The sequence below is a fragment of the Notolepis coatsorum genome (genome assembly GCF_963971535.1).
Source record: "Notolepis coatsorum genome assembly, chromosome: 8".
NCBI classification, from domain to species: Eukaryota; Metazoa; Chordata; class Actinopteri; order Aulopiformes; family Paralepididae; genus Notolepis; species Notolepis coatsorum.
Window position 1 is genome coordinate 40124600 of NC_140172.1, and position 144179 is coordinate 40268778.

The window sequence follows — 144179 nt, forward strand, 5'->3', positions numbered from 1 at the left end:
GACAACACCAAGGTTCTTGGCGGTCGGGGACGCGGTCAGAGCTGCATTCTCGACTGTGATGGAAAGGTCGGTCAGGGGGGAGGATTTGGCCGGCAGGTGGAGCAATTCTGTTTAGCTTAGGTTCAGTTTGAGGTGGTTGGTCATCATCCAGGCGGAGATGTCGGACAGACAGGCCGAGATCCACTCAGAGACGTGGATATCTGAGGGAGGGAAGTAGAGGAAGAGTTGAGTATCATCGGCATAACAATGATACGAGAAGGCATGAGACGTGATAATGTTACCCAGTGATTTAGGGTGTTTTCACACCTGTAGTTTGTTTGCTTTGTTTCCGATTCAGGGAGACACAGGGACTATAATGATACAATGTTGCACTTGTCCTTTAGTTCGTTTGTGTTCACACGGCTGTGTTAATAGCGGACCAAAACAAATGCACGCGCGAGCAAACTGTCACTCATTGGTCAGATTTTGGGGTGTGTGTGTGTGTCCCCCCTAACCCTGACTTTACTGATGACCGCGGAGAGAGAGGGAAGGGGGGGAGAGAGAGAGAGAGAGAGAGAGAGAGAGAGAGAGAGAGAGAGAGAGTGTCCCGCACGGTGCTGCTGTTGCAGCGTCACTACAGACCCCGGCTCTTCTCTCCTGCGCGGCAGCGGGGACACAGCTGACTGACACCCGGCAACACAAACACCATTTCAGGGTCTGCTCTGCTTGTTGTATCTCCGCTGTAACAACGTGCAGCAGCAGCAGCAGCGCGACACTGTTCGACAGACCTTTCAAAGCCCCTTTCCCTCATTCGGTCACTAAACTGTCTGTACACTTCAGTGTACTTGTGTTCTCCATCATCTGACGAATGTGATCGTCTGCCCAAATATCAACGACGCAGTGTACCTCATCGCTGCTCCACGTTGACCCACGACGTATTATTATTATTATTGTGTCGGTTTGTTAAGTCGATTGCATTCTCACAGCGTTCGCGTCGGGTTCGTTTGGAAGTGCGCCGAGACCACCCTCTCTAGGTGGTCTCGGCCCGCTTGTTTTGTTCCGCAACAGAATGTGATTGCTGTGTTCATATTATGCCCAACTGAACCGAAATAGGGAGGAAACGCTCCAGGTTTCGGATCAACAGCTCCAAACGAGCCAGGTGTGAAAACGCCCTTAGTGTAGAGGGAGAAGAGAAGGGGTCCTAGAACCGAGCCCTGGGGGACACCCGTCCGCCACCACTGCTTGACTACTGATACCCACCTCCTTGACTACTGCTACCCACCTCCTTGACTACTGCTACCGGCCTCCTTGACTACTGCTACCGGCCTCCTTGACTACCGCTACCCACCTCCTTGACTACTGCTACCGGCCTCCTTGACTACTGCTACCGGCCTCCTTGACTACCGCTACCCACCTCCTTGACTACCGCTACCCACCTCCTTGACTACCGCTACCCCACTGCTTGACTACCGCTACCCACCTCCTTGACTACCACTACCCCACTGCTTGACTACCAATTCGGTCGTTAAAGAACCCAGACGTTCCTGGCCAAATTCCCAATCAGGTCTCTGACATCAAGGCCACCTTCCCCTTAATTGACTGATATCAATCTCCTGAGACGTTCAGCCATTGTGTAGTGTGATGTGTGCCGGGTGCCAGTGTATGGCAGCCATTGATTGAGCCTGTGTAGCCCAAAGCTGGGTGCTACCAGTGGTGGTGAAGGAGGCAATTTCCACCCTACATTGTAAAGCGCTTTGAGTGTCTAGAAAAGCGCTATATAAATGCAATTCATTATTACCACTACCCACCTCCTTGACTACTACCACCCCACTGCTTGACTACTGCAACCCAGCTCAATCGGGTTTTACTCAGTTCCACTTAACATTTTAACCAAGAGGCAGTGGTGCATAACAAACCCACCATGTACTGTATGTATTTATAATATTTACAAATCAATAAAGTACAATTTGAAAAAAAAAACACTATCTTTTCTTGATCCTACAGAACCTTTTTTTGATGATTGTATGAAGGAAAGGGATTCTCTGCTGAGAAAGTCCTCTGACCTTCTAGTCTAGCGACCCCAGGCTGTCCTTTGAACTTTGACCCTTCCTATGGTTTCTATAGTACTAGGGCTGAGGCCACTGTGACCTCAGGCATACTGAAGTAGACACCCTGCAGACACACACACACACACACACACACACACACACACACACACACACACACACACACACACACACACACACACACACACACACACACACACACACACACACACACACACACACACACTTAATTAAAAAAGAGCTTAGTGCAAACCAGACTCCAAAGCAAAGGGCATATTACTGGTTACATTGAAGTCTGCTAAATGTCTCAGAGTGGGCCAATTATTATTATTATTATAGTATCATTATCATATGGTCATTATGGTGGCTTATGATACGATTTTTCATGACCTGAAAATAAATGTGTCAGAGGTGGAGATGCTTTGCCCGCATTTGCACCCTCTTGTGGTTACCCCGTCCATTCCAAAACCAGTCTCAGCTCTGATGTTGCAGTAGTAGCTCTAGATGGCGATAGAGACCAACAATATAAACGAGTCTGGATGTATTCTACTTTCCAGTTTGGCTAAACAAATGAGACTTCATTGGAGAGACAAAAAAGGCAACAACCTCAAATCCCCCTAGCGGTGGCTGTGGTTGCTTGGTGTTGCTCCAGGTATGAAAAGGCTGTGTTTGGAGGATTAGGGGGTTGGGTTGCCTGCTGCTGAAACCTGTCGCGTTGGTTCGACATCCAGTGTTGTCTCCGGCGGTGCAGCCTCGCTTCCCCGCAGCATCAGCAGCACACCGCAGCGCAGACACGGCGCACCACATCTCCTGCATTCATCATCTGCGCCACGTCTATCTGTTCTCTTCAAGACAGAAGATTGGCGAAGAAGGAAGGAAACGACTGTAGAGGAGGATCAATCGTACTGTAAGTAGCCAAACTATTGGTGTTTTTGCTTTGTGTTTTGTCATGTATTGCGGGCGGACGGAGCAGAGGATAATATCAATGCCGTTTCTTCTGTGACGGTCGGAGGATGGAATAGTGTGGATTAACAGTCTCACCCTCCTTTTTGACAAATATTGATTTACCATATTCCACACATTTTCTCTGCCTAGACTATATCTTGAATGATCGTCTCATGTTTATATCGCCTAAAACATTCAGCATTTACACAGTAGATCTTTGTTGCCTTTTTGTAAAGTTAAGTTAATAACATAATATGGCCATAAACGTTTATGTACCAGGTCATTGGATTCTGTCAGGTTGAACTCAGACAATACTATTGTATAGCCTACTGAATTAACCCATCCCTCTGAAACCCCTCGTGTCCAATTCACAGCATTCTGCTCAGCAGTAAAGGGACAAGTGCGGTGAAACATGGTGAAACTAGGGAGTAATCTTCAAGACAAAGGAGCTAAAGCAGTGAGCGTGGAGGATGGCTTTCAGAATGTACCTCTGATCACTCCACTCGATGTTGGCAGCCTCCAGTGCCAAGCACCTGACAAGGTGAGAGACTATAACTGTATGTGTGTGCTGCACATGCTTTTGCCTGTGTATGTGTGTGTGTGGGAAAGAGCTGTTCTGGCTGTGTGTATGTTTATCTGTCTCTTTTTGAGCCAATTTACTCTATGCCATTGACCCACACTGTCCTTAAACCTCTTTATAAAAAAACAACCCCCTCCCCCCACCCCCTCTGTTTCCTGTGCTTTATTCATTCATCTCAGACGTCCCCTCTGCCATGCCCTTTGTTTCCCAGCTGAGATTAGGAGACAGATTTAGCACTGGACAGACCGTCATTTATCATTCAGACATCCCATAGTAACCACCCTGGTAGTGGTTAAGGGGGGGGGGGGTGTCACCCATTTTAGCAGTTCACACGATATTATTCCTGTGCCCCAGGACAGTTCAGGAAGTGTTTATGAACATGTGCCACTCTCTCCAACTGGTGATGTCACTAGGATGGAAATCTGGGGCTGTTCCGTAGACGACACTGAATGGTGTGCTGACTTTGTGAGGCCATACAATGTTTGTGTGAGCTCTTACACCCAAATTAGTGTTTATTTTTTATTTTTTTTATAAATATTCTAGCATTTCTAGAAGGCCTGAACCAGAATTGAAACATGTATGAATTCTTAAAATGGGTGGCATTCACCTTTAACCCAGTTACCATAGTCACAGTAAAACATGGGGTTTTCAAGGCTTGCCTTGTATATTGTGAAAATAAATAGCATTAAATACCCAACACATTTAGTTTAGTTTATTGACCTTTCAGCATTATTACAGATTCATAAAGACAGTTAAAAACACAGAATTAATTTGCTGTTACAATTAAACATCAATACTAAGTAGACAAATCATTTTAAAGGGGACATGCATTGCTATTCCTTGCACTATTTGGGAAACGTTACACAATTCCTGTGAGTCTATTGAACACATCTGTAAGCTTTTATTAAAAGAAAATGCATTGTTTTATATTTCTAATCAAGTACTCAAAAGCCAAATTTTCTCACTTTGGATTTCAGGCTGTGTTGGCCTGGCTCCGCCCATAAGCACTGTGTAAATGAGTATGTGCCAGGGCTCCAGACTAACTTTTTTCACCACCGTCCCAGAACCGTCCCGAAATACAGTTTTAACCGTCCCAAAGTGAATGTAAACCGTCCCAATTTTTTTTTTATATATATAATCTATCAACGTCAATTTGATCATATGGGGACATATTTTGTGCTGATAATGGCACAGAGGGTGAGACCAACTGTGTACCGTACCTTTTGATTATTGTAAGCACAAAGATAATAAGCAGCTATAACTAGAACGTGTCGATAACTATATACAGTTCCAATAATAATAATAATAATAGATCAAATTTATATAGCGCCTTTCATAGAACCCAAGGTCGCTTCACAATTAGGACAAAAAACAGGGCTAGGGAAATAGGGGGGAAAAAGGGGATGAGGGAAGGTTAGGGATAATGGATAATGGACCTAATCTAATCTAAACTAACTGATGGGGAAAGCCTTGGTCAAGAGGTGTGTTTTTAGAGCAGTTTTGAAGGTGTCCAGTGCAGGGGTGCAGTCGTAATAGTCAACTCTGACTGTGAGTTACCCTGGATGGTGACCCCCAGGACTCTGACTGTGAGTTACCCTGGATGGTGACCCCCAGGACTCTGACTGTGAGTTACCCTGGATGGTGACCCCCAGGACTTTGAGTTACCCTGGATGGTGACCCCCAGGACTCTGACTGTGAGTTACCCTGGATGGTGACCCCCAGGACTCTGACTGTGAGTTACCCTGGATGGTGACCCCCAGGACTCTGACTGTGAGTTACCCTGGATGGTGACCCCCAGGACTCTGACTGTGAGTTACCCTGGATGGTGACCCCCAGGACTCTGACTGTGAGTTACCCTGGATGGTGACCCCCAGGACTCTGACTGTGAGTTACCCTGGATGAGTCATATCATCCACATATTTCCAGTAGGGATGTGACAAACGACAAATAATGGCAAATTATTGTTTTTTTTTAAGATTCTGATGTAGAAAAACATACAGTATTATGTTATATGGTTTGATTCACCAAAAATCAAATCAAATCAAATGTATTTGTAAAGCCCGAAATCACAAGGTAATGTCCCCCTGGGCTGGACAAGTCTTCTTTAACTCATTCAGCTCCGCGGGCCTAGCCCATCTTTGTTCCTACTGCGCCACCGTTCTAAGACATAGCAATGCGTGGCGGTGTTTGCAGGGCTATATCTATATTCTATAATATAGCTATGGATACAATACTATGGCTCATTTATTTGACATCAACTATCCATCGTTCAATATGTGAAAAAGAATACATTTTTTCATGTATACGTTTGCGTGTTATATATAAGTATAGTTTCAGAGTGACGCTCTGGTTTGCTGGGACCTTGGTTGTCGATACTGGGGATGATGGGTGATCAGGTAATCTCGCCTTATATATATATATATATATATATATATATATATATATATATATATATATAAGGCGAGATTACCTATATATATATATATATTATCTTTTCCTTTATATATTTAATTTATATTATAACAATTTTATTTTCATTATTCTGATTTAATTGATTATCTTGTCATTTTCGTTATTATTATTATTATTATTATTATTATTATTATTATTATTATTATTATTATTATTATTATTATTATTATTATTATTATTATTATTATTATTATTATTATTATTTTATTATTATTATTATTATTATTATTATTATTATTATTATTATTATTATTATTATTATTATTATTATTATTGCTGTTATTGTCCTGTGATGTCTTGTTTATTATGATTGTTACTGTATTGTGTTGTCTTGTTTCGTGTTGAAAAGGAAAAATAAAGAAAAAATTTGATAAAAAAAAAAGTATAGTTTCAGAGTGATCCTGGCTAATTCCAGAAAACGGCGCTATGGAGCAATACGTGAATTTTACTACTATTTCCAAATCAAATGTATATAATAAGTATTATGTTTTTTGATGCTTTGATCATCACCAACGGAATACATTCTGTAGTACGTTACACATGGTCGTTGCGATCGATGTGAAATCATGGTTTGATCAAAGCAGGATTGATGTCATATAGTCCTTACCTTCACTAGGAGGTACCCCAAAAAGAATATTCCAATTGTCTGATCGCGATTTCCAGTATTGGTGTCCTTCGTGTCGCCAACATAATCCACCACAACACATGCATCGGGGGCATTAGACGCGTTTCAATGTCATCGAGTGAACCGCTAGACTCGCCTGACCAAAACTGTGCCTGGAGTGAATTAAACGTAACACCGGGTGTGAAAAAATGGTTTCGAAGGGTGGGCGATACTGCCACCAACCAGGATGTGGCCGGTATTGCACTCTAGCGATCTCAGAGTGGTTCCCTATGGTAACCCAGAGGCCCCTGTGAGAGAAATTAATACAAATATTGAATAAAAGAAATAACGATGAAAACCTGACTATACTCGGGTCTGGCGCTGAACGGTTGGCGAGTTAACCTGACTTTCCTCGGGTCTGGCGCTGATTGAGTTAAACAAGTCAAGAAGAAACATCACAATAAATCAAGAACAAAAACCATGAAATCCAAAATAAATGTAAAATAAATGTAAAATAAATAAATGCAGCACTCCCAGACATACCCCAGTGAAGGTAAGGAAAAACTCACTAAAAACCTAGCAATAGGGAATAAGCACCACAGGCGACTGGGATTGGGTACCGTTCACATTTGAAACTGGGACTGACGGTAAATCTTTTCTGTACTAACTAACTAATGTCTCAATTTCTCAATTTCAACATTGTTATCACACCACACAAACTAAAACCCCTCCCTACCTCCCTCTCCCAAACCGTTCCTACAACGATTTTTTAATGTTGCATAATCATGTAATAATCATAATCAGGGGCGACAGTGGCTCGGGAGGTAGAGCAGTCGTCTGGCAATCCAGAGGTTCCCGGTTTGATTCTCGCTCCTCCCGGGCAGCGTGTCGACGTGTCCTTGAGCAAGACACTTAACCCCTAATTGCTCCCGATGAGCAGGTTGGCACCTTGCATGGTTGCCTCCGCCATCGGTGTGTGAGTGACTGGGTAAAATGTAGGGATGCTCGATATTGGCTTTTTTACCAATACCGATATACCGATATTGTCCAACTCTTAATTTCCGATACCGATATCAACCGATATCAACCGATACCGATATATGTAGAGCCATATGAAATCCGTTAATTTTTTTTCCAAATTCCATTATATTTTTTTCCAAATTCCGTTTTTTCCGTTTTAATATTTCAAAATTCTGTATTTTGCTTTGTATGCGCATTTTACCATCAGAAATAGTGTCTAATAAGTGGGAATGAATAAATGTCCACAATTTAATAAGATATAACAGTCCATTTAATAGGGCTGTCTTAAATACTTCGAAGCTTCGTTCGATGGGCATGGGATTCGAATATGAAAATTAAATTAGATTATATAAAAAATAAAAAATAAAGATATTTCTTTTTATTTTTGTGCAAAATCGACTCTGCCTCTCTTTGTTAACACTTTGATCGCCATGGTTCAAATTAATAATTTACCATCCCTAGCCAGCTCTATTTGTCTATGGAGAAGTTCCCCTTCTTTGCAGGGCTATAACTTTTTAAATTCTATTGCTAAATTGCCATTATTATGGCCCATTCAATGTCCTATATCCATTGTTCAGGGTGTAGCAACGATATACTTTTTCATTCACATATTCATACTAAAATATGGTCTAAAGTATAAATATGTTTTTATCGTTTTCTGCAGCTTTCTCCAGAACTTGATTTATAGCTCCAAATGCATTATATTGATGATCAAATACAGTTTGGTAGCGATCGTTGCCAGATGAAAAATTTCAACTGGAGGTACTTCTAGAAGTTACTACGTATCATCTGATATTGACCGGATGGGCGAGGGGGCGTTTATAATTCCGTGGGCAACGTTATACCATTCATCTAGTGTGGGTCATATGATCATCAGATCAGTTAGTATTAGGGATGCTCGATATTGGCTTTTTTACCGATACCGATATTCTGATATTGTCCAACTCTTAATTTCCGATACCGATACGATACCGATATCAACCGATACCGATATATGCAGGGTTTCCCCCCCAAAAAACGGAATAATTTCAGGTAACTAATAATTTCACTGGATGCATTCAAAAGGCTTTCTAAATGTGAGCATTATCTGTGTAAAATATGATAATTAAAAAAGTTAAAATGAACATACAAGTTGTTGAATTAAACCAACATGCATACTTTTTACAATAAATAAAATAAGAATTGGTTCTTACTTGCTTGCCTGGGTAAATAAAGGTTAAACATTTTTTTTTTTTTTTTTTTTTTTTTTTACCGATACCGATATTTTCCGATATCACATTTTACTGCCGATATCGGCCGATAATATCGGTCGGCCGATAATATCGGACATCCCTAGTTAGTATAGAATACGTTAGAAAATAACGTTGAAACTCACCGTATTTTCCTCGCGCCGTTGGACGATCAGCGTGGAGTAGACAGTTTTCGATTATGGGATGTTGATCCTGATGAACCATTTCCAGGTTGTATAATACTATATACGTCCAAATAACGTTGTTTATTGAGTTAGAGCGAGCGATTGATTATCCTGTGTGTTGAGATGGAGTCCGGCTACCGATCGCGAGTGCCCGGACGGATTATGGATGAGCACTTCCTGTTTGGCGCGCCCCTCCCTCTTGGCCGATCTGCCGATCGGCCACCAGATGGCGCTCTTGAACCATTAGACAGTTGAGTGGAGCTCACCAGTACATCTCATGTCTCCGGAGGAGAAATATGATTTCGATCACAGATTTTTGAATTATTGATATCAAAGACGAGTTACGGCGTCTTCGGCAGAATGAGCATGGCGAGGAATGACGTCTAAACAAGTCATCAGCGATTAAAGTGTTAACTACAACAATCAATGCTGTTTGTTATTTAAGATGAGGTCGGACTCGGCACTGACAGATTTGTGTTCATTGTGCTGCTTTTATAAAGCCTCAAATGACTGCTTACAATATTTCATGAAAGTAAAGTGTTTTGTTTGTCTAAGATTTAAAAAGGTTTAAACTTTACAGCACTGACAACGTTGAACAAAGTGCTGTACAAGTCCCACAACATTAAAAAATATATATTTTTTTTTACAGTATTCCATTTTTATTGCTCAATTCCGCGATTCCGTCCGCGATTCCGTGAACGCGGATTTCATATGGCTCTAGATATATGCAGGGTTTCCCCCCCCAAAAAACGGAATAATTTCAGGTAATTAACATTACATATCTCTTGTCGTGTAATTAACACAACATTATGCATACTTTGACAATAAATAAAATAATAATTTGTTCTTACTTGCTTGCCTGGGTAAATAAAGGTTAAATAATTTTTATTTTTTTTGAAAACTATATATATTTTCCAATATCACTTTTTTATGCCAATATCGGCCGGTAATATCGGTAGGCCGATAATATCGGACATCCCTAGTAAAATGTGAGTAACAAATTGTAAAGCGCTTTGGATAAAATATTACTAGGACATATTTCACATAGTACAGATGTATTTTAAGAACATTTATTGTGCAAAAACGACAGCAGGACAGGAGGTTTCTTTCCCTCAAACAACTCAAACACAATAAAACTCCAACATAACTTAACTTAACTTAACTTAACTTAACTTTAGTGTACATGTTTACTTGGCCTCATTGCTCATACTCTTAAACAATCAAATCTAGCAGCACAAAATCTAATTGAAAAGTAAATTCAAGTACAGCAGGACAGGAGGTTTCTTTCCCTCAAATAACTCAAACACAATAAAACTCCAACATAACCTAACTTAACTTTAGTGTAATAATAATAAATTGGATTTTAAGAGAGAAGCGCCTTTCTCAGACTCAAGGACACTGTACAAGGAAAGGGTAAAGGGTAAAAGGGTAAAAAATAAAAGATACAAAAATTAAAATGATGAATATATGTGTATAGTAACAGCAGGAAAAAACGAATAAGATAAAAAAAAGGAAGCAAGGTGCTGTCCAATTGGATGAAGTGGTTGAAATTAACAAACAAAAAACAGAAAACAAAACAAAAAAAATTGTACAGCAGGACAGGAACTTTTCCCCCCAACCAATATACAATATACCAACTCTCATAATACAAAATTACTAAATAAGTAACTGCTCTTCAGACAGTTACAGTATTGCAGGAATAGGCCTGCATAGTGCAACAAAAAAATTCTCCTTGCAGACTCCCAGAATATGTACAGCTACATGTACTACATGTTATTAGCCAGGAAGACAAGTCTGTCAACGGTATCAGGCTTCAGAGCAGATCTGTGGCAGGTCACAATGTTGCCACCAGTGCTGGATGCCCTCTCTGAAGGGGCACTACTAGTGGCAGGAATACAAAGGTACTTCCTGGCCAAGCCTGCCACTCTTGGGAAATTAGCTTGGTGCAGCCTCCACCACTGCAGTGGATCTGCCTCACCATCGACCTCCATTGCCTGCAGGTAGCTCTTGAGCTCAACTTCAATTGCATCTCTGTTGGAGAGGGCAACTGGGCCAGTTTGTTGAACTGTCTTTTTGAAAAAGCTAGACTTCGCTTTGCTTTCTTTGGTGCTGCCGCTGTCCCTGCAGTTTCTACTGCAGCACCTCCTTCTGCAGCTCCTCTCGTCTGTTGAGGAGCCTCTTCTGTGGATGCTGCCTGCCTTTCTAGCAGTGACTCAATCTCTGCTGCAGCTTTGGTTTTGATGTATTCTTTCCTGTCATCCGCGACGTATGTTGCTTTGAAACGTGGATCTAGTATTTCTCATTTAAATACTGGAGGATGGACCTCTTCAGGTCTTTTGTCAGGTCTGTGTCACAGTCATCTTGACCTGGAGTCAGAACAGTGTTGTTGAGAAGATGGAGCACAGGTTTGAGGTATGACACACTGACGTGTTCTTCCCCAGACAGTGCATCTGAGAACTCCATCAGGGGGATGAGGGTCTTGCTCACAGATTCCAAAACATCCATCTCCTGCCATGATGGTGCCAGGTGCCGGGTTTTCTTATCAGCTTTAAGGACCTGAGATATGGCCTTCTCCTGTTCAATCACCCTCATCATTTTCTGCCGAGACCCCCATCTGGTTGGTGATTCAGTGATGAGGCGGTGAGGAGGTAGTCGAAGTTCAGCCTGGGAATTGGCCATTTCTCTTCTCTTTTCTTACATATGCCAACTGCACGTTCAACACGGGGCTCTTTGGCACTTCTCTCTGTAAAATAATTCATATTCATTATTCTATATGTACACACATCCTCATACATTTTATGTATATTTGACAACACATACATAAAATTATATAATATACATCAAATGTATGAGGATGTGTGTATACATATATAGGATAAGGAATATGATGAATTATTATATATACGTCGTACACACACATCCCATTCCTCATACATTTAATGTATATTTGACAATAAGCACAACAGAGGAATATTGAATTTTTGCACCTGCTGTACATACTTACAGTTATATACCATTCCTGTGCCTCTTATTTGTATCCTTTATTTAACTAAATTAACTGTCTGCAGTCATTGGAAGATTGCACAAAATAATTTCATCCAGTCGTTTATAATTGATGGAAACTTGTGATGTGACAATAACGCTGAGTTTGAGCTTGTGTGTGTGTGTGTGTTTGTGAAGCCTAAATGTAAGAACAATTGGAAACTCAAACTGGTTGTATAATAGGGGCTTAATTAACAGGGGGGGACACAGGGGACATGTCCCCTGCATGTTTTCAGAAGGCAGTTATTGTCCCCTGCACTTTTTTACCGTCCAAAACAATGTTACACGATAATAAACTGAGACACGACGCAACACTAGGACCACACGGAAAACGTCTGCTTGTTCCCTCTCTGAGATCAGGTCTCTGACGACCTGAGCTATTGTTATGCAAAGACAAGTGGCCAGGTGAGTACTTGGCGAGGGACGAGTCCCATTTTTGTGTGCATGCGCCAAGTACCGACCTGGCCACTTGTCTTTGCATAACAATAGCTCATGGCATCAGGTGGGTTCAAATACATATGACGGAACACACAGCGCTCCCTGCCCCCTCCCCTCAAAGTTTGGTGTGAACGATGGTCTGTGCGATTGCCATGAAATGCAACAGCATTGCTTGGTGTCTGTGAAATATATGTCTATGACCTTGTATTTAAAAGCCTCTAGGCTGTTGTTTTATACATACAGTATGTTGTCTACTTGACCCTCAAAGTGCACCAGATTGATGCATTTAAAATTCTAAATGTTCAACATTTTCGCCGGACCACGCCCATTCAAACACAGTGCAACTAGGTATGGAATCACAAACGCACCACTGACCACGCCCCCAAATGTGTCCCCTCCACCATTGAAAACTAAATGACGCCAGTGGCAGCCGCTGACACGTGAAGTAGGAGGGGCGCAGGGGGGGGTTAAGGCAATCTCCGCTGTGCCACCCAGCCGCGCCTGACTTGTACAGCACTTTGTTCAACTTTGTCAGTGCTGTAAAGTTTAAATCTTAGACAAACAAAACACTTTGCTTTCATGAAATATTGTAAGACGTCATTTGAGGCTTTATAAAAGCAACACAATGAACACAAATCTGTCAGTGCCGAGTCCGACCTCATCTTAAATAACAAACAGCATTTCTTGTTGTAGTTAACAAAGAGAGGCAGTTGATTTTGCAAAAAAAATTATAATAATAAAAAAATCATATATATATATATATATTTTTTTTTTATCCACTTTTTTCTCCCATTTTTCTATATTTTTCTCCCATCCCAATTTTCATATATTGTTAGGTCCGCCCCCCCCCCCCCAAGGACGCGGCAACTAGAGGTGCGGCGGGTGCGGGAGCACCCCCTGCTGGCGGGGAGTGTAACTGATCTGATCTGAGTCTGACGTGGTGACGCACAATTGCAGCGCGGCACAGACAGTCCACACACACATCGGCGACGCCTACTACAGACGTGGATTTCGGCGCGAAGGTTGAATAAACAGGTTGAGGTTGAATAAACAGTACATATCGCTGTGTATATGTCCAACCTGCACATGCAAACAAAACAAGAGGACTCTTCAAAGACGTGGAAAATCTCCTCCATCTGTGTCTTTCCTCCTTCTCGGCGCTCCGTCGCCTCAAAACCTGGATGCGTAACACAGTTACCCAGAAGAGACTCACTCACCTGGCCTTGCTGCAGATATGCATCAGGAGGTTCTGGACTCACTGGACATTCATGTTGTCATGAAGGAGTTTATTTCCACCACTCCTGAACGCAAGAGTCTTCGGAATAGGTAATTGTGTGTTTATTATCGCTCCTGCGGCCTGCCCAGTGTGCCGTGCTCACTTGGTTAATGTTTCAGCACCACGGACAGCGATTGTTGTTGTGACAAAACTGCTGCATTTCGTGTGTGAACTGTCCATGTTGGTGTTCAAGCTTGTCTGTTGTAGTGTAAAATATTGATCTTTCAAATTAATGGAAAATCATAAATGATGCGCTTCGCGCATGCATTTAATATGACGGTATTATTATTATTTATCTCTGACTCTCAACCGCATCCCGCACCCCCAAGTCAGAATCACTTCCCGCGTGCCTGCCCCCCCCCCCCCCCGCTGATGAAAGTGAAAGTCATACCGTCATATACCGTATACCAGGGTATTATGTCAGCAAGGTATGACGGTATGAAAAAAAGGATACCGCCCAAGCCTATAGCACGCTATGCTGCCGGAGCTGCGCTTGGGAGGAAATGACTGAGACTTGCCACAGGATTTTCAAAATAAGAGTATCGATATGAGCCGAACGTTGTTAACTGCCGGAGCCATAGATATTATGGCTGGATGCACTTGAGCGGAAATGAGACCTGCCACAGGATTTTCAAAATAAGAGTATCGATATGAACCGAATGCCTATCGCACGGGTGCTAGTGCTGTAAATTCATTCATCGCACAGACCGATTTTTTCATAGCACGCTGTACAGCCCTGATGTCTGCCTTAGTTAAATATAAAACCACCAAACATTTACATTAGTGATGCACCGATGTATCACTCCTGTCCAAATCCTGTTGATTTCGTTGTCATAGTTCCCACTCCCTTCTGCCCCCATTGACTTTTACTCCCGGTCCTGCCCAATCACGGGATTCAAAGTGAAATTGACTCCCATCCCGTGGGATCCGCGGGAATCCCGAAAATATGTCATCCTCTAATCTACAGCATTAAAGGCCTTGGCACAATCAGATGTATTTAGTGTCACAAGTTTTTTGTCATTGATCAAATACAGTATTTTTGTAGCCAACAAAAAAATGATGTGGTAAATTTGCCATGACAGCATTCACTATTGTGACAAGTAAATGTGTCAGTTTTTATTCTATGAGGTTTCTCTTGGATTTACCATCAAATTGCAAGATCCACTTCAAAACCACAAACATTACAATGCATGCAATTATTTATCGATTAATGCATTTTGCACTATAACCCCCCCCCCCCCCCCATATGAAAAAAATAAAGAATAATTGCTTATACATTTCACAAATCGTCACACCTCTATTTCAAGAAGCAGTCTATTAAAACATATTGAATTGTATCCCTATCTTGTGTGAAATCATCAGAAAAACAGCATTCCGCACATGGAGGAGCACACTGTACTCAATGAACCCTCATTGTGGATTCTGCTGAGGGAGGCACATCTCTCCCCATTCCTAACACCTGCTAATGACACCTGTCATTCACTCCATGCACGCACTCACAGTCTCACACGCACGCACGCACGCACGCACGCACGCACGCACGCACGCACGCACGCACGCACACACACACACACACACACACACACACACACACACACACACACACACACACACACACACACACACACACACACACACACACACACACACACACACACACACACACACACACACACACACACACACACCAGTGGCGGCTGCTGACCAAATTCTTTGGTGAAGCACAAATTATTATATTATATTATATTATATTATATATTAAATTATATTTTGAAAACATCCCCCACTGTGTGTGTCAGTGGTCAGTGGACACAGATGAAAACATATTAACATTAGGTGACGGCGCACCTGACCAGACACGGATGCAAAAAATTACATATTCAGTGGCGGCGCACCTGACCAGACACAGATGCAAAAAATTACATATTCGGTGACGGCACACCTGACCAGACAGATGAAAACATATTAGGTGACGCGTGATGGCACACCTAACCAGACACAGATCAAAACATATTAGGTGACAGCTCACCTGACCAGATCAAAACATATTAGGTGACAGCTAAGGCTGAGCCCGAACCCTGTTTTTAGGGTTCGAACGTTCGCCAGGGTTTATCGAACGAACGTTCGAACGTTCGTTTTTTGTAATTTTTTTAATAAATTTTTTTTTTATTACATTTTTTTTTTATATCATTTTTTTTTCGTTTTGTGGCATTAACGCTATATAGTTAGTGTTACACGTTCAATAACAGGTATTCACTCTTGGTCGACGGGAAGGAGAGAGGCGCGCGCCTCGGCTCCTTCCACCGTCTACCTCTGAACGGGGGACGGCAGAGAGACAGAGAGACACCGGCGAGAGGGTCCCGCCGGGCTCCCAACACGCCTGCCGCCTCGGCCAGAGTTGTTTCCAACGCAACCACCTCCCGCCATGAAGCTCGCGCTCCGTGGCCGAAAAAGGCTGGTATGCATTAATGATCCTTCCGCAGGTTCACCTATGGAAACCTTGTTACGACTTTTACTTCCTCGGCGGGGAGCTAACGCTACGTTAATGCTTCTCTCAAGCAGATCAATGGCGGCATTGCCGGAAGTAAAAAAAATAATAAACGCTTGCCGATTGGTGGTAACAGCAGAGGCGGGTGCAAGCGGTGTGACGTAATTGGCAGAATCGCCTGTCATTCAATCAAAATTGTTCTATTGCATTGGTTGAGACTAGAGCTCTGGTTGAGTATCCAGCAACAGCCCGGCAGAGACCATACTAGTTGAGCCGAGCGACTCGGCACTCGGGGGACGCGCCGCTTCACATCGCCTCACCGTCGTTGCGCCTGCTTTATTTTTTTTCACCGAACGTTCGAACCCATTAATTAAAGTCCGAATGTCAGCTTAACGAACGAACGTTCGAACGTTCGAACGTTCGGGCTCAGCCTTAGTGACAGCGCACCTGACCAGGAAGCCACAGACTCATACCCCCCCGACACTCAACTAACCTCAACTAACAGTCCTTCATACCAGCGGCCATCAGGCTCCACAACAGTGGGCAGGGACTGCTGCCAGACATCGACCTAGAACTAATAGGAACCCAAGTAGGACAATAACACTACCTTATGCATACTGCACCTTATGTGGATACTGTGATACTGTGAATAATGAATAATGTATATTTCAGTTAGTTAGATAGTAAATTATAACACTACCTTATGCATACTGCACCTTATGTGACACTGTGAATACTGTGAATATATATTTCAGTTATGAATGAATGAATGAAAAGTTTATTTTTGAACATGTAATTCTCCATTTCCTCCAAACAAATCACGGTATCTTGTTCCGTCAAACCAAACAATCATAACAACAAATTAAAAAACATTAAAAAAAAAACATAAAAAAAAGAAAAAGGAATTATAAACAAAAGGTCAAGAGCAATGTGTTTGGTTAGCAGACATGTCCAAAAAAGGAGTAGAGGGAAGCTAAGCTTATTGATCCCTACCCCCTTACATTTATATTTGTTCTTCCATTAATTTTACTAGATATAACATAATTTAGTATATTACAATATAGAATATACTTTTACTTATATTAATAAAAAAAAAGAAAAAAGAAAATTGTTAGTTAGATAGTAAATTATAGATAGATAGATATAGATAGATAGTAGATATAGATATATAGATAGATAGATAGATAGATAGATAGATAGATAGATAGATAGATAGATAGATAGATAGATAGATAGATAGATAGATAGATAGATAGTAAATTATATTGACCTATTTGTTTACACTGCTTGTGTTGTTTTCACTACCTGTACCCCCCCCCCCCTTCCCCCATGCTGCTATGATGCCTGAATTTCCCCAAGGGGATCAATAAAGGAATATCTTATCTTATCTTAAAAGGAAAGATGAAATTACCTACCTGGGTTCCATCCTAGAGGCAAATCATTCCTGTGACAAAATGGGATCCAATGTAATAAAACTAAGTGAACCAACAAACTAGATTCCTGTACCGGATCTCCTCTCTGGACGTCCCGTGATGAAGGCCGGGAGGTTGCGACCCCCTCTGCGTGCCCCCCTGTCTCCGGAGGTCTCGTAGTGGTGACCGGAGTGCCGGATGTCCCGCGATGATGTCAGGGAGTTCGCGACCCTCTCTGCGCCGCCCCCTATCTCCCTGTCTCCGGCTGTCCCTGAGCAATGACCGGAGTGTTGAATGTCCCGTGACTAAGACGGGGAGGACGTGACCCTCTTTGCGCCGCCCCTGTGCCTCAAATAGATCCGCTATCAGCTCTATCTTTAATCTTTCAAAATGTTCAGTTGCTATCGCTATTAGCTCTATCTTTAATCTTTCAAAATGTTCAGTTGCTATTGCATGCACTCATCTGTGTTTCACTACACACATGAGTGCATGCTTACCAACTGTCCGTCTGCAACACTACTATCACCAACATCTAAGAAGGGAGATCCCCCCTTGAATGGCCCTTCTAAGGTTTCTCTCCTCCACACTGCCTGTGGAGCTTTTTTCCCTATTGTTAGGTTTTAGTGAGTTTTTCCTTACCTTCGCGTGGGGTATGTCTGGGAGTGCTTGCATTCTTTCATTTATTTGCATTCATCTAAAAAATGTTGGACCTTATGGTGTTCTTGTTCTGTTCTTGACTTATTGTTATGTTTTCTTCTTGACTTGTTTAAAGAAGACCTGTACGGCCCATGGGGACATTAACGTGTGTTGTCGGGCCCTATAAATAAATTTGATTTATAAATAAATAAATAAAAATAAATTTGATTTGATTTCTGGTAAACAAGAATACCTTGAAGACTCTAACAGGAGCTCTCATTCAAGGGTACTACGACTATGCTTGCACCTCATGGTACCAAAGCACCTCAAAGGCACTAAAAACAAGATTACAAACATCACAAAACAAACTGGTCAGACTACTGCTTGACCTTACTCCTAAAACCCACCTCACCCCTGCCCACTTTGACAACCTAGGATGGCTTAGAGTAGACGACAGAGTACAGCAACTTGCAATGGGCCTGGTCTACAAGATACACTACACCACTAAGATACATGTGCATGTCGAAATACTTCCCAAAGGTCAGTGAATACCACGACCACAACACCAGACCAGAGGGAGTTCCACAAATCATGTTCAACCCAGATAAAATCATTTAAAAAGTAAAAAAAAGAAGAAAAAAAATTAATAAAAGAAAAATCGTCATAACTTAGAAATGCGATTGCATAGGTCTATGAATCGATATCGTGATTTTGTTTCGATTAATTGCCCAGCCCTACTGTGTACAGTAAGTTAGCTTGGTGATCATCATTGTGATGTAATATAAGCTAAGCTAAAAGGTAGCTAACAAATTGGCTAGCTACTGTTAGCATACAAGCTTTTACAAACACTGTACTTACTTTTTCATCCATAACTTTTTTTCTGATCCAGATGCATAAGTCCTCTCCCTGTTGCTGATTTATACTTCGGTCCTTTGGTGCAAAGTTTCATTTAGCTTACAGTGCTACTGCCATAGTAATGTTACTGACTGGGCTCTCCAAGCCCTCTCAAAGCAGGAAATAGGAAATGGTGTTCTCTGATTGGTGTAAAAAAAATTGTCAGAACTGTCAATCATTCAAGCCCCATTAAAATGTATGAGTGAGGTTTAGTCTCACTACCCGCCTTTTTTTAAACTCAAATACCCTATTTTGATTGGATAATTATATTCTTAAACCCAACCTGTGCGCGTCTATACTTTCCACAAGCCAGTTGTCCTTCCGCGTTGCTTTGATTGGCCACTGACCGCCCCTGCCTACGCTAGTTATGAGCGTAGCGTAGAAATAATAATAATGCGAGAGCGAGCGGAGAGGGGGAGAGCGGAGAGCGAGCCTCGCACACACGCACTTTGAAATGGGTATCACAGTAGTACGCCCTACTGTAGAACATGACATATTAGCATGACATCTGATTTATTAATGCCAATACTAAAGATTCACGCAATTGGCACAAGTGTAAATCATGGATTAGTCACTCAGTTTTAACATCCGCCGACTTAGCTCAACTCGTTCGTCAGCTGGCTGTGGAGCCTATGGTCACAGGTTCAAATCACTCTTAGGGCGCGTTCACACCTACCCTGTTTGGTCCACTTTAAGGGTGTGTTCACATCTGAAAGTCCGGGGATAGTCCGGACTTTCTAATTTGTTTACAAATTAGATCCGCACCAAATGTGAAAATGATACATTGTTTAATTTTGGTCTGCGTTCACACTACCCTGTTTGGTGCGGATCTCATTTGTAAACAAAGGACATGCTGTCGCATCTATTGGACTATTATAGCACTCACAAACGTAATAATCAGTTGCCACCGGCAGCGTAATGAGAGAGATACTATTATGAGCAGAGAGAGAGAGAGAGAGAGAGAGAGAGAGAGAGAGAGAGAGGGAGGGAGGGAGAGAGGGAGAGAGAGAGAGAGAGAGAGAGAGAGAGAGACCCCTTTCCTTCCTGCGTAAGCTGTCAACTAGAGCTGGTCCACGCTGCTATTATGAAATTACCCAAAAAGTATGTAAGCTTTTTTTTTCTTTATCTGAGAGAATGTCCGCGAATGTCCTCCTCACGCAGGAGAAAGTTGGGGGGTCCGCGCGCGGCGCGAGTCTAGAGTAGAGAGAGAGAGAGGAAAAGAGAGACTGCGTCTAGAGAGGAGAGAGAGAGAGGGAGGAAGAGAGAGACTGTCCGCGTGCGGCGCCAGTCTAGAGTAGAGAGAGAGAGAGGAAGAGAGAGACTGCGTCTAGAGAGGAGAGCGAGAGAGGGAGGAAGAGAGAGACTGTCCGCGTGCGGCGCCAGTCTAGAGAGGAGTAGGCTACTTTGCTTCCTGGATTAGGTACTATAGTTCGATTGAAACGAACCGAGTCCCAACTTTTCAAGAGGACCATGGTTCGGTTGTTTGGTCCTCATTATAGTTCGGTTTGCGTTCACACCTGTACAAACCAAACGGACTATCGATCTAAAGGGACCATGGTCCACTTAAAGGGACCATGGTCCACTTAAAGTGGACCAAACAGAGTAGGTGTGAACGCGCCCTAAGTGGACCATGGTCCCTTTAAGTGGACCATGGTCCCTTTAGATCGATAGTCCGTTTGGTTTGTACAGGTATGAACGCAAACCGAACTATAATGAGGACCAAACAACCGAACCATGGTCCTCTTGAAAAGTTGGGACTCGGTTCGTTTCAAAGTGGACCATGGTTCGTTTGCTGTTGGTGTGAACGCAAAACGAACTTTATATAGTATCTAATCTAGAGCAAATGAGTGACAGGTGCCTAGTGGCGGCGGTCGCGCGACCCAACTTGACAGCGCCAAGTGACAGCTTGCGCGCACGTTGCAACCCAACTCAAATGAATGACAGGCGCGCGGACAGTCTCTCTCTTCCTCTCTCTCTCTCTCTCTCTCTCTCTCTGCCTCTCTCTCTCTCTCTCTCTCTTTCTCTCTCTCTGTCTCTCTAGACTGGCGCCGCGCGCGGACAGTCTCTCTCTTCCTCTCTGTCTCTCTAGATGAATGAGCAGTCGCGCAAGTCGCGACCCAACTCTTCCCCAAAGAGCGTGCAGGCGCAACTCCACCTAATAACTTCATCCTCACATTAGCAGCCTTGTCTGTATCTCACAGCGGCAAAAAATAAAAATAAAAAAAGACAGCAATGAGTCGAGGATCAACGTGGGGTAACGACGAGGTGAAGGCTCTTTCCCTCGCGTGCTAAACCCGCAAATGTTAATACGTCACTTGTGACAGGCATAGCAACAAGCATAGCAACCAGGCATGAGAGTGACAGCTAGACAAATGAAATCTAAACAGTCGGCGTGTGGGCGAGGTGTGTCAATACGCTGGCGGCAACTGTTTACGTGTGTGAGTGCTAGTCCAATAGATGAACGACTTGGCGACAGCATGTCCTTTGTTTACAAATTAGATCCGCACCAAACAGGGTAGTGTGAACGCAGACCAAAAGCAAACAATGTATCATTTTCACATTTGGTCCACCAGAAAGTCCGGACTATCCACGGAAAGTCTGGACTTTCAGATGTGAACACACCCTTAGTTACATTTTTTTTTCTTTTTTCGTTTAATTAATTTATCCACTCTGGTTGGATGGTGTGTATGTATATGTATGTATTGTGCTGTATAATGACAATACATTTTAATCAAATCTCATTTTGAAATCACTACGCTGCCTATGGACACGACAATGGCGCGTCAGACAGCTTCGGAAGTGAGCGCATTGCACAATGGTGATCCACTCAACAGGTAGCGATTTCAAAATGAGATTCGATTCAAATGTATTGTCATTATACAGCACAATACATACATATACATACACACCATCCAACCAGAGTGGATAAATTAATTAAACGTAAAAAAAAGAAAAATTTAACTAAGAGTGATTTGAACATGTGACCATAGGCTCCACAGCCAGCTGACGAACTAGTTGAGCTAAGTCAGCGGATGTTAAAACTGAGTGACTAATCCATGATTTACACTTGTGCCAATTGCGTGAATCTTTAGTATTGGCATTAATAAATCAGATGTCATGCTAATATGTCATGTTCTACAGTAGGGCGTACTACTGTGATACCCATTTAAAAGTGCGTGTGTGCGAGGCTCGCTCTCCGCTCTCCCCCTCTCCGCTTGCTCTCGCATTATTATTATTTCTACGCTACGCTCATAACTAGCGTAGGCAGGGGCGGTCAGTGGCCAATCAGAGCAACGCGGAAGGACAACTGGCTTGTGGAAAGTATAGACGCAACCTGTGCACCTATTTTAGCACTGAGTGATTGACATCTGGCCATTACTGCAGTTATGGGATCAGGCCAGATCAGAGAGCTCAGAGCTGTCACTTGGACATTTTTGAAGAAAAAAATAATTCAATGGCATTCTTTTTCTCACAGAGGAAAACATTTCTAATAATTTTTTTTAACACTTTAATCGCCGGAAACGCCGAAACTCGTCATTGCCCGCCATGCTCATTCTGCCGAAGACGCCGTAACACGTCTTTGATATCAATATTTCAAAAATCTGTGATCGAAATCATATTTCTCCTCCGGGGACCTGAGATATACTGCTGAGCTCCACTCAACTCTCTAACGGTTCAAGAGCGCCATCTGGTCGCCCAACAGGAAGTCATGTGGATGAAGTGGTGCTCACCCATATCGTCCGGGCACTCGCTATCATTAGCAGGACTCCATCTTGACACAGTGAACACCGATCGGTGCAAATAACTCGACAAACAACATGATTTGGACGTATATACTATTATACAACCTGCAGATGGATCGGGTATTTCGACATCCCATAATAGGAATATCTCTGCTCCACGCTCATCGCCCAACGGCGCGAGGAAGATACGGTAAGATCCAGCGTTATTTTCCAACGTGTTCTTTACTAACTGCTCTGATGATCATATCGCCCACACTAGATGAATGATATAACGTTGCCCATGGAATTATAAACGACCCCCCGCCCATCCGGTCAACATCAGATGATACGTAGTAACTTCTAGAACCACGTCCAGTTGAATTTTTTTATCTCGCACCGATTGCTATCAAACTGTATTTCATCATCAATATAATGCATTCGGAGCTATAAATCACGTTCTGGAGAAAGCTGCAGAAAACGATAAAAACATACTTATACTTTAGACCGTATTTTAGTATGAATATGTGAATGAAAAAGTATAACGTTGCTACACCCTGAACAATAGATATAGGACATTGAATGGGCCATAATAATGTCAATTTAGCAATAAAATTTAAAAAGTTATAGCCCTGCAAAGAAGGGGAACTTCTCCATAGACAAATAGAGATGGCGAGGGATGGTAAATTATGAATTTAACCATGGCGATCAAAGTGTTAATAATAATAATAAATATATATATATAAATAATATTTGTTTTTCTTCTTTCTGATTCTGTATATTACTCTTTCTGTATATTACTAGTGAAGCACTGCCTCACTAGTAGTCATGCAATAACCTCCACTGACACACACACAAACACACACACACACACACACACACACACACACACACACACACACACACAACATGCATGCGCACACACACACACACACAGCTTAGAGTGGCACAATGTCAAACATACAGAATGATTACAACAGTATTTTCTGTTGTTAACATTTCTGAAGCATTTTTGAAGGGGGTGCGTGATGAGTGGCCCTGTGATCGCTGGGTGTCAAATTGCCATGTTGGGAAGGCTGTTTTCGAGAGAGAGAGAGAGAGAGAGAGAGAGAGAGAGAGAGAGAGAGAGAGAGAGAGAGAGAGAGAGAGAGAGAGAGAGAGAGAGAGAGATTGACTGACTGACTGACTGACTGCTGGGCACAGTGTAATAACACCTATGCAAAATACCAATGAGCAATTGTTGAGATTGTAAAAGGAAAGCAAGCTGTTGTGTATTTCTGTTGATGGTGGGTTCCAAACCATTCTATCTAACTGCTGCTGGGCAACACTGCTAATTTATAAGAACCATAGGAATTGAAATTCCTACATTGCTTTTGTTTAGTCTAAGACTGAGAGACATACTCCTTTTTGATGCGTTTAAGACTACTAACTTACTAGAAATACCCATCCTGAACAGTAGCCTATAACCCTGCTGGCTTACAGGATTGAGAATCCTGTAGGACCTTGTCTCCTGTGCCTCCTCTACTCTGTCTGCTTCTCAGCTTATCTACGCTCTTAATGACGTGAAAATACAAGGGGAGTGGACTGACTTAACCAGCAAAGAAAAATTAATTAAAAGGGCAGGACATTTTTATGTTGGCAATACATCACTTCTTGCTTGAGTGTTTGGGACACCCTTCAGTATGTGTTAAGTTAAGGTGCAATCAATAACCATTTGTGCCTAATCTAGTATTTTTAATGTTTCTTTGTCATCCAGTAAGCATGTATACAAATTTGGATCTACCAATAATCATGTGTGCCACAATTGTTGCTTTTAGAATATTATTTTGCTGTGTTTTACGACAATGACATGCTTTGAAACATTCATTTTGTATTTGAGGAATACGTCACTTCCCTTTTGAAGTTCTTTGGCGACCCTCTTTAAAGAGGAGACTAGCAATTTACAACTACTTACATTTACATTTACATTTAGTCATTTAGCTGACACTTTTATCCAAAGCGACTTACAAGTTCTGTACGACAAGCCATCAGGAAGGGCACAACTCTATCAGCTGAGCAACAATGTTCATCAAAGTGTTGAGTGCTACAGTGTAGGTTAGTTTATTAGGACAAGTGCATGACAGTATGGTTAGTTAGGGTTAGATATTTAAATTTTTTATTTTTTATTCAGATAATGGTTGAAGAAGTGCGTCTTTAGTCGACGGCGAAAGATTGGACGTGTTTCGGCTGTCCTAACTGGGGTGGGTAGTAGTTAATTCCACCATTGTGGGGCAAGGACTGAGAATAAGCGACTTCTCTTTGATGACCCTCCCGGAGCTTGGATAGGAGTAGGTCTGAGGCGGCCAGAAGATGCAGAGCGTAGGGGTCTTGAGGGTGTGTAGTTAGAGACCATTGACCGGAGGTAGGCGGGAGCGGTTCCCTTTGCCGCACGGTATGCTAGGTCGAGGGCCTTGAAGCGGATTCGTGCAGCAATGGGGAGCCAGTGCAGGTCCCTAAGAAGTGGGGTGACATGGGCCGACTTCGGTAGGTTTGAGATCAGGCGGGCCGCTGCGTTCTGAATGAGTTGAAGAGGCTTAGTGGCAGTGGCCGGGAGGCCAGCGAGCAGTGCGTTGCAGTAGTCGAGGCGGGAGATGACTGTTGATTGAACGAGGAGTTGGGTGGCTTCTTTTGTCAGGAAGGGGCGGATCCTTCTGACGTTGCTCAGGAGGAATCGGCAGGTTCTGGTTGTCGCTGCGATGTGAGCACTTCTTTGAGATTTATATATACATATATACAGTAATAACAGTATATATTAATATATTTAAGCAATAATACATGAGAACCAGTGGAATATTGCCACGGCTGTGATGCGCCCGTTCGCTCTCGTGGCATAGGCATCACAGAGTGTCACATTGAATGGCACTTGCTCTCATTGAAAACAGTTAAAAAATAATAATAAACTGCAACCCCCCCCCCCCCCCTTTCACTAAATCTAACCCCCCCACCATAAGAAAAAGGGGGAACAAAGTGGAACACAGCTATGAAATGCAGCCCCGATAATCAGTTTGATTAGTAAAGAAATTTTTATATATAGATATTGAACGTCTTTAATATTGAAATCCTTTGTATTGTGTGATTTGATCTGCAAACATCTGGTGTGTGTGTGTGTGTGTGTGTGTGTGTGTGTGTGTGTGTGTGTGTGTGTGTGTGTGTGTGTGTGTGTGTGTGTGTGTGTGTGTGTGTGTGTGTGTGTGTGTGTGTGTGTGTGTGTGTGTGTGTGTGTGTGTGTGTGTGTGTGTGTGTGTGCGTGCGTGCGTGCGTGCGTGCGTGCGTGCGTGCGCGTGAGTGCGTGCGTGCGTGCGTGCGTGCGTGCGTGCAAGCTAGATTAATTCCCACCCGGCCATCACCCGGAGGACGCTGTTTCCAAAGGTCACACTGACAATGCTTTTAAAAATGTTTTGGAATTGAAGCTAAATAGAAGGTTATTATGATCATCTGACCTGATTAGTGATCATAGATCAGCTGGCCCAGTTTGAAAACACTCTGAATACGACCCCAGCTGTTTTTATCCTTGATCCTGAGGACTGCATGACCTCTACAACCAGAGGGTTGTGCATGGACCTGTGTGTGTGTGTGTGTGTGTGTGTGTGTGTGTGTGTGTGTGTGTGTGTGTGTGTGTGTGTGTGTGTGTGTTTCAAGTTTCAAGTTTTCAAGTTTCTTTAATAGTTGTCATACAGAAGTACAGAATACTTTTGTACAAAATGCTTCTTACTGTTGCGCTCCAGAGACTGTGCATGACAAGATAAGTATGAAATAAAAACATAGTAAAAATTAGAAGAAAAAAAAGAGGTCACAGTGTTCAGTTTAGACATATGTACAATGTTCGTAGACGTAGTTACCATACAATATACAATACTGTGCAGTGTACTAATATACAATACTATATAGTGCAAGGCATAAATGGACAAGGTGCAGTTTAGGTACAATTCACAGTAGGTGTACGAGTTGTAGTGCAAATCCTTTATCAATAAATATAAAGTGTAAGTGTGTTTGTGTGATCTAAAGTGTGGAGAGTGGGTGCTGCAGTGTGTTGTTTGTTTGAGTGAGTGTGTGTGTGCGTGTGGGTGTGTGTGCTGTGTGCATTTGATGGTTGTTGCATAGTGATTATTGTTCGTTTAGCGATTATTGTTCGTTTAGCAGCCTGATGGCCTGGGGATAGAAGCTCCTTCTGAGTCTTTCTGTGCTCGCCATAAGACTCCGGTATCGCTTGCCTGACGGCAGCAGTTCAAAGAGGCAGTTGTTCGGGTGGCTCGAGTCCTTAATAATTCTCTTAGCCTTCCCCTTGCACCGCTTGTTGTAAATGTTCTGGAGGGTGGGAAGCCCCCCTCTAATTGTGCGTTCGGCTGAACGTGTCACTCTTTGTAGTCTGCTACGGTCTTGTGCAGTGCTATTCCCAAACCAGGAGGTGATGTTGCCGGTCAGGATGCTCTCTATTGTACATGAGTAGAAGTTCCTAAGGATCTTCTGACTGACTTGGAACTTCCTTAGGCGCCTGAGGAAGTAGAGGCGTTGTCGTGCCTTCTTCACAACACTGTCAATGTGTGTGGTCCATGTCAAGTCCTCGGATATGTGGGCTCCGAGGTACTTGAAACTGTTCACTCTCTCAACTGGTGCCCCGTCGATGCTGAGGGGGCTGTAGTCCTTGACCCCCGACCTCCTGAAGTCCACAATCATCTCTTTTGTTTTGCTGACGTTCAGGGAGAGGCAGTTCTCCTGACACCACTGTGACAGGTTCTCTACCTCTTCCAGGTAGGCCCTTTCGTCGTTGGCAGAGATCAGGCCCACCACTACTGTGTCATCAGCAAATTTGATGATGGTGTTGTTGTTCCGCTGTGCTACGCAGTCATGTGTGTACAGGGAGTAGAGGAGGGGGCTCAGAACACAGCCCTGGGGGGCCCCTATGTTGAGCGTGATGGATGAGGAGGTGCAGTTGCCGGCTCTTACCACCTGGGGTCTGCCCGTCAGGAAGTCCAGGACCCACTGGCACAGGTCATAGTTCAAGCCCAGGTCCCTGAGCTTGGCTATGAGTTTGGAGGGGACTATGGTATTGAATGCTGAGCTGTAGTCGATGAACAGCATTCTCACATAGTTCCCCTTCCTCTTGTCCAGATGTGATGCTGCTGTGTGCAGCACATGGGCTATGGCGTCCTCCGTGGACCTGTTGGGGCGATATGCAAATTGCAGAGGGTCCAGGTTGATGGGGAGGGAGGAACAGATGTAGCCCTTCACTAGCTTCTCAAAGCACTTCATGGCTATGGAGGTGAGGGCTACAGGGCGGTAGTCGTTGAGGCAAGCGGGCGTAGATTTTTTGGGTACAGGGATGATGGTGGACTTCTTCAGACAGGTGGGGATGACGGCCTGTTCCAAGGACAGGTTGAAGATGTCAGTGAATACCGGGGCCAGTTGGTCGGCACAGACTTTTAGGACGCGGCCGGGGATGCCGTCCGGTCCTGCTGCCTTCCTGATATCCACTTTTTTAAAGATCCGTCTCACCTCATGCTCTGTTACCCTGAACACTGAGTCTCCATCAGCAGACCCCCCCCCCCCCATTGCCGTGGTTTGTAGGCTGGTGTTGTTATTCACAGCCTCAAACCTCGCATAGAAGGAGTTGAGATCATTTGCTAAGGAGATGTCACTGTTCAGTTTGAGGGGGGTTCCTTTGTAGTCTGTCATTGTTCTGAGGCCCTGCCACATGCCTCTAGAGTCAGCCTGTTCAAACTGAAGTTCAACTTTATCCCTGTAACGCCGTTTTGCCTCTATTACTGCTCTCCTGACGTTGTATCTTGCCATCTTGTGTTCTTCCATGTTGCCTGTCACCAGCCCGGTGTGTGTGTGTGTGTGTGTGTGTGTGTGTGTGTGTGTGTGTGTGTGTGTGTGTGTGTGTGTGTGTGTGTGTGTGTGTGTGTGTGTGTGTGTGTGTGTGTGTGTGGTTTCTTTTGTGTCGAGGAAATAGGGGCAGGGAGTGCATGGTTAGGCTTACACAAACACACACACACACACACTTTCTCTTTCTCGGGCAGACACACACACAACTACGCACTCACACATGCACACACACACACACACACACACACCTACACACACACACACACACACACACACACACACACACACACACACACACACACACACACACACACACACACACACACACACACACACACACACACACACAAACACAAACACACACACACACACACACATACACACACACATGCTACATAAACAACATACATATTCAGTGCTGTGGCCTAGTAGTGAGGCTGAGGGATTGAAGAGGTATTAGATCTGATCCCATCTGGGCTCAAGCCACCGCTGGGTCACCAATATCTAGATTGGATGTGCAGTTGTTTTTCTGGGAAACCAAGCAGCTTGGCATTTACAGGCTGACGGCTGACAGAGAGAGAGAGAGGGGGGCGGGGTGATAGATAGATAGATAGATAGATAGATAGATAGATAGATAGATAGATAGATAGATAGATAGATAGATAGATAGATAGATAGATAGATAGATAGATAGATAGATAGATAGATAGATAGATAGATAGATAGATAGATAGATAGATAGATAGATAGATAGACAAAGACAGACATGCATGCCACATATCTTGATAGATATTGTATGGGCAGACAGCTAGGAAGGAAGGAATAGAGAGAGATAAAAAGAGAGAGAGAGGGGAAAGGGATTGGTTTAGTTCAGGGGTCTCAAACTCGCTGCCCGCGGGCCAATTGCGGCCCACGGATGATATTTTGCAGCCCCCTACTGGACATCAAAGTGTAGTGTTAATGCGGCCCGTGCGCAACTGTTTGCCGAGTCGTTGCGCGAGAGTTGGAAGTTTTATTTATTTTATCACTTGTAGGCTACCATAGCGCAGGCTCATGACAGCAACGTTATGTTAGTGACCTGGTTGAAACGTGATTCCGGAGCGATATCAAGTAAAGTGGAAGCAAATGCATCCTCGCTATCTCTCTCCTCTGCGAGCAGTGCTCTGCATGTCCGGCTGCACTGCCACTGCCTGTGTCTGTGTACGGGTCTGGTCCAATCACATACGCGTCCCGTCAGCGTTTTTCCCCCTCACCCACAGTCTGCGAATCAGAGGCAGAGTAGGGAAGTAGGGCGGGTCTTCACGGACTGCATGTCGTCTCTCTTTCAGTTCAAGTCGGAGCAGAGTTTACAGCGCATCTACAGTAAACTCGCTCCCAGTTTTATCTCTGTGAGATAAATGTAGCTATTAGCCTATTTTCGCCAGCAGGCAGCCAGCAGAAAAATATGGCATTTTCAAAGATGGTCAGTAAAAGAAAAGTCGACTGCGATTCAAAGGTGAATGGACGGAAAAATATGCGTTCATCCTGAGTCCCAGCCAGGGGCGTAGCTGGAGATTCTGGGCCCCATGAAAGAATCAATTTGTGGGACCCCAATCTATTAAAAAATGTGGGGCCCCCAATCTATAAAAAAATTTGGGGCATTTATTTATTGATGAAAACGCATAATATGGTTTTTACCTATTTTTTTTATAATACAGGCAATTATACTTTTGAGTCATCTACATTAACTTACTTTAGGATAATAATAAAACCATATTAATAAAAAGATAATAATAGTGTTCTATGCCCCCCCCCCCCCCGTGCTGGGCCCTTGGAATCATCCTAACCCCCCCCCCCCAGCTACTCCCCTGGTCCCAGCACCAAACCAATTATGTGACTATATGCCAAGAAACGGTAGCTATTTGAAAATAATGTATGACTGAGTGATGGAGACCATGTTTGAAGGCAAACAAAAGCAAATCCCCCTCAGATCGCACAGCAACCAGAATAACTGAAACACTGGCTGGTAGGGGTGGACGGTATAAACGGTATACGGTATAAACGGTATGAATTTGCTCTACGGTATGGATTTTGAGTATACCGTGTAACCGGTAGTGCAGCTCTAAAATAGCAATGACGTCATGTAACCACAGCGCGACTATTTCACTGGCATTTGCCCCTAAAAATAGATAGAATTAGTCATAGATAATAGATATGTGCGAACTGGAAAAAGTTATTTAGGAGGCTTCGCGCAGTGGGCGTGCCAGCCCCTACCGCACGCATGTAAACACGGGTCTAGTAGTCTAGTGGGACGGGACACGGGAGCTGTCGGCGTCTCCCTGAGCTAACGTTAGCTTAGCTACCGTTACAAAATGACCCAGTCAACTATTCACTTTTAGTTTAATACATGATGGGGCATTGTCTAACCGAACGGTATCTAGTCGGCCAGCTACCGATAGCTCCTGACATCAACAAACGCTCCACAAAGTCTAGTACTAGAGACGTGTATGCTACCTGTTAGCTCACGTTAACACAAGTTAGTTCACCGTTCAAAACGAAATGTCCCATTGAACTAAATAATTCACTGAGGCGTTGTATTAACGTTATATATGCAGTAGCTACAGATAGCTCATGATATCAATGTCTTATAACACTGATTCGATGCGTATTCGAGCTGAGGGCTTGCTAACGTTATAATACCAATACAATAGGGTCCAGGTGCAGCGCCGGAGAATCCTGGCCGTAGCTCTGCTCGAGGCTACTCGAGTATAGGTCCAGGTGCAGCTCCGGAGAATTCTGGCCGTAGCTGGAGGCTACTAGAGTACACACAGACAGTGGAGCTTGTTGCGTGGTGGCGATGTCTCGCAGATAATACCAGTACAAGTCTAATTATATAATATATATATTTTATAAAAAAAAAATATATATATAAAATAAAATTTTTTTTTTTATCAAAAACGATGATACCGTGATATATACCGTTACCGTCTATGCTTCAAATTATACCGTGATATAAATTTTAGACCATACCGTCCACCCCTACTGGCTGGTGATTTGATTAAACAGCTTTGTGATAGAATAAAAAAAGTGCACAGTGCATTTCCATAGCTGTGGATGAGTCCACTGACACCACTGAGAAGCCTATGTTTTGAAGAACCGTTCATGTTCTTGTAGCAGGGTGGATTATCCCTGCTTTGTGGGAACGGTTGCTGGCAGTCACAAGGTAGCTGGACACAGTAGAGCTCCGTCTGACTGCACCCTCGTCTTTGGGCCTGGAGCGTCAAACTGGGGCCCGGTAGTGGGAGTGAATGGGGCCCGGGATTTACCAACCTGGTCTGGTACTCTGGTCTTCCTCGCCTCTCCGGGGCGGTCAGCAGTACTCCCCAACTCGCTCTCACTTCCCTGAATACCTCCTTTAACCCTCCCACACCTAGTGACTGATATGCATAATTAGATTCGTTCCTCCCGCAAGCAGTACCCTCCCTTGATGACCACTAGAAACCTTACAATGAAAAGGGGAGAGTTGGGTAGGAAGGGGTTAATTGTATATACGTTACCCACACCAAAAGAGTTAACACTAGGCACAGGAATGGACACGCACACAGAACCCCATCTAATTCTTTATGTTATTTTGTACGGTTACAAAGATTTAATAAGAATGGTCGAATGGAATGAAGTCTTACTATGGCTCAGGTTGTAACTCAATACCTTATAGACACGTATATTATACACCCACCTCTGGGTCGGTACCAGGGATAATATACTTCAATGTGTTTGACTCATCACCCACGTCTGGGTCAGTACCCGGTATAATACCTCTATCAGGCTTTAATTCTATGGCAAGAATAATACCTCTCTAAGGCTTTACTTATGATGCACCAGGTCTGTAACCTCCCCACAGGGAAAAAGTTAACTAGATGGGAAAATATTATTAAAGAACCACACGTTATCACACTCAAAGGAAATAAAAAATGTGGGCCCACTGTACCAAAACAAAAGTCCTATACTAATGCCGGCATAGAATGTGTATGGGGTACCCTTATGAACTGGATTTAGCAACGTTAGCTTCACCCGTAGGCCGCATCACACTGTGTACTGTGTAATAGATCCGGAGCATCGAAGCTCTATTGTACTCAACCAAAATGGCGGCCTCGCCGCGCCACCACCGTCCAGGTAGCAAGATGGCGTCGAACGCTCTCGTCGCGGGCGCTAGCAAGCGGGGCTGGAGCAGAGGGGCAGTAGCTGGCTGAGAGCGCGTGCTGGGTGATGGCGACCTCTGCTGGACGGAAGAACTCCCGTGCTGGGCTGTCGACCGCCGGGGCAGAGCAGACGTCGAAACGCCGGCGAAGGCTGGTTGTTGACGGCCGGCGCTGGGTTGACGCGCAGCAATACACTAGCCCTACCTTAAACTGAAGCTACTCTCTGGGTCCCAAACAGCCCACCTGCTACGCGGTTATACTGTTGCGCAACGTGGCTGGCTACACCACGGGTCTCTTCAGCGCCTCGCGCTCGGTGTCAATATAGCCGTTAGCAGCATGCTAAATATACCGCACACACTGCTACTATAACACGCTATCTATGGACGTTAGTCCTTGGGTTCAGTTTCTCTTACTCACGCACTATCACGGATACTTCTAGAATAACCCGTCACTAGCAAGTATGTCTCGTTACCCGTCGCTCGCTCCGGCGGGGCTCTCTGGTGGTTCTTTAACGGGGTTATTCCAAAGCACCTCCCGTTTTAGCTGCGACCGTTCACGGCTACATCCCACGCCGAAGAGGTCTTCCTGTTCCCCTCACCTCCAGGTGATTCCCTCTTCCTCGTTCCTTGCTTCTCTCCACGCTCCGCCTGCCACCTGCCGCCCCCTGCTGGCACCTAGCCCCACAGGAAGAGAACTGGGTGGATCGAATATGAACCAGTTTCTGTTTATAATCCATATTCCAGCCGGTAGGAGAAGGAGAAACTCGCGTCATTAGTAGTCCGGGGGAGATATCAAAAGTAACACTGTTTATCACACTTTATACACACACAGGGGAAGTAACAGTTAGTCAGCACTTCTGAATACTTAGCAGAATATTCAGGATAGTCAAGTCAAGTCAAGTCAAGAGTTTTAATTGTCACGGCATACAAGTATACAATGAAATGCGGGTGGTCTTGCCCGCGACGATGTGCAATACAGTGGTACAACATATAATAGAATCCAATAAAAATACAGTGGTACAACATATAATAGAATCCAATAAAAAAACAACAGTGCAATAAACAGGTAACATGGTGTGACAGGATGCTACATTCTGAAGAACTGTTCATGTTCTGAAATGTTATTGCTAAAGATTGAGAAGATTGGATCAGTTGTACTTTTTTTTTGAATACTTGCACCCCTTTTTTTGTGGAATATTTGATGCGGCCCAGCCTCACCCAGACTCTACCTCCAGCGGCCCCCAGGTAAATTGAGTTTGGGACCCCTGTTGAACCCAACCATCTGAATTAATGAGGTTGGAATCACCTGCTGTTGACAGTAAACCATCATCTCTGTCTGTCTGTCTGTCTGTCTGTCTGTCTGTCTGTCTGTCTGTCTGTCTGTCTGTCTGTCTGTCTGTCTGTCTGTCTGTCTGTCTGTCTGTCTGTCTGTCTGTCTGTCTGTCTGTCTGTCTGTCTGTCTGTCTGTCTGTCTGTCTGTCTGTCTGTCTGTCTGTCTGTCTGTCTGTCTGTCTGTCTGTCTGTCTGTCTGTCTGTCTGTCTGTCTGTCTGTCTGTCTGTCTGTCTGTCTGTCTGTCTGTCTGTCTGTCTGTCTGTCTGTCTGTCTGTCTGTCTGTCTGTCTGTCTGTCTGTCTGTCTGTCTGTCTGTCTGTCTGTCTGTCTGTCTGTCTGTCTGTCTGTCTGTCTGTCTGTCTGTCTGTCTGTCTGTCTGTCTGTCTGTCTGTCTGTCTGTCTGTCTGTCTGTCTGTCTGTCTGTCTGTCTGTCTGTCTGTCTGTCTGTCTGTCTGTCTGTCTGTCTGTCTGTCTGTCTGTCTGTCTGTCTGTCTGTCTGTCTGTCTGTCTGTCTGTCTGTCTGTCTGTCTGTCTGTCTGTCTGTCTGTCTGTCTGTCTGTCTGTCTGTCTGTCTGTCTGTCTGTCTGTCTGTCTGTCTGTCTGTCTGTCTGTCTGTCTGTCTGTCTGTCTGTCTGTCTGTCTGTCTGTCTGTCTGTCTGTCTGTCTGTCTGTCTGTCTGTCTGTCTGTCTGTCTGTCTGTCTGTCTGTCTGTCTGTCTGTCTGTCTGTCTGTCTGTCTGTCTGTCTGTCTGTCTGTCTGTCTGTCTGTCTGTCTGTCTGTCTGTCTGTCTGTCTGTCTGTCTGTCTGTCTGTCTGTCTGTCTGTCTGTCTGTCTGTCTGTCTGTCTGTCTGTCTGTCTGTCTGTCTGTCTGTCTGTCTGTCTGTCTGTCTGTCTGTCTGTCTGTCTGTCTGTCTGTCTGTCTGTCTGTCTGTCTGTCTGTCTGTCTGTCTGTCTGTCTGTCTGTCTGTCTGTCTGTCTGTCTGTCTGTCTGTCTGTCTGTCTGTCTGTCTGTCTGTCTGTCTGTCTGTCTGTCTGTCTGTCTGTCTGTCTGTCTGTCTGTCTGTCTGTCTGTCTGTCTGTCTGTCTGTCTGTCTGTCTGTCTATCTCTCTGTCTATCTAGTATCTACTTGTGTAATCTATCATATGTCCATTAATGATAATGTTACCACACATAATACGGCTAGTCATTATCTTTATGAGCTGTTGATTAATGGATGTCTGGGACTCTTGGTCGATTCCGCTTCTTAAAATCATAATGAAGTATGGAGGTGAAAATGAGTTTAGGCACAGTTAAAAATAGTAGAGGTTGAGTATAGTAGAGGTGATGTACTGTATCACATTCACACTCCAAATTATTTGGATTAAATTTACACCTACAATACTTAACTGCCCAAACAAAATTCAAAATGGACGTAGCATTATGAGTCTTCATCTCAAGGGTTTCTGTATTATTGTCATGGTGAGTTTGTGTCGGTGGCACAATCGAGCACACAAGGGTTCCGATTTGCTACGTCGCAGTCAGTCCACCTGTTGTGGCCTCATGAATAAGAGCCTCTCTGTGATGCTAAGTGGCAAGCTCGTTATTCAGATATTGGAGCTAGTTTGTATGCACAGTCATCTCTGTCACAAAGTGACTCAGTGTTTCTAAGATCCAGCGCAATTAGGATCACAAGGACATTGAGGCATTATTCTCTCTCTCCTATCTCTCTCCCTCCCTCTCTCTCTCTCCCTCTCTCTCTCTCTCTCTCTCTCTCTCTCTCTCTCTCTCTCTCTCTCTCTCTCTCTATCTATCTCAATCTCCCTCTCCTTCACTGTGGATAGTATTTTTCTGTCTCTCTCTCCCTCCTCTGTTACATACTAATAGGGATGCAGGCTCTAGATTCACCGTCTCTCTTAGAGAGATTGCTCTGTGTTTATATTAGGATTTATTTATTATGCTATGTATTATAGACATTTGACTCAATTCAGTTCAATTCAATTCAATTCAATTCAATTCAATATACATATTTAATCCACATGGACAATTGAAAGGTACAAGTAAACAGTACGATTTCAACAACAGAAGAGAGCGACATGACGACAGGGCAGATGAACAGTTGTGCATTTCTGTATCGTTGCTATTTACTAGAGGTGGGACGATACATCGATCCAGATCGATATATCGATCTATTATCAATAATCAAATAGGATCGATGCAACGTAAAAAGATCGATTCATATTGCGATACTCTTATTTTGAAAATCTTGCAAGTCATATCCGCCGGCGCCCAGTAGTGTGAAACTCCATGTTTACAGCACAGCAGCGCTACAGAGCGTCTATTTTGCGACCCGATATAAGTCTATGCAGTTTTTTCCCCGCAACGGGTCAAATGCATCTAACATGCTTTGCATTGTCGCCATTCCTTTATGCCCACATCGCGTTAAATATCTAAATGAACGTCACGTTGGCTGCTTAAGCTAACTAAGCTAAGCAGCTAACCGTGAGAGAACAGGAGAGAGGAGAGGAAGGAGGAGGGGTGGGGGCAGTCTACCTTTCTGTGGGGGACTGGGGGAGGGGCATTCTGTGTGTGCGTGCGTGTGTGTGTGTGTTACTGAGGATGGACAGATAATGTTGATATTTAAACATGAATACATAATAAATGTATTCATGATCATCATGCAACATAAAACAATTGTAGGAAGTTTGGGAGAGGAAGGGGTTTTAGCTTGCGTGTTGTGAGTTCCAAAACATTTTACTTAAAGTTTAAAGCTCAATATATAAAAAGTGAACAGGAGGTCTATTTGTATTAAAAACAATAGATTGTTTTTCATTGAAATGTCTGGAAGAGCTCAAAAATAAAAACATCAATTGATATTTCTGTAGCCTTTTTTTAGTTGATCTAAATGTGACTGATTGTGTTAAATGGGCACATAATATCGCCTCGCAGGCACCTGAATCGAATCGTATCATATCGTGGAATACTGCAAATATATATCTGCAAATATCGTATCGTTGTCCAAAGAATCAATATCGTATCGTATCGTGATGAAACTGGTGATTCCCACCCCTACTATTTACTGTGCATTGTGTGGGCATAGGTAGACTACAGTAACACAGGCAAATACATAATATACCGCAGGCTGATTGGTCATTTATTTGGCAAATCACGGGTCGAATTCTTTCCACCTGTGCCCGTTCGACACTTGCATGGCTCATAAGGAACCCTGCTTGTGCCGAGATGGGTGGTGCAAGACTGGAGCCGTACAATTTTGGTGTCCACTGTGGCATGACATCACAGCTGTGCCTCCGACCAGGTCTTGAGCGCAGACACTGGTGCTCTGAGCCGTCTTCATGATGACAGTGGACAGACACTGGTGCTCTGAGCTGTCTTCATGATGACAGTGGACAGATACTGGTGCTCTGAGCTGTCTTCATGATGACAGTGGACAGACACTGGTGCTCTGAGCCGTCTTCATGATGACAGTGGACAGACACTGGTGCTCCGAGCCGTCTTCATGATGACAGTGGACAGACACTGGTGCTCTGAGCTGTCTTCATGATGACAGTGGACAGACACTGGTGCTCTGAGCTGTCTTCATGATGACAGTGGACAGACACTGGTGCTCTGAGCTGTCTTCATGATGACAGTGGACAGACACTGGTGCTCCGAGCTGTCTTCATGATGACAGTGGACAGACACTGGTGCTCTGAGCTGTCTTCATGATGACAGTGGACAGACACTGGTGCTCCGAGCTGTCTTCATGATGACAGTGGACAGACACTGGTGCTCTGAGCTGTCTTCATGATGACAGTGGACAGACACTGGTGCTCTGAGCCGTCTTCATGATGACAGTGGACAGACACTGGTGCTCCGAGCTGTCTTCATGATGACACAGACACTGGTGCTCTGAGCCGTCTTCATGATGACAGTGGACAGACACTGGTGCTCTGAGCTGTCAAATATGCACTCATTAGGGATGTTAGTGATGTTGTACTGACTGAATGTCATGTTAGTGTGGTCATGTCAGTGATGTCAGTTTTTATGAATGAACGTTGTATGGTCTGTTTTGTGTTTGTTTTATGTTAGGACTACGGGTGGAAATTAGCCCTGTGCTATTCCCGGCATATTTACGTCCTTATCATGCTGTGATGTTATGCATACACTCATGTAAATGATGTTCATTAATTTGCATTGTCCTTAATAAACAAATCTTAATCTTAATCTTAGTCAGGACCAAACAACATCCCCAGTTATCCCATTAGTTCCCCCAAACTTACTGTCGGTCTGTTATGTTAAGCTAAGAAGTCTTCAGCTGGCTGGACCAGAGCTGAGAAGCCGCTTTCACAAAGTTTGGTAGTGCAAAAAAAAAAAAAATTATAATAATTTTTGTATTTGTATTTTTTAATGACTAATCGACGCAACAATTCCTCGTCGACGATTTTTTATAATCGACGTCGTCGATTATGTCGACTAATCGTTGCAGCCCTAATGATGACACAGACACTGGTGCTCTGAGCTGTCTTCATGATGACAGTGGACAGACACTGGTGCTCTGAGCCGTCTTCATGATGACACAGACACTGGTGCTCTGAGCTGTCTTCATGATGACAGTGGACAGACACTGGTGCTCCGAGCCGTCTTCATGATGACAGTGGACAGACACTGGTGCTCTGAGCCGTCTTCATGATGACAGTGGACAGACACTGGTGCTCTGAGCTGTCTTCATGAGGACAGTGGACAGACACTGGTGCTCTGAGCCGTCTTCATGATGACAGTGGACAGACACTGGTGCTCTGAGCTGTCTTCATGAGGACACAGACACTGGTGCTCTGAGCCGTCTTCATGATGACAGTGGACAGACACTGGTGCTCTGAGCTGTCTTCATGAGGACAGTGGACAGACACTGGTGCTCTGAGCCGTCTTCATGATGACAGTGGACAGACACTGGTGCTCTGAGCCGTCTTCATGATGACAGTGGACAGACACTGGTGCTCTGAGCCGTCTTCATGATGACAGTGGACAGACACTGGTGCTCTGAGCTGTCTTCATGAGGACAGTGGACAGACACTGGTGCTCTGAGCCGTCTTCATGATGACAGTGGACAGACACTGGTGCTCTGAGCAGACCAGGCTGCAGAAACAAATTAGTGGGGGGGCATAAAATGTTCTCGGGGGGGCACAATGGTTTTTCAACACAGGTTCCCTTTTATACGTTTCAGCTGGGACAACGGCGCTGTGGCTTGCTTGGCGTTGCCCACGGTGCTGAACTAAACAGCAGAGAGGCAATTGAAAAATCTAATTTCTCTATCTTAAGAACATTCACTTATACAAAAACAGACTGAACGGATATATATAACAGACCTGCTGGGGCAGCGGACTGAGAGCAGGGGACACAGACAGGCTGGATAAGATGCTCAGGAAGGCCAGTAGCGTGGTTAGGGTGTAGCTGGACGCCCTAGCGAGGGTGGCGGAGAGGAGGAACCTTGCTAAGCTCCAGGCCATCAGGGAAAACCCCTCCCACCCACTATACACAGACTTGGCTGACAGGAGGAGCATGTATTGTTATAGGCTCACACTACCTAAATGCAGCACTGAACGGCACAGGAAGTCCTTCATTCCGACAGCCATCAGACTATACAATGCATCACTGTGCCTCACTGCATCACTGAGCAAAGAGTGACAGTTACCATCTTCCTGGACTCTTACTTTTTAAACAGCACTGTGCAATATTACACCTACTGTAGACTTCAGTATATTTTTACTGTATTTATTTACTGTATCTTTTATTCTATTTTTATTCTATTTCATTTTATTCTAGGCCATTTGTTTTGTTATTCTTATTCATGACTTGTTCTGTCTAAATGTTTAATGTTGAGTGATTTGCAGTGTCAAATTTCCCTCAGGATAATACATTTCTATTCTATTCTATTCTATATCTTTGAAAAGTCTCCATTTATTCAACACTTCTGAATTCACTGACAAACTGAACTGAACTGACAAAAATAAAGTGCATAAAAAAGCAAACAAAAAAATTCCTCCACAGGCTACTCACCATCATTAGTAGAGCGGCAAGCGGCGTTTGGGGACAGAGTGAAATCTTCTTAAAACACTGCCCCTCCACTCATTCCTGAACTTTTTTGTTAAGTCCTTCTCAAATGCCAACTGAATTAAATTGGCCTTGCGTCGATGAAGCATACTAAGGCGATGTTCTGTAACGATGTTCTTGAGGGTAGAAAACGAATTCTCACAGAGTGCCGTGCTAGCTTCAGTAGTGTTGTTGTTGACATCAGTGCCCACTAGGGCTAAGCATTTGGATAGTCTACTTTGATTGAAAAAAAAAAAAAAAAAAAAAAAAAAAATCTCAGGGTGGGCACAGCTGACTCAGTGGGCGGGCCAGGCCCCCCAATGCCCGCCCATGGCGCCGGGTCTGGCTCTGAGCCGTCTTCATGATGACACAGACACTGGTTCTCTGAGCCGTCTTCATGATGACAGTGGACTATGGGCGAGGATGTCCAAATTCCAACAAGGCATTTTTATGGATGTTAGACCATTTTAATTGAATCCGTCAACTGAATGGAGCCTTTAAAACAGTTAATCTCGACAAGTTTTCCAAAGGACCATACCAGTGTAGTTTTGACCTTCACTGGAGCTTGTTCTTGTTCTTCTTAACTAATTTTGTATTCATTCATAGGTGTGTGTGTGTGTGTTTTAGTAGATCCTACCTTACTAAACACCATTCACACTGCCTTACTAAACACCATTTACACTGCCTTACTAAATAAACACCATTCACACTGCCTTACTAAACACCATTTACACTGCATTACTAAACACCATTCACACTGCCTCACTAAACACCATTTACACTGCCTCACTAAACACCATTCACACTGCCTCACTAAACACCATTCACACTGCCTTACTAAACACCATTCACACTGCCTCACTAAACACCATTCACACTGCCTCACTAAACACCATTCACACTGCCTCACTAAACACCATTCACACTGCCTCACTAAACACCATTCACACTGCCTTACTAAACACCATTCACACTGCCTCACTAAACACCATTCACACTGCCTCACTAAACACCATTCACACTGCCTCACTAAACACCATTCACACTGCCTCACTAAACACCATTCACACTGCCTCACTAAACATCATTCACACTGCCTTACTAAACATCATTCACACTGCCTTACTAAACACCATTCACACTGCCTTACTAAACACCATTCACACTGCCTTACTAAACACCATTCACACTGGGGCGACGGTGGCTCAGGAGGTCGTCTGGTAATCCGGAGGTTCCTGTTTGATTCCCCCTCCTCCCGGGCAGCATGTCGAAGTGTCCTTGAGCAAGACACTTAACCCCTAACTGCTCCCGATGAGGAGGTCGGCACCTTGCATGGTTGCCTCCGCCGTCGGTGTGTGAATGTGTGAGTGAATGGGTAAAATGTGAGGAACAAATTGTAAAGCACTTTGGATAAAAGCGCTATATAAATGCAGCCATTTACCATTTACACTGCCTTACTAAACACCATTCAGCCAATGTTGAAATGGGGTGGAAGAATACTCCATGAGACTTGAAAGTTGACAGACACAGGTCATTTGCCCTTGTGAATTACACAGTGCCTTTTACTCCGGATATGTAGTTTGTTTGGGAGTTGTGCTTTTGATACAAATTTGAAATGTAAGCTGTCCACCAGTGTCGTTGGTTTGGTAAATAATGGCTGTGCTCCTGAGAGAAACATTCACAGTGCATAGGTAGTAGGGCATAACAAAAAATATTGTTTGTTTCCGGTTGCCGACCGACCCTGCCGATTTAGGTGCGACCCAATATATTTTACGAGTTTAAAAAAAAATATATAAAAAAAAAATACGATTTTTTTCTTTTTTTAGAATAAAGTTTCATAGAAATCTTAGTCAAACCTTTAGTATTATGGATATTAAACATGCTGGCAGAGTACATGCATCCATGTTGTTGTGAACATTTTAATTAAATAAAGAAATTCCCTATCCATAGTCGCCGTGGGAAAGAATAAAATAAAAAAATTTAATTAAATAAATTCCCTACCTACCCATGCCTTAACTGACAACCAACAGGAAACAAACAATATATTTTTTTATGCCTAGAGGTACCGAATTAGGTACTTTTAAAGGTACCTACCGAATCACGTCGGTACTACCGAGTACCGATTCACGTAAGATCCGTCTGTGCCACATTTCGGTACAGAATTATTATAATAAAAAAAAAATTATTATTATTTTTTACTTTTCTTTTTCATGTCAACGTTCACATGCACAATATACGCGTACCTAGGATTTGACTTGATTCAACAACAAAGCAGTCGGGGCAATGGCAAGCCGAAAACGGTCGAAAGTGTGGTTATTTGAAGTTTTGATATATATATATTTTTTTACAACTGAGGTAGGTAGATTACATTTTTAGAGACTAAAGTACAGAAAAAAGGTACCGTTGGGTACCGGTATCGATCCAAATGTGAAAGGTAACCAACCCTAATAGGTAGACACGTTGTAAGCCTCTCCACTCCCCTTGCTGGAGGATAACCGACTGCAACCATGAGCAACAGTGATGTGTGAGGAGAATGACAGACGATTAATTAGTTGTCCTCGCATTGAAGTAGAAAGCTAATTAAGAGTAGCGTAGGTTCTGTGTCTTTTCATGCTATGATAATTATGCAGTGGAACAAAACACTCCTCACAGAGGAACATGCATACACAGCTTTTATGTCTGAAATAACCATTGGAATAGCTTTTATTTGGTCCATACAAAGGCTGCATAGACCCACTTTGGGCTTTGGATTTCTATTTAACCAGTATGCATCAGGACACACTTTCTCTCTATCTCTCTCTCACTCACTCTCTCTCTCCATCCATCCAACTCACTCATCCTGACCTCTGGGCTATTTTGACTGCAGACTATTTTGTTGAGGAGTGTTATAGTGACAGTATTGGGACAGGGCTGTGTCTCTCTCCGGCTCTCTACTCCTCTGGCTCTTGTTTAAACCACTGTGTTTCAGACTGTGATGGGGGGCCCATTATACTGGACACCACAAACCGACCTAGATCTCTGACGGATGCCTGATACAGCACTTTGAAGCTTTTATTGTGTGTGTGTGTGTGTGTGTGTGTGTGTGTGTGTGTGTGTGTGTGTGTGTGTGTGTGTGTGTGTGTGTGTGTGTGTGTGTGTGTGTGTGTGTGTGTGTGTTTTGTGCATTATGTTTGCATAGGAGCTCCATTTGCCCTTGAATCACCAAGACTCAATTAGAATAACAATAAAACTAGCTCTGCTTGCAGACCACAGTTTAATAATTATTTTTGTTACATCCTGTAGTTAAAAAATGCATCTGATATACTTTGCACAGTGTTGTTGGCTCTCTTGTGCGATGTGAAACACCTGGGACACATGAAGCATCAGTGAAAATATATAGCATAATAGACCTATCGCCAACCCTGCCCTCTTCTCTTGATCATCCAATCACATCTGTCACTTTGTCCCAGGGAAGCAGTTGTGTTTGGAGGATCAAGAAAAGAGGGCAGGGTTTGTGATTGTGGTACAAAAGAAGATTTTGACTGTGGTATCTTTTTACCCATAATTCCAACCTTTCTCCTTCACACTAGGAGCTCATAGGGATTAATTGTTCCTGTCACTGTTTGTTTTGGGTTCAAGCCTCTCTAGCCTGTTGTTGTTCTTCTTCTTCTGTCTTTGCTCCCGTTTTCCTTGTGAATTGCAGTTACAACAGTTTTTTTTTTGTTTGTTTGTTTTTTCAAACCGTACAGCTTGTTTTGACCCTTGACAGCCCTTTCAAGTATTTCAATTCCCTTATTGGAGTGAACGCCTGGAGTTGCTGCTTTTGAAACATTCATAGCCTGTTTCATTTGGAAATTACGTCAGATTGCAGAAGAACAACATGACTGTAATTAATGCCATTTCATTTTGACTTTAAAGGGTTTAATATATGATCGGATGGAACAGAGGAAGATATAAATATAGCCTATAGTATTATAACTATGTATTCCTTTATTTCCTTTTCCCAACATATGTTACCCACTGTCTTCCATCCTACTGACCCTGTCTCTTCCACCATGTATCGTTGTGTCTCTCCACTAAGTTCCTACTTATCCATCTATCCATCCATCCATCCATCCATCCATCCATCCATCCATCCATCCATCCATCCATCCATCCATCCATCCATCCATCCATCCATCCATCCATCCATCCATCCATCCATACTGTACCTCCATCCATCCATCCATCCATCCATCAATCCATACCTCCAACTGTGGATATATAAGATTTGACAGTGTCTTATAATGTCTCCTCTATTCTCTAGACAAAAAAACAAAAGTACAATACCAAGCGGGGCTCTTTTGCCTAGAGGTCACTATTTGACAGCATTACAGATTTTTACCTTTGTACTATTGTCCGTCCTCTGCAGGTGGTGGTGAAGACTCGTATGGAGTACCAGACAGAGAAGAAGAGGCTGAAGGTTCCCAAGGTGGAGGAGTTCACCATCAGCTTCACTGACGGTGTGTCTGAGAGACTCAAGGTGAGGATTAGCAACTCAAAGCAACAAATGGCACTACTTTTTCACTGCGAAGAGCGATTCCGGGTACTATACTTTTTAAGTATGGGCCTGGATGCCAAGTGTCGATCTTATCTGTTACTTTTACCGAACAATATAGACTTAGACCATTCATTTGTGGTGATTGAACAAATGTTTGAAATAATGCTGGCAATACGTTGTTCTCTGTTAGAAAATATCCACAGGCTGTGAGATGCTTCAGTGTGTGAGAATGACACATACCGTAAATCCTCGAATATAGGACGGGTCTTCTATTTACCTCAGTTGCAAAGAGCACCAGGCCTTTATTAGAGAGAGGCTTATATAAGAGGCAGGCCTTAATTTAAAAAAATTACACTCATGGACATAATCCCTTCATTTTCAGACTTTTATTGCATTATTATTATTACTATTTTTTTTAATACGTACATTGTCTGTCTACATTTATTTAGACTAGCATTGGTATTTAAATATTGAGTGCAGTTGAGTAATTGTGGGATTAACGTAATTCACACACTGAAGTTGGAACTGTCTATACTAGGTTGCGGGGTCTGGGGACGATTTAGCGTGTGGTACCTACCTTCTTGACTTCCTCAGTCGAATCGAGTTGAATCAATAACAGGCAATAGCTTTAGCTACTAACGTTATCATAGCATCATGATCTGTAATGTGTCAACTGGACAACGCCAGCCTCTCCTGCCAACGCCATATAGATAGCGAACGTTAACGTTTGCAAACGAAGTCAACGTCATCCAGCTGACACCACAGATCTAGATATTATGACAACGTTAGCTGGCGCTAAAGCTAACGCCAACCAGAGGGAAACGTTAATGTACGGTAGTCAGTGTAGCGGGAGGCAGCATTTGATTTGCATTGGCAAGAGTTTATCTCATTCTATATCACGGCACGAAAAATAAAAAAAATACTTCTTTTTGCGACCTTATATTGGAGACCGGCCTTTATTTGTCTGCATGCATCAAACCCTCGGCCATTATAAGAGGCCCGTCCTTTAATCGAGTACCCTCCACTATTAGAGGATTTACGGTAATCAATTCACTTATGGTTTGACATGTTGCATGTTGTTCTTGGATTTGAGTATCTGGGAAATTTACCTATCTCAAACCCTGTTCTCTTTTCTTGATCCTCCAATTATTTACATTTACATTTAGTCATTCAGCTGACGTTTTTATCCAAAGCGAATTACAAGTTATGTATGACAAGTCAGCAGGAAGGGTACAACTCTTTCCGCTGAGTAACAATGTTCATCAAAGTGTTGAAACTTGGGTGCTGCAGTGTTGAGTGCATAGTAGTAGAGACATATTAGTATAGTAGGTAGTAATATAGGCAAGGAAGATAGTGGAAGAGTGCATGATAATAGTAGAAGACAATACGAAAAAATTATCTGATATTGATTGAAGAAGTGTGTATTTAGTCGACAGAGAAAGATTGGTCCGGTTTCGGCTGTCCTAACTGTTGCTTCCCTCGGACCAACACTGTTGGTCTGATAACCTATTTTTGTCTGGTATTTATTTGCCTGATATCCAATACCCGTATTGGTGCATCACCAATGCATTATGAATGTAAAGGGGTGTCTGCGGCTGAAAATATGGAATGAATTACTACCGTAATTTTGGATTTGTACACTAATGCCCGTAGGCTAAGCAGTGGATGATTTAATTAAAAACTAACAGCAACATCAGCAAAGCATTTATTCAAGGTTTTATGGACTAAGATGAATTATCCTTAACACATTCCCTGCCACGCACTTTCAGCATCTTATACCATTCTCTGCCAGTACTGTAAGTCTATGGAGATGTTCACCTTCTTAGCAGGGCTATAACTTTTTAAATTGTATTGCTAAATTGACATTATGGCTTATTCAACATCGATTATCTATCGTTCAGGATGTAGGAACGTTTTATTCACTTTTTCATTCACACATTCATACGAAAATACCGTCTAGAATATAAATATGTTTTTATCGGTTTCTGCAGTAATTCCTAGAATGTGAGATATAGGCATAAATGCATATATAGATTATCAAATGCCGTGTATTAGTATCAAAATACTAATACACGCCCAAATCATGTCGATTATTGAGTTATGGCAGCGATCCATATCCACGGTGTGTGGCTAGAGTCCCGCGACGATATGCGAGTGGCCGGACGGATTTAGGAGACGCACCGATATCCAACCGGCCATTTCCGGTTTGGCAACTCGCCGATCATCCACCAGGGGGCAGTATTGAAGCGTTGCAGAGTTGTGCCGGCTCACACAGCATCAGACCAGGCTGCGTGAGGGAAATATGAATACCATGGCGAAAATATGAAATATGATCTCAATAACGTCGTACGCCGTGGATTGGCATAATTCACATGAACTTGAAACACGTCGTACAACGTGATTGGCGGGGAAAGTGTTAAGGTACAGCCATTGCTTTCTGGATTTCTTTTGCATGTTTTCCTTGATGGGGGGATGAGGAGTTTTGGAAAACCCCTTGTCTTACCATCTGAACGTTGTGTGTTCAGTTTGGGCTGCCAGTTTAAATCAGAGATGCATCTATAACTGACTCAGACTACACTCCTTAAGGGGAGAATATGCTACTGTAAGCATCTGCATGCAGAGACACACAAAACTACTGACTGACTGTAATATAATAACCGGTAATAATAATATGACTTCCTGTACAGTAGGCTTGGGCGGTATCACTTTTTTCATACCGTTATACCATGATTACATAGTACCCCGGTGTACGGTATTGAACGGTATGACTTTCATTTTCATCAGCGGGGGGGGGGGGGGGGGGGGCAGGCAACCCGTGTTACCAAGTAAACAAATCGTGGAGATGGCCAGTTAGCCCGCAGCATCCGAGTGCTACTATCATTAGCTCTCAGAATGGAGCCACTAGCCAGAAGCCCACAGCATCCTAGTAATACTAACGTTAACTCACAGAATGGTAGCCAGGAGCCCTGCAGCACCCTAGTACTAGTAACGTTAGTATTGTGTATTCAAAAACACACCGGACTGCGACGTAACGTTTTACCGTTTATTTGCTTGTTCCACCAGTGCACAACAACACACTCTCGTTACCACAACGTTTTACGGTATTTTCACAGCACTGTCGCAACATTACCGTAAAGCGTGACCACCGTTGTGATACACATACACAACAGTTAGCTCTCAGAACAGCCAGTTAGCCCGCAGCACCAGGCAGCAACGGTAAGCGTGTCTCGACTCTCATTTAATTTTGTAGACAACCAGCTCTGCGGCTCGCTGCCTCGCTCCACTAGTGACTCAAGGACTGGTCTCGCCCTCTGCTGGCGCGTGTGTGCAGTGCACTACAACCAACCACTGTTAAAACTCCGTTTCACTGTAATATAAACTGAAATGGATCTGTGATTTTGACGGTATTGATTTTCAATACCGTCGGTATCTCTAAATACCCCGGTATACCGTAATACCGTCATACCGCCCATGCCTACTGTACAGACATAAACAACACACAGGGTTTCCGTTAGAAAAAATTGTTGCCGGCCTCAGTGTCCGGTAGATTTCAATCTACCGGTCAAATGAGAGAAATTCCGGTCAGAGTTTATTGAGCTTAAAAACAATTGATAGGCAAAAGAATGACAACAAAACAAAAGAATGACATCATCAAGGCATGTAGATTTATAATATTTTTACTTAAAACTAGGCTACTTTTGCGTATAAAGTCATTATATTCCAAATAAAATAAGTCCCGAGACTCCGTGCTGCTGCCGACTTTAAATCAAATAGGTGTCTGTGGGCAGTCGCCCGACATTAACACTTTAATCGCCGATGACGTGTTTAGACCTCATTCCTAGCCATGCTCATTCTGCCGAAGACGCCGTAACTCGTCTTTGATATCAATAATTAAAAAATCTGTGATCGAAATCATATTTCTCCTCCGGAGCCATGAGATGTACTGGTGAGCTCCACTCAACTGTCTAACGGTTCGAGAGCGCCATCTGGTGGCCGATCGGCAGATCGGCCAAGAGGGAGGGGCGCGCCAAACAGGAAGTGCTCATCCATATGTCGTCCGGGCACTCACGATCGGTAGCCGGACTCCATCTCAACACACTGGATGATCAATCGCTCGCCCTAACTCAATAAACAACGTTATTTGGACGTATATAGTATTATACAACCTGGAAATGGTTCATCAGGATCAACATCCCATAATCAAAAACGGTCTACTCCACGCTGATCGTCCAACGGCGCGAGGAACATACGGTAAGATCCAGCGTTATTTTCTAACGTATTCCATATAAACTGCTCTGATGACCATATGACCCACACTAGACGAATGGTATAATGTTGCCCACGGAATTATAAACGCCCCCTCGCCCATCCGGTCAATATCAGATGATACGTAGTAACTTCTAGAACCACGTCCAGTTGACATTTTTTATCTCGCGCCGATTGCTATCAAACTGTATTTCATCATCAATATAATGCATTTGGAGCTATAAACCAAGTTCTGGAGAAAGCTGCAGAAAACGATAAAAACATACTTATACTTTAGACCATATTTTAGTATGAATATATGAATGAAAAAGTATATGGTTGCTACACCCTGAACAATGGATATAGGACATTGAATGGGCCATAATAATGGCAATCTAGCAATAGAATTTAAAAAGTTATAGCCCTGCAAAGAAGGGGAACTTCTCCATAGACAAATAGAGCTGGCTAGGGATGGTAAATTATGAATTTAACCCATGGCGATCAAAGTGTTAATAAACAGCAGTCTGTTATAATCACATTTTTATGAGCTAACGAATTCCGTTATATTGGACATTTGTATTAATTATATCAAGCGAAGAACTGAGAAATTTGGCAGAGAGAGACGGCAACATTATCGTGGGTTTGCGTGACGACTCTCTCTCTCTCCACCTCCCAACGACTTATTTGCGAGAGTATGTCGATGCAGAGCAGCAGATTCAGCTGTTTTCTGGCTCTTTTCTGGCTCTATCTGGGGACCGCACAGCAGCGCCCCCCACCCAACAGCTGAATTACCAATGGCTGAATTGGAGTACTGCACTGTGCCGCTGCTGCTCCGGCTCTGCAGCTTCACATGCACTCGCACACCCAGCACTAAGCTCTCGCTGACAACGTCGTTGTCATTATTAGAAGCAACGATGAAACAAATGTAATGATTGTTTCGTTCATCGCATAGGCTATTTAATTTTAGCCTATTTTAATACAATTCAAATAATCAAATTGTGCTTAGACTCAGGGAATTATTTTCACCGGACATTAAGACCGGAGAGATTAAATATGTCGGACTTCAACAGATTTTGCCGGTCAAATACCGGTAATTACCGGCTAACGGAAACGACACGCACGCACGCACGTCACATCTCTGGGGAATAGGGAATTCAGCAGTGTTTGTGAATCGCAGAGTTATCTTTCTGAAAGCATCAACTTCACCTACCTGTATGTCCTGTTTATTCCGCTCCACTGTGATCAAATAGAATCATGTTGTCATGGAAGCAAAAAACAGTGCCTCCCATGGCAACCCTCAGAGAGAAAAAGAGATTACTCATCAACACATTTGAGTGTGTACATGTGTGTGTGTGTGTGTGTGTGTGTGTGTGTGTGTGTGTGTGTGTGTGTGTGTGTGACGTGTGTGTGTGTGTGTGTGTGTGTGTGTGTGTGTGTGTGTGTGTGTGTGTGTGTGTGTGTGTGTGTGTGTGCCTGCGTGCGTGCGGAAGCGAGAAGTACTGCACTTGCAAGAACGGCCAAAATATCACCTGAGAGCAGAATGGTACTGTATATCTGTGAAGTCTGGCTGGAGGAAACGGGTCTGATGCACACAGTACTGAGTTCAGCAGCTTGATCGCTCGTGCCTCTCCTATATATCTGTCTGATATGGCTTGCCTTAAAATGTGCATTGTGGTGTCAGGCAGAAGAGAAGACTGTCATGTTTTGAACTATGGATACCGAACAAAGGTTTGGGACGGCTTTGAACTGTTGAAACAGTAATTCAGAACAGTTTTACCATTGTACGACTTTGAACTGTTGAACAGTAATCCAGAACTATTTTATTGCACTGTAAAATATATATATAATTTTTTTTATCTATTCTATTCTACAATTGTATTGCACTGCACTATTGCACTATTTTACTCTGTCTATTTTATCTTGCTCCTTTTATTATTGTCTATTTAAAACTGAATCAAACCATACACTAGGTGGCCTGTTGGGATCTTAGATCCTAATGTGAAAAACTGTGATTTTATTAGGGGTGGGACGATACATCGATCCAGATCGATACATCGATGTAATTATCAATGATCGAATCGGATCGATGCGATGTAATAAGATCGATTCATATCGATACTCTTATTTTGAAAATCCTGTGGCGAGTCTCATATCCGCCCAAGAACAACAGCAGTAGCTCCGTGTGTGTAGATGTTACAGCATAGCATTCTCCCTTTCTGTGTGTGTGTGTGCGCGCGTCTTTGGAAAGACCAGATGAGGTCAGAGGAGTTTGATGTTTAAATGTTATTTAAACATAAACAATATAATACATAATAAATGTAGGCCTATACATGATCATGCAACATCAACAAATTGTTGTAGGAACGGTTTGGGAGAGGGAGGTAGGGAGGGGTTTTAGGTTGTGAGTTTTGAGTTCCAAAAATGTTTGCTTAAAGTTTAAAGCTCAATATATCAAAACGTGGCACTTTACAGTGAACGGGAGGTCTATTTGTATTAAAAACAATATTGATTTTCCTTTAAATGTCTGGAAGAGCTCAAAAATACAAATGTCAAATGATATTTTCATTACCTTTTTTTGGTTGATCTAAATGTTACTGATTGTGTTAAATGGGCATATGATATCATCTCATATCGATTGCAGGCACCTGAATCTAATCGTATCGTATTGTATCGTGAGAGACTTTGTGATATCGGCAAATATCGTATCGTTGTCCAAAGAATCGATATCGTATCGTATCATGATGAAACTGGTGATTCCCACCCCTAGATTTTATATGTCTGCACTTTATGTGCTCATTTTATGCCTGTCTTTTTTCTGTTGTGAAGCACTTTGAGCAGCAGTTTCTGTATGAAAGGTGCTATACAAATAAAGTTTATTACTATTATTATTATTACAAAGCTGGGAGATGAGTTGCACACCTGCAAAAAGAAAATCAGCATCAGCAGACACGTCGCCGGAACGTGTCAAGAGGTGTATGTTGTCTGCATTTGATATGAATATAAAGAGGACAGTGGAGGGAGAATACAGGCATTGTGTGAACTCTGGTTCTCAGGGCTTGTGATTTTCAGAGGATTATTTCAATTATTCTCTGAATTATTTGACCTCACATTGATGCTTTTGATTAGCGACGTACCAATACTGAGTGATAATGGGATCCGATATCAGGCTGATGACAAGCTAAAACGGTATCGGAGAATTTCCCCCAACACTATAGATCCGACTTACTGTATCTCAAACCTCACCCTCTTTTCTTGATCCTCCAATCGCAACTGTTTGAGATAGGTCACTTGTTTAAATTTGACCCAGAAATCTGTTGAATTATATTTCAATACTTTTTTTCCAATGACCCCAAACAAAGTACGTATTGGGGCGTCCCTGCATTCCAATGGGAGAACATAGTCGAAATACAGTAGGGCTGCTTATCTGTGACGTATTTGCTTTCACTCTGTGGCAGATGTTTGATTATGGACGGCGTCCTGTGATCCTCTGTGTCTCACAGCGGACGTGAGCTTGATGTGGTAACAACCTTTGTTAGGCAGAAAGGTATTTCAGGCGGTCCGATTGTGGGTTGGATTTGGATGCTGACTCGCTTTGCGTAAGCGACGCGGAGTGAATGTACACACGTATACTCACATACACAATGAATGAGAGAGAGAAAGAGAGAAATAGAGAGAGAGAGAGAGTGCAATGCAGAGCAAACGTTTCTTAGTGAAAAGCTGAGCACATTCCGCTGCTCCTGTCAAAGCTGTACAGATTGGGCTGATGGATGAAGCACTCAGAGGAGAAAATACTCTCTAATCTGCCCTCCCCCACTGCCTCGCTCACCTCGTCATCCTTCTCTATCTCTCCCTCCATCTCGCTCTACCTCTCTATAAGCCGCTTTTCCAACATGCGGTACTGGATCAACTCCACTCTACTTGGTACCAGGGCCCTCATTCATCAACGTGTTCTACGCACAGATCTGTGCTTACCCTGTGCGTACGATCATTTCTAAGCAAAGAGTGGGATTCATCAATTTCAACTTGAACTTGACTTCGTGCTTACATCTACGCACAGTTCAGACCTGGCGTACCTAGCGCCCAGTGGTAGAATATATTATTACAACAAGGAAATGAGCTTCTGTGCATAATAACACTGGCATGTTCTGTACGAACCGTAGTTCATTATAGTTCATTGTAAAATAGCAACAGTAGTGTAATTATGGTCAAAACCCTATAAATAGCATTTGGAATAATAGATCTTTCTCTCAGAATGAATGCAGCATGGTTTATATAGCGTTATCGGAATATACGGGGTGTAGGCTACTGACTGACTGCGCTCCGCGTAGCTTGATTGATTGATTGATTGAAAAGTTTATTAACAGATTGCAGAATGGGTACAGTACAGTACAGCTCAGTACATACAATTGTTAATTGGGGATGTAGACCAACTTTCGTCTTGTTTACATCAGGGTCCCCCATTTTCAATTCATCATAAATCATAAAGCTCAACTCGTTATTATTTTGCGCACAGACCGCCGAAACACGGGAACGTTTTGATTATATTTAAAAGGCTTTACGTTAAACGAAACAAGTGGAATTTCGAAGCTGTAAGCAGAATAAGACATATGAATATAGTGTTCTTCCCCCTTTTTACTGTATAAGAAAGAATAGAAAACGCATTGCAATGACACCATGCAGATAGTGGACAGACTATATGATGGGATTCAAGTTCGCGTTTTTGTTGCTCATAGGCATGCTGTCAGAGTATGATATCTTAATCAAACATTCTAGAACATTTGTCGTCACAGATCATGTCCTAATAGAACATAGGCTATGGCATGGATCGTGATATTGTGTGGACTGTTATTATTACTGTACACCGGTACCACCCATTGTGACAACAGCCTTGTGAGTCCCGCACACAAACATGATGGAATTCAAGTTCATGTATTGAAAGGCAGCTGGCTACATCATACATGCAGTGAGATTCATTGTTCTTGTATATGCTCTCGTATTATATTGTTTATATAGGCTACCCAATACTGACATCAAAATAGATTGTAGTATGCTCTAGAAATCATATGCAGCAGGTAGAAAATTGACGGGAGATCCATCGCGATTTGGAATAGAATTGAGGAGAACTTTAATCCCGGTATTAATCAAACAACACGGGAAAAGGCAGTCATATCCCAGCGCGGTCTTTATTAGCCGACAACAAAATAGATGCCTCTAAAAATCATATAGCCAATCGAACACAACTAATAAAGGCATTCATATTACAGCACGGTTATAATGACACACAACCAACGCCAAACAGTGGTCAACGAACGGTCTTTATTAGTATTTTGAGCTGTCCAGGCAGAATTGCAGCAATGGTCTTAGGGAGCCGTTGATATCTGACATCACCGTTTACAAATCCGCCTTTTATTTATCCCATAATACGCGATAGTGTCTTCTTGGTTCGACAGCAGTGAATTCTCCGTGGAGTTTCTCAGGGTTCCGCTCGGGTCAGTCCATTATTTCACATCCCATGGGGGGTGTTTCCTCACTTTCATGACCATATATGGATAATCATGCACGAGCATTGACGGTAGAACAAAGTGGTATTCATCAACACGGAGGAGCATAGAGCCTGCGTACGCAGTGTGTGATGAATCCCGACTTCCCTGTGCGTACACTAGTTCTACATTCCGTGCTTACGTGTGGAAATAGAAATGTTCTACGCACACTATTGATGAATGAGGGCCCAGGTACTTTGTTATCTTTTTTTGTATCCACTTTTTCTCCTATTTTTCTATTTTTTCTCCCATCCCAATTTCGGTGTGCCAATTCTCCCCTCCCCTGTCTTGAACGTTGCTCGCATATGCCCCCCACTGGCCGGTTGTAGGGAGGATAGAAGCCTTGCATCACGTGTCCCCTCCGATACACGAGGAGGCAGCCTGTCACATCTTTTCACCTGCCAGCGCGGACTCTCATTGGCGAGGTGTAACGTGTGGGAGGCTCTTACTACCCCCGCTATTTCCTGTCTCTGCTGTGCAGGCGTCCCCCAACCGACCTGTAGGAGTCGCTGTCCACAACGTCCAGATTACCACCCATCGACTTCCACCCGCTTACTCTGCCGATTGAGTTAGTATGACGGCCAGCCCAAGCCGAAGGCAACGTCGACAGCCGGATTTGAACCCGGTGTCTCTTGCGTTGTTGACGAGCGCAATGTCCGCTGCGCCACCCAGCCGCCTCTCAGGTATTTTGTTTTCCACTGAAGATAGTACCCCCATCAATGCAGCTGAAACTGCCACGCCCAGAACTAATGTCATTGTTCGCCCCAACTGCTTCTTCTGGTCTCCCGCTCTCTGGCACCTGTTTAAGGCCATAGTGAACCTCATATCGTTTTATCATTTTCTTTCCCCAGCAAATCTCTTAGTTACATCAATAGTGTGCTATCTGTTGTGCAGGGTAAGTATTTAATGTTCGCTATTAATACTTCACCTATAAGTACAACCCAGCTTAGTTTACACAATGTTGCTGTAATTAAGAGATACTTGTTTTTTCCAACTAATAAATATTGCAAAATTGCGCCCCAATAACCCATATCATTGTCTTGAACAGGTTATTCATGTCTTTATTTCTTCACGAATTGACTACTGCAATTCTCTGTTCACTGGCTTTGACAAAGCAGCTTTGGCTAAACTTCAAACCATTCAGAATTTGGCCGCCAGATTGTTAACCAGAACCAAACGCAGAGAACACATTACCCCTGTATTAGCCTCGCTACATTGGCTACCTGTAAAATACAGGATTGATTTTAAAATTGCACTCACCACCTACAAGGCTTTAAAGGGTGAAGCCCCAAGCTACATTGCTGAGCTTATAACCCCTTACTGCCCTAATAGGGCTCTCCGCTCCTCCGACCAAGGAGAGCTCGTCGTCCCCCGGACCAAACTAAAAACCAAGGGTGACCGGGCTTTTTCAGTCGTAGCACCCAAGCTATGGAATCAGCTACCTTGTGAAATCAGGTCTGCTGATAGTGTGGAGTCTTTTAAACAAGGTCTAAAAACCTTTTTATACAGTCAGGCTTTTAATTGATCATGTATGTGGTGTAACATTTGTGTATGTGGTTATATGTGATGTAACATGTGTGGTTATTTTATTCTCATTAACTTTTTACTGCCTGTAAAGCACTTTGTGATTTTAATCTGGAAAAGCGCTATACAAATAAATGTACCTCACCATTTACCATATGTATATCTCTCTCTTTCAATTCAAAGTGCTTTATTGGCATGATAAGATATGGCTTACATTGCCAAAGTCTACATATAACAACATAATAGCAATTAAAATAGTGAGTCACAAACAATAGCCTACATTCAATTATGTAAATATCAATTGTCAAAGTGGAGTTGAACAAAAAAAAACGATGAAATTGAATTCATGATAAAACATTTATTTATTTTATTATTATTAAGTCATAACATTTTTTAATTAGCATTAAACATAATGCTAATAGCAGTAACCATACCACAAGTAAACTGTAAACCAATTAAACTGAGAGACAGAAAAAGGAGAAACCTATAGGGAAGAGAAAGTGTGTACAGTAGGATAATCGTACAGTTTAAAAAAAAATCGTATTATTATTATTTTCAATTCCTTATTGATAGTGTTATGCTGCTACCAGTGTATTAGGACATTCAGCTGAGTCTCCACCTCTCCTGGGGAGCAGAGTGAATACATTCTGTTCTCCCTGCCTGCTGTGTTCAATGAGTATGTACTCAATCTCTGTCAATGTCTTCCTCGCTTTTCCCCCTCATCTCTCCATCTCTCTATCATCCCTTCTTTTCTCTTCATTTATATATCTTTCTCCATCTTTCACTATATCTCTATCTCTCCCTCCATCCTTCACTACATCTCTCTATCTCTCCCTTCATCTTTCACTACATCTCCTTCTCTCTCCCTCCATCTTTCACTACATCTCTCCCTCTTATTTCCCCCACATCTTTCTATCTCTTCCTGCATCCCCTTCTCTTCTGTACCTCCTGTAATGTTCCCTCGTCCCTCCATCTGTTCCTGGCTTTCTTCTCCTCCCACACTCCCTTCCCTCTGTCATTACTCTCTCTCTTACCCCATCCTTCCTTCCTCTCTTCCTTCCTTCGTTCATTCTTATCCACCCATCCGTCCTTCGCTTCTTCATCTCCTTCTCTCTTTCCATCTCTAGGATTGCTCCCAGTAGACCTGAGCTAGAGTCCATCCTTCTCTGGATCAATCCCATCTCTGCCTGCCTGCCTCTCTCTCTCTCTCTCTCTCTCTCTCTCTCTCTCTCTCTCTCTCTCTCTCTCTCTCTCTCTCTCTCTCTCTCTCTCTCTCTCTCTCTCTCTCTCTCTCTCTCTCTCTTTCTCTTTCTCTTTCCCTCTCTTCTCATCTCTTTCTCTTTCCCTCTCTTCTCATCTCTTTCTCTGATTGCTCCCAGAGGACCTGAGCTGTGGTGTGTATACATTCCCTGTAGTTGTCTCGTTCTATTGCCGAGACAATGGGAGGACATGTTTCCCCCTCATTACCCAGCCAGTATAGGTATAACAAAGCCTGACAATCACACAGTACTACAGTATCCCTCCCTCTCACGCAGAAGCGCAGCAGAACACATTTCCATGTCATGACAGAGGACACAGTGTACTGTACCGTGTGTCACACAGCATGGAAGGGATGGAGTGGATGGAGGGAGGATTGGACTCATGGTGCTATAGTTCATGTTGTCCTACTAGCTGATTGGCTGATTGTGTTATATGTTGTCCTGCTAGCTGACTGTAGTTAAGATAAGATAAGATATTCCTTTATTGATCCCCTTGGGGAAATTCAGGAAATTTCATGTTCATGTTGTCCTGCTAGCTGACTGTACTTCATGTTGTCCTGCTAGCTGACTGTACTTCATGTTGTCCTGCTAGCTGACTGTACTTCATGTTGTCCTGCTAGCAGACTGTAGTTCATGTTGTCCTGCTAGCTGACTGTACTTCATGTTGTCCTGCTAGCTGACTGTACTTCATGTTGTCCTGCTAGCTGACTGTACTTCATGTTGTCCTGCTAGCTGACTGTACTTCATGTTGTCCAGCTAGCTGACTGTACTTCATGTTGTCCTGCTAGCTGACTGGCTGGCAAGGCTTCCAGGAACATGGTGTACGCAGTGGCTCTCACTATAAAGACACACACACACACACGCAGGGACACACACACACATGCGCATAGAGACACACATGTGCATACAAATAAATATATATGAATTAAACTGGACTTTGAAGAAGTCTTTATTCCTTGCACACACACATATATATATGTATATAATATAAAGCTAAAAGAATAAAACCTTCAAAAGAAGGGACTGCACACTCCTCAGGACTGATTTAGCTTTTTTATTTGTTTGGTGCACAACGTGTTTCGCTTCCGCTTCCTCAGGTGCTGTACAGCAGGTGTCAGTGTTAATCATCAACAGAATGCTCCACCGCCACATAGTAACATATCAAGCTCTTTGGCTACTCAATTATTACATTTCATTTATCATTTTGCAAGATGTAATGCATAGAAATCAAATCACATATATAAATATGAAGCATAGAAACCATATACATATAGACTCATTTTGAAATGGGGTTCCACAGAAATTCTGTGGTACCCCATGGTTTAAATGAATCCCTTGAACTAAATACATTTTTGTAATCACTATCTCAGGGGTTCTGTGTAACCTTTGTAGGTGTAATTTAAAATTATATGTCATTTCTAATGACTTGGGTATTTGTCACTTTCTATACATTTTTCATACCGTGTTATTATATCTTCTTTTCAAAATTAGTATATGTATGTGGTTTCTATGCATCATATTTATATATGTGATTTCTATGCATTACATCTTGCAAAATGATAAATGAAATGTAATAATTTAGTAGCCAAAGAGCTTGATATGTTACTATGTGGGAGTGGAGCATTCTGTATATGATGATTATCACTGACACTGGGCCCCGTTCCCCGTACCTGGATAACTGAGTTAGCCGGATAACTTTAACTGGATAACTGAGTTAGCCGGACTTTCCGGTTCCCCGTACCTGGATTTTCCAAATCACCATGACAACAGATCCAAAAGTTTGAGCCTGGTCGAAAGCAGAGTTTAAGTTCAAGTTAGCCTGAACCATCGCCACGCCCCCGCAAAGAAGTGACAGCCCGTTTCCTGAAATTATTCCCACAGTCTACGATCTGCATTATACCATTCTGAATTACGTTTTTGTGCTCCATTCTTCCAGAGGGGGCTTTTGAAATGTAAAATAGACCCAAAATGCTGATACTAAATTCACTTTGTCCTAAATAATGCACGTTATATATACCGTGGCGCTCGCTCGTGCGATGTACACATTATGTGGTTATTTTAATTGTAACTGGGATTAAGATGTCTGATGAGATGCGCTGTTTGACGGATTTGAGAAATTGAATGAGCCGTTGACGTCACATTAATGAATGAGGATAAAGAGATAAAACTTCCTTCAAAACAAAGAATATTCTAAACACGGGTCTCTCGTTCATTAATGTATAAACAATGAATTTATCCCATCTGGCACAGTGGCTCAGCGGTAGTGCTCAATCCTGGCAACCCGGCGACCGGGGTTCGAATCCCCGTCTTTCCAATATAAATTTTTGGAATATAATATTAATGATTATACGCAAAGGTAGCATAGTTTTAAGTTAAAATATTATAAATCTACATGCATTGAGGATGTCATTCTTTATATAGCTCTCAACGTGCACCAAATTGAATTATTCCTATATTGCAAAAAGAAGGAGACGACTGGGTCTCGAACCCCGGTCGTCTGCGTGAAAGTCAGAAGAACAACCCGTTAGACCACAGAGAAGATAAGTAAAAGATCGACCATACATCAATCAATGGGTAAGGGAGCCGTATCGTTATTCTGTATGACAGTTTTACTAATTATTTTCGCTAGCAAGATCTCATTTGATTATTCAATCCAGCAGGCAAGTTTAAAGAAATATAATCTGATTGATTGAGGTAATGAGGGACTTGAAATTAGCCTATAGATAACGCATTTAACTTGTCGGCGAGGCGATTGAGCCGTACTGCAATATGTTAATAAAGTTCTAAATCAATTAATCAATCAATGCCGCTAGAGAATCAGATTCTCTGCTATCGATACGTGCTGGCTTTTCAACTGAAGCGGCCGCGCGCATTTAGCCTGGGTCGCAAGTCTTGAGTTAACGAGACTGAATCCACCTTCGAGGAACAGGAAAATCCCGGCTTCAAACATCGGGTTAACTGAAGCTGGATAATGACATCTTGATCGACTTAGTTGAACCAGGTACAAGAAACAGGGCCCTGCTGTATAGCACCTGAGGAAGCGGAAGCGAAACGCGTTGTGCACCAAACAAATAAAAAAGCGAAATCAGTCCTGAGGAGTGTGCGTCCCTTCTGTTGAAGGTTTTCTTCTTTTAGCTTTATACATCTGTCTTGCGCTGACCTGCACCTCCAATCGGGGTCCAACTAGATGTGCACAAGTCTTATTTAGTTTAATATATATATATATATATATATATATATATATATATATATATATATATATATACATTAGGGGTGGAACGGTTCACAAAATCGACGGTTCGGTTCGTATCACGTTTTAGGTTTTCGGTTCGATTCGGTATACGTTGTTTTTTTGTTTTGTTTTTTTTAACACCAAAAATACCATACATCAACATAAGATATATAGCCTAAAAATAATCAAACTTTTCAGTTATTCTCAAGGATGTAGTCATGCAAAAACTGAAAGAATGAGGCCATTTGACATCAGGCACATTATTTTGACAGTGACGGTTAGAGCTAGGAGAGATTTTGGTACAGCAAGAGGGGAGGCATTGCTGATTTAAACATGCTTCTCATTTATTTGGTAAAAAAAAAAGGTTTACCTTTAATAATGTTTGGCACACAAAGACCGAACTGACTGAAAAATATAGGCAACATTTGTCAAAGTATTAACTCAATATACCCCCCTTCCCCACTAATCGAACTGATGTCCTGGAGTCACTTATCTGTGAGCATTTCCACGGTTAGCTTGCGGCTAACATTAGTTAGCTCGCGGCTAAAGTTAGTTAGCTCGTAGCTAACGTAACGTTATATAACCGAACAATACACACATGCCCCGAATGCGTACCGTTCGGTACGACCTCCACGGTTCAGGGCATGTGTGTATTGTTCGGTACGCGGTTCGAATGCGTACCGTTCCACCCCTAATATACATACACATACATACATACATACACACACACTCGCACATGCACCCCATCCCCCTACACATACACACAAACACACATATATCCAAATGCTTGCACACACTCACTCACACACACACACACCGTCCATACCATCCGCCAACTCAAACACACAGTTAGTATTCTTGTCCAGGTAGCGATGGGAGAGGCAGTCCCTGTCCAAAACACTTATCCCATTACTACAGTACCACCAGTTGGAGTTCTGAGTCTCCTATTATTATAGTACCACCACTACACCAGGGGTTCTGCCTACTGGAGGTACAGTATAGTGCTTACTAGAGCACACTGCCGTGAAGGAAGGGTTCACTACATTTACAACACAAGACAAAATTAGAGCAACACGGCATGCGGCACAATAATACCGGCACAACTAACCGCCTCGGACAGTCCTTCATACCAGCGGCCATCAGGCTCCACAACAGTGGGCAGCGACTAGCAGCCTCCAGGCTCCACAACAGGGGGCAGCGACTGCTACCAGACATTGACCTGGGACTTATAGGAACCCAAGGAGGACAACCTACACTACCTTAGGCTTACTGCACCTTATGTGGATACTGTGATACTGTGAATAATGTATATTTCAGTGGATACTGTGATACTGTGAATAATGTATACTCAGTAGATAGTAAATTATAACACTACCTTATGCATACTGCACCTTATGTGACACTGTGAATAATGTGAATATTTTCTTCAGCTAGTTAGATAGTAAATTATATTGACCAAATTGACCTAATTGTTTACACTGCCTGTGTTGTTTTTTACTACCTGTACCACCCCCCCCCCCTTCCCTCCATGCTGCTATGATGCCTGAATTTCCCCAAGGGGATCAATAAAGGAATATCTTATCTTAGTTTTATCTCGATTATCTTGTTTTCACGATCGTGGGAAGCCACAATTGCTATTGAAACTTGACTAAGCGCCCAACCACCAGTTAGGCTATACATTCAGGCTGCAGGTGAAAGTGGCCCAAATCTGATTTCTTCACAACACTGTGAACAGCACAAATCACATCGAATCTGATTTTTTCGATTCTGATTTGGGCTACTTTCATACAGTATGTGGTCCTAAATCAGATACAGGTCCGATTTTTTGCAATGCAACCTCAGTCTGAACTCTTACCTCACTCTAGATTGACATTTGTCAAAACAATTGCGTCCATCTTTTTTTTTTTTAATTTGCGCATGTGGGTCAGTTCAGGAGCGTGACCAGTTCACACTGGAATCTGATACTGGCCACATTTTTTTGAAGAAATATATGAACAGCCAAACCAAAAAATCTGATCTGAGCAAGAAATCAGAATTGATCACTAAGGCTTGGAGTGTGAACGTAGCCTTAGAGTTCTGAGTCTTTGCAGAACACAAAACACCTCTCCTGTGTTGTCAGGTTGGAGGTACTTATTGTTCTGGCTCAGATCCCTCCCAGCCTCCTGTCTTCTAGTGCAGTGTGTTTTTATCTGAGTCACTAATGGCATCCAGATAAAAGAGATCATAGGGAACATTTACCCTGTTCTTAGAAACACACAGACACACAGAGACACACACACACACACACACACACACACACACACACACACACACACACACACACACACACACACACACACACACACACACACACACACACACACACACACACAGACATATATATACACACACGCACAGATACACATTCACACACACACACATCACACAAAGATACAGACACACTCGCACACACACACGCACACAGACACAGACATATATACACACACACACACACACACACACACACACACACACACACACACACACAGATACACATTCACACCCACCCACACACACACACACACACACACACACACACACACACACACACACACACACACACACACACACACACACACACACACACACACACACACACACAGCTGACACACTGAAGAAACAAAGATGAGAACAGATAGAACAGAGAGAGAGAACAGAGAGTACAGTACATTGGGTTCAGCGTATGTGTTATACTGGAGTTTTTTTCCACCCTTTTTCACAGACCTAAACACAGTTGCAGCTCATAACATTAATAATTGGATTGTCAATGCTGACTCACTGGTACTAAATCAAGTGGATCCATTGTCAAAACAACAACAACAACCACAACATATTACAACATAGCCTTGCTATGACACATGTGAAAGGGGTCTATAGCAAGTAGACTGAGTTATTATAACATTGTAGTCCAATTAGACCTCGCGTCAACCTTACTCGCTTCCCCACCTAGTGTCCCCAATAGTACATTCAGATACAAATCAAAATTACATTTAGAAAACGTATGCTTTGCAGCCATGTCAGGGCCTCTGTTTGAAACACACATACCAACTTTGTAAAAAACCCGTCAAACGAGAGCTGAATGGCAAGAATCAAGCCATTCAACACAGTAATATCAATACAGAGATGAATGAACATAGATGATAACTGTCACAGTATCATTACATGGATGTCCGTATCACCTTGAGACTCCCTGTCAGCTGTTGAAGGTGTGAAATCTTTAATGGGCTTCAAACCTGGAACGGTCCCTTGTGGCTGTAACTCATTGATTTTTGTGGTTTTCACAGTTTAAGTGCTCTCTCTCTCTCTCTCTCTCTCTCTCTCTCTCTCTCTCTCTCTCTCTCTCTCTCTCTCTCTCTCTCCATCTATCCATCTCTCTCACTCTCTCTCCCTCTCTCTCCATCTCTCTCTCTCCATCTCTCTCCATATCTATCTCCATCTCTCTCTCCTCTCTCTTCCTGTATCACTCTCTCTCCTTCACCTTATATCCTCTATACATCTTTGTCTCTGACCTCTACTGATACATTTCCTTAATCTCTCCAGTCCAGCCCCTCTTGGCCTCTTCCTTCTCCCTCTGTCTAGTTATTACTTTCCTAGCATCTCTCCTCTATCTTCATCAGGGCTGGGATCAATTAATTTCACTTGCAATTCAAATTCCGAATTGAAAGCTTCAGTCAGTGTCGGCGCCATGGGGGGGCATTCGCGGGCCATGCCCCCCCAGATGGCGCACTGTGCCCCTCCAAATGTCATGGGCAATTATTATATTTCATACTGTTTAATTTGTGTGTGTGTGCGCGAGACACAAGTGTGTTTGTGACGTGAGAAAGAAAGAGCGAGCGAATTGGAGACGAAATCGCGCACGACACTGTCCTGATATGACGCAGCGCGTGTCCGAGTGTGTCTGTGTGTGTGTGTTACCTGGGTTGGAAGCACACGGGGGCAAAGCAGCCTGCGATTCTCAACCAATAAAAAGTGTTTAGGGGCGGGACTCGGCCGCGTAATCGCTCAACTAGAGACACAGTGAGCGAATATTTGAGGGGTGAGTGACATCGCTGCTCAGTTCACTGTTGCTCGCGGCAGCCGGCAGGTCAGGATTGAAACGAATACATTTTAATAACTTTTTCTCGCTTGTGTCGCTCTATGTCAGGAAGGGGTGTGCGCACTCATGTTTTGAAATGTGTGTTGGTTTGCGGGAAATTCGTGAAGCCTATATTTTATTTAGGGAATGTATGCCCCCCCGAAATTACCATATGCCCCCCCGTTAAATGGGTTCTGGCGCCGACTCTGGCTTCAGTAAGGAATATTGGCACCCTGTGGCCATAATAGGTTGTTTGTTTAAACGTGGCAACAGTGACTTTGAGCACTGTTTTGCATTTGTGTCGTTCACATTTTATGCTCTAGAAATGAGACCATAGCCCTGGTTGTGCCTGACCAGAAGAGCTTGTATGGGCAATTTCACTGTGTTTAGTGCATTGCTGTTCAGATGGTTTTCTTTTGATCAGTATTTCTTGAGAAGTCAGTCAAATCAGTCGGATGAAGTCCAGTGACAGTTAGAAAACCACACTTTCCAGGATACCAGTAACCCAGTAACCAAATTCATAATTACCCCACACATAGCTCCTGTTAGACCACACATTTCCCGCACTTCCCAATCTCAGTTTTGTTTACTCTACCAAGGGTCAACGTTGTGGAACTATTTTCCTCCACATATTGTGGAATTTTCTTTTCTGAAGTTCAAAAGATCACTGAAATCTCATCTCCTAGATCACCAATATTCCCTTTACAAACTGTGGTCTGATGGCTTGTTGTATTTTGTTATTGTATTTTTGTTTTATTATATATTGAGGTTTTCTCTATATCTGAAATCGTATGGCATGGGTGCCTGCTTCGGTGTCTGTAGACCTGGGCCCTGTTTCTTGTACGTGGTTCAACTAAGTCGATCAAGATGTCATTATCCAGCTTCAGTTAACCCGATGTTTGAAGCCGGGATTTTCCTGTTCCAAGAAGGTGGATTCAGTCTCGTTAACTCAAGCCAGACTTGATTCTCAGGATCAGTGCGCGCGCCCGCCTCAGCTAAGAAGACAGCAGGTGTCGATCGCAGAAATCCTGATTCTCTAGCGGCATTGATTGATTAATTGATTTAAAACTTTATTAACATATTGCAGTACGGCTCAATCGCCTCGCCGACAAGTTAAATGCGTTATCTATAGGCTAATTTTAAGTCCCTCATTACCTCAATCAATCAGATTATATTTCTTTAAACTTGCCTGCTGGATTGAATAATCAAATGAGATCTTGCTAGCGAAAATAATTAGTTAACTGTTATACAGAATTACGATACGGCTCTCTTACCCATTGATTGATGTATAGTCAATCTTTAACTTATCTCCAATGTGGTCTAACGGGTTGTTCTTTTGACTTTCACACAGACGACCGGGGTTCAAGACCCTAGTCGTCTCCTTCTTTTTGCAATATAGGAATAATTCAATTTGGTGCACGTTGAGAGCTATATAAAGAATGACATCCTCAATGCATGTAGATTTATAATATTTTAACTTAAAACCAGGCTACTTTGGCGTATAATCATTAATATTATATTCAAAAAAATCATATTGGAAAGACCGGGTTTTGAACCCCGGTCGCTGGGTTGGCAGGCTTGAGCACTACCGCTGGACCATTGTGCCAGATGGGATAAATTCATTGTTTATACATTAATGAACGAGAGACCCGTGTTTAGAATATCCTTTGTTATGAATGAAGTTTATCTCTTTATCCTCATTCATTAATGTGACGTCAACGGCTCATTCAATTCCTCAAATCCGTCAAACAGCGCATCTCATCAGACATCTTAATCCCAGTTACAATTAAAATAACCACATAATGTGTACATCGCACGAGCGAGCGCCACCGTCGCCACGGTATATATAACGTGCATTATTTAGGACAAAGTGAATTTAGTATCAGCATTTTGGGTCTATTTTACATTTCAAAAGCCCCCTCTGGAAGAATGGAGCACAAGAACGTAATTCAGAATGGTATAATGCAGATCGTAGACTGTGGGAATAGTTTCAGGAAACGGGCCGTCACTTCTTTGCGGGGGCGTGGCGATGGTTCAGGCTAAGTTGAACTTGAACTCTGCTTTCGACCAGGCTCAAACTTTTGGATATGTTGTCATGGTGATTTGGAAAATCCACGTACATGAAACCGGAAAGTCCGGCTAACCCAGTTATCCAGTTAAAGTTATCCGGCTAACTCAGTTATCCAGGTACAAGAAACAGGGCCCTGCTTGTGTGTATTGTGAATGAATGTTCCTTGTGTGTGTTTGGGGGGGGTATATTTTATGTTGATGTAATATCGGTGTAATTTTGCTTCCTGGTGAATGCAAACTACTAAGCTTTGATAATTTAATTATCTTCTCATACATTCGTTTAGTTCATTAAAATAATTAATAATACTGCCCCTCCTCCATTGAAACATTTTGTCTTATCGTGTTCTGAGCTGAAAACAAGGGCTTCAAGATCTTCAAGGTCCCTCTAAGAAACTCTGCTTCTGCCCAATCTGCCCAATCTGCCTTCTCTTTCAAGGCCATCAAAGAGTGGAACAGGCTTCCTAGTGACATAACAAATTATATAAACTATGATAACTTTTGCTTTGTCACAAAAAAATTGCTCCTGAGTCACCAATGTTGCCAACACTAGGTGGTGCTGTCTGACTTCCTTGTGCATATAAATGGATGATTACACAAGGGACTCAGTTACTTTTACTTTGTACTTTTGAACTCTGTCTTATATTTTAAGTGTCAAGAATAGATGATTATGTTTGGCACTGTGTTGTGTGTATGTGCATGTTATGTTGCATTTCCATGTGTATGTATTTTGCACTCTTTATGCTGTGTGTCCTGTGCATGTTGTCTGGCATTTAACGTGTATATATTTTTTGAACTCTTGTTTGTATTCCATGTGTTTTGGATAGACTACAGGTGGAAATTAGCTTCTGCTAAATCTGGTGCAAACATATTTTCATGTAACAATGATTAACTCAATCTGCGCCAACAACGTTTATATATGTGTTTGCTCGACAACCGTTGAACGCCAACCACGTATATATACGTTATTTGGTCCGTTTTCCTTATTTTTCCGATTTTAATATTCTATTCAATGTCACGGACCTGTATCTTGCCGTTAAAAGGCATACTGGGACCCTGAGGGTGCAGTACCGGCCAGATCCTGCCAGGTGGCAGTATCAAGAGTGCAGTAAACCCTGTTCCAGACCCTGTGTTACACTCAAATCCCTCCGGGCGCTAAATTTAGACGGAGCCGAGTAAATCGCTTCATCCGACCACTAGGGATGGGTACCGAATTCGGTACTTTTGAGGTACCGAACCGAAACACGTCGGTACTACAGAGTATCGAATCAAGTGAGATACAGATTTTTTTTTTTTTTTTTTTTTTTTTTTACTTTTTTTTTTTCATGTCAACGTTCACACGCACAATATATGCTTACCTAGGATTTGACTTGATTCAACAACAAAGCAGTCGGAGCAATGACAAGCCGAAAACTGTCGAAATTGTAGTTATTTGAAGTTTGGATTTTTTTCTTTTTTACGACTGAGGTAGGTAAATAAAATTTCTTGAGACTAAAGTACCGAAAAAAGGTACCGTTGGGTACCGGTATCGATTCACAGGTACCGGTATCGGTTCAAATGTGAAAGGTACCCATCCCTACCGACCACTTTGAAATGCATCTGGCACACTCGATCCATAAGTTGTGCCAAATTATGTCAGGGACAAGATGGACACCAATACTGGAAATCGTGATCAGACAATTGGAATATTCTTTTTGGAATACCCCCGACCAAAGGTAAGAACTATCTGACATCAATTTCAGCTTGATCCAACAATGTTTTCATATCGATCCAGCTGATCAGCGTCTGTAGTGTTCAACACGAATGCCGTTACTGGCCATCAAAGCATTCACATTTGATTTGGAAATAGTAGCGTGTCCAGGCAAGAAACGCCAACGCTTATAGCAGAATGCACGTAGCGCCCTATAACTCGCTTTTCAGGAATTATCCCGGATCACTCCTAAACTATACTTATATTCACCACGGGGGAACGTATGCATGAAAAAATTATCTCTTTTTTGCATGTTTGACGGAAGAAAGTCACTGTCAAATGACTATAGTATTGTCTCCATAGCTATAATATAGAATATAGATATAGCTCTACAAACAAGGTGACGCACCCCTATATTTAAAGCGTGGCATAGCTAGAACGGGACACGGCTAATCCCTGGCGCTGAATGAGTTAATGTAAATGCACATTGTCTATAAAAAAGAATGCCACATGCAAGCCCCTAGAGGGTTTTTAGGCAATTCTCCTACACATCCCTTTGTGGATTGTATTGTATTATATATGTAATTGTTTTTATATGTGTAAATAAACAAAGAAACAAACAAACCCTGTCACTGAGGAGGAGGGGATGTAGATGGTACTGAGGCCAGCCTGCCGGTAAGAGAGAAGAGCTGTGGGCAAAAAGCTAGAGTTAGCATCTATAGGCATGATGTTAGACTTCCTTTTTGATAATGGGAGTGGGTTTCTTCATTGAGCGCTTATCCTTATCATTAGGGCACACGTATCTTGTGTTTTATTTAAAAATGTATGCCAAACGTTTTTCAGTATGTACATTTGAAAGAAAGACCACTTCCTGAATGAACTGAATTGAAAGTGAATTAATTCCAACCTCCTTCCAATGTCCAACTCTTGCGCTCTTTTCTTACCATCCACCTTCTCACCATCACTCCTCCTTTCTCTCTCTCTTATGTCCTTGACCTTCTCTGCCCCCTCATTAGTCCTCTCTCTTCCCTTGTAGCTCCCTCTCTCCCTTCATCCATCACCTCCTCTCCCCCATTGTAGCTCCCTCTCTCCATTCATCCTTCACCTCCTCTCCTTCCTTGTAGCTCCCTCACTCCCTTCATCCATCACCTCCTCTCCTCCTTTGTAGCTCCCTCTCCCTTCATCCTTCACCTCCTCTCTTCTCCCTTGTAGCTCCCCCTCTCCCTTCATCCTTCACCTCCTCTCTCCCTTCTAGCTCCCTCTCTCCCTTCATCCTTCACCCCCTTCCTTGTAGCTCACTCTCTCCCTTCATCCTCTACCTTCTCTCTTCTTCCTTGTAGCTCCCTCTCTCCCTTCATCCTTCACATCCTCTCTCCATTGTAGCTCCCTCTCTCCATTCATCATTCACCTCCTCTCCTTCCTTGTAGCTCCATCTCTCCCTTCATCCTCTACCTTATCTATCCTTCCTTGTAACTCCCTCACTCCCTTGATCCATCACCTACTCTCCCCCTTTGTAACTCCCTCTCTCCCTTCATCATTCACCTCTTCTCTCCTCCCTTGTAGCTCCCTCACTCCCTTCATTCATCACCTCCTCTCTCCTCCCTATAGCTCCCTCTCTCCCTTCATCCTTCACCCCCTCTCTCCTCCCTTGTAGCTCCCTCTCTCCCTTCATCCTTCACCCCCTCTCTCCTCCCTTGTAGCTCCATCTCTCCCTTCATCCTTCACCCCCTCTCTCCTCCCTTGTAGCTCCCTCTCTCCCTTCATCCTTCACCCCCTCTCTCCTCCCTTGTAGCTCCATCTCTCCCTTCATCCTTCACCTCCTCTCTCCTCCCTTGTACACACACAATGTCAGGGGGTCATGTGTTTGCACTTGCCAGTGTTAGAAGTATGGATCAGTCTCAGCTCTTGTGTTTAGTAGTGTTTAGAGTTTGGCCCCAGCTGGATGTGCTTATGTTGAAGTGGAGCCTGCAGTGAAATGGGGTCTTGTTAGAGGGAACAATGTATGTGAAAGGACTAGTTGACACGCACACATACACACATATGTATATCATACTATTGTAACGTCCTCGGAAAATGATGACTCACCGAGGCTGTTGTTATTTCTCACTTTGCTTTATTCAACACTTCCGTAGGTTTCAGTGTACAAGTCTGGCTGCATCACCTCTGCTTGCAAATGTAAGACTGCACCTGTACTTCTCCGGTCAGCCCTGGCCCCCTCCCCTCTGCCAACCCCCGACTTGCGCGACCAATAGCATCGCCGCCAGCCCCAGCTTGGCAGGGTGCAGAGTGACAGCTCGGCTGACCAACCGCCCCAATCCCAGGGTCGCTACAGTATCATGAGTTGGTGCATGTAAACACCCTGTGTCAGCTCACCTATGAGAAAGGAGAATGTGATAGCTTGCATAATGCTAGGCATTAGCTGGGAATACTCAGGTGTGTAAACACCTCATCCCATTTACTGCTGGGGTTTGTAGTCTGTGTGAGTACCGTTTGATGGCAGTGCTTGCAGTATTGTGTTAACTATTGTCTACAGGCATATTGGTATTCAGGATATGAAAGTGCATGATTGTAAATGCATCCCGTCTGAGACCTGGACCCAGACATTAGCTTCTATTTGGAATATTAATGTGAATGTGAACTCCCTTGCTGACAGTCTTGGTTAGGCCATACTGCTGCTTCAAAGACTTGGAGGCTGGTTACTATCAGAGTTATTTGTCTTTGTAAGGAGAATAAGTCTGTCATATGGCATACAGACAGACAGGCAGGCAGGTACTGTAGACAGTCAGGCAGGCAGGCAGTCAGACAGGCAGTCAAACAGACAGGCAGTGCTGGTGTATGAGTGATATCCAGAGTGATTTATAACTCCAGATGGCTTCTACTTCTCATCTCAGATCGCCCATCAAGCAACACCTCAAAGCGGTGAGCGCTTCAATCACTGTCTCCATATAAATGTCAATAGATCTGAATAGATAAATCAACCCTCTCACCAATTTGATGTGTGACTTAACATGCAGGGGTAACATTACCGAATGAGAACACAACTGCCTGTCTTTTCTCAGAAGTCAATGACGTGGAAAATTCCAAGTCCTTAAACCACTTCAGCTTCTCTGGAACCTTTGCTGGAGCGCTGGGAGACCATGGATAAGTTGGGTGTCGTGAATTTGTGGCAGAATTCACTAGCAGGTGACTCAGGGAGTTGGGAGATGTACAGTAGGGAGTTTGAGAGCAAGGATGTTTGGAGGAGGATGAGACAGAAATAGGTCTCAAGTACTCATGTTAAACACATGGTAACCGAAGCAGCGCTGGCTTTCTTTATTACCAACTTAATCTTGAAGAAAACCTAAGGTAATAACAGGTAATTGCCTTTCTATCTTTTTCTCCCATCCCCCAATTTAGTCATGCCAATTCCCTTCTGGTTGTTGCGCTGCCCTGACAGTCTGGGGAGGTTGTAGACCAGGGGTTCCCAAACTTTTCAGGCCGCGACCCAAAAATAACGGTGTCAGAGAGCCGTGACCCCCACTATTATAGAAGGTAAAAAAAATATTTAAATTTGTTTTATTTATTTATTTTTTAAATGGAAATGTATGGTTGAAACATGCACACGTTCAAATGCACACACACTAATAAGCAGTGGAGGCTTTTAACCAGGGCCGGACTGGGGAAATCATTCAGGCCAGGAAATATAGTGCAAAATATAGCCCCAGTCAGGCCACTTTTTAAGCAGGGGGTCTGGGGGTCCCCCACCAGGACATTTCTTGTTACAAAGACTTCATTTCCTACATTCTGGTGCAGGAATCTTTGTATTTGTACCCTTTAAATGCCAGTGTTTGTGATGACATCACAAATTATTGTTTTGATGGATTTTCAGTTTTTTTGTAATGTCAGATTGAAAATAATACAATCTTTTATTGAACTTCAGCCCTGATCATAACACCACATATTAATTTTATAATTCTAACCCTTTAAATGCCAGTCTGTGTGATGGCATATATTTGCAATATATCAAATGCAATCAAATTCGTGCTTTTATCCCAAGCTTTCTCTAAATATTCAGCAAGTGCAAACACCCTGTGATAAAAAATCCATTTGAGTCTATCTGCATCACTAAAGCACATTAACTCAAGGTTTTTACACCTGTCAAATAACTTTTTACGCAACTCATAGTATAGTGGACAATAAAACATCAAATTAAACTCATTTTCAATATCGATACCACAGTAAATACAGATCCGCTCCTCTTCTGTGACCCCCTGGTAACGTCCGGTCTCGAGGTGCAGGGGCAAAATCCCATTGCGGAGCTGGGCATACAATGACCTTTGTCTTTTGATAATGGAGCACAGACATATTTTTCATTTCTATAAAAAAAAATTATCGTACTAAATGTTCTTAGTTTTGGGTTATGTAGTATTTCCTGTGACCATTTAATCTGATGTATATTAGACAAGGCTTCCTTAACCAAGGAGATGTTAACAGTATTTACATTCTGGAAAAGGTCAGATGCTCCAATTTAGCTGAGGATGTCTTCTATCTCACTTGCCCAGGCACCTTTTACAGTTACATCCCAGTTGAAAATGTTCCTAGCAACTCGACTCTCTGGCATTTTTATAAATCTGTTCCATAAAGCTAACATGCTGCCTTTCCATCTTATTCCACATGGTTCCCATCCCATATCTCCCGTTATTGGCAATACAGGGGTGAATTGCTCAACTGTGGAGGACTGGGTGGGTTTCAGCTGTCCTCCTGGCTGTGATGGAAAGTGTGTTCCACCGCGTGGAGCCATTAGGAGTTCTAACAGGCCATCAGGAAAACTGAGAGAGACAAGATCGATATGGAAGTCAAATTAAAATAATGGAGATTGAATGAGGGAAAAATGCAGTTTGATACAATCCAAGACTTTGTGAAACGAAGTACCATGCTCAAAATGAAAAGAATAAGTAGAGATGCCAATCAACAATGTTATTACCGGTGCGGCTGGGTAATCTAAGCAATCTAAGCAATCGCCTACCACTGCAGTATGTCCGGCTTGGTCAGTCGTCCCCATGAACACAATTTGGCAGTATCCGCGGGTGGGAAGCCGGTGGGGTATGAGTCCTGGTCGATGCAATAGTGACTCCTACTGTTCAGCAGGGAGGGGATATGGGGGAGATGGTGTTAACCCCCATGCGCGTTGCACTCTCCCAGTGAAACTCGTACTGTAGCTGTCCGGTGAGAAGAAGCGGCTGGCGACTCTGCATGTATTGAGGAGGCATGTGGTCGTCTACAACAGGGGTTCCCAAAGTCGGGGTCGCAACCCACACGAGGGTTGCGAGCCGCCGCGGGGGGTGGGGGGGACGGGGGGTTCGGCGGTCGCCAGATGATTTAAAAAATTAAAATAAAAAATTCACATTTTATTATTTTTTTATATATTTTTTTATGCAGTCAGGCCACTGAACTTAGAAGCAGGCCAGGACAGTGTTTCTAGTTGCAGCAGCGCAATAGTTAGATAACCTATGTGGGGAACAACCAGGAGATAACTGCAACTCACACAAGTTTGAGAACTATCTCTCTCTCTCTCTCTCTCTCTCTCTTGCTCTCACACACACACACAAAAGGAGCCGCATGTGATTGGTGGAGGCGGGACCCTTACAAAAAACTGTTGTTGCTAATCATTGACATATGCTAGCCTGTAATAATCCCCCCCAGTAAAATCTACTTTGCATTTGATATATTGCAAATATATGCCATCACACACACTGGCATTTAAAGGGTTAGAATTATAAAATGAATATGTGGTGTTATGATCAGGGCTGAAGTTCAATAAAAGATTGTATTATTTTCAATCTGACATTACAAAAAAACTGAAAATCCATCAAAATCAGTGTTGTTGCTAATCATACATATGCTAGCCTGTTTTTTAACAATAATTTGTGATGCCATCACAAACACTGGCATTTAAAGGGTACAAATAAAAAAATTACTGCACCAGAATGCAGGAAATGGAGTCTTTGTAACAAGAAATGTCCTGGTGGGGGACCCCCAGACCCCCTGCTTAAAAAGTGGCCTGACTGGGGCTATATTTTGCACTATATTTCCTGGCCTGAATGATTTCCCCAGTCCGGCCCTGGTTAAAAGCCTCCAATGCTTATTAGTGTGTGTGCGTTTGAACGTGTGCATGTTTCAACCATACATTTCCATTTATAAAAAAAATTAAAAAATGTTTTAAATGTTTTTTTTTACCTTCTATAATAGTGGGGGTCGCGGCTCTCTGACACCGTTATTTTTGGGTCGCGGCCTGAAAAGTTTTGGAACCCCTGGTCTACAACCTCCCCAGACTGTCAGGGCAGCGCAACAACCAGAAGGGAATTGGCATGACTAAATTGGGGGATGGGAGAAAAAGATAGAAAGGCAATTACCTGTTATTACCTTAGGTTCTCTTCAAGATTAAGTTGGTAATAAAGAGAGGCAGCGCTGCTTCGGTTACCATGTGTTTAACATGAGTACTTGAGACCTATTTCTGTCTCATCCTCCTCCAAACATCCTTGCTCTCAAACTCCCTACTGTACATCTCCCAACTCCCTGAGTCACCTGCTAGTGAATTCTGCCACAAATTCACGACACCCAACTTATCCATGGTCTCCCAGCGCTCCAGCAAAGGTTCCAGAGAAGCTGAGGTGGTTTAAGGACTTGGAATTTTCCACGTCATTGACTTCTGAGAAAAGACAGGCAGTTGTGTTCTCATTCGGTAATGTTACCCCTGCATGTTAAGTCACACATCAAATTGGTGAGAGGGTTGATTTATCTATTCAGATCTATTGACATTTATATGGAGACAGTGATTGAAGCGCTCACCGCTTTGAGGTGTTGCTTGATGGGCGATCTGAGATGAGAAGTAGAAGCCATCTGGAGTTATAAATCACTCTGGATATCACTCATACACCAGCACTGCCTGCCTGTCTGACTGCCTGTCTGACTGCCTGACTGTCTACAGTACCTGCCTGCCTGTCTGTCTGTCTGCCATATGACAGACTTATTCTCCTTACAAAGACAAATAACTCTGATAGTAACCAGCCTCCAAGTCTTTGAAGCAGCAGTATGGCCTAACCAAGACTGTCAGCAAGGGAGTTCACATTCACATTAATATTCCAAATAGAAGCTAATGTCTGGGTCCAGGTCTCAGACGGGATGCATTTACAATCATGCACTTTCATATCCTGAATACCAATATGCCTGTAGACAATAGTTAACACAATACTGCAAGCACTGCCATCAAACGGTACTCACACAGACTACAAACCCCAGCAGTAAATGGGATGAGGTGTTTACACACCTGAGTATTCCCAGCTAATGCCTAGCATTATGCAAGCTATCACATTCTCCTTTCTCATAGGTGAGCTGACACAGGGTGTTTACATGCACCAACTCATGATACTGTAGCGACCCTGGGATTGGGGCGGTTGGTCAGCCGAGCTGTCACTCTGCACTCTGCCAAGCTGGGGCTGGCGGCGATGCTATTGGTCGTGCAAGTCGGGGGTTGGCAGAGGGGAGGGGGCCAGGGCTGACCGGAGAAGTACAGGTGCAGTCTCAGGCTCTACAGTGCGACCATATTGCTCGCATATGCCCCTAAAAATATGTGTGTGCGAACCTGAAAAATCAATTACTCGCACGGCGTGCAAGTGCAGATTACAGCCCCAGTCGTTATTTTTATTTCTCCGCTGAGAATCGTTAAAAAACTACAAGTCCCACATTGCACTCAAGCCAACGGTCCAATCACAGTAGAGTGACGTGACTGGGTTCATGGGAAATAAAACAAATTACCAATCGGAAGCTCTCATTTGGCTTGTTTACTTCCTGCAAGTCGGCCATTGCGATCAGGGCTCTGATTGCGATATGCGAGCGTTTTCCGAGACACTAACTTATTATAGTCTTACCAATAGCAATAGATTTTAGAACACCTAGATTTAGCGATAGCAATAGTAATATAACGTTAATGCAACAAAACGAATGCCTTGCTTTGTTAATCATAACGTTGATGCAGTAGCGTATGTCGTTGTGTTGACTAACGGACATGATAACAACATAACACTGTGTACACATTCAAATTGTGATAATCGATTCTAACATTTTAAAATCGATGCTGTTGAATTTCCCGTTAGGATCGATGCATTGTTACACCCCTACACCAAAGTAACTGGCCCACTGTGTATGTGTGTACAGCTAACTTGGCTAGCGTTATCAACCCAACAGCAGAGGTGGGCAATAGGGTCCAGCTGCAACCCGGACGGCCGGAGTGCAAGCGGTGTGACGTAATTGGCAGACGCAACTGTCAATCAATGGTCTACCTGACACGCAAACTCATAAACAATGTTTCTGTACTGGAGGTGTACAGTATTTCAATAGGCAACCCTGAAAGGATTATTTTTCTAGAAGAGCAACACAGCCAAAACATAGGCATTGTATGCATAAAAGGGGCAAAAGCTAAAGTTAAGTGACTGTTACTTTTGTAGCAGTAGTTTGATTTAATAGTTTATTTGATAGGGACAGCACATGTTAATGAACATCAAGTACAAAATACAAAATGTAAACATGCAGGGTTGTAGCAAGAGCTAATTTACACACATGCACGCACAGTACAAATATACATTCATTAAAAAAAAAAAAAAACTGTTACTTGAAATATTTTCACTGTGCTCCTAAATATTTTTGGGTGCTCCTAAATTTCTTTGTGTGCTCCTAAATTATTTCATTTAGGAGCACATGTGCTCCTTGGGAAAAAGGTCAAGCAGAGGTGATGCAGCCAGACTTGTACACTGAAACCTACGGAAGTGTTGAATAAAGCAAAGTGAGAAATAACAACAGCCTCGGTGAGTCATCATTTTCCGAGGATGTTACAATAGTATGATATACTCCAGTATCACAAATACAGTTTTTTGTGCCTTTGTGTTTGTGCGTGTGTGCACCCTTTTGTATGCATGCATGTGTGTGTGTGTGTGTACTACTGTACTATTACAGGTATTGAAATGAACAATGCAACTTCCTTATAAAAATGTTTTTATTTTTATTAAACATTTTTATGAATAATGAAATATCGATACTTGGCGTCCCTGTATCGATACAGTATCGCCACGCAAAGTATCGCGATACTACTACGTATCGATTTCCCCCCCACCCCTAATAGACATAACACCAAACACTATTCTCAATAAACTCCAATATGTCCAAAACTCTGCTGCCCGCATGCTCACCTCCACCCGTCGCTCTGATCACATCACCCCTGTCCTCCACGACCTCCACTGGCTTCCAATCAAATACAGGATACATTTTAAAATACTACTCATCACATTTAAAGCCCTCAACAACCTTGCCCCTCCCTACCTGTCCGACCTCCTCCACCATCACACGCCCACCCGTCGCCTTAGGTCTGCAGATGCCAACCTCCTAACACCTCCCACGACCAAGCTCCGGACCTGGGGCGACAGGGCCTTTGCTGCTGCTGCCCCCTCCCTCTGGAATGCCCTCCCCAGCCATATCCGTGATGCAAACACCCTGACATCTTTTAAATCAGCCCTCAAAACCCACCTTTTCAATCTTGCTTTTGACCTCTAATTCTGTCGGTTTTATTTTATTTTGTCATGTATTATTTTTGTTCTGTTTTGTTCTGTTTTTTTGTTTTGCCATAGTTTGTCTCTCCTGCCCATGTGAAGCGTCTTTGAGCACCTGGAAAAGCGCTATATAAAATAGATGTATTATTATTATTATTATTAACAGTATTTTTCACCATTAGTATTCCATTTATTTCGTATTGTATTTTGTTTACTTCGTAATGTATGGAGCTTGCTTAATTTGTACTTTCATGACACATTGCGCCCTTTGTTTTTGTCACTATCTTTCGTCTCTTTCTATTTTTTACTTATAATTGTACTATATTCTATTGTGCTATATTTTATTTAGGTTATATCACATTTAATTGTATTCAACCTCTTTATTAACAGTTGTACATCCTGCCCCTGGCCTATATTTGATTTCATAATTATATTCTTGTTAGGGTTTGAAACCGACCTCAACAGCACGGCACAGACAGGTAGTTCAGAGTTAGCCAAACACTAGGGCGTATTTATTACAGAATCAAAAAGAGCCAAATAACAATTCTGAATCAACAAAAAAGGAGAATGCCTTCGGCAGAGTTGTCTGCGGCTCTGCAGATCCTCCCGGTGTTTAGAGGTGGGGAATCGGCGTAGGCGCCGCTTCGGCTCTGCAGATACTCCCAGCTCCAACTCGGAGTGGAAACGGAGAGAGAGAGAGATCAACAACAGTCCAACAGTACACAGAGGCAGTGCAGTTCAGTCCTCCCTTAGCTGAGTCCAGTATGAATTACAAGTGACTTGATCTTCGGTGTAAACTACACACAAGTTAGCTGAGTCCAGTACAAAACAAAACGGTACTTCTTCAGTGTTATCCAAACACACAATTTAGCTGAGTCCAGTACAAAACAAAAACGGTACTTCTTCAGTGTTATCCCAACACACAAAAACAGATAATGCAAAAAGGTTTGTTTCCAAAACTCACCAAAGCGCAAACGCGTAAAGCGGGTAACGAGGCGCAGCTCCAAACGGATGATCAAGATATTCACCAGCGGCGATCCAAAGATGTCCTGGAGGGAAAGTAGACGAGGCACAACAACGGGGGGAAGGCAGGCAGTAGCAGTAGTATTCAAAACGACCCGACAACGATTGAAAGAAGGTCCCAGTATATGAAGCCTCTGGAGCGCTAATCACAAACTACGACAGGTGCGTGATGGAATTGGTAATCGCTCCTGAAGCGTGTGGCGGGGAATGCACCAATCAACACAGTACCTTGAAGAAGCGTGTGGCGGGGAACGAACCAATCCTCACCGAATCTTCACAATTCTATTATATTGTGCTATATTTAATTTAGTTTATATCCCATTTAATTTTATTCAACCTCTTTATTAACAGTTGTACAGCCCTGGCCTATATTTGATTTCATAATTCTATTATATTCTATTGTGCTTAACTTAGTTCATATTTCATTTTATTTTACTCCACCTCTTTATTGTGATTATAACCTAACCCAGCACCCAAAGGAGTGAAGGAGAGGAGTTCTTTTTTTTTTACTTTTCATTTAATATTTGGTTGTAAGCCTAATGATGTAGGCATATTTGTATTTTCAAGACAACTATTTGGTTCCAGAGAGGGCTGGACGGTATGGTCTAAAATGTATATCACGGTATAATTTGAAGCATAGACGGTAACGGTATATTCATTTATCTTAAAATGTCTATATAAATGCTTCTGAAGGGGTAAACACTGGCAGGTATTATTGTACTCTTGTATTACTAGGACATATTTCACATAGTACAGAGGTATTTTAAGAACATTTATTGTGCAAAACTGCAATAGAAAAATGCAAAATCTTTTCTCAAGTTACTTCCATCTCTAAAAAACACTTTTTTCATGAAATACAATAAAATCAAGCGGCACAAAGTGAAAATAAAAACGACAGGACAGGAGGTTTCTTTCCCTCAAACAACTCAAACACAATAAAACTCCAACATAACTTAACTTTACTCTACATGTTTGACAACGTAGAGAGAGAGCGAGAGAGCGTGATTTAATAGCTTTGAGTTTGAGGTTTGAGCCTCCTAAGTTGCCGTAGTTGATGATGTCACACCAGGATGTCATTGTCAACACAGATTTGGAAACGAGAGCAGCCCGATGGATAAAGCAATATAAAGAAACGAATAGCCAATAAATGTGAAGTTATCTTTGAACCTCTGTTGTCAAGCCTCGTCAATATAAATGCAGCACACCACAATGATCCTCCACACTTTCGGGGGACTATATAGCATTGCCCCACCACTACGATCCAGGCATCTAAAGCGGCTATTTAAGATGCCAAATCACACCACGCTCGATCACACCGCGCATTCTGATGTGAGCCTGATTGTATTCCGCCTCCCCAACATTGGCAGGATTACACATGGGAGTCATAAGCCATGGCTGGAGTTCGTAGCCACCGTCACCTATGATCAGTGATGCCACAGATTACTTGTAAAAGTAATCTGATTACTGATTACTGATTACTCCTTTAAAAAGTAATCTAAGTTACTTTACTGATTACTTGATTATCAGAGTAACTTAGTTACTTTGAAAGTAACTCGGTTACGAAGTCGTTGTCGTTCCCCCAACAGTTTTTTTTAAACACTTTATTGAAAGTGCATAAAATGTTTTTAACTTGTTTCTCTGCACATAACGTAAATTGTTAAACTAGTGCTTCAGCTTCTGTACCATCAAGTATGGTAAAGCAACAGTCTATGATGCTCACAGCATTAGAGCAGCCAGCCAGTGGTTTTACAAAACCAGTGTATCACATCTAACAAATGCAGGCTGAACTATTCAATTATATCAACTGTAACTATTAAATTGTTTTTATAAATGTCTCTCTATAAACATACAATCAGTCTCTCTTTAACATGTAAATTAACTGTAAATCTGGCAAATAAGAGCTTTTGCTCTGCCACCATCAACCCTCCTGTACCTAGTCGAAGCGTCGGCTAGTGTTGTGATTCCAGATGCTTTCAATGCAATTGGATGTGCTGTTTTTAGCGGTAGACAGTATTTTGTTTCCTATCCCTATTGGGGTGGAATTCTGAACAGAAACCGCGAAAGTCATCTTGTGGTTTCACTTTTAATTTTGCCAAGCGTTTTGGGGTGGAATTCTCCGACGACGGAGCCCTGCTGTCACACGATTGGCGCATATGTCACATGACGTGCTGTGAAGACCCTCCCTACTCTGCCTCTGATTCGCAGACTGTGGATGGGGAATGTGATTGGACTAAAGCAGAGTCACTCACAGACAGAGCGTCCAGTCACGCCGCGGGACACATTCTTGTATTTAACCCTTTCACTGCCACACCACGTCACTCCCAAATAAGAAAAACAGCTCAAAATGTATTTTTGACTGTCGAAAACGAAATAAAATACTGCATTCCGCCTGCATTACACGTTCAGCCGAACACACAATTGGAGGGGGGCTTCCCACCCTCCAGAACATTTACAACAAGCGGTGCAAGGGGAAGGCTAAGAGAATTATTAAGGACTCGAGCCACCCGAACAACTGCCTCTTTGAACTGCTGCGGTCAGGCAAGCGATACCGGAGTCTTAAGGCGAGCACAGAAAGACTCAGAAGAAGCTTCTATCCCCAGGCCATCAGGCTGCTAAACGAACAATAAACACTATGCAACAACCATCAAATGCACACAGCACACACACCCACACGCACACACTCACTCAAACAAACAACACACTGCAGCACCCACTCTCCACACTTTAGATCACACAAACACACTTTACACTTTATATTTATTGATAAAGGATTTGCACTACAACTCGTACACCTACTGTAAATTGTACCTAAATTGCACCTCATCCCATTTCTGCCTTGCACTATATAGTATTGTATATTAGTACACTGCACAGTATTGTATATTATATGGTAACTCAGTTACGTCTATTCTGCATCGAACATTGTACATATGTCTAAACTGAACACTGTGACCTCATTTTTTTTACTTCTAATTTTACTATGTTATTTTATTTCATACTTATCTTGTCTTGCACAGTCTCTGGAGCGTAACAGTAAGAAGCATTTTGTATAAAAGTATTCTGTACTTCTGTATGACAACTATTAAAGAAACTTGAACTATTAAAGAAACTTGAAACTTGAACATTATGAATTTATGATGATATAGTAACGAAATAGTAACGCACAGCCACTTGGACAAGTAACTGCAATCAGATTACTGGCTTTTAAAGATTAACGCGTTAGATTACTATTTAGTAACGCGTTACTGGCATCACTGCCTATGATACAAAAGCACATACTTTTCCCCCATACATTTGCAATGAATATTACAGCACAACCGCTTTCTAAAAACTACTTTCTTACCCAGTAACCAGGGATTGTCATCCATGTCTTGCGTCATTCCATATAGACTGCTGTTCCTAAATATGTAGTTGTCGTGCACAGACCCAGGGAACTTGGCAACCACATTCGTTATTAGATTACTGGCGTTGCACACTACCTGGGTGTTGATTGAATAATGTTTGTTTCCTATTTCTAAAAACATGTTCGTTTTCGCCTGGTGGTACAATTGGAATGTGAGTGCAGTCAATAGCGCCCACAACATTGAGGAAGCCAACAACGTTAAAAAATTCCTGCTTTGTCTCCCCAATTTCGTGTCTGTGTTGGGGAAATGTTATGTATCTTTGTAAAGTTATTATTATTATCTTGCCACTCTGTGAAGAATGGCTGGTACAACATCCCACATAGCCCTGCTGATGGATGGTTGTGATAGTCCAGAGGCACCTGCAATAGGTGTCTGGAAGGAGCCAGACGCAAGAACCTGGATTGTTGACAGCAGTTTGATAATGCCAGGTATTGCATGGGATCTCTGGGTGGCTGGCTCAATGTCATCCTTGATTTCATCCAGTAGATCAAGAATTGCTTGAGTTGGCAACCTGTGTCTCCGGATTATTTTGGTCTCGCTTAAATCAAAAAGTGATATTCTCCTTCGAAATATTCTTTCGCAGGCACGCCTGGCATTACGATGCCTTCGTCTGGCAACAATTACTGCTGCTATGATCACCTGTGACGCTGGCAGTGACGCTGGCAATGATGCCCCTTTATAGATGCGCTTACTTACTTCATTGGAGGGGAAGAAGAACACTGATAGCGGTGTGTGGACCGTCCCGCTTTCCCAGGCCACCGCCCCGCAAGCCCCAGACCACCGTCCCGCGAGCCCCAGACCACCGTCCCGCGAGCCCCAGACCACCGCCCCGCGAGCCCCAGACCACCGCCCCGCGAGCCCCAGACCACCGTCTCGCGAGCCCCAGACCTATTCTAGACCTATTCTACCGGTAGTGCGGTAGTTGTTGCCACGGTACTGGGTCTTTGGGTGAATACTTCATTGGCGGGGAAGAAGAACACTGATAGCGGTGTGTGGACCGTCCCGCAAGCCCCAAACCTCCGTCCCGCAGCCCCAGGCCACCGCCCCGCGAGCCCCAGACCACCGCCCCGCGAGCCCCACGGGACGAGACCAGGTAGAATTTTAGGCGCACGGGGCGGTGGCCTGCTGGGGCTCGCAGGACGGTGGTCTGGGGCTTGCGGGACGGTCCACACACCGCTATCAGTGTTCTTCTTCCCCGCCAATGAAGTATTCACCCAAAGACCCAATACCTTGGCAACAACTACCGCACTACCGGTAGAATAAGTGCAGAGAACCGTGGGAAGTGATGCAAACTGTCTTGTCGTGTTTTGAACATTTATGTTGTGTTGATGGAATCACGTTAATATAGAGAGATGAAAACAATACGTTATTAGCGTAACGCTACGTTATTAGCGTAACACGCTGTTTGGGCGTAGAGTCAGTGGCCAATCGGATCGCAGAAGGCGAACGCAGAACTGGAAATGTATTGGGGAAAGAATAGACACAGGACTTTGCTCCTATTGTTGTTTTATAAAAAACAAAACAATAATAAACAGAACATTGCAGAGAAGGCGCAGAGACCCCCTGTTGTGTGTCAGTGGATCATCAGAGACCCCCTGTTGTGTGTCAGTGGATCATCAGAGACCCCCTGTTGTGTGTCAGTGGATCATCAGAGACCCCCTGTTGTGTGTCAGTGGATCATCAGGCAGAGACCCCATGTTGTGTGTCAGTGGATCATCAGACCCCATGTTGTGTGTCAGTGGATCATCAGAGACCCCATGTTGTGTGTCAGTGGATCATCAGAGACCCCATGTTGTGTGTCAGTGGATCATCAGAGACCCCATGTTTTGTGTCAGTGGATCATCAGACCCCATGTTGTGGGTCAGTGGATCATCAGAGACCCCATGTTGTGTGTCAGTGGATCATCAGAGATCCCATGTTGTGTGTCAGTGGATCATCAGGCAGAGACCCCATGTTGTGTGTCAGTGGATCATCAGACCCCATGTTGTGTGTCAGTGGATCATCAGGCAGAGATCCCATGTTGTGTGTCAGTGGATCATCAGACCCCATGTTGTGTGTCAGTGGATCATCAGGAAGACAGATGCAAGAACCTTTCAGAGGTCCTTCAGATCAGGGCATCTGAAATGTTTCAGCTCAGCTCGTGAGGACATACATATTGTGGCAGATATCATCCCCCGTCCCATGGCTACGTGGAGGAAGGGAAATACTACTGCCACGGGCAGAGGAGAGTTAATTATGGAGCTGATTAGGACTGATAGAACACACCTGTGCACCATGTGATCACCCACATCCCACACACACACACAGAGACACCCATAGATTAACACATTCTCGGCCAAGCACGGACATGTCCGTGTTTCGGATCCAACGGTAGAGGGCCAACCATGGACATGTCCGTGGCAAGGTTGTTTTGGCTTTTATTCCATTGTAATATCCCACTCAATGTCACCCTGCGGCACTGCAGATTTACCCTACTCTTGGAATTCGGAAAAGTGCATTACCGGCCAGATCCTCGTAGGGGCGCTGTCTCGAAAATGCAGTGTTCCCTGTGCCAGAACGATGTTTTATTTTTTTTTACTTTGAATGGACTTTCCTGCTAGGCTGAATCTATGCGTGTAGCATGTAGCATGGAATACCTTTTGCGACGCCGAATTCAGTATGCAGTAAAGGAATATATCATCAGCCAATGGACATATGGATCTACCAGATGGCGATCGATAACTGGGAAATCCTTTTTGCAGTCCAACCGGTCACAGGTAAGAGCTATTTGACGTCAATTACAACCCAATCGGGCCTTGTTATCATAGCCATCCACCTGGTCAGCAAATTAGGCTACTGAGGCTAATGCCGTTATTGGTAATCAATAATCAGAAACGACATCCCCCCCCCCCCCCCCCCCCCTTTCATGCAGTCATGGTGGACCATGATACAGACAATATGCATTTAGATTTGTATCTCTAGCTTCTGTAGGGCCGGAACACCATGCGATTTAACGCTATTAGCTTAGCGCCTTGTAACTCGCCTTCCAGGAAATACCCCAGAACATTTTGCTATATAGTTCATATTCACGACGCTATAAAATGGGAATTGTATTGATGAAAAAAAATATTCTTTAAGCCATTTTGAAGGGATGGTTTATGGTGTCAATTGACAATGAGAATGGACAGATAGCAATACTATAAAGTATAGATTTAGCTCTACAAACAGCCTCACGCACAATGAAACCTTATTATGATATGCTGGCCTTATAGAGTGAGATTAGACTGATCCAAATGGCCCCGAATGTGTTAAAGCCTGAGGAGAGACAGAGTGAGATGGAGTGGAGGTGAGGAAGGAGCAGAGAGAGAGAGAGTGTGATACGGAGTTTGTGAGGTGAGAGGTAGTTGAGAGGAGAGGTAAAAGCGAGAAGGTATTCGTGGTATTGGACCCTGGACTGGCTGACCCTTGTGAAACTGACCCTGGACAGGAAGACAAACCCTGAGTATTGAACATTCCCTTTTTGTACGAGAGCCTGATACGTGTTTTGACCCTGGACTGTTATTCGACTACTCTAATTGCCCATCGGACTTTTGTGCTTATTCAATAAATATTTAATTTGTTTGTTTTGTTTGTTTTGAACCGTGTCGAGCCTGAACACCACCAGGCTCGTCACAATATTATCATGGTATTTCCCAAAAGTTATCATGGTATTTTGAAAAAAGTATTGTGGTATCTCCAAAAAAAGGTATCATGGTATTTCTAAAAAAGTATCATCATGATATTAAAAAATATATATATATAAAAATAAAAAAAGTATTGTGGTATTTCTAAAAATAAAAAAAAATTATTTAGAAATTCCATAATTTTGAGGTCACTACCATCATTGCTGTTAACAGAATTCGGCTATAGGGCGACAATAATGTGGTCAAGAGGCATGGTTTCTATCTTGAGCCTTAACTGGTGTGGTTTATTTATTCACATGAAGAGCAGCAGAAGAGACATGGGGGGAGAGAAAGAAGTGGGAGGAGACAGAGCTACTTATACTCGCCACCTGGTAGTAATCCTGTCTCCGCCTAGGGCGCCCTTTAGTGGAAACAGTTATGCAGGTAGACAGTTATATATTCGTACTTGGCTGGGGTTCTGGGGTCTGTGGCCTTTCCTGCTTCCCGTCCTTTGGTAGGGTAGCAGGAGTGTGTGGGTATGGGCCACAGTGTGTTAGGTCACACTTGGTTCCGCCTGTGCTGTGTGTTCAAGGGGTTCTAGTTCCCTCTTGCTCGCACTCAGGTGGAGTTGACTGCGCCCCCCCTTCATTAGGAGGGATGGGGTGACAGGGCTCCCCAAACCCCTTGATGTGGGCTTACGGGTCCTCAGGGGGTACATCTGTCGGGCCTCGCGTCCGCTCTAACCCATATCTCGATAGGCTTAAAGAGCGGGACGCGATAAGCCAAGTACGAATATATAACGATTATAGTTATATGAGTACTGGCTGAGCGTCCCGCTCTTAAGCGGCCCTGAGTTCCCTTTTGAGGGATCTTTTACTGGAACGGGATTTTGGCGAGGAAGGGTGTATTGGTGACCATGGTTACGGTCTTATAGGCTGCGCCTCCATAGAGGCGGGACCCGGTCAGGTGTGGGTGTATCTGTTTTTTCCGTGATGGAGTACAATAGGTACATGAGATAAGGGGTATCTCGATAGGCTTAAAGAGCGGGACGCTCAGCCAGTACTCATATAACTAGGTTATATACATAACCTATCGTTACTAGTGTAAACAGTTATATATGTAGTTAGACAGTTACTAACAATCCTACACAGAACCTCTGCCTTCAACAATTGCAGTGACCAAAAAATTATTACTAAAAAATATTACCATCAATATCATGGTTTGAATTAGATTTAGAATGTGGTATTATTTAAGTACAAAAGTGGCACCATGGCAATGCATAACTTTTACCATGGTAAATTATTTATACAATGGCCATAATACCATAGTACAACTGAGGAGTCTTGATCTTGAAGAAGAGGGCCTGAGGGCCGAAACGTCGTATAATACCTTTTTCCTTTTTTCTACTACTGATACCTTTTTTGAAAGGAGAACCTCTGGAAGTACAGTAGCCAGTTTAGTCCCAACACAGTTAGAGAAGTTTGGGTTTGGAAAGCACTTTGAAAGTTGAAACTTTCTTGCTATGTGTGAAGGGGGATGTCAAAACAGCCCTCACATGGATTTAAGAAGCCTTTTTTGTTTGTTTGTTTTTCACATTTTATGGAAAAGTAAGATCACATTATGCACAGATGTTTCTTGCACTCAAACAGAAGAAGAATTAAGCAAACACAAATCACAGAAACAAACACACACCCACACACACACACTCATGCACACACACACACACACACACACACACACACACACACACACACACACACACACACACACACACACACACACACACACACACACACACACACACACACACACACACACACACACACACTCATGCACACACACACACACACATACACACACACATACACACACGCACACACGCAGCTTCCAATTAACACATACAGTAGAAATTGAACCATGATGCCTGGGAGATGGGAAAACATTACAGTAACAACCGTTTATATGTGTGTTAATTTAGTTGTTTACTAACCCTGGATGAAGTGAGAGAGGAAGAAGAGGTGTGTGTGTTTGTGTGTGTGTGTGTTTGTGTTTGTGTGTGTGTGTCTGTGTGTGTGTGCCTCATCATTACTCATATAATTTCCCCGCTCTAGATGTCTTCATCTAGTGAGATGCAGTTGATTAGCAAATCTAATCCTGATGAGGCTCCCAAGAGACTCATTACCCATGTACAAATGGTATGTGTGTATGTGTGTGTGTGGGTAGTTTATCTTCGTAAGAGCTTTGTGTATGAGTGTACATATGAATAAATGTCTAATTTATATAGTTTTCCACAAGCTTTATGATAAGAAATAATTGGATGATTGGATGACGATAGCGAGGTACTGAAGGGTGCGTCGGCTTGTACTGTATGCATCAGCTCGAGGTCGTTGTTGCCAAGATTGTGCCTGTGACTCACCCGGAGGCCGGTGCGACTAGGAGGCTGTAGAGACCTGGGTTGAGATACCCCGCCACACAACACTTTCATTACCCCCACGCACACGGTGTGTCTGTGTGTCTGTCTGCTCCAGCCACAGTGCCTACTGTTCTGATCAACAGTTGTGCATAGATTGACAGGAAGCCAGGGACCTGTATTCTCAAATATGTATCTAATCGGGCAACGGCACATTATTTTATTTGAATACATTTGACCATTGTCCATTGAAATCAATATTCTGGTTAAAGTTACATATTTTGAATGTGCAATACTACACCTGTTTGATGCTCTCTGGTACTCTGAGCTAATCAGCTCTCTGGCACCAGTTTACAACATGGACATGCCAGAATGAATCTTGTATTGACATACCTATGATGCATTAAAAAAAGAATCCCCCCTGCAAGTCTCTTTGTTACATCAATGTTGTGCTATCAGAGCAGTCTTATGTTTGAGGTTAAGTATTTAATGTTCTCTAATTGCCATTTGGCCACTGTCAGTCACAGCGAATGAACAGGGGTGCCGTTTTGGTTTATAAATGGAGACATTACAGAGCACCTACGGGAGGCTGCAATTCGAAACTGGCCACCGTAAATGCCCAAAACCCCCACCACCTCCTAATAGACAGTCTCCTCCCCACCGCATGTATATATTCCCTCCCCGCTGTATGTATATTTCTCTCCCACCCACCCACCCACCCCCCCCTAATGTACAGTCCCCTCCCCATCATATGTATATACTCTGTCAGGATCTAGGGGTAACAGTACTGTATATTGGAATACCGTTTATGTCACAAATGTATCGGTACTAAATACCTATATGTCCCTATGCCATAAATGTCATGTATGTTGTGTATGTCATAAATGTCTATATGAATTGAAAATGGGGGACCCTGATGGAAACAAGACAAACGTCTTTCTCAGGTCTGCATCCCCTTAACAATTGTATGTATTGAGCCGTACTGTATTGTACCCATTCTGCAATCTGTTAAATAAAGTTTTCATTCATTCATTCATTCATTCACATATCTATCAACGACTACAGTACAGCTACAGATTAGGTTTGAAACCAACTCACGTCTGAGTGACTAAACTGCTGTGATCATAGGAATAACAACAACAACAACAACAACAACAACAACAACAACAACAACAACAACAGGAATTATCTTATAGTGTAGACCAGGGATTCCCAATAGGCGTTCTCGTGATAACAACTTATTATTTCGTTATCTCGAAATAACAAAGTCTGTTTTCTCGTGATAACGGATTCATTTATTTAATTATCTCGATATAACAGATAATTATCCAAAACTATGTGCAGAACTCTGAGATGATTGCGAGCTGGTTCATGTGATCACGCCGTCCTGATTTCAGCATTAAACAACTGGCTGTCTGTTGCTGTACAACTTACTGAAATAAATGAATCCGTTACTGTGTGTGTTACGAGAAAACGGACTTTGTTATATCGAGATAATGAAATTCAAACGGCAATAAAATAATAAAGCAAATTGTATGCTGAGCTCCTTATAACAAAAAACTAAAATGGTTATTGAATGTTACATTTGGACTTGTATTTCATGCAACTGAAAGGAATTTCATGCCACTGAAATGACAAGCTGTTAAAAATGTAACACGTAGCCTATGTCTGCATTTTGAATGAGGGAGGGGTGAGGGGTTGGCCCGCCAAGTCATTTGAATCCTAGAAAGTGTACCGGGCAGAAAATGTATTGGGAACCCCTGGTGTAGACCTTCACTGTATTGTGACCCTTGAGACACAATAATCTTGATGTAGGAGATCGGAGTGTTTATACATTGTTGCCACAGTATACTGTAGACATACGTGCCTACTGTACCTCAACCGGATAGCCGACCCCCTGGAGAGCAAGCCTCCTGATGACCATCTCCTTGTTGTTCCTCCCTACCTGAGATCCTCTGCACTATCGGAGGCTATAGCATCCGGGCCCTGTTTCCCAATAGCATGTTATCTCTGAGACCATCTTTGTTCCACTGACTAGAAAAACAAACGTGAACTTTGTTTGCACTGAGGTGCTTTTGAAAAATCACACAGCATGTGATTTAGTGACAAAAAAAAACTTGGTAATATATATAGATGCGTTTTGCTGAAATGCAGAATTAGTTTTACCTCTTGGTCATGGAAGCATTGATGAAACCCTTTGAAATGTCCCTTTGTGACGTCGTCATTAGAATGTTCAATGTATGGGCATTTTTCTGTCAGTGGTTCTGTGTCAGACAGACGTGCAAGCTTGTGTTGACAATATGGCCCACAGCCTCTCTTTCAGTGGGCTTGTGAAGTCTGTGTTGGAACCCCATGGCAACTACCCATTTATTTAAATTAATTCATTTATTTCACTGTATCAGCAAACTGCCTTCGGGGAATGAAATCATTATATCCAAGATAAATGTATAACAAAAACACAAGATACTTGCACCCTAATGATAAGGATAAGCACTCAATGAAGAATGTCTTATTTGTCTGTCTGTCTCCATCACCTGGGTCCAAGACAGGACGTGACTTGACGTTATGCCTCCTAATTTTTAGAATAAGCTTATCTTATTGTGTTTCCGATGTAACTGGAACGTATTGATTTATTTTTCCACATAAAAGTTAATGGTGGAGCAACAGGGATAAAACAACCTGAAGCAGTACTATAGTTGTATGTGGTGATAGGTAAGACATGGCTGGAGCGCCTTGGTGGTTTGATTGGTCCACTTGGTCCACTCTCCCCATAACAAAGAAATGTAAAAGCTCAGGTGAAACAAACAATATTAGCCTTTTTTTTTCAACTCAGGAGTCAGGAGGCTGTCCAAGGTCAAACCTTTTTTATCCCGTTCTGTTTTCGAAATTGAATCCACGCTTTTATGACCTCTCGCCTTGATTACTACAATGCCTTATACGTTGGCGTCAGTCAGGCCTCCCTCTCTCGTTGGCAGCTAGTTCAGAACGCCGCTGCCCGTCTACTAACAGGAACACGTAAGCGGGAGCACATTTCCCCTCTGCTGGCTTCCCTCCACTGGCCTCCTGTGCGTTTTAGAATTGATTTTAAGGTTTTACTGTTTGCTTTTAAATGTTTGAACGGCTTGGCACCGGGGTACCTCTCGGACCTGCTGGAACCTTATGTTCCCCCAAGGTCCCTCAGGTCCTCTGACCAGCTCCTCCTAGCCGTTCCAAAGTCCAGGCTGAAGCTTAGGGGGGGCCGTGCTTTCGCTGTGGCAGCCCCAAAGCTCTGGAATGAGCTGCCACTGCATGTTAGGCAGGCCCCCACTCTGCAGGTGTTCAAATTACGCCTCAAGACACATCTATTTGCTCTGGCTTTCGGCGTTTTAAACAGTTTTTATGTTTTATCTTATGGTGTGCACTTGTATAGCACTTTGGTCAACTTTGTTGTTTTTAAATGTGCTTTATAAATAAAGTGGATTGGATTGGATTGGAATAAAGCTATATCATGTAACATTTCCACATTTAAATGTCTAAAAACAACTAGACCTATGTTGTATATTGTGGTGAGTTGTGTACTGACATTATCACAAATGTTTCCAACAATGTTCAAACCCTGAGAAATCTGTGAGTAGAAATCAAGAACAGAAGAGCTTGTTCTGTGGTTTTCTTCTTTTTTTACTTTCCGGGCAGACTAGACGCTGTGTCCTGTTTGTAGGAAAATGTGTTTTCCTACAAAGTACCATATCTATAAAATTGACCCTACTGGTTAAAAAGATTGACTTAAGCACTCGCCTACCACCGCAGAGACTCTGGGATCAAATCCGGCTTGGTCAGTCGTCCCTACTAACACAATTGGCAGTGTTAGCGGGTGGGAAGCCGGTGTGGTATGTGTCCTGGTCGTTGTAAACTGCGACTCCTACTGGTCGGGGCACCTGTTCAGCAGGGAGGGGATCTGGGGGAAATAGTGTGAACCTCCGCACGCGTTAGGTTTCCCCAGTGAAACTCCTTGCTGTCAGGTGACTCGCTGGCGACTCCACAATCATGTATCGGAGGAGGCATGTGGTAGTTCTACACCCTCCCCAGGCCGACAGTGGGGCAATGCGCGCAACGACCAGGAAGGGAATTGGCATAACGACTAAATTGGGATGGGTGAAAAATACAGAAAGCCCAAAAATAAATAGAATAAAAAAGAAATTAATTAAAAAAAAATTGACTTATCCCTAACTAACAAACTAGTTTAGACCAGCCAAATCTGTCTTTTTCTTTAACTATATCTCCCTGAGTATGGCGCTAGCATTTTCCAACTTACATGGAACAGTTAGTAGTAGCTTTGTCACAACCATATCAGGCATTGAATTCTCAATCTAGCTTAAAGCAAAAAAAAAAGTGCAGTGCATTTTAACAATGAAGACAACAACTTCCATGATCCTGCGCTCCTTCACAACGTCATCAATTTTAACATTAGCCAATCATGGCAGGGAAAGGAGAGTTGGTTCATTTGGTGGTGGATTCGATGCTGCTGTCAAGTATTTTCTGTGTGTACAGTAGTTTGCATATTTTCCCTGTGTTTGCATAGGTTCCCTCCGAGTACTCCAGTTTCCTGCTGCGTACGCTCCTTGCCCTTGACCAAAGCACCAGCATTAGAACTGGAGTTGGTCCCTGGGCGCTGCAGTGTGGCTGCCCACTCCTCCCAGGTAGTTAGGATAGGTCAAAGGCAGAGGACAAAATGTCCTCACGGGGATGCAAGTTAAAGAGGACATTATGAAAACGTTTTGTCCGGTCTTTGTATGGACTTGGCAGTCTGTTACCATGGAGCTGGGGGGATATTACATGTTCATTCCATGCTGTTTGGCCATGGTTTCAAATTGAGCAGCCTAAACAAGTTGTTCAGAAGTGTTGCCCTTAGTGATGTCACAAGGGGGACACAATTGGATTTGATTAATCAATTAGCTGTGCTTTTTTGGAGCCAGCAACACTGTCTAACTAATGTACTGCTCAGTTTGTAAAAGCTTCTTAGTACTATTGGGTATTGGGGGTAGCCAGGCAGGGAAGGAAATAATGAATTTAAAACATGTATACAGTACCTGTGTGCTGGCTGGGATGTATACAGTACTTGTGTGCTGGCTGGGATGTATACAGTACCTGTGTGCTGGCTGGGATGTATACAGTACCTGTGTGCTGGCTGGGATGTATACAGTACATGTGTGCTGGCTGGGATGCATCAGTGATGGTCAGATGCAAAGCAAAGTCAGGTGGAACAAACGAATAGCAGTGAGTACACAGTACATAGTAATGTATGTACAGGATTAGGTTGTAACTAAGGCAGGTGCATGGGTCAAACCTATAGAATTAACTGTGACTGGGTACACGGTCTTGGTTAATACAGAAGCAGGAGATACAAACGGTCTGGGAGGATATCCTACAGTCTGTCTGGCAGCGGACAGAAGAGTACAGACAGTGTTTCAGCATCGGCACACAGCCATCCCCAGTGTTTACCAGCGTTTCGCAAACTCCTCTGTACTGTTCTGTCTCCTGCCCGTGGATCAAAGACACACTGGAGGATATTATCCGAGAGTGCTGGTTAGGGCTGCAACTAACGATTATTTTGGTAATCGACTAATCTGTCGATTATTTTTTCGATTAGTCGACTAATCTAACGATTATTTTTGTCATTCGATTAGTCTACTAATCTAACGATTATTTTTGTCACACCCTCAATCTCTGCTTCCTGTGGGCATGGCTCCTTCTCCAATGCATGTTTTACCTCACATGCTCAAGTCTGCACACCTGTGAATGTCACCCTGTTGTCCAGTCCCTCTGCCTTAACAGTTAACTTAACATAACATGATGATCCCATAGCAAATTAAAATAATGACTCATGAAACATTTGAATTTGGATCTTAAGCAACTTTAAATCAAAATGTATTTGAACAATACAACAATCACGCATAACAAGATAAATAAATTAAATAATACAAATTAAAGTGGAAGTGTTTAAATAACTAAAAAAATATATATAGCAGACTTCTTAGCTTAACATCCCAGGGAACTAATGGGATAACTGGGGATGTTGTTTGCTCCTGACAAGAGTCTCAAAGTCTGGGGTGATGGTCATGCTCAATGTCCAATCTGTTCCTCTGCTTTGTCTTCAGCTGGACCAGAGCTGAGAAGCCACTTTCACAAAGATAGGTAGCGCAAAAAAATTAAAATTATATATATATATATTTTTGTTATGACTAATCAACGCAAAAATTATGCGTCAACGAGTTTTTATGATCGACGCGTTGCAGCCCTAGTGCTGGTATCTCTTCCTCTGATTATGCACAACTTGCAAAACATTCATCTGTAAATGCGCAGGAATGCACTTATCTAATGTATTCATATGTATGCGCAGGCATGCACATATGTAATGTACTCATCAAATGAATACATATTTATATTCATATTTCCCCTGAAATGATGGTCCTCCCTCCAGCAGTCAGTGCCCCTTAGTCATTTGGGTGTGCTAGCAGGTCCATGCCCCTGGTTCTCTGTCATTCTGTCGTTGTGGGGCGGCTTTCTCTCTGTACTTCTTCCTCCCTATCTTATTCTTTTCTCACTTAGCTCTCTTTCTGTCTCGCTGTTATCTGTTTTTGTCAGCATCATTTCTCTCTCGCTCCCTTTAAGTGAGCATGGTCTATTGAATTGATTGATTGGTTGATTGCTAATTTTATTACTGTACGCCTGGTTTCCAACTGGTTAAGTTTAGGCTAAAAAAAATAAATACAAAAATAGGGCGAAGAAAACTTTTTTTTTCTTATAGGGCAAAGAAAACGTTTTAATTTGTTTTACCTACTTTCTATAGAATCATCTAAGAATGAAGTTCTATAGAAAGTAGGTCTGCATCCCCTTAACAATTGTGTGCAGGGAGCGAAATTAACTTTTTGACTCACCGGCCAGTGGCGGGTAGATCGGAAGAGTCTACCCGCCAACTCGCCAAGCATATTTCTTACCTGCCAAATTTTTTTTGATTAAAAAAATATATATATATATTTTATATAAAATTTTTTTTTTAAATAAAATATATATTATATAATCATACTTGTAGTTGTATTATCTGCGAGACATCGCCACCACGCAATAAGTCAAAATGCTTGCTATCTGCAAACAGCTCCACTGTCTGTGTGTATACTTGAGTAGCCTCCAGCTCCAGCAAGGATTCTCCGGCCCTGCAGCTAGACCCTATATTCAGCTAGACCCTACATTCAGCATGCAAGGATTCTCCGGCGATGCAGCTGGACCCTATTTATAACGTTACGCTTCTTTTGTCAAATCACATTCAACATGCCCTCAGCTAGAATACGCATTCAATCAATGTTATAAGACATTGATATCAGGAGCTATCTGTAGCTACTGCTAGCCCGGTAGATAACGTTAAGACAATTTAGTTTACTGGGACAGATAGATCTAACGTGAGCTAGCTAAGCTAGCTAACGAGGGAACGGAGGTATTATGCACTCGAGTCGACTATTGCTGGAGCATTTGTTGATATCAGCAGCTATCAGTAGCTAGCCAGCTAGATACCGTTAGACAATGCCTCGTCATGTATTAAACTAAAAGTGAATAGTTGACTGGGTCATTGTTTAAACAGTAACGGTAGCTCATGGAGGTCCGCTCTTCTAGACTAGAGCAGACTGCCTGTGTTGACATGAGCACTGCGAGCAGAAGCCCTTAGCCAATAGTATCCCGCTGCAGGGCTGGGCGGATATGACTCGTTGCCACGTTTTTTTTCAAAATAAGAGTATCATACGAACCTAATTGTTGCTAACTGCCGGAGCCATCGATATTATGACTGGAGATGCGCTTGGGGCGGAAATGAGACCCGCACAGATTTTCAAAATAAGAGTATCATTATGAACTTGATTGATTACACACCACACGGCGGGCAGCCCTCTAAGTGTCAAGCGCCAAAGGTAAAAACTGAGCGCCCCTGGCGGGCGGCGGGCTTTAGTTTCGGTCCCTGATTGTGTGTATTGAGCCGTACTGTATTGTACCCATTCTGCATCTGGTAATACAATTTTCAATCAATCAATCAATCATTCCAATAACCACTAACTTCATAATTAAAAACTAAAGAAAAGTTGGATGTGTTAGTTGGTTGGATGTCTTAGTTGAAAGGCAGTTGGATGTGTTAGTTGGTTCGATGTCTTAGTTGAAAGGCAGTTGGATGTGTTAGTTGGTTGGATGCCTTAGTTGAAAGGCAGTTGGATGTGTTAGTTTGCCAATAACACACAGTTGGATGTGTTAGTTGGTTGGATGCACTTCAAGCTGCTTCCACATGGAGGCAACTTCTCTCAATCATTCCAATAATACACAGTTGGATGTGTTAGTTGGTTGGATGCACTTCAAGCTGCTTCCACATGGAGGCAACTTGTCTTTTTTGTAGTTGTGGGAACTACTTTTTCTGGCGGATGGTTTTTTCAATAAATCTTCGATTAATGTGTGTTTATTGTTTAGCAATAAGGTTGGATGAATGTGGCAGTTGTATAAAAGCATTACACCACTTGCAGTCGTGATTTGTGAACAATAAACCATGCCTAGGGGGGTCTAACGACCACCCCTAGGCATGGTTTATTGTTCACAAACCACTCCTGCACGTGATGTAATGCTTAATTAAAACACATCATGGCAGAGAGAAAGCATGGGTTAAATAGTGGTAGAATAGTCTGTCAGGAAACACTGGAGACCGTAGCGCTCCTTGATGCTGCCTTTGAGGATGTAATGCAATAGAGAGCAGGGCTATTGTGGAGAGAAATAATATCTAAATTAATACTAGGGCCTACCACAGACTAAAGACTGTTAATTAACCGCTTAAGCCCGATGGGTCCGGTACCGGACCCAAGCCATAAATCAATCTCTCCAGACTGTATGACATAATGTTGCATTTTCCCCCCAAATGTAGCCAAGAGTAAAGACCCTAATCCTGTCAAAACAGCAGTCATAGTGTATATTTTCAACAATACGTTTGTTTACCAATAGGTTAAAGTGTTATTAATGAAATATGAGTTCAGGAATTGTGTTCATAAACTAGCGAATTTCGACCGTAAATAAATGAGAGTGGCCATTTTGCTATGGTCATTATGATGAAGGAAAGACAGGGCTTTCAATGAGCATCGGAATTTCGAAAAACTACCCTACCCAGCCCAAGCCAGCTACTGTACAGCAAATTACTTGTGGGTGAATTATTTTTATTTCTCTTATTTCTCAAGATGATCTACCACAAAACTGAACGTTATTGGCATAGATTGGAGCGCAGTTAGTGTGTCTACCTTCTGTGAACGTTTAGCAACAATCCGTGGTGCAAACCGATTTAAAATGGCGGAGCCATATCCATGATAAGTAGAGTTGTTCCGATACCAGTATCGGATTCGGAAATGCCTAAAATGCTGGATCGTGTATCGGCGAGTATGCGTCAAGTCTATGCTCCGATCCCATATGACGTAATTGATCAACAACAACACGTGCAGTGCTAGCGGAGAGTGAGAATTATAAAATGATCGTGTTTTTAATTAACCGTGAATGAAAGTGTCAATGCTGTTTGTCATTTTAACAGCAGATACACTTTCTTAAATGCCATCTTCCCCGACAGAGCAGTGTGACGGGGAGCTCGATTGTGTTTCGCTTGCTGGTGTTATTAGCATTAGCTGAAAAGCTAGCTAGTTGTTATTAGCATTAGCTGAAAAGCTAGCTAGTTGGAACAACATCCGCTTTAACGTTCCATCAAATCAGATGATTGCCTGTCCTTTCTCGAGGACCTGACACTGGCCGTCTATCAACAATAATGCACCCACGGTGAATCGGATTCAAGCCAAGTACACAGTAAATTTCGCAGAGTACATTTTACTCAAACTGAGTACATTTTACTCAAACTGGGTTAGCTAGCTTAGCTGGATAACGGTACCTTGGCTAAAGTTGGCCACAGTTGGGGCTATTCCTAATCCAGCAATAATGGCTGCAGACCTGTAAGCAAAGTGCAGCAAATTGACACAGGAGTATTCCAAGGTAAATAACTTTTTGCCCAGTAATGTTTTTTTATCTACCTTTTCTCCCCATTTTCTATTTTTCTCCCATCCCAATTTCATATTATCAGATTCTACCCTCCCCTGTCTCGAACGTTGTTAGACCATGCCTCCCACTGGTCGGCTGCAATGTGGACCAAGCCTTGCATCACGTGTCCCCTCCGGTACACGAGGAGGCAGCTGTCGCAGTGGCGAGGAGTAACGCTTGGGCGCTGCCCCCGATACTTCCTGATTCTGCTGTACAGGCGCACCAACCGACCTGTAGGAGTCGCTGTCCACAACGTCCGATCCCCACCCACCGGCTTTCCCACCCCCTAATACTGCCAATTGTATTAGTATGAACGACCAGCCAAGCCGGAAGCAACGCCGAGAGCTGGGCTCGAACCCAGCATCTCCTGTGTTAGTGGCGAGCGCCTTGCCCACTGCGCCACTTAGCCGCCAATTAACTGGCTAACTTAACACATTCAGTGCCATAGGCTTCCCCCATCCTTCACTATCTAGCGCCAACTTTTCATGACCATTTTTGCGGTATGTCACGATCTTTGCAGACACTATTGTATATTCTATATTATAGCTATGGAGAGAATAGTATGGCTCATTTGACAGACACTATTTCTAGTCCAACATGTAAAAAATAGTTTGTTTCTACACACTGTAGTTTGTACTTTATTACACGCTAAACATCGTCCATTTCCAAGATAATCCAGTCTATTTCCATAGATCGCGAGATAAAACGCGTTATATGCAATAAGCCCAAACCATTCTGGTTGATCCCCTGAAACCCCAAATACTCCCAAATCAAAGGTATATACCATGTAGACATGTGCCTTCACAAAATTATCAAGGGGGGGGGGGTCGTTTTAACTCAACTGTGATCGTGTTTGTCTAGCAGTAGCATGTTTTACGTCCGGTAAAACACTGATCGTTACATAAACATGTTTCAGGTTTGGTAAAATAGAAATAGGGGGACATTTCCTTAGAAGAAGGTAATCCAAAAAGAATAATTCCAATGATCCCATCAGCGATCGCGATTACACGTTTATATGTAATTACATGTGTTTTTTTTGTATCCACTTTTTCTCCTGTTTTTCTGTGTTTTTCTCCCATCCCAATTTAGTTGTCATGCCAATTCCCCCTCCCCTTCCTGGCCGTTGCTCGCATGTGCCCCCCACTGGTCGGTCTAGGGAGGGTTGATAGATACTATCACATGTCCATAATTACACGTGTTTACGGGACACTATAGGTTTTGAGGCAAGCAGATCTGCTAGCGATTGCTTTGGAAGAGCTCCTCCCAGTCAGAGCGAGTCTTGATAGTCCGGTTCATTCATTGCCTCTCCTGATCCATTTCTTTCTGAGTTCAAAAGGTAGGCGATACTGCCACCTGGTGACATTCGATCGGCATTGCAATTCCAACGTAGGTAAACGAGCCAGGGACACATAGAATGATCCGGATGATGGTATAGAATGGGGATCAGAGGAAACAGATCAAAGGATCAAAACCCGAGAAATCTCGGGTATGGCGCTCAACCACTGGCGAGATAACCCGAGAAATGTCAGGTATGGCCCCGAATGAGTTAAGTGTTGTCACTGACCGACCTCTCACACACAGGCATGCAATTAATGACATGTTGCCGGACAGCCATACCGGTGACAATGTTTAGCTTGTAGTGTCGAAGGATAGGAGTCGAGTCTCAAAAGAGAAAGTTGAATATTTATTGTGCATCGACAACATACACCTGTCTCGTTAGCTAGCTAACTGAACCGGTGCAGACAGGATAGCTATAACGTCTGTGCGGAACCAATGTCCCAACAACAGTTCCGTGGGTGAATTATGTCTAATCACCAGAAGCTAGTCATAGTTTTCCCATGTGTTTTGCCAAACAACATGGCAAATGCCCTAACTCATTGAGCACAGTTGTCAATTAATGATACTAATCTATACAATCACCTGTTGTTGAATAAATACCATTACTTTCTAGTTATTACTAAAAAACTGTATATGTAAAACAGTATCTGTAGCTGTAAAAAAAAAAAAAAAAAAATATATATATATATATATAATATATATATATATAATATTTAAAAAATGTATACACTGGTATTGGATCAGTACTCGGTATCGGCCGATACCCAAAGCTCAGGTATCGGAATCGGTATCGGAAAGGAAGAAATGGTATCGGAACATCTCTAATTATAAGAATGGAACTGTACTTACAGTAGATTTCATTCATGGTTCTTGCTGCACGCCTGGGCCCTGTTTCTTGTACCTGGATAACTGAGTTAGCCGGATAACTTTAACTGGATAACTGAGTTAGCCGGACTTTCCGGTTCCATGTACGTGGATTTTCCAAATCACCATGACAACAGATCCAAAAGTTTGAGCCTGGTCGAAAGCAGAGTTCAAGTTCAAGTTAGCCGGATCACGCAGAGCCACGCCCCCGCAAAGAAAGTGACAGCTCGTTTCCTGAAATTATTCCCACAGCCTAGGATCTGCGTTACACCATTCTGAATTACGTTTTTGTGCTCCATTCTTCCAGAGGGGGCTTTTGAAATGTAAAATAGACCCAAAATGCTGATACTAAATTCACTTTGTCCTAAATAATGCACGTTATATATACCGTGGCGCTCGCTCGTGCGATGTACACATTATGTGGTTATTTTAATTGTAACTGGGATTAAGATGTCTGATGAGATGCGCTGTTTGACGGATTTGAGAAATTGAATGAGCCGTTGACGTCACATTAATGAATGAGGATAAAGAGATAAACTTCATTCAAAACAAAGGATATTCTAAACACGGGTCTCTCGTTCATTAATGTATAAACAATGAATTTATCCCATCTGGCACAGTGGTGCAGCGGTAGTGCTCAAGCCTGCCAACCCAGCGACCGGGGTTCAAAACCCGGTGTTTCCAATATGATTTTTTTGAATATAATATTAATGATTATACGCCAAAGTAGCCTGGTTTTAAGTTAAAATATTATAAATCTACATGCATTGAGGATGTCATTCTTTATATAGCTCTCAACGTGCACCAAATTGAATTATTCCTATATTGCAAAAAGAAGGAAAAGACTAGGGTCTCGAACCCCGGTCGTCTGCGTGATAGTCAAAACAACAACCCGTTAGACCACATTGGAGATAAGTTAAAGATCGACTATACATCAATCAATGGGTAAGAGAGCCGTATCGTAATTCTGTATAAGTTTAACTAATTATTTTCGCTAGCAAGATCTCATTTGATTATTCAATCCAGCAGGCAAGTTTAAAGAAATATAATCTGATTGATTGAGGTAATGAGGGACTTAAAATTAGCCTATAGATAACGCATTTAACTTGTCGGCGAGGCGATTGAGCCGTATTGCAATCTGTCAATAAAGTTTTAAATCAATTAATCAATCAATGCCGTTAGAGAATCAGGATCTCTGCCATCGATACGTGCTGGCTTTTCGCCTGAAGCGGCCGCGCGCATTTAGCCTGAGTCGCAAGTCTGGCTTGAGTTAACGAGACTGAATCCACCTTCGAGGAACAGGAAAATCCCGGCTTCGAACATCGGGTTAACTGAAGCTGGATAATGACATCTTGATCGACTTAGTTGAACCAGGTACAAGAAACAGGGCCCTGGTGATACTAAATCCAAATTGAACTTTTGAACTGCCATTTGAAAGAGCAGATTTGGCCCAATCCATAGATGTGCAACTTGGCTATGTGCAACTAACTGCCCTCCAATCTATGCCAATAACGTTCAGTTTTGTGGTAGATCATCTTGAGAAATAAGAGGACTCTACTTATATTCTCTCTGCAAATAGACTGCCATATCCATGACAAGTTTTCCGATAACGCAAGATAAACCATGATGCATTCATTCAGAAAGACCTATTCTAAATGCTATTTATAGGGTTTGACAATAATTACACTCATGTCTCTATTTTACAATTGACTATAATTAATTATGAGTCATACCGAACACGTCAGTGTTGAAACTTTAATGCATGAAAGCTTATATTCCGTCTGTTGCAGTCTTCCTATTCAACCGCTTGGTGCCATGTACTCACGGTCGGAACTGTGCGTAGATATACGCACAATCTCAAGCACACGTTCATATTGATAAATCCCACACTTTGCTTAGAAATGATTGTACGCGCGGTTTACGCACATATCTGTGCGTACGCAGCATTGATAAATAGGGATGTCCGATATTATCGGCCGACCGATATTATCGGCCGATATCGGCAGTAAAATGTGATATCGGAAAATATCGGTATCGGTTTAAAAAAAGAAAAAAACAATAACAATATGTGTTATATATATATCCAGTGAAATTATTAGTTACCTGAAATTATTCAGTTTTTTGGGGGGGAAAACCCTGCATATATCGGTATCGGTTGATATCGGTTGATATCGGTATCGGAAATTAAGAGTTGGACAATATCGGAATATCGGTATCGGTAAAAAAGCCAATATCGAGCATCCCTAATGAGGGCCGATAAACAGATTGCAGAATGGGTACAATACAGTACAGCTCAATACACACAATTGTTAAGGGTATGCAGACCAGAGAAAGACTTTCGTCTTGTTTACATCAGGGTCCCCCATTTTCAATTCATCATAACATATATGACATACATGACATACAGATAGACAGTACTGCTACATCTATACATTTATGACATACCAGATTTACAAATACAGTACTGTTTGTGATACAAAAAGAGTCTAAAAAAGAGATATACATTTGACGTATAAACTAAATAGGAGGATGTTGGGTAGGTGGGGTGGGGTGGGGGGATGAACTGTACATTGGAGAAATAGCGATTAAAACCTGGGTTTTCTCGTGATTGGCGCTGAACGGTTGGCGAGTTAACCCGACTTTTCTCGTGACTGGCGCAGAATGAGTTCATAAAGAATTTTTTTTCTTTTCTTTTTTTTTATATATTTTTTTGTCTATTCATTCTGTTTAAACCAATGGGGGTTTTCTTCACAGTTGCAGATAAAGATTAGGCTACACTAATATTATAGTATTAAAACCGATGAGTTATTTATAGTTTGTTTGTCTTTTATTTTATCTTTTATGTTTTCTTCTCTCCTCTCTATTTGTCACCCCCACCCCTTCCCCTTCCCTCTTTCTCTCCTCCCCCCCTCTTTCCTCCCCAACTTCTGCTCACTCTATGTTATCTGATGTGTACCAAAAAATTAATCTAGTGGCCATTGCCCACTGGTAAAATTAAAAATTAAAAAAAAATAAACTGATGAGTTATATTCATTAAAGAAAGTTGATTTAATAAAAATTAAAAGACTCATTTAATCAGATTAACTCATTGACTGCCGGGGATTAGCCATGGCCCTGTGTTAGCATTCCCACGCTTTAAAAGATAGGACTGAGTCACCTGGTTTGTAGAGCTTAACTATATTCTATATATTATAGCTATGGATACAATACGATGGCCCATTTGACATCTATCGAGTATCTATCGTTCAATATGTGAAAAATTAAAAATAAAATGCATCCATACATTCCCGTTTTATACCGTGGTGAATATGAGTATGGTTTTAGATTGGTCGGGTGTAATTCCCAAAATGCTGAGCAATAGCCTTATGCATGTATTACACAAAAAATGTCCCGCCTGTACACGCTACTATTTTGAAATTCAGATTCAGATTCAGACAACTTTATTGATCCCGCGTGGGGCAATTCATATTTGCAGCTTCACCAACAGGCAACAAAGACAAACAAACAACAAAACATATCAATGATAAAAAAAAAAAAAAAAAAAAGAGAAACACTCCATGTGATACACAATCCAGCAAAGTAAAAGTAAAAAACAGACAACCAAGTGCAAAAGGCTACTTAAAATTACTACTGTCTGTGTTTAAAAGTCTGATAGCCGAGCCAAAATCACATCTACTGTATATTATCGCTTATCGGTATTATGTTTCATCATGAATGCATGAAAGGCGGAGGGGGGCATTTTTTGATGCTTTGATCACCACCAACGGCATACGTTGTGGACTAACGTTACACACACGCGGTCGGATCGCATTGAAGACACGCTTGGATCAACGCAAGAATGATATCATATTCTTGATGTAGGGAGGTGTAGTGGTTACGTCATTACCTTGACTAGGATGTACCCCAAAAATAATATTCCAATTATCTGATCGCCATTCCAAGTATTGATGTCCATCGTGTCGCCAACATAATCCACTACACATCATGCATCGGGAGTATTTGATTCTTCTCAATATAAACGCTGAGCTTGAGCAAAAAAAATAAAACGACCCGGACCCATTAGATCGACCCACAAGCCAAGATACAATGTTTCAAAGGGTGCTCGATACTGCCGCCTGGGAGGATCTGGCCGGTACTGCACCTTCTGCGTCGCAGTATGTCTTCTACAGGCAACATACATTGAATAGGATATTAAAATCGAAAAAAGAAAAACGATCTAATAACGTATATATGTGGTTGGCGTTCAACGGTTGTCCGCCAAACACGTATATAAACGTGGTTGGCGTCCATTGAGTTAATTACTTTATTCACATTGAGGATTTACTTTGAGGATATTTATAAAAAAAATAATTCATTAAAATATTTGAAATATTATTTTTTATTTATTTTTATTTTTTTTATTATTAAAAACGAATGTTCGAACGTCCATTCGAAAAATCCTGACGAAGTTTGAATCCCAAAAACAGGCTTCGGGGACAGCCCTACTGTCTATAGGGAGGTGTAGTGGTTACGTCATTGCCATTTTTCGTGTTCCACCGTCTGTCCAAAGCAATGTATTTCCCCATTGCCCATTTCTCAATTGTATCGTTTAAAACAAATAAAGCATTAACATTTGCATGGTGTACCTTTCTGTGCTTATTCATCCACAATCTATAGCTCAACATGAAAATATTCGCAATGAATCATAAAAAAATTGCCAAATTTTATTTCAACAAAAAATGCTTAAACAATAATGTTAGTGATAGAAGGGAACTCATTTTGTGCAAAAATGGAAAGCTTTTCAATTTCCATGCAGCAGAATTGTTACAATAGCCGATAATCCATTTTCCCAATGATAAATCCGTATACGGGTGGAACAACCAGTGACGTCAGACTACACCTCCCTATGGTAGGTGTGTGGGGGGATAACACATGGGGAGGGGGGAGACATACAATTGTATCACAACAGGAAACTATGAAACATAAACAATAGGTAGGACAGTGGAGATGGAATGGTAGATAAAAGATGGCAAACACTAGAAAGCCAATGATTAAAAAAGCAGCCATGGTAAACAGGAAATTGTATATTGACTGTGAGTGATTGATTGTCTTACTGGTGGATATATTTACATTAACAATATATTACCAGGGATATGCACAGTATTATCTTCTCTTCTCTTCTCTTCTCTTCTCTTCTCTTCTCTTCTCTTCTCTTCTCTTCTCTTCTCTTCTCTTCTCTTCTCTTCTCTTCTCTTCTCTTCTCTTCTCTTTTCCCCACTCTCTTCTCGTGTCTGTTGTAAATACGCGTGGCATTGTGTTAGCCGATTGTTAGCCGGTTGTTAGCTGACATCAGATAAATGAATAAATACATAAATATACATATTCTCAGACCATAGAAAGATATAGCTATAGGCTTATAGATTCAGGCAGATAGAGACTGTACCACTGTACCATGTGTCAACTTGATACATGAAGAGGTATGGTGTAAGTATCCTTATGGTGTAAGTGCTTTTCATTATACTGACCCCCTGAGGTTTACTGTAGAGTTCAGCCAGATTATGAATAATGGAGAAATGTCAGGATAGATATCTAATGGATATGTATACACCACATGCCCATAGCTGTATTAACAGGGCTTATAAAAAATATAGGATAACGGCTACCAATTGTATCATTTAAGGGCAGGGTTATGCTCAGTCTGGAAGCAAAACATGCTGGCTCAGTTGCTCTACTTTATCCTACTTCTACTTGGCAAATACCACATCTGTCTCCTAATTGAAGTAGAAATCAACAAGGCCAAAAGAGATACTATGGTCCTCACCCAACAGTAGCAATGTAGACATGGAATCGAGGCTGTTGCCTCTCAACCGTTTCATGTATGTATATTGCAAAATACATGCAAATTCAGTTCCAGCCACGAGCAGTCATGAAGTCGACTGTTTTGATCTGTGTGATGGCGTGTCTCAACTGGAAGTAGTAACATTCAGGGGCAAATTCACAAGAGGATTGCGCTGCTTTTTCTGATGCTATGCCGGCGCAAATAGCTATGAAACACAGTTTGCTATTCACAAAGCAAGCGCTAAAGGTGAAATACGGTGGTAATTGCGTTGCCATCAGCATTGCGTCTCGGTGCGTCAGTGGTATTTGCGGGTATTTAAATGAGGTAATATGGGCGGAACATGTGCCCCTTTCTATGCAAATGAGCCTCGTCCAAAAACACTACCAATTCACAAAGATCGGCGCTAATTGCCACGCGCAGTTAACAGGTTAACTGGCGCCCCCTAAAGTGGCAATTTTTTTTACTTGAACTTGAGGACTGCATACTTTTTTTGCAAACCAAAATACTATACTTTATACTATAGCACATGCATGAATGAACCTGGTCTCTTTTGAAAGATAAAATTCTGAAGTTTCAATTTGATTTGATTTGATACAATAAAGAACTTCATAAAAATTCATTCAGAAATGAGTGATTATGAGAGATTTTGGTAAAAAGTGAGGGGAAAAAAGCACTGCAGAAAACCATTTCCTCATTGACTCCAATGCATTCAGCGGAAATTTCTCTTCCTGTTTGCGCTCGTGACTTCTCACCTTGATCCCTGATTCGCTCATCCCCACCTGGGGTAGCATTGGATAGCCACACTCATTGGTTACAACCCTGTCCAATAATTTTCGAGATCACCAAATGATTGGCGAGCTAGAACGTGGGGAGTCGGGAGTGGTATTCGAAAAGATTTAAAGTCTGCCGTGTACTTCGGCACACGACTCACATATATCGGCATGTAACTCGAGAACCGCTGAACGGATTTTGTCGCCTGAAACAATCGACAGGCAACAAATAGGGCTTTAATTCTATATATATATATTGTATTAAAAAATATGCACACCTGAGCCGCTAGAGGTCACCAAAGTGGCGTGTCGCACCTGTGGGCAAATCGTCCTTAAAATGTCTCAGTGAGGTGTATAAATGAATAGGCATTCACATTTTGAGAACTGATCGTTCTACTGAATATGTCACAATGGTCACTGGTTGTTGAGAGTTCTCAATTGACCCATCTGAAACCCCACCCTCTTTTCTTGATCCTCACAACTGGGTCAATATAGAATTATCAGGAAACCCCACATTTCATAGGTTTTAATAAGTGTAGTCAAGGTCTGTGTTTCAAAATATCCATGAATGCCAAATAGGGATGTTCGATATTGGCCTTTTTACCTATACCGATATTGTCCAACTCTTAATTTCCGATACCGATATATGCAGGGTTCCCCCCCCCCCCCAAAAAAACGGAATAATTTCAGGTAATTAACATTACATATCTCTTGTTGTGGAATTAACACAACATTATGCATACTTTTGACAATAAATAAAATCAGAATTTGTTGTTACTTGCTTGCCTGGGTAAATAGAGGTTAAATAAATGTAAAAAAAAAAATAATAATAATAACAATTTATTTTTTTGGAAAACCGATACAGATAATTTCCGATATCACATTTGAATGCCAATATCGGTAGGCCAATAATATCGGACACCCCTAATGCCAAATGGCATATATGATGAAAATGTTTTCACATTACACGTTACAATGAGTCTTAACCCTTTCACCGCCGCACTACCAAACCGTTAACCTTTTCACTGTGACAATACACAAAAGATTAACCCTTTCACTGCCACACGACCGTTGGTGACCGTCGGTAGTGTGATAGTAAAGGGTTAACCTTCTGTCGTGTGGCAGTGAAAGGGTTAATAAGTAATCTATGTCTCTACACAATCAATGCCAGCCAAGTGGCTGGTATAGCCTAACGTGTATGGAATGGGTCAAAATGTTCCTCCCTGCCACGTGAGGCTTTACAGTAATCCTCTTAATCAGCCGTTTAATGTGCAATACCATTCAGCGTGGGGTTATGTGAAGTCTTAATAAGTTACTGGCATGTCTGTTGCTGCTCAAATAGGGGGTCACTGAAGGTCTTAAAACATCCTTTTGTGTACTGTATTTCACTGTGTCTGTCGGGGGGGAGGGGGGTGTAAGGCACCATGCCTGTCAGTGAGGCAGAGGCTAGAGGACCTCTGTTCACACCAAATCAACAGTCTCTTAGCCGGCACGGCCCCCAGTCACCCAGCCTAAGATTGAGGGAGACTAATGAGCCTGCTATCTGTAATTACTCTGATATCCCACCGTGACAGAAGAGCAGAGAACGGAGGGTGGATTTAATGCCATTTCCGATTAGAAATGGAAAAGGGTGTGAAATGGAACATTTTCACTTCATACCTAAGACAATTGTATTTCTTAAATTCAAGGTTTTTACGGCAATGGCATGACTTTAGCACAGTGCTGAGGAGTGTTTGTGTGTGTGTGTGTGTGTGTGTGTGTGTGTGTGTGTGCGTGCGTGCATGCGTGCGTGCGTGCGTGCGTGTGGACAGGACACAGGTAGTCACATGCACTCACATAAGCGGGCAAGTAGTCCTTAGCTGACAATACCAGCTGCTGTATCCGTCACGCCCAATTTGCATAATTCCAATGTAATGCCCGTTCAGAAGTACCCAATCAGGGTTTCAAGAGAAACTGCAGGAGGAAAACCAATCCTTTTCCATGTTAATCCTCAGTGCCACGGTGTCGTCTAGGCTGTCGGGGAAATGCATATTTCACACCCTAAATTACACAAAGGACATACTTTTCTTATTTACATAACTCTGTTGAAATCGCTTAAAGGTATTCCAGCATGTTAGATTAGGGCTGTTTTTTTTGTTTGTTTTTTTGCAACGGACAAACTAAAGTACTGTATTTGCTGTGCAATTCTGTTGTGATTGGAGGATAATGAAAAGAGGACAGGGTTTGAGATAGGAAAATACTTTGAGGGCAATGTTTGATGTGGTGGTTTCATATCAACTCCGAAACACAGAGAGGAGTTTCTCCCTCATCTCTTTACGCAGCCTTTACATGCTTACGTCACATAAACTTTAAGATGTAATCTCATTGGTAGCGCTTTTAAAGGTCAGTGGCAAACACGGTAAACAATAAGATGAACTTTGAGCGCAGCGGCTCGGTGGCAATTTTTAGCGGTGCGTTTGATACCATAGAGAAAAAACTGCCCAGCCGGAGTACAGCTATTATGCTGATGATCATGTGCAGGCAGCTATATGACAGAATAGATTATAGATGTATAGCCAGGAAAGTCAACAAAGAATAAATTCAAGTAGGATAAACACGTATAATAGAATAGGGTAGAATGGAAAACAATACAAATGTATTGTCTTGCTATCTGACATTGTCTGTTTCACCCAAACCACACACTGTAGTGTTAGTTGAAGTCATGCTGCTTTTAACCTGAGCCATTCATCATATGGTTCAACTGGAACACCTTGCCTTGAGGAGCTAGCGACCTCAGTCAATAATGTCTGGCCATTTATTATGTCTGCACACACACACACAGAGAGATACGCAAAACACACACGCAAGTATGCACGCACGCACGCACACACACACACACACACACACACACACACACACACACACACACACACATCCAGCCATCTGTGTGTAGTGTCTTTGTCTCTCCTCCAACCGTCTGTCCTGCTGTCAGGTTCTCTCTCTCTCTCATACACACACACGCATACACTAATCAGTTTATTCCTCCTGTGTTGCTCTCTCTAGGTGACCATTCTGATCATCCTGGCCCTGGCCTTCCTAGCCTGTATCGTGTTCCTGGTGGTCTATAAAGCGTTCACCTATGACCACGCCTGCCCAGATGGATTCATCTACAAGGTATTGTAGAGACCTGTGTCACTACACCTACCACGCTTTCAATTATCCCAGAGACCATGGCACCATGACTGGTAACCTTATGAGGCAAAAGCCATATACTTTTGTACGTGTTGGAACTACTAAAGTCTTGAGCTAGAGCAGCAACATGTTTGTATTAAGTGGAGCTGACTTATCTTCCAATACTCAGAGAAGATTACATTGTATTACAGTAATTCAATCTGTTAGAAATAAATTCATTAGAGGTCTGCGCAGGCTTGATTTAGTCATCCCACCACCACACACTCCCCATTGCTTTTATGGACGCATCTGCCACTCCCACAATATCTCTGTCCCAAACCCTCCTGCTGGCCCACTTCCTTACTATTAGAGAATGATTGGACAATGCTATCCTAGTCACAAATCAATTTCCAACAACAGTAGGCCAGAAAATGTATGTCTAATAAACGGAAACAAAAAACCTTGAAGGCTACTTCAAAACAAACAGCTTTCATACGTTGCAGCTACATGTATAGGAATAGAAGTGGCTTCCATTTCTTTTGTTAATCATAACAGACTATTATGGCAAATTGATTCATGCCTGTTAAATGCGTCTAGAGGAAGCACAATGACATAATTTACTTTACATAATCAAATACATTTGACCTAATAAAACGCTATCACAGAAAAACACATAACTAGAGACTAGTCTTTTAAGGTGCCTGTGGATGAATTTTTTTTTAAATGTATGTCATTTTAAATGTATTTGACCTGTTAATGTCTTAGGCTTCTGTTTTTATATATATATTCTCCTTTTCTTCATATGTGTTGTTTTCTTTATACATTCATGTCTTGTCCCTAAAATTCAATAAAATGTCAATTGCAAAAAACATCAGTATTAAAAGCCTCTGCTTTGGTAAGCTAGCAAGCAAATTGTTTCATTACACTTGTCCTCTAACTCGTCGAACTGACCTGCCTTGATGACGTCATGTGACAGGCAAGGGATTGGACAGATGAGAGGCAGAGTGAGAGCGATGTCCTACTTTGTTGTTGTGGGTATTTAAAAATTAAGCAGGTCAGACAGAAAACACTGCCTGGCAGAATCTTTATTCGTACTCGTAGGCCTACATGCATCATTATTGTAGCATGTAAACGTGACCCGATGCAACTACAGTATATGAAAATATACCTGCACCACAAATAAACTGTGAGGGGACCCGTGCGTTTTTCAGGCATCCCACGATGATATGCAAACCTCAAAAATACATGCATCCATTCCTCTGTGTCAGCTTGAGAGAGGAAGGTATCTGGCAATATTCTTTAAAATATAAAATGGAGTGAAGAAACCTGTAGAAATAAAAGATTAGGTAAAAACTTGAAAAATACCAAAATTGGAGATACAGGGTTTTGCCCAACATAAATGCTGCATTCACCAAGGAGAAGGAACCGTTTGTGTTCAGTATTCATGTTGACAGTGGGGATGTTATCCCCCTTCCCTCATATTACCCTCTACTCAAAGCAAAAAAGTGTGATCTATCTTCACTAAGTCCTTACCCAATATGGCTGAGGTCCAAAGTGCTGTGCAAATGAATGCAAACACAATCTGCTGTACAGATCCAGCTGTACCTCTCTTCTCCTCTTCTCTTCTCCTCTCCTCTTATCCTCTTCTTTCCTTTCCTCTCCTCTCCTCTCCACTTCTCATATCCTCTCCTCTCCTCTCCTCTCCTCTCCTCTCCTCTCCTCTCCTCTCCTCTCCTCTCCTCTCCTCTCCTCTCCTCTCCTCTCCTCTCATCTCCTCTCATCTCCTCTCATCTCCTCTCATCTCCTCTCCTCTCCTCTTCTACTGTATCTCCTCTCCTCTATATTCCTGTGTTTTAGTTCATTGTCCATATGATGGTAAATGGTTTACTATGCACTGGTTAAAATATACAAAGACATGTATTATGAGTAAAATAGCCTAATTAAAAAAGACCCAACACAATACAGTACAATACAACACAACACTTTGAGCTGTGTCTTTATTTATTTAAAAAATATGTTTGCTGAAAATACAATTGTAGTTGTTACATGATCATTAGAATGTCCAGTTCTCAAAATGTGTCAATCCCCTATGCAGAGGATCAAACATATCTTGTAAACTAACTATCTTGAATATTGAATAAATAATAATCGTCAAATGGTTCCCTCCATCTTTAGAAACACAAACCAATAGTCCACTTTCTTAACCACATCACTGCATAATTCATGAATGTAAAGAAGAGCTTAATATTTGGTTATTTGTGATACTGTTCATAGTTACATACAATTCAAAGTCATTGCTGCATTAAATGGTTACTGTTATGAGGCACTTGGGGCAGAGTTATTATAGGCTGTGTGACATAGAGTTCTATGTAGAGAGATTGAAATTGCAGCCATATCACCCCATTGTGATTGTATGTATACCAGGTTGTATGGAAAAATACAGTCTATCCAAGAGCACAGAATTGATCCAATTTATTAAATGTATTCATGAAATCACTAGCCTAGGTAATATCCACCCTAATGACCAGCTTTTTGGAGAGAACTACTCCCTCTGGTAACATTATTTTTAAAACGTACGGCGCTACCTGCACATGCCTCCGACAAAACGTCCCTGCCAGCTCATCCGTGACTGAGTGAGCGAGTGACAACAATCTGCCCTGCATAGCCCACGGCGGGCAGTCCCTGTAGGGGAAAAAAAAAAAAACTGTAGTGCTTAGTAGTAAGGAGTCACCTTGAAGGTCTTTCTTCAGGCCAATCTGGTGAGTTAGATGGAATAAATCTAGGTTTACACACACAACCTCTGCAGGGGCTCTGGCTGCAGTCTGCAGAGAGAGGTATTCTTAGTGGGGTCACATACACACATAACCACACACACACACAGCGAGGTCAGATACACAAACAGATACACACATGCACGCACACACACATGGTGCACAGATAAAGCCATGTATGGACAAATGCATGCATGCATGGACAACTGCTATGTTGTGACTACGTCTTGCTAGTTGGTCACGAAACGGAACGTGAAGTAATGGGCCCACTCTTCAGTCTGTACTGAACTGCATCCAAAGCAAAGTGCTGTGTTTAAGAGCTTTTTACAGTGGCCCCATTACAGAGGCCCCGGTTTTCTGGCTAACTAAGAAGCAGCTGGGTATCCAGTATGAAGCAAAGCAAGGTGCTGTGCCGTGCTGAGAAAGGACTGCTTTCAAACGTTTTCAAACGTTTGCTTTCATTATTGACAGACATCACAAAAGTAAACAAACCTTTTATAGCCTCAAATTGAAAAACAAACTAATAATACTTTTTAAAAGAATATTGGTAAAGTCAATTGGCGCATTGTTTTATTGATAAATGAATGCATCAATGATACATCAGTGTTACTGTTTGGTAGCTGTGTTTGACCCAGGTGCAGTACAGAACAGATACGACGAGAGACAGATTTTCAAATAAAGCACTACGTCTTTAATTAGAGCGGCTGAATGAACACGCACACAATGGTGATAAACAAAAGAGGAGGAATCTCCGTCTCCAAAACACGCTGAATAGTAATTACGTCAAACGACGGTGCTGCATATACACATGATAAGATAATCTCTCAACAACGAAATTCAATCTGCAAAGTGGCACGGCGATTTAAACACATCGCAAACAAACGTATCCTCTGTGGCAAGGAGCGATAAGACTAAACATGTAGGTATACTCACGGACAGTTTCAGTGATCGGCTGACGGTGTTTGTGTGACACAGGAGAGAATATAACATAAATGTAACATGAATTGCCCAGTTTGGGACATACTAATAAACTTGACCTTAACCTTGACCTTGAATATAAGGAGACATTTAACGAGTCACACCAGTTACCAATGAGTGTAATTAGGAGAGGTAGACACTAGGGCAATTACCTACCAGGTAACGCTAGAGGTTTGCACCCAGAGGAGAGCGAACCCCAAACGTTATAGTATCTCCCTCCGACGAACGGCACCTGACGTTCACCTGGGTGCCTCAGGGTGTAGTCGGCGGAAGTCTCTAATCAGACTATGGTCTATTATGTCCCTCTGAGGCACCCAGGATCGTTCCTCCAGTCCGTACCCCTCCCAGTCCACTAAAAACTGAAACCCCCTACCCCTCCGCCGGCAACCGACGATCCTCCATACCGTGTAGACCGTTTGTCCATCAATGATGCAGGGCGGAGGGACAGGGGGGGCTGGCGGGGACATGGGCGAGGTAAGGAAGGGTTTTAGGAGTGATACGTGGAAGGTCGGGTGATAGCCTGTATGCCACCGGGTTCACTCACCGCACCACTTTAAATGGACCCACAAACCGGGGGGCCAGTTTCCTGGACGGTCGAGAGCCATACCTTCTGTCCCAGACGGAAGATCGGGGCCGGACGGCGCTTGCGGGTGGCCTGACGTTGGGACCTGACCGAAGCCTTCTGGAGCACCGCCCGAACCCGCCTCCAGGTCCGATGACAATGACCGACGTGGGCCTGGATGGAGGGCACCTCTGCCTCCTTCTCCTGCTCTGGAAAAAGGGGGGGTTGATAGCCATATTGGCACTGAAATGGTGACAGGCCAGTGGATGAGCATAGGATTTGCCGAAGACGTAGCATCTCAGCACACCCTCCAGGTCCTTGTTGACGCGCTCCGTCTGCCCGTTGGATTGAGGGTGGAACCCGGACGACAGGCTCACGGAGGCTGGTAGCAAACGCCTTCCATAACCTGGAGGCGAACTTGGGACCCGGATCAGAGACCATGTCCTGCGGGAGCCCATGCACCCAAAAAACGTGCTGCACCATTAGGTCAGCCGTCTCCCGGGCCAAGGGAAGATTGGGGAGGGCGATGAAATGTGCCGCTTTTGAAAAGCGGTCCACCACCACCAAGATGGTAGTCATGCCATTAGGGAGGGAGACTTGAGATGAAGTCTAGGGAGATGTGAGACCAAGGCCGTTTAGGGATGGGAAGAGGCCGGAGAAGTCCCGCTGCGGGGTGGCGAGAGGTTTTGCTGCGCGCACACACAGGACAGGCTGCCACAAAGGTGCGCTTCCGCTATGGGCCACCAGAACCTCCTGCGGATGAACTCCAGGGTCCTGGCGGCCCCGGGGTGGCTGGTGAGGGATGACGCATGTGCCCATTGCAGCAGCCGTGAGCGCACATCCTTGGGAACATACAGCCTCCCCGGGGGGCCTCCCCCAGGATCAGGTTCCCGCCCGGCTTGATGTTTTTGGACCCAGGCCGAAAGGAGATGGAGAAGTGGAAGCGTGTGAAAACCTGGCTTGGCGTGTGTTAAGTCGCTTAGCTCCCTGAATGTAAGCCCGGTTCTTGTGGTCGGTTGATACTATAAAGGGCTGTGCGGCCCCCTCCACCCACTGTCTCCACTCCTCCAGTGCCAATTTGATGTCCAGCAACTCATGATTTCCCATGTCGTAGTTGCGTTCCACCGGGGACAGCCGGCCCGGGAAAAGTGCAGGGATGCACTTTCCCGTCCTTTAAGCATCTCTGGGAGAGCACCCCCCCACCGCGACATCGGAGGCATCCACCTCTACCAGAAATGAAACCTCCGAGTCTGGGTGGACTAAGACAGGGGCGGAGGTGAAGCAGTGTTTGAGGTCGTGGAAGGCGTTCTCTGCCTGTGGAGACCAGGCAAATGCCGACACTGAAGCCTTCGTGAGGGCTGTTAAATGGGCAGCTAGGGCGCTAAAATTACGGATAAAATGCCTGTAAAAGTTGGCAAACCCTAGGAAACGTTGTAGCTGTTTAAGCAAGGACGGACGGGGCCAGTCTAAGACTGCACTCACCTTGGCTGAATCCATGCGTAAATCCCCCCTCATTAAAATAAACCCCAAGAATGACAATGTGTCGGCGTGATACACACACTTCTCAGCTTTGACAAAAGGCTGGTGTTGGAGGAGGCGCTGGAGAACCTGACGAACATGCTGTTGTGTCATATCCTTGGAAAATATAAGGATGTCGTCCAGGTATACGAAGACTGACACCCCTATCAAGTCCTGCAGCACGTTGTTCACCAGCGCCTGGAAGACTGCAGGTGCATTGGCCAGGCCAAAGGGCATGACCAGGTACTCATAGTGGCCATTGGGTGTGTTGAAGGCAGTCTTCCACTCATCCCTCTCCCTAATCCTGACCAAATTGTAAGCGTTACGTATGTCTAATTTGGAGAACACCTGAGCCCCCTGCAGAGACTCAAAGGCGGTGTCCATGAGAGGAAGAGGGTAGCGGTTCTTGACGGATACGTCATTTAACCCGCGATAGTCTATGCAGGGGGGCTGTCCTCTGTCCTTCTTAGCCACAAAGAAGAAGCCTGTGCCAGCGGGTGAGGTGGTCAGTCGATCTGTTACGGTTTGGTAGGTGTGTTGGACCCAGGTGCAGTGCAGAACAGATACGACAAGAGACAGATGTTGATTTTCAAATAAAGCACTATGTCTTTAGCTGAATGAACACACACACAATGGTGATAAACAAAAGGAGAGAAATCTCCATCTCCAAAACACGCTGAATATGATTCACAATACATAGGGTACTCAACACAGTAATCAGGGAAAACAAAGGGGAGAAAGCAAGGTCTCCAAAACATGCTAAATAGTAATTACGTCAAACGACGGTGCTGCATATACACATGATAAGATAATCTCTCAACAACTAAATTCAATTGGCAATCAAGTGGCACAGCGATTCAAACCCATCGCGAACAAACTTTACCTCCCTGGCAAGGAGCGATAAGACTAAACTGTAGGTATACTCACGTCTCACGGACAGTTTCAGTGATCGACTGACAGTGTTTGTGTGACACAGGAGTGAATATAAGGAGACATTTAACGAGTCACACCAGTTACCAATGAGTGTAATTAGGACAGGTAGACAGGGCAATTACCCACCAGGTAACACTAGAGGTTTGCTCCCAGAGGAGAGCGAACCCCAAACATTACAATTAGGCTACATTAGGGCGGCTACGTGGTGCAGTGGGCAAGGCGCTCACCATGAATACTGGAGGCTGGGCTCAAACAGATCATCTCCCTGTTCGAGCCCAGCGTTCCACATTGCTTTCAGTTTAGCTGGTCGTCCGCACTATACACATTGGCAGTATTAGGGGGAGGGAAACTGATGGGTGGGGATCGGGCGTTGTGGACAGCGACTCCTACAGGTCGTTGGTGCGCCTGCGCAGTAGAATCAGGAAGCGATGGGGGCGGGGCCCCTCCAAAGCCCAGACCCCCGACGCTGAAAGATCAAGCCACGCAGGTGGAAAGATGCGACTGCTGTTACCTCGAGTATCTGAGGGGACTCGTGCTATGTATGACTTAGTCCACATTGCAGCCGGCTTGTGGGAGGCATGAAACAGCGTTCAAAGACAGGGGAGGGTTGAATTGGATGATACGAAATTGGGATGGGAGAAAAATTGAAAATGGGAGAAAAAGTGGATAAAAAAATAAATAATTAGGCTACATTAAAACATAAATATTAAGAGTTCTATTGTTTTGCACATTGTAAGTGTAGTACAGCTGTATGACAACACTCTTGGTTAGACTCTTTGAAACGTCTGATAAATCTATGCATGAAATTATAAGTATTTCAGTGTGTTAGATATGCCCTGTTTACAGCAGTTATCTCTTAAAATATGTCAATAAAGTACTAATCAACCACATACAAAAAAGTATGTACATCTTGTATCAGCAATGTACAATGTGTATGTTGTATTACAAATAAGTAATACACATACTAACATATATTACATACTCAAACAATGTAAACTCTTTACGTTTTCTGAAAAACTACACAAGTATTTCGCCATTGCTACAAGCTAGCTAACTGATGACATATATTATAGAACATGGTGTTAAGCTCTGAAACATCACATCCAATCTGCAATGCCAACTGAAATAGCATATCTACGCTCCAGCTTGACTGCACCGCTGCATAGGAAAGCTGGGTGCTTCTGTGGCTTGGCTAATGCCGCGTTTTCATTTGAAAATTATCGCCATGCAGTATAACCTGATGTCCTGGGCCCAGGAGTTCAAAACATTGAATCCCTATTGATTGATTGATTGATTGATTGATTGATTGATTGATTGATTGATTGATTGATTGATTGAACATTTTAATGAACAGATTGCAGAATGGGTACAGTACAGTACAGCTCAATACATACAATTGTTAAGGGGATGCAGACCAGAGAAAGACTTTCGTCTTGTTTACATCAGAGTCCCCCATTTTCAATTCATAATGAGTTGAAATGAATGAATACACATCTGATCCAATCAAATAGGGATTACAAGTTTTGAACTCCTGGGCCCTGATGATCAATGCGTGAAAAAGCCATAGATGCCAAGCCTACTATTGTACATTAGTCTAATGCTTTCTGTAGTTGAGAACCCTAGGACAGTTTATAAACAATCTCATGTTTTCACCTTTCTTCTAGCACAAGAAGCAAACTTTCCCAATTTGCAACTCCCATACTCACACACTGCAATTGTCAGTTCAAAGTGATCGATCATCTAAATCAACCTCTCTCTCTCTCTCTCTCTCTCTCTCTCTCTCTCTCTCTCTCTCTCTCTCTCTCTCTCTCTCTCTCTCTCTCTCTACCTCGCCCTTACAGCACAAACGGTGCATCCCGGCCTCTCTTGAGGCCTACTACGCGGCTCAGGACGCTAACTCCAGGGGACGTTTCTACACAGTGATCAGCCACTACAGCATGGCCAAGCAGACCACCTCACGCTCTGTCTCCCCCTGGCAGCCCGGAGGCCCCGAGATAACAGGGCACCAGGACAAGCCGCCAACCTAAGACAGGGTGTTGTGAGATGGAAACACACACACACACACAAACAACATACACACACACACAACATACACACACACATACACACACACATACACACAGGTCGATATATTGTAGGCATATAAATAGAAGAGACGCATAATCAACATACACAATATCTGTCGACATATTCCTCAATACAGTACATACGTTGGTAAGCACACACATACACACACACATTGCCTATCTAAGAGCTCACTGTCAATGGGTAGAGTTTTTCAGTGGCTCCTTGTTCCACTGGGATCACACACACACACACAACACACACACAACACACACACACACACACACACACACACACACACACACACACACACACACACACACACACACACACACACACACACACACACACACACACACACACACACACACACACACACACACACACACGCATACATACATACAACACATACACACACAGACCCACACATTTTAAATGTTTTATTTGAATTCACCAATAAAATTATACATACATAGGCCTACATACCTTTTCAATATTTCAGAGGTCTTGTCTGGTTTTACGGACATTTTAAGGATACAGTACATTAGAGCATCGTCTCCACCACATGGCCTGACTACCTATTACAGCGGAAACTGAACAGTATCTTATTGTTTGGCCCATTTCTTTGATAGGCCTGACATTTCCAAGCCAATAACCACAAGCCTATGGACACTCTCTCTCTCTCTCTCTCTCTCTCTCTCTCTCTCTCTCTCTCTCTCTCTCTCTCTCTCTCTCTCTCTCTCTCTCTCTCTCTCTCTCTCTCTCTCTCTCTCTCTCTCTCTCTCTCTCTCTCTCTCTCTCTCTCTCTCTCTCGCACACACACAAATGCATGCACACAAACCAACACACACAGACACACACACACAGTGTCTGTTCCCATTTTCTCTGTTCATATGTTTGCCCCCCTATTGTATTTTATGATTTATTATTACTATTTATTTATTTATTTATTTATCGCAATTTTATGATGTATTTGTCACTCTGTATTTATTTTTTACTGTAGCATTTGACTGTTTTGTATTTGATATCAGGCGACTATTTGTATAAAGGCTTAAGTCTCAACGCTGAATTCCACTCACAGGTTTGTGTCTTGATGAGCTTCTCTGGAGTATGAGTTATATTTTTCAAGTGTGTATACTTGCTGTAAATTCATCCATCCACCCATTTTTCTTTTTTTCTTTCTCGCCATAGCTGTACCTAACCGAAGGCATGTACATCAAACGCTACACAAAAAGGCTTCTGATTACAGCCCTGAACATGTCTGTCATGCTTGTATTCGTGATATTCTTCTTCTCGTTTTGAAAGAACATCTGTAACGGTACTGGTTTGAACTGTACATGTATTGTACGTCTATGGAAACATCCATCCATATCTTGAGTTGATCGAATAAAGTATTCCATCACGGCTGTTTGATAGCTCATACAAAAGACATTCTCAACGTTCTGTGCTAAGCCGCTATGTCAGAACCCCCCCACCCCTGTGAACCAAATTGTACATAGCACTGTGTGTTCAGCCAGAGTTTTTTGTGTGAATGCGTTGTAGTAGGTTTCATTACGAGTTCCCATTTCAATGCGCTGTTGCTCCTTCATGTAAGTTGCTTACATATTGCTTCAGTGGGCAGTCATATAACTCCATCATCTATGGATGTGTTAGCCTACCTGTGGGAATAAAAACCTGAGACACTGGAGATAGGAGAGGATATTTTGTGCGCATCACTGTCTCTTGCCAAAACTCTATTATTTTCTGCTCTTTAGATACGTTTTCTAGACAAGCTTCTTACTGAGTTTGGTTCCAGTACTGCTTTTATTTAAAATTGTATGATCTGTTGTTAAGAACGCCTTTATGAGATATTGTAATGTTGTTAGTTGATATGTAGCGAATACCTGGTATTATCAGTGTGCAACCCCTCCCCACTCTTCTCTAGGTTTGAATTGAAAAATAAAAGAAGCCGTGACCTGTACTGAGTGTGTGTCATTTGTTTCTGTTTATTATTGTTCTTAATTCACGTTTATTTATATAAAAAAAAAATTTAGGTGTTTTCTCTTGAATCTAACACATCCCTGAGTCAGACTCGGTGTGTGTGCGCATCAAGGAGGCAAAAAGGAACATAATCCTGGTCAGAACAACAGGGGCAGACTACAATATATTTGCATTTTTTTGCGATCTAAACAATCAATCCATACCAATGCTAGATATGTAAAAGGTGAAATACCCACACTCACAGCCATGCTGCTTTGGCAAAATTTCATCCAGCCGTTTTCATTTGAAACTACTTTTAGTCAGGGGAGTGCCATGGTTTCTCCATAGAGCCCCGTTGTTTAGTTTTTTTGCGCAGCAGCTTGTGCAGGTTGGGGGCAACTCAGTCACGTGATTCAGTGGGTATTGCTGATTGGCTCGAACATGGTACATTTATAAACAAGAAACCTGTCTATATTTATTCATTGGGTTTATATAAAGCACATTGTAACATGTTTAGAAAGTTCCATATATATATTTATTATTATTATATTATCATCATCATCATCATCATCATCAGCGCATGCACCCGACAGAGGAGCAAAAACCTCCTCTGTAGAATATAATTGACCACCATGATTGACAGCTGGAAAAAGTCACCGCACTTGTATGTTTAATGACTACCACATATAGAGTACTGTAGCTCTACAAAGTCCCTCGGTGAGTGACGGATAAGGTCATGTCCACATATTATAAAGACATGCGGTGTCTACAGTGAGTGACGTTAATAGCGGCTGTTTCTAATTAGGAGCCCGTGTTCTGACTTCTCCATAGCGGTATCCTCCTCCGCAGGGGGTCACTGAGACATCAGCTGAATGTCACCACTCACAGAGGCACAATGGATTACAGAATAGCAATTTGACAGATAAACAGAGAGGCATGGTGATAGTGATTGTATGTGACGAATGCAAATGCAGGTAGGTAGAACTTTCTGCAATAAAAGGGGACAGAAACAAGATCTCAAGATGCTCATTACTCTCTTTTTTTTTATATTTTTTTTATTATTGCAAAACAAAAATTATTAAAAGTCAGTACTCAACACATAATGCATAATGAAACTAACAGTCAAGGTGGTTAAAATTACATGCAAGTACAGAAACAGACAAAAAAAAAAGTCTATAATAACATTTTAACCGTATACAGTGTATATCCAGCGAAATTAACAATTATATAAATGTTTATATAGGACATACCCCTAATACCTATTTTCTAAAACCCTACACACATATGCTCCAGCTCGAACCCCCCCCCTCCCGGACCCCTCCTTGGATAGTACCTCCATTATCCCTCACTCCTAACCAGACACTACCATTATAAGCTAGCTTTTATTCTCTCCACCACTTCTACCCACATTGACATTTTGGATTCGTTGAGACCCAGAATTCTTGCTGTAGATATTTCTTGATATATCACATCGAGATATGTAAGAGACCAAACTTTCCGGCACATTTTTTCCGGTTGAAACCAGCGTGATGCGATCAGTTTTTTAGCTACTGTGATACCCGATAAGACCAATCTCTTTAGCTGTGGATTTACTGCAAACTGAAAAACATCATTTAAAAGCAATACAGAGGGGTGTACTGGTATATTCCAAGATACGAGTTTTGATAATTGATGGGTCACATCTTTCCAGAATGCCTTAACTGGTGGGCAGTCCCAATACATGTGCATAAATGTCCCTTTGTCTCCATTTGTACATTGGGAGCATTTTGAGTCCTGTTTCAGGCCCATTCTGTTCAGTCTTATAGGAGTCAAGTATGTCCTGTGAATATAGTTAAGATTGATTTGTTGATGGTCCAGGTTCCTTGATGTAAGACGGACATTTGCCCATGCTTCTTGCCAATCAAAGTCACTTTCCAGGTCTGGATTATCCCTCCTCCAGACAGTGTCTAGTTGAAGGGTTTCATACGAGGACGTTAGTAATTGATAATAAAAACCTGATACAAAACCTCCCAATGTTTCTCTTTCATAGAAAAATGTGTGGTATCTGTGGTGTTCAACTGGTATGTGTAATGGAACACCGTGAGACTTCTCGTCCGTGCTCATTACTCTCTATAGGCCTACGTGTAGACCAAAAAGACCAAAGTAAGTAACTGCATGTATCAGTAGTGGTATAGGTACTTTAAAAAACACGGCAACATTTTGAGAAATTAGCTTATCGTCTTCTTCAGAGAGAGACAAGAAGATAGATACCAGTTTCCTCTGTGCGTTCAGTAGAAAGCTATCTGGCTGCACGTTAGCCTAGCTTAGCACAATGAATGGAAGCGGACATGGCCGGTTAGCCTAGGCATTGTCCAACTAACACCTCTCCTGAAGGCTAACCGGCACTGTCCCCTTCCATGCATTGTGCTAATCTGCAGCCAGATAGCTTTCTACTGAACGCACACAGAGGAAACTGGTATCTATCTTCTTGTAATAATAATGTTATTCCTCTGGTTTAAAACATATTAGAATACAAATTAGCATATCTGTGCTCCCCTTTAAGTATTTAAATGTGAGGTAGGTGGGTATACTATCAACACCCAGAAAAAGAGGCGGGTGTAACTCCATTCACCTGCGTGTACTTCACAACACTACTGCAATATACCATACAGTATATTATAATCCATGATGCACGTTGAGTTTATCCAGCTGCTGCTACCAATAAATCTGAGATTTATTCCACTCTGCTGGGTGGGTTCCTACAATCCCCACTAAGCTTCATAGACCATCCATTCTAAAGACATTAAAGGCCTGATGCGAGAAAGGGGACAATTGGCAATCAGATAATATGAGATGCATACAGACGTTAATCCTCTCTATGGCTCTCTAATTATAATGGCAAATAGCTTCCTGCGGTATCATTTCTTGCTAAAATGCTCCTAGCGCAGGATATTGGAAATTGATGCAGTGAGGGACTGATTGCCGGAGACAGATCTGACTGTTTATCTGAGTTTTCTCAGAGGAGAGCGAACGAGAGAGGATGAGAGAAAGAGAGAGGAGAGGGAACAAGAGGAGAAGAGGCATGAGAGAGGAGAGGGAGAGATGAGAAGAGGCAGAGAGAGGAGAGGGAACAAGAGGAGAAGAGGCAGGCCTGTCTGTTTATGAGTTTCCTCCTCCGAGAGGAAAGGAGAGGAGGGGGAGAGGGGTGGAGGAAATGTGAGGTCGGAGAAGAGAGGAGAGGAAACAAGGAAGAGAGGAGGAGGACCAATCTGTTCACAGGAGTTTCAGAGGAGAAGAGATGGGAGGAAAGGTGAGGGAGAGAACAGTGGACAGGTTGACAGAGGAATGGTGAGGGAGAGAACAGCGGACATGTTGACAGGAAAGGTGAGGGAGAGAACAACGGACATGTTGACAGGATACGGCCGTATCCTCGCAACAAAGAGAGCTGCTATTGGTCGAGCGCAAGATACGTGACCAAACTCGCACCAATTGCGTCAAATAAAACTCTGCAGTGACCAAATATCCGTTTGCGAGGAAAGATCTAGTCCCGACTTTAAAATTATGATTGCGCAAAATGGGCTATTTTGTCAATGGAGAACTTTTTGTTCCTAAATCTACACCAATATATCTTTCACCCAGAGTGAACATTTTGTAATTCGGGGAGGTGGGAACGGGATGAAACGATACAGGCTTCACCTTACGGCATATAGGTTGAACTATGGATCTTGATCAAGGCTATGATAGCTGACCAGGCCACATTTTCCATTCCTTTAACAACACAATTCAAGCATATTGAACTGCAAGATTATTGGCACAGAATTGCTTGCTTCTGTCTTCTCTATGTGCCTCATTCTTTACAATACTAAGTTTGCTGTCAAGTCAAAATGATTTATAAAACACATTTAAAAACAACCCACATTGACCAAGTGCTCACGTAGGCATCAATACACACAATAATGCATAGAAATCAACAAAGTAAAAACAGATCATAGACATAGGTACAATAACAACATACTGTATCAGGGGGATCCAAAGGCTAGCGAATAAAAATGTTTTGAGCCTGGACTAATTTGGTTGGACAAGCCCATGTATTTGCAGTTGTGAATGTTTATCTAAATCACTTGGAGTGAGAATGTGATATATCACAAGAAACTACTCAACCTAAAACAAACTGTATTTAACTATGAGTGAACACAACACTCTAATTTACCATCTTTAGATAGTAAAGTTTGAAAATATTGTTACTCTGAAAACCTACGTACAACTCTGAAACGGACTTAAAACAGAGTTGTCTAACTTTGTCTGAGGTACTCAATTGAAAACATAAACAAAAAGGGTAGCCCCTCCAATACAAATCAAAACAATTCTCAACTATTTTTCCTTTTAATAAAGCTACATCACACTTCATCAAGCTTCTACTTTATATTTAAGGAATGACACACACGAGGCTGTGATATGGAGGTTATATTGTCTTTGGTCAAATAGTTTTGTACAATAGTGAAGTGTTTTCATACACACAATATTTCTCAAACTAGGTTGAGATTGATCATCATCTTCACCATTTAGCCGCTATTCAAGATTTTGATCACCCAGAAGAAGCTGAAAATAGGTTAATGGAATGGAGTGTAGTCCTTTGGCATTCGTTGTTACTAAGGCTGTCAAAGTTAACGCGGTATTAGCGCGTTATCGCCCGATTCTATTAACGCCACACATTTTTTTGACTCACAATTAACCTTTAAGATTTTTTTTCTTTTAACTAGCCTTCACTCAGGTGTATTATTGATGCTCTCATTGATACTATGTTTGTGTGAGGATTCACCTGTCCCTGGACCTTTTTTCCCTGTCTACTCTCCTCAACAGCCCCCACCCTTGCGAGGACTTTTCCCTGTCTCCTACTCTTCACCAGCCCCCACCCTTGCGAGGACTTTTCCCTGTCTCCTACTCTTCACCAGCCCCCACCTTTGGACATTCTTGTTCCCCTACCTTCACGCACCTGTTGGGAGTTTGCGATCAGCTCGGGAGAGTACTTAGGTTGCAGACTCCCCTCCAGTCCTTGTCGGGTCGTTCTGTGTTCTGTACGCTGGTTCTGTACGTTACCATCTACTGCCGTTTCCTGGAGTGGGACATCGTCTTCGCTCTCTATACTTCCACAGGAGGATCCCTTTGTTCTCACTCCAGACGTCGTGCCATCTTGTTGCTACCATCACCTGCCGCGTCTCCGGCGTGCCAGCCATCACCACCTGTCGCCGTGTGCCTGGAGTGGGACACCGCCTTCGCTCTCTAATTCTCTACGGGAGGACTCCAGTGTTCCCACTCCAGACGTCAACCCGGCTCGCCATCGCTCCCTACTCCACGGGGGGATGGCGTGTTCTCCCTCGGACCCCGGCTCGCCATCGCTCCCTATTCCACGGGGGGATGGCGTGTTCTCCCTCGGACCCCGGCTCGCCATCGCTCCCTATTCCACGGGGGGATGGCGTGTTCTCCCTCGGACCCCGGCTCGCCATCGCTCCCTATTTCCACGGGAGGATGGCGTGTTCTCGCCCCGGTCCCCGGGGACCCCCTTTGTTCTGCGCTGCCCGTCTGCAGCATCCGAGGAGGAGGATTCCTTTCTGAGCAGCAGAGCCCTACTCGGTGTAGGGACGGAAGAGGATCTCCGTGCCCGGCCTTCGCCGTCGGACCCCTGTTCCCGTGCCCGGCCTCCGCCGTCGGGCCCCTGTCCCGGTGCCCGGCCTCTGCCGTTGGATTCCTGTCCCCGTCCCCAGCCCCTCTCTCCGGGCCTCTGTCCCAGTCTCTAGCCCGCCTCTCCGGGCCTCTGTCCCCCTCTCCAGTGCCCCTAGTCCCTTAGCCTGTTCGCCTGTTAAAGGCACAGTGCCGCAGTTTTAATTTTCATGGACTCTAGTGTTTTTTGTGTTCTCCCTTAAAGGGACTGTGCTGCTTTTTGTTATATAATAAATATTGCCCTGTTTTGGCTTACTCTCATACCTGTCTTGTGTTGTGCTATTGGGGTCGGTTTCAAACCATAACAGTACGACCCGACCAGTCGACGACCCCAGCCAGCACAGACAGTGTATTAGAGAGCCCCTCTTTAGCTCCCCTGTTAGCTCCCCTGTTAGCTCCCCTGTTAGCTCCCCTGTTAGCCTCGTTAGCTCCCCTGATAGCTACCCTGTTCCCCACAGTTAGGACTGTCCTTTCAGCTAGCTTGTGCTCCTCTGCTAGTCCAGCCGTCTGCTAGCTTAGCCCCTGCAGCTAACCGGCTTCCTCAGCTAGTCCAGCCTGTCTGCTAGCTTAGCCCCTGCAGCTAACCGGCTTCCTCAGCTAGTCCAGCCGTCTGCTAGCTTAGCCCCTGCAGCTAACCGGCTTCCTCAGCTAGTCCAGCCGTCTGCTAGCTTAGCCCCTGCAGCTAACCCCATGTGTTCTCATGCTAGTCCAGCCCTGTCTGCTAGCCTAGCTCCGGCAGCTAGCGCAGCCTCTATGCTATGTAGCATTACAGCTAGCATAGGCCCTGTAGCTAGCAATGCCCTGGCAGCTACCCTGTCCCTCTGCTAGCCCCACTTTAGGTGTAGCTTCCCCTGCTAGCATGGCCCATTTTTTTTTGTTTGTCGCTCTGTCATGTCCCCTGCCCCGCTGTCTGATTTTTGGGTCGCCCGGTGGCTCCCGTGGAGGGGGAGGTACTGTGAGGATTCGCCTGTCCCTGGACCTTTTTTCCCTGTCTACTCTCCTCAACAGCCCCCACCCTTGCGAGGACTTTTCCCTGTCTCCTACTCTTCACCAGCCCCCACCTTTGGACATTCTTGTTCCCCTACCTTCACGCACCTGTTGGGAGTTTGCGATCAGCTCGGGAGAGTACTTAGGTTGCAGACTCCCCTCCAGTCCTTGTCGAGTCGTTCTGTGTTCTGTACGCTGGTTCTGTACGTTACCATCTACTGCCGTTTCCTGGAGTGGGACATCGTCTTCGCTCTCTATACTTCCACGGGAGGATCCCTTTGTTCTCACTCCAGACGTCGTGCCATCTTGTTGCTACCATCACCTCCGGCGTGAGACGACGTGCCAGCCATCACCACCTGTCGCCGTGTGCCTGGAGTGGGACACCGCCTTCGCTCTCTAATTCTCTACGGGAGGACTCCAGTGTTCCCACTCCAGACGTCAACCCGGCTCGCCATCGCTCCCTATTCCACGGGGGGATGGCGTGTTCTCCCTCGGACCCCGGCTCGCCATCGCTCCCTATTCCACGGGGGGATGGCGTGTTCTCCCTCGGACCCCTGCTCGCCATCGCTCCCTATTCCACGGGGGGATGGCGTGTTCTCCCTCGGACCCCGGCTCGCCATCGCTCCCTATTCCACGGGGGGATGGTGTGTTCTCCCTCGGACCCCGGCTCGCCATCGCTCCCTATTCCACGGGGGGATGGCGTGTTCTCCCTCGGACCCCGGCTCGCCATCGCTCCCTATTTCCACGGGAGGATGGTGTGTTCTCGCCCCGGTCCCCTGGGACCCCCTTTGTTCTGCGCTGCCCGTCTGCAGCATCCGAGGAGGAGGAGGAGGATTCCTTTCTGAGCAGCAGAGCCCTACTCGGTGTAGGGACGGAAGAGGATCTCCGTGCCCGGCCTCCGCCGTCGGACCCCTGTCCCCGTGCCCGGCCTCCGCCGTCGGGCCCCTGTCCCGGTGTCCGGCCTCCGCCGTTGGATTCCTGTCCCCGTCCTCAGCCCCTCTCTCCGGGCCTCTGTCCCAGTCTCTAGCCCGCCTCTCCGGGCCTCTGTCAGCCTCTCCAGTGCCCCTAGTCCCTTAGCCTGTTCGCCTGTTAAAGGCACAGTGCCGCAGTTTTCATTTTCATAGACTCTAGTGTTTTTTGTGTTCTCCCTTAAAGGGACTGTGCCGCTTTTTGTTATATAATAAATATTGCCCTGTTTTGGCTTACTCTCATACCTGTCTTGTGTTGTGCTATTGGGGTCGGTTTCAAACCATAACAGTTTGTTTCTGAAGTGTGTGTGTGTGAGATATAAATAGAGAGATAGGGGGGTGAGAGAGATGAGGAAGGGGCAAGAGAGAAAGAGAGCCTTGGTAGAGTGTGTGAGAGAGAGAGAGGGGGGGTGTGTGATTACTCAGCCCTTGTGTGGGTGAATGTAACAAGTTCCTAACGTTTTCTTTCCCCTATTATTTCATGCACACTTTATTCATTGTTTTAAATTATTATTTTCGTTTAAGTTATTTTGTGCATCACTCTGAATTTGATCACTTTTGAATTTGATGCAAATTTGCAATGCATGAGGGTCATCCTTTTGTGTTAAATGGCTGCATAAAGCAAGCATTTGTTGACTCTCATGTTGATAAGAGTATTAAAACTTGGAACTTGAAAAAGATCCCTTTAAGGTAGATACAAAAATACGATTAATTTGCGATTAATCGCGAGTTAACTATGAACAATCATGCGATTAATCGCGATTAAATATTTTAATCGATTGACAGCACTAGTTGTTACCATGTAGCGCCTATGGCATGCACAGTATGGGTCATATTCCATGGATACTGAATCAGGCCTACCCCCTACCCATCTTATAAACTAGTTTGAAATGGCCCTTGTTATGTACAGTACTTGATATTTGCATTTATAGTACCTGTACGTAACAGCTTAGTATGGATTTTAGTTCATGTATTTTGAAGCTATACAATATTTGTTTACACATGTATGGCTGGAAACACTGGAGTGAAATGCTAATCAAATTTGTGTGTGTGTGTGTGTGCGTCTGCCTCTACGCCTGTACGTCACAACATGCTAAACACGTCTGCCTCTACGCCTGTACGTCACAACATGCTAAACACCTCTGCCTCTATGCCTGCACGTCACAACATGCTAAACACATCTGCCTCTACGCCTGTACGTCACAACATGCTAAACACCTCTGCCTCTATGCCTGTACGTCACAACATGCTAAACACGTCTGTCTCTATGCCTGTACGTCACAGCATGCTAAACACGTCTGTCTCTATGCCTGTATGTTTGACACTGGAATGTCGTACAGCATCTCCCCCCAGTTAAGTGCCTTTTGTTAGCTCACTGTGTGTGGTTGGATGTTAAACTGGAAACAGTAAGCCACTGATAGAAGTTTCCTATGTCCTCTATTTTGTTGGGCCAACATTACCGTGTTGGTTGGGCTCTATAACCTATTCGTTGCTGTTTCTTTGCTGTCTTTCCCAGTTACCCCGTCCCATACCTCTTTTTTATTTAGGGAAGTTCACTGTTAGATACTATATTTGAGTTCCTAGTGTGTTTCCCTTTGTATTAACTCAATCAGCGCCAGGGGGCGCTAGAACGCCATCGCTTTAATCAATGGGGAGACTGCGACATTTGCGAGTGCTTAAAATATATCTTATATTATAGCTATGGGTCTAATACACCCGTCGATTGTCAGTGAGTTGCTTCCAGTCAACATGCACAAAACAGATTGTTTTTTCATCCGTACATTTCCGTTTTATACCGTTTTGAATATGAATATAGTTTGGGTGCTTCTGAGTAATTCCAGGAAAAGACGCGATAATAGCGTTTTAGTGGAATACACTTATCACGTTGTAATTTTTCACCTGATTATCGAATCTTCCTGAAATCAACGCTAGATTATCATTATCCTTCCTTGTGCATACCTGAAATGGCCCTTGTAGTGGGGCACTCGCCCCCCCCCCCCCCCCCCCACCGCAGCCAACGGTAAAAAGCCACACACAGACAGCTTCGATCGCAGTAGAAAGAAATATCAGATCGACGCAAGATTGGATATATAGAGTCCTTACCTGGTCTCTGATGTAATGCAAAAAAAATTATCCAATTATCTGATCGCCATTCCAAATACTGCTTGTGGAGGTCCGTCCATATGAAGGGGGGGGGGGGGGGGGGCAGCATTGCAGATGTATCGTTTGTAAACGCTAGTCCTGCCGGAGTATTTAAACCCCGCCCGCACGACTCAGATCGGCCCAGAAAAGAAACTACACCATGGTGTTTTTCAACTTGAATCTTTACTTATGTGGCTATTGGGCATTATTGTGTGCGGACAGTTTTTGTTAAGTTGTGGCAATTTTTCTATCATTGTGTGTGCTGCCATTTTAGCGTTTCAATTACCCCTGCTCAGTGTCTGTAGGCCAGGGTACTGGCCAAACCATTCTACTGGCTGCTGCGGCCACGTGGGGTTCCCCGTCACCAGGCTGCACTACGTTCAGGCCACCAACAAGCAGTCCGGAATTAGGAGTGTTCCTTCAAGTCAAGAGTTTTATTTGTCACGGCATACAGGGCATACAGTGAAATGCGGGTGGTCATGCCCGCAACGATTGTGCAATAATACAAGTAATAAGAATGAGACATAACAGGTATAATGTACAGTACATAAAGTTTAAGATGCATGGTAAAAGACATGCTAAGGTCCTGCGATAGTGCAATACAGTGTTAAGCTACAGATGAGGCACTGGGTCTTATGTACACTACTATACAATACTATACTATACAATATACAGTTATACTATATATCCTTATGCTATCTTGCTATATCCATCTATTGCTATACAAGAACCACTCCCGTTCTTTATTTTTTATTTAAATCTTTATTTTTTATAAAGTAAAGTGACATTTTCATTTTGTAAAGTGACCGTTTGGTGTGAGCGTGTGCAGCATGTGTGTGTGTGTATGTGTGTGTGTTCGTGCTAAAGTGACTGTTAGTGTGTGAGCGTATACAGTATGTGCTCATGTGTGTGTGCTCATGTGTGCTTGTGTGTGGAGAGTTCAGTGTTCAAGACCCTGATGGCCTGGGGGAAGAAGCTGAGCCGAAGTCTCTCTGTCCTAGTTGCTGGTGTGCGAAGGCGTTTGCCTGACTGCAGCAGCTTGAACAGGCTGTTGTTGGGGTGGTGAGGGTCTTTCATTATTCTGCAGGCTCTGGATTTGCACCTCTTGTTATATAAGTCCTGCAGGGGTGGTAGTGCAATACCCGTAGTACGCTCAGCTGAGCGCACCACTCTCTGTAGGGCCTTCTTGTCCTGTGCCGTGCTGTTTCCATACCAGGCAGTGATGTTACCAGTCAAGATGCTCTCTACAGCTCCGGAGTAGAAGGACTGGAGTATCTTCCCAGATACTCTGAACTTCCTTAACTGTCTCAGGTGGTAGAGACGCTGCTTCGCCTTTTTTACGACTGAGTCTATGTGTGTTGTCCATGTCAGACCCTCTGAGATGTGGACCCCCAGGTACTTAAAGCTGCTCACCCTGTTCATGGTAGCCCCGTTTATCCACAGTGGTGTGTGTGTCCCCTGCTGTGTTCTCCTAAAATCCACGATCAGCTCCTTGGTTTTACCAATGTTCAGGAGCAGGCTGTTATCCTGACACCAGCATGCCAGTACATCAACCTCCTCCCGGTAGGCCTTCTCGTCGTTGTCAGAGATCAGCCCCACCACCACTGTGTCGTCCACAAACTTCACTATGGAGTTGGAGCTGAACCTGGCCACACAATCAGGTGTGTAGAGTGAATACAGCAGGGGGCTCAGGACAAAGCCCTGCTGGGACCCAATACTCAGGGTGATGGTGTTGGAGGTCTGACCCCCCACCCTGACCGCCTGAGGCCTTTCACTCAGAAAGTCCAGTATCCAGACGCTCAGAGCGGAGCTCAGACCCAGCTCAATCAGCTTGTCCACCAGTCTGGTGGGGACTATGGTGTTGAACGCTGAGCTATAGTCAATGAACAACAGTCTCACATAGCCCCCCTTCTGGCTGTCTAGGTGAGTGAGGGTGTTGTGAAGTACCTGAGAGACCGCATCGTCAGTGGACCTGTTTGACCTGTATGCAAATTGAAAGGGTCCATATCACTGGGGAGGGAGGCACAAATGTAATCCTTAACCATCCACTCAAAACATTTCATGACCACAGAGGTGAGTGCCACCGGTCTGTAGTCATTCAGACCTGCTGGAGAGGATTTTTTTGTACCGGGATTATGGTGGACACCTTGAAGCAAGCAGGGACCACGGACTCAACCAGGGATAGATTGAATATGGAGGTGAACACTGGGGCTAGCTGGTTAGCACAGGACTTAAGTATATGTCCTGTTATCCCATCTGGGCCAGCTGCCTTTCTGGTGTTCACCCGCATAGTGTTCCGTCAATGAGAGAGTGCCCCCCCCCCCGGATGCCCCCCCCCTCCACGACGGCAAACTCTGAGAGATTGTTCACAGAGGCGCTGCAGAACCAAGATATAATATGATGTGTATAATATAATGTGTGTAGAGGCATATGATACAATCTATTTCGTTGTTGGTATTAGGTAGCCTATGAATTACATATAATAGCAGCCAGCCTACATTATTATGCAACAGTAACTTGCGCATATATAACACACAGCCCTGCGAAGCCTGCATACAGTAAACTAACTTGATCATTAATCTAGCTGTTGTATCTTTACGCTTATGAAAACATTAAATAATATGTATAGGCTATAGGCCGCCTATATTCTCAAATGGCTTAATGGCTATCCGAGTCCTCGATATCCTCGCGGACGGACCAGTATTTATATGATCATATCATATTCATATTCATATCATAGTTTACTCTATCAGCCTACCAGCATCTAATACGTTCTTTGTTAGAACTCAACTCGTTATTATTTTGCGCATAGATTGCAGAAATACGGGAACGTTTTGATTTAGGCTTTGACATTGTAAAACTAAATAAGTGAAATTCTGTAATATCACCCACACGATATGCTCTGTGTCCAGAGCATGTATGCTTTTCATTCATAAGACACATTTATTGCAAGGGTTTTGTATACACATACACTCAGATCCGGCCCGCGGGATGATTCTGACCGGCCCGCCAAAGATTACATGATAATAAAAAAAATAAAAAAATACATTTTTTTTTAATATTTTTTTTTCTTTTTTTTTTTTTTACTTTTTTTTTTTCATGTCAACGTTAACACGCACAATTGAGCCAAAAGTCACTCAATTAATGACAGATTTCATTGATAAATTGAGGGAAAACTTTGCAAGTCGATTTGATGAATTTGACATGTCCAGAGAATTGATGCATTTTGTGAGCAACCCATTTGCCAATGTAGCTGCTATTTCCACAAAAGGACAAGAGTTCCTTGCATCACTTCACATTGATGAAGGTCTCCTGCAACTTGAAATAATTGACATGCAAGCATCATCTGCTCTGAAGCAGGCACTTGAGAATGAATCCACCACAACATTTTGGATAAAGTGTATTCATGTCAAGACATTCCCCAAAATAAAAACGCTGGCAATATCTGTGCTAACAATGTTTGGCTCAACATACACCTGTGAATCCAGTTTCTCTCACATGAATGCCATTAAAACAAGCAACGTGCCTCCTTGACAAATGAGCATTTGCATCACTATTTGCGGGTAGCCCTCACTTCCTATGAACCCTCTTTCTCTGCCATTGCCCAGTCAAAGAAGTGCAATCGCTCTCATTAGATGTGTGTATGTAGGCTAGGCCTGTCTGCCCCCCACCCCCCTGATGTTTGAGAGTTAAGAGTGGACAATAAGTGCTAATAAGATGCTGTGATTTGCTGTTGTTGCACGGACATGAAGCACTTTTTCATAAGCTCAGCTGCACTATAAATGTTTTTTTGTTCAAGTGTTGATGTTAGAATGTTCAGATGCACATCATGCACTTGTTTGTTTTTTATTTTATTTTTATATTGAAATGTTGAAGAGGAGATGTTGCAGTTGTTGCACAGTCATAAATGAAGCACTTTCTGCAGGAGATGTTGCAGATGTGGCACATAAATGAAGCACTTTTTTTGAAAAGTATACTACTTTTGCAATGTAGTTAAATAAAAGTTGTGAAAATGTGGTTGCGTGTTGTGTCAAGTGTACATATATTCATAGCACAGGGAGGCGCCGTGGCAGACCGGCCCCTGGCCCCTTGGGTTTCTGACAATGTGGCCCCCTGAACAATTTAGTTGAATAGCCCTGTCCTACAGTATGTCATCCAGTGGAGTGTTGCTTGGATATAGTGATGAGATGTACAGATCTTTTCATCAGCTTTTGCTTTTCTCAGCATGGGTTTTTGATAGTCTGAACTCCTCTTTTTGCAAGTCCATTTGATTGTGGAAAATGGGAGCTGGATGTGATATTCCTCTGAGAAACTTTTGAATTCGCTCAAGTTATCAGATATGGTCTGGTATTCCATACCTTGCAACTGTGAGTGACACTCAGAAATGCATTTAATTTGGAGTGGAAATCTAACAGAGTAGATATTCATACTTGTCAAACGTGAACAGGTCTACTCCTATCCTTCTCGCATGGCATTTCAGGAACACTGTGTGGCTGTAGTGGTTCCTTACAGTATGTAACAGTTCTCATTTATCCAGAGACAGAAGAGTGACTCGGAACGTTAGGTTATGACTATAACCAAGTTCTGTTAACACTAGTGGACGCTCTGCGTCTCATTGCATATATCTCGCTTCAGCATATATACACTGAATACATTTCAAAATGTACCATTAAATGCCAGCATTCATCTGGCCACACCCCCATCCGCTTACCTATATAAGCAGGGGTGGTGCCACACACTCATCTCCTTCCCAACAAATTTCACCACAATGAAAAATCAAGGGCAGCAGCGGCGTCTAGACGCAGAGCGTCCACTAGTGTTAACAGAACTTGGTTATAGTCATAACCTAACGTTCTGTATCACACTAGCTCCCGCTCTGCGTCTCATTGCATAATAGGAGCTGAGCGGGAGCTAGAAGCTCGACAAATACACCCCGCTGAGGCCCCCCACAGCCATCAGATCAGGGAGGACCGAGTCCCCCCGACCCCCCTAATGGAGGGCACCCCCCCTATTAGAGGTTTCCCGGGAGGGCGACGGACCCGACCGTGCGAAGAGGCACTCAAGCAACTCAACGCACAGGGTGAGCAGACCGTGGCTTGACCCCACGACTACACACACGCACAACCCGCATGCCACCCGGGAACGAACGGAGGAAACAACCTCGTTACTGCCCCCAGAATCACGGGGTCAAGGGCAAACCCAACCCCGTGGCAAGGCCGTAGCAGCGGAGCGCGAAGGAAGACCCAGACCCACCAAAGGGACTGGACCCCCTGGAACGGGGCCCCGGAGAAGTCCATGATGCCAGCATCAAGACCCCACCAGGTGGGCACTTAGTGACCCCGCCCCCCACATCGCCAGCGTATTCGGACAAAGGCCCCTCAGCCGAGCGGGCCCTGTCCCCCCAATAGTACACCGCCTGGCACACTGACCCTGCAGAACAGGCAGTCAGCATGGCCGTAAGCACACAAAAAGGTTAACCAACGGAAGCAGGCAGCGCACCGGGGAAAAACCAGGCAACAGGCTGTTAACCCTAGCCTGGAGACTGCGGACGAGACAGGCACCAGAGGGGACAGCTGAACACAGCCGCCCCGGCGGAAGGGGCGTATGCTGGCGTTGTTGCATGACCAAGCCTCCATTTAAAAACCCCCACCCAGAGGGGTTGAGGCAGAGAAGGCTGACACGATTGGCAGACGTCATGAACGTGCAGGGGCACCCTCAACCGGTGAACCCGGGAGTTGACACTGCTCCAACACACCAGGGAATCAACCACCTTGGTGTTACCCAATGCGGCGGTTGTTCCTATAACCCCTCAAGAAAAAACTCCAAAACACACCTGCGAGTATACACCGGCTATACCGCAGTACAAGTGTTTCAGTTTTCAAAAAGGGTTAACCCAGGCCTACGGGTCGACGAAACATTAATCCGGACCGGGCCTGGTGATACGGGAAGCACAGGGTCACCAGAGGAGGTCAAAGACCACCCCAACAGGCCCCTCTTCGCCATGCGTGAGAGAAGAGCGAAAAAGAATGGAGAACCAGCCCCAAGCACACCGTACTAGGTATTCCCAGGCGGTCTCCCAACCAAGTACTGACCAGGACCAACCTGTGTAGCGGCCGAGATCCGACGAGATCGAGCGTGTACAGGTTGGCATGGCCGTAAGCCATTACGACAGTGCAGAGTAAAAAATGTACCCAACCAGGGTCTCCATAGCGCTTAACCCTGTGACACCCGGACCGACCTGGCATTTTTCCCCCTGAAAAAAGCCCAAGTCCCTCAGGGTACCAGAACAGCAGATCTGCATCCCCGGCGGACAACGGGTTCAACTGATCCGGACCAGCGTGACCAGAACCAGTCCCGTGCCCTAACCACGCCGACATGCCTACTCCAGGAGAAAGGGCAGATATGCGTGTTGATCTTAACATGAAAAGAAGGCGCCACCCAGACGTTCGGGCAAACCGCGCCCGGTGGCCCACCGCCACGGCGTGAGACCCCTCTACATATGTTCAGATCCATTCCATCATCAACCCCCAGACATGAACGAGAATCCGTCGATAACCAACCCAGGTCGTGTGATGTGGTCGTCGGAAGAGGAAAAACCTCCATCCCAGTTGCTTTATAAAAACGCCGTTTTAACCTCAAGCAACCAAGGCGTGCCAGTCAGTCGCCTGTTTACAGCGAGCTAGCACTATACGTGAACAGGCTATTTAGACCTGTCATTGAATCCCCAAGGCGCCCAGGGGAACGACAAGAGGGGTGTGACACTTCCTAACTCCAACTCTTTTTTAATAGAAAAGAAGGAAGCACCAACAGTATGTATCCCAGTCTACACAGCCGGGGATAACATTTTTTCACATTTTTACACCCCACCACCCTCCCATAGGAAGGAGACGGGAATCCCCAGAGAGACTTCCCACGCGAGCTGTACAGATTGAAAAGAATATATTGCACCTTGAGCCATGTAAAAAATTGGTTTTAGGGCTCTCCGGGGAAGAGGCACTGAACCCATACACACTCAATAATCGAATTGAATCGAATACATACACAATAGAATAGGACACCTTCTAGAGGGTCCACTCACCTTGACAATCTGAGGAGGAGGCTCTGTACTCTGAAGGAGGCTCCCTCACATGGAAGGAGGAGTCCGAACTCACAAAAGGCCCGAATAGGCGCTTGGTGAGGAGGAGCCCTGACCACCCCCCGAAAACAGATCCATCACATGGACCTGAACAGCACACGGAAGTCCTACCAACAGAGACGCGCACGGTGACGTACTCTATGGCGGGGGAATTTCTGCGGTGCACACGCCCAATATTCCAGGCCGTGGGACCAGGAAACTAGCTAGACCAGTGGGACTAGCCTGGGGCCGGTTTTCATAAACATTGTCAATTAGCCCCCATAGCACTAACAGACAAGTGGAGCCGCAAGCAAACAGTACTCACCCAACCTGAAACCCACCGCTTCTCACAACAGCGGCGCGTCCTACAGTTCAGCTGTGCCCTGAAAGGTTTCACCCCAACCAACACAGCAAGGAACTGCAGTTGAGAGGCATGCAGCGGCGTGCTCCCAATACGAAAACCGGTGGAGGATTTTAGAATGATCACCATCTTCCAGACACTCCAGTACGAAGACAATATCGCCGTATTTTCTCGAAAATAGTGAGAGAGAAAATAAAGATATGATATCAACGTATCTCCTTGTTCTTCCTTTCCTCAGAGTAAATATTTTTCTCCACGTCAAGTGGGCATATAGCAACACGTTGCTTGTGATGAAATTTGAGTCTCATTGCATATATCTCGCTTCGGCATATATACACTGAATAAATTTCAAAATGTACCTTTAAATGCCAGCATTCATCTGGCCACACCCCCATCCGCTTACCTATATAAGCAGGGGTGGTGCCACACACTCATCTCCTTCCCAACAAATTTCACCACAATGAAAAATCAAGGGCAGCAGCGGCGTCTAGACGCAGAGCGTCCACTAGTGTTAACAGAACTTGGTTATAGTCATAACCTAACGTTCTGTATCACACTAGCTCCCGCTCTGCGTCTAGACGCCGCTGCTGCCCTTGATTTTTCATTGTGGTGAAATTTGTTGGGAAGGAGATGAGTGTGTGGCACCACCCCTGCTTATATAGGTAAGCTGATGGGGGTGTGGCCAGATGAATGCTGGCATTTAAAGGTACATTTTGAAATTTATTCAGTGTATATATGCCGAAGCGAGATATATGCAATGAGACGCAGAGCGGGAGCTAGTGTGATACAGAACTGCTTTTCACCATTTATTTCTGCAGGACAACACAGCTGTAGTCTTCTGGTCACTGCACATCTTGTGTACCCTCAGCAGAGAGATACAGAACTGCTCTTTTCTTTTGTAATGCCTCAATAACATTTACTTCATGAAACAGTGTACTAAACAGTGATCATATAGCTTGTGTACTATAACACAGTATACAAGCTACAGTCTAAACATTTGTATGGCTGAAAGCTTTATATTTTTATATGTATTGTGTCAAAAGGACACAATTCAACTCTTACACTAAACGTACATAACAACACTAAACATAGCAGGAAATGCCATAGTGCATATAGAGTTACCAGGTACATTAATTAACATATTTACAATATGCATGTTAATTAACATATTTACAATATGCATGGAGCCAAATACCTGTAGACGACACATAAAACAACACAGTTGTAGTCTTCTGGTCACTGCACATCTTGTGTACCTACATGTACAACATAAAAGAATACATTCAATTGTCTTTCCCAAAATAACTAGCTCCACGAGAGCAACGCAACAACAATGGAATGAATGTAATGCATGAAATGGCGCCATAGCGAACTTTTGAAGTTCTATCATTGCAAAATGTAACGTACCTATAAAACTAGTACTAGTGGTCAAATTAACACAGTTATCATTAAACTATGTAATACAATGAACGTTACACATTATGTATTACAATTTAAGACGTAGACAAGTTAGATTTAGCAGAAAATAGTGAAATAAGGGAGCTATATTTCAAATAAGAACCTACTCTCAGCAGAGAGATACAGAACTGCTGGGTGGGTACGGTATCAGAACAGGGACATACAGCGTGAAATGCAATGACCACAAAACTTCACAGACAAAAAAAAAATACTGGGTAGGGTTTCTCAATTTAGGTTAAATTCACATCTAAATAAAATAACATGTCTAACTCTGTTACACCTAGACTGAGCAACATATTTGACATATCCTACTGTCCAATGTTGCATGTGTCTCTGTTAAGTTTGAGATTCTTGGTTCTGGCTCAAACACCTGCCTCAGCCTGACGTTATGTTGCTCCCTCGTCAGTCCCCAAACCAGGATGTCATCAATGGATGACTTCTATTCATTCAAACACCTGTTTCACAGTCTCATGGAACACCTCTGCAGCAGAATTGATCCCAAATGGAAGTCTGAGGAATCTACAACGAACAAATGGGGTGTTGAATGTACTGTACATATGGGTGAGCTTGCCTTGTCAGGTTTTATTTGCCAGAAGCCTGATGTAACATCAAGGACCAACAAGTACTTTAATCCACTGTGGGTAGCTAGTAGTGTTCCCTTTTCATTGCAGCATTTAGAGATTGTGGATCTAAACACACTCTCGGACAGCCATTTGGTCTCTCCACTGCCACAATGGGATTCACCCATTCTGTAGGCTCTTCAATCCACTTGATTACTTCCATTATCTTTATTCTATCAAGCTCTTCTTTCAGTCTTTCTCTGAGCATGGCTGGCATTTCCCTTGGCGGTTGCATCTTGGGTACAGTGCTTTCTTCCAGCCGGATAGCGTGTTCTCCTTCCAGGCATCGCAAGCCCTTGAAAACATCAGGATATTGTGAAAACAGGTCATCCCCACCACGCTCTGGTATGGTTGTGTTCACTTCACTTACAATACAGTACACTCCTGATCAGGAGACACTCCTCCAGATGACACCTGCCCTTCACTGCTATTATCTGCCCAGTATAAGTTAACAGTCTAATTTCTGTGCTTCTCAAAATCATTGTCTTTCTCATTTTCTCTAGTAGGCTAAATGGAATTACATTTGCTTGAGCATCGGGGTCTAGTTTGCCATGTATGTTTCTGTTCTCAAACCACTTGTCCATTCTTCTGTTTGTGTTTTGTTTGCCTGCCCCAACACCCACAAACAGGTGTCTCTCATCATCATCATCAGAGGTTATCATCTTCTACTGCATGCACTTTTTGGTGGTCATTTACAGTATATTCCTGTTTTCCATAAACAGGACAGCTGTGTGGTGCATTTCCACACCTTTTCCATCCGAATTTCAGTTTTATTGTCTCCACTCTGGTTTAGCATCTCCTTGTTTTGTGTCTGATTCTGTCTCACATCATTCACTTGCTTGTTTATTTTCTTTGCGCATTTGCTGTATTTGTGCTTTGGTGGTTTCTGACACTTGGCAAGAGAAACATCCACTTCTCTCAACAGTGACTCTTTCAATGCATCAGACAATCCTGTCTCTTATGAATGAATCCTCCAAACTCACACAACTTTGCTTTAGTTTTCAATTCCACCACATATTGGCTTATCATCATGTACACACGTGAACAACTTGTATCTTTCGTATGTCAAGTTTGTCTATCAAAAGTATTATATACTTCCACAGCATCTTCGCCAGCCACGTGCAAAAACAATGAGGATTGTAACTTGGCACTGCCTGTAGCCTCCATGTACAATGTAAACCTCTGCCTGAATCTTCTCCAATTTCCAGAAATATTGCCATGTCATAATCCTTTGCGATCCACTCGTCGTCTTACCTCAGCAAGCTGCACCTTCAGACACCATGTTATATGTTTTGTTGTGAATGATCACACGTGAGACAGGACTCCAGTTCAACTTCTTTAGTGAACACTCTAGACAAATCGTCCAGTTCAAGAGTCTTCTTTAGTGAACACTCTAGAGACACATCGTCCAGTTCAAGAGGCTTCTTTAGTGAACACTCTAGACACATCGTCCATTTGGCGTCATCAATACTCTGGTGAACAATTGGCTATCATGGCAGTTGGAACACAACATTTTCAGCATTACTGCCACTTAATGGAGTGATAGGGATCAGTAACCTCTTGAAAGAATACATCAACGTCTCCAGGTGGCAGTATACACATAACAGTTGATTTCCCTTACACATTTTGTCATCTGACTCAATAGGGGCGAGAGTGGCTCAGGAGGTAGAGCAGTCATCTGGTAATCCGGAGGTTCCCAGTTCGATTCCCGCTCCTCCCGGGCAGCGTGTCGAAGTGTCCTTGAGTAAGAAACTTAATCCCTAACTGCTCTTGATGAGCAGGTTGGCACCTTGCATGGTTGCCTCCGCCGTCGATGTGTGAATGTGTGAGTGAATGGGTGAGTGAATGGGTGAGTGAATGGGTAAAATGTGAGGAACAAATTGTAAAGCGCTTTGGATAAAAGCGCTATATAAATGCACCTTTTACCATTTACCATTTAGTTGTTGGGCCATGAGGAACAGGATTGCACACTCTATATATCCCTACATCTCTATAGAAGAACTAAAGGGCTTAGAGTATAGAAAGATGGACATCTATATCAGATATATAACATCTACATCTATATCACACCTTCCCACCTCTCGCAGAGACAAGTCACATTTCTTTCCTCTCCCAAGGTCTCAAGGCTGTTCCTATCGCTGCCTCTCACTGACTCCCTGAAGCCTGTCTTGATGCGTTGACTCTACTCTCTTCAACGGAATCAACTCTCTACTCAAACCTACGATATGGATCTAATAAGCTGGTCATTTGCAGCGATCAATCGCATATTTTCTTCAAGGAAGCAGGATTCAGCTGATCCGATCTGCCGGCTTGGAACATTTCAATCAGGATTTTCGATTGACAGCTGGGGTAAATGGAATGCTATTTGTCTCTTTCCCCTCGAGATTGAGGACGTGGAGGACATCTATCTCCTCGCGTTCATGCTGATCGGCTTGGGAGAAATCGTCATCTGGGACTGGTTTTGTTTAAAAATAATTCAGAAAGACGTAAATCCTTTGGCGATGGCATTACCCAGGATCGAAGTCTCCCACATTGAACTGCTTAAGAGACTAGCTGTGTATCAGGCGGACGAACAATTGAGATTAAAGGTCATTCTGGGGATCGCGCAGGAGATTCAGAGCGTGATAAATCGTGTTTAAATCAAATTGGGACATCTTGGAAGCATTTCATACTGCTGCCTGCTGCCCCCCGTCCCGTCTCAGCCAAAACAACTCTGCTGGGGAAAGAGAATCCACCCAAGGTCAAGCCTGGAGTCGAAGGAAGATAAGGACTGGTACGTGCCGTCCCAAAGCATTTCATGTAAAAGTATTCTGTTTTATATTTTTGTATAACAACTAATAAAGAAACTTGAACTTGAAACTTGAGAAGAACTAAAGAGCTTAGCAGAGGACAATCAGCAGGAACAGATCAGCTAAATGTCATTCCACGTTTAAAATGTCAATACGTTTATAAGACCCTAAACATTTCAAAGCAGTTCCTTAAATCAAATATGTATTCTCTATGTTTACTGGTATAAGCAACTTTATGTCCCATTTCATTAATTTCAGAGCTCTCGGGTCTGCATATTATTCCAGAGCTGATGATGGAAGTAGCCAGGGAGACCAACATTTTGTCTCCTAGCAACCACTTTCAAATGAAAACCAAATACTGCAGCTCCCAGGTGTGTGTGTGTGTGTGTGTGTGTGTGTGTGTGTGTGTGTGTGTGTGTGTGTGTGTGTGTGTGTGTGTGTGTGTGTGTGTGTGTGTGTGTGTGTGTGTGTGTGTGTGTGTGTGTGTGTGTGTGTGTGTGTGTGTGTGTGTGTGTGCGTGCGTGCGCGCGCGTGTGTGTGTGTGGCAGGACACAGTATCAAACATTAACCACACATTAACT

At 43.3% G+C, this 144179-nt stretch overlaps 1 protein-coding gene across 1 annotated transcript; it reads left to right on the forward strand.

The window, feature by feature from the left end:
* Window positions 1-3402: 3402 nt before the first annotated feature.
* On the forward strand, window positions 3403-119466 carry nsg2 (neuronal vesicle trafficking associated 2; the record flags this gene model as incomplete). Its single annotated transcript, XM_084320384.1, has 4 exons — window positions 3403-3531; window positions 44814-44924; window positions 110570-110680; window positions 119281-119466. 4 exons carry the CDS (start codon window positions 3403-3405, stop codon window positions 119464-119466), a joined length of 537 nt encoding a protein of 178 aa, XP_084176510.1.
* Between the last annotated feature and the right edge of the window lie 24713 nt (window positions 119467-144179).